This window comes from Erythrolamprus reginae, chromosome 1 (assembly GCF_031021105.1).
Source record: "Erythrolamprus reginae isolate rEryReg1 chromosome 1, rEryReg1.hap1, whole genome shotgun sequence".
Taxonomy (NCBI): Eukaryota; Metazoa; Chordata; class Lepidosauria; order Squamata; family Dipsadidae; genus Erythrolamprus; species Erythrolamprus reginae.
Window position 1 is genome coordinate 134,499,624 of NC_091950.1, and position 144,179 is coordinate 134,643,802.

Consider the following 144,179-nt stretch of genomic DNA (forward strand, 5'->3'; position numbering starts at 1 on the left):
TGGAGCTCAGGGGTGCTGTTGCTGCTGGCTGGAGTGGCAAGATTCGGCTGCTGCACATGCGCAGAAGCCAAGTGTCGCGTGCACAGCGCACTGCATGGCTGGCAGCGATGGAGCTGCATGCGCAGCTCCATTTTTGCCAGTGGAACGGTGTTCCATGCCGTGGTGCATGTTGTCCACCCCTGGTTACAACCCTCTGGTAGGTTTTGAAAAGCATTGGTGGCTATTGAGCTCTCAACATCTTTGATATTTACCAATAGTATCAATGAGGTGGGTGTTGCTGCACCTGCCGCTCCACGCACGCAGCTCCCCATTTCCAGCGTGCATGCGTGTCTAGCGAGATTTTGCTTCTGCGCAGGGGCAGGAAGCAAAATCTTGTGAGGGGGCGTGCATGTGATATTTCAATGATTTTTTTTTGCTTCTGCACATGCGCAGAAGCAAAAGAAGCCTAAAGCTCATAGGTAAGAAAGTGAGGACAAATAAAGGGAAATATTTATTCACCCAGAGGGTCGTTGGTTTATGCAATTCACTTCCAGAAGAGGTCGTGACTGCTGTCAGTCTTGATAGCTTCAAGGCAGGATTAGACAGATTCATGGATGCCAAGTGTATCGGTGGTTATTGAAACAGGTGTCCATGTGCCGCCTCTATGTTGGTTGAGGCAGGCAGGATTCCCTTGAGTTCCATTTGTTGGGGGTCAGGGGAAAGGGAGGGTCTTGCCTTCTCTTTCTGCTCAAGATCCCCATGGACAATTGGTGGACCACTGTGTGACACAGAATGCTGGACTCGATGGGCTTTGGCCTGATTCAGCATGGCTCTTCTTATGTTCTTATGTTCTAAGCCAAAATATCTCTCTTGTGAGTGTCCCCTTGTGATATTTTTCTTCCTGCACATGCACAGAAGCAAAATCTCACTTGGACGTGCATGCATGCAGCTCCAATGGTGTCGACTGTACCAGAAGGAACCTGCTACTGGTATCATTCACTCTGTACTGTGGGTGCTTTACCTACTGATTGTTGTGGTCTCTCTAATCAGTAAAATAAATAACTTTCGTTAAAAAAAAAAAAAAAAAAATCAAAATAAAAGACCAAACATGTCAAACAAACATAAAACAGACAAAACATAACACATAACATAAAAAGGAGCTGTTAGGAACAAGTGTCATTAACTCAAATTAGAATTGCATTTTCTTAAGTACAGTGGAACCCCGACATAAGAGCTGCTCTACTTAAGAGCAACTCGAGATAAGAGCTGAGAGGGGAGAGATATTTTTGTTCTACTTACAAGCCCAAATTCGAGATACAAGCGCCAAGGAGCTGTCTCCTGAAGCCAAATGCTAACTTCCGCGTTCGGCTTCAGGAGACAGCTGCGAAGCGACGCGCGTGTTTTAAAAGGTTGCAGCCGGCCTGGGGGGCTCGGGGGGGTGCTTGCAGCTTTCTTTCTTGCTCTTTTTCTTTCTCTCTTTTACCTTCCCTTCCTCTATTTCTTCTTTTCTTTCTCCTTCCCACCTTCTTCCCTCCCTCCATCCCTTCACTCATTCCTCTCTTACTCTCCCCTTTCATAAGTTTCCTTGCTTCCTTCCTCTGTTCCTGTCCCTTCCCTCTTTCTTTCCTTCCTTCCTTCCCACCCTCCGTCCATTCATTCACCCATTCCTCTCTTGATCGCTTAAAGCCGGTCCCTGGTGCAAAAAGAGTTGGGGACCTCTGTCCTACAGGATTGGGTGGCAGAGAAGTTGAACATATGTAAATTTAAAAGTTTAAGAAAGTTTACAAGTTAAGTGAAAGAAACTTCATTATTCATTTATATGTACATGTACATTTCTTCATTAAAAACATGTCTTTCTGCATAATTTAGACTAACTTTGTGAGTTTTTTGAGGGCTGGAACCAATTAAAATTATTTACATTAATTCCTATGGGGAAAAGTCGTTCGAGATAAGAGCTGCTCGACTTAAGAGCCCAGGTCCGGAACGAATTAAACTCGTATCTCGAGGTACCACTGTATTTACAATGCAGAGGATGTTTATTGGTTAGCCGGAAGTGACCAGTGTGGTTTAATTGCTGTAGTGGTGTGTGTGTGTTTTGTTGCTCCCTGGATTTGTTTGTCCCAGGTCTAGTTTCTAATGGTGGCAGGCGGGCAGGATGTGAGAGAGGATGAAAACTTTGCTTCATTCTACAAAGGGTGATTGATATTTTTTGCAGAAACAGGCAGACTTGATTAGATTACTTTTAAAAGGAGCCCGCAGAGATTATTAGCTTTGCTTGTGAAAAAAAAGGCATATAATGGGCTCCACAAAGAAGAGATGGCTACTGTCACGGGGACTGTACAATTGTTTACTGGAAATGCAGTGAAAAACAGTCTGTTTTACTAGACTCAACCCATACGATTCCTCAGTCTCTCTTAACATTATAAAGTGCAACTTGCCTTTTTCACTAAGTTTTCCCACTAGAAATCACATGGATCTGATAGGTATTTTACTCTGTTTATGTGTGGGTGTGAGAGGGGGGGAGAGACTTTATAGTATCTAATACCACTAGATGGCACCAACTGGCAATTTTTTAAGGTTTAGCCAAACTGTCACAAGATTTTGGCCATTTAATTACCTATATATTTTTGAAAATTTTCTCCTAGCTGGCAAATTTTGCTGACCACTTTATAAAGGGACCTATGTTTGGCTTAGGCTAAAAACAATTATTATTTCTTGTACTGAAATGTAACCTAACTTCCCAAGTTTTTAAATGCAACTCCAGTACAGTGGTACTCTACTTAAGAACGCCTCTACTTAAGAACTTTTCTAGATAAGAACTGGGTGTTCAAGATTTTTTGCCTCTTTTTAAAAACCATTTTCTACTTAAGAACCCAAGCCCGGAAAAATTTCCCAGGAAATTTGAGAGCGACATGAAGGCCTGGCCAGTTTCCTGCCATTCCCCCTTTAATCACGGCCATCTAGGGCTTTTCTGGGCTGCCAGAGGAGCCTTTCGGCTTCAGCCAAATGGAGGAGTCACCACAGTGAAGGAAAGGTGCCGGCTACAAAGTGAGCAAGTGAGAGGAGAGGGGAGCCCTTCAGCATGGGAAGGAAGAGGAAGCAGATAGCAGCAGCAGCTGCTGCTTTTTGGTCAAAGGAGCGGGAGGTTCCCCCTTCTCGCCCACCTGGGTTTCTCTCTCTGTGCAGTGTATGGGAGGCAGCTAGCTTTGTACATGCTTGGGGGCTGAAAGGTTTCTTTTTTAAAAAAAATTGAAGAGCAATATCAAATCGGTGCATGCTTACGGCTTATTTGCACTGCTTGAATGCAATTAATACAATAGTTACAATAGTTTATTTGGTGACTATCCAAAGTTACAATGGAATGATGCTGAAAAAAGTGACACAACCATTTCCCACCTTTGCAGCAGGTGGGGGTTCTGATGACTACCGCTAATGGTGCTGCTGCATGTGCAGCTCTGGGTTCCTGGCATGCGCCGGAGCAAGATTTCACTTTAGCACATGCACAGGAAGCAAATCTCACAAGAAGATGCGTGGGGTGCGAGATTTCAGCGATCTTTTTGTTTCTGCGCGTGCGCGGAATTAAAAAATTGCCAAAATCCCTTGTACACATCCTCTTGCAAGATTTTGCTTTCTGCGCCTGCACAGAAGCCAAATCTCACTCCGACACACGCATGCCGGTCAACCATATGCAGATCCATTTCTGCTACTGGTGCACTGCCCCCCCCCCTCTATGTAGGAACCCAACATTGCTTTGCAGCATCCCCATGGTCATGTGATCAAAATTCAGATGCTCGGCAGATGATTCGTACCTACGTGTATGACCGTTGCTGTGTCTCAAGCTCATGTGATCACCTTTGGCTACCTTTGGACAAGCAAAGTCAATGGGGGAGCCAGATTTTCTTAACAACAATGTTACTAACTTAAGAGCTGCGGTGATTCATTTAACCGTCGTGGCAAGGAATTGTTTTTAAAATGGAGCAAAATTCATCTAGCAATTTGACAACAGAAATTTTGGGCTCAATTGTGGTCGTAAGTCAAGGACTACCTACATTAGCCGAGGTGGCGCAGTGGGTAGAGTACAGTACTGCAGGCCACTGAAGCTGACTGTAGATCTGTAAGTCAGTGGTTCAAATCTCATCCCCGGCTCAAGGTTGACTCAGCCTTCCATCCTTCCGAGGTGGGTAAAATGAGGACCCGGATTATGGGGGTAATATGCCGGCTCTGTTAAAAAATGCTATTGCTAACATGTTGTAAGCTGCCCTGAGTCTAAGGAGAAGAGCGGCATTAAAAAAAAATCAAATCAAATCAAATGAAATGAAATGAATGAATGAATGAATGAATAAATAAATAAAATTACGTGCTTCAAATGTGTTATCTGAAATGGGCAATGCTACAAATGAAAGTTCTCCCAACTTCACAGCAATCCCTCCCTCGGTGTGATGCATCTGGGATCTACATCTCTTAGCTTAAATGAGATTCTTGTTGGGAAATATCCCAGGCCTGCAGCCCTCTGTGTGACTAGAGGCGACCTCTCTAGAACCCCCTGCCAAGTACAGAATGTAGAAACCTTTCCATTGCAGCAAATGTATAACACAGGACGGCAATCCTAGCTAAAAATGACAAGAGACAACTTTACGAACACTTTCTGATATTTTATTACAATCTCAATCCAGAAAATATCATTATTCCATGAGCTATATATATATACATTCTTACATGGAATTCCCTCCTCCCACCTTTTAAGCAGGTAAATTGTATTTCATATACATGATGTACATCAAACATTAAAAAATAAATTCAGGGATTCCAAGGCTATCTGCGCTCCCCTACAGTCCCCTAGGCTTTCATGCATACATTTGCTTTTCTTGGTCATACATCAGCTGCGAGCAAAGAATACATACAAACCCTCCCAAATGTACTGGCCTAGTAAAGAGATCGGCAAGAAATGCTATCAGGAATTATTTTCTTGATTCTGTAATCTGGAGTTATTAAGAGTCTGTGCCGCCCATTTCAAAACATGGCATTACCTTTGTCTACTGTCAGTGAGACATGATTAGGTGGCATACTCACTAAAATGTCAATTTTTTTTATTTGAGTCCATGAATGCAAGTCCCCTGTGCTACTGTCCTAATGCTGTTTAGTATTTAGAATTAAATTGACTTTGCAGGTTAAGATAGTAGTAAAATGTTAATTACTGAGTTAAGTGCATTAACGTTATTTTTTCCCATTCTAATCCGTGTTCCAGTCTTCATTTAAAAGTGGTAATGCGAACACCACTTGCCTTTAAATATGTAAGCACTTAAAGGAAAAAGAAAGCCAAGAAGTTTTTTTTCCCTTTTAAAAAAAGTTGTTGAAAATACTTTAACTTGAAAAAAAATTAGCTCATTTTTACTGAAAGACAGTCAGTTTATAGAAATATTAAACGCTAAGTTCTGAACTGTACAAAAATGGCACACAGGTTTGGAAATAATGATTTGATTCTCTGTCCAAAACTGATTGTTATCCTACCTGGGAAGATGACTTTTTGAAAAAATTAAGGAACACCCCCCCACCACCTCAAAAATGGTTGTACTGGCATGGGTGATGTATTTGGAGAATAATCTGATTCATTTAGTGTTCCACTAAATATCACTTTAGCTGTTCCACGGATTAAGCAAAGTTTAACATATCAACATCAGTATTCATATAGCTTCTCAGTCTATTCTGAGAGTGGCCAAAGGCAACCAACAAAGGAAGAAACTATAGAAAGCAGCCAGAAAGTAATAATCAGAGGGCAACACATGTAATTTTGGGCAGTGGCCATCACACATGGCCTCTTCCCTTTCCTTACACTATGTCCAATGGCAACACAAATTGTATTATAAAGCTACGTTGCTCGTGGGAATGAAAAGGAAAGGTATAATTTCCTTGCTTTTGTTGCTTCTTTCAGATTTCTCCTTCCTCCTTTGAAATCCTCAAATCAGGTTCCAATACACAGTGAATTAAGTCCATTATGAGACCAAATAAGATTGCAGCTAGTCAGGGGACAGAGGTAGCAATATTGATTCTCTATCCTTAAATCAAAGCAAGTATCTTATTAACAAGTACTACCTTTCAAATGCTGTTTGGGCTTTTGCCAAAAGGCTGATCGGGGATAGACAAGCTTCACATTTCAGGATTCCCATTCATTTCTTATTTTTTGTCATGATAGCAGTTGAGGAGACTTATAGTCTAAAACTTCTGAAAAGTTCTGAATTGCTCATCCCCTGTGGAGACTATAATAGTACTGCTGTTCTGTTGCATCCTCTGTGCATAGGCCATTCTCTTGTGCAACTCAGAACATTTAACCCACCCACCAGAAAAGAAGCTCTGAAAAGAAAACAGACCCACAGGCAAATCCAAAAGTCAGTTGCTCTTAATCAGAAGACGCACTTCATCTTGTAACCGGCTTCTGTTGGAACGTATTTATTTCCCACTGTATGAAAATACCCAAGAATTCATTCACTTAGAAAAATTCATTTTTACACCTTCGGTTTTAGAATAGTCTAGATTCCAGAATTATTGTGGGAGAAGAGAATACACATTCCTATGCTGAAACAATTTATATGCAAAATTACATCATACAACACTGGATAACAAAATACTTGGCATGAGAAACAAATGGCAAGACGGGACTGGCACCTCGATCTCACCTTTTATCAGACCTGAAGGATTTTTAAAAAAAATGTATATATAAAAGTCTGACTCGGGATCCACCAGGCCATAAAAGGCATCTGTGGATGGTCACAGAAACTTCTGTCCCAGAGCAGTATTTCTTGTTATTATAGTCTTATCAGGAATGGAATAATTTCTCTATCAAATTTAAAACAAAAAACAAAATCCCCCCTTGTTTTATGAAACAAAATCATTATCAAACACACAAAATATATCATAATGCAACAAACAATAAGAAATGCTCCAGTGCATTGAGTTCATTAAAGAAATCCGTGTTGGTAATGCCCCTCTTTTGTTGGGCGGCTGAATGGATCCAGAGATTTGCTGTTCTCTGCCTTGAAAAATTCTCCATCCAGCACAGCTGACAGCCCTCCAAGGCAATTGCTACTCAGTCCAAAGCATTGTGTATAGAACGGAGTCTTACATACATTTTCAACAAAACAGTTCCAGTTTTTTCATTTGAAATTATAACAGGCACGTTTTTTAAAAAAGCAAGCAGTCTGCTTCCTCTGAAAATCCTTTATATTTTTTTTTAAAAGCCTGTAAAAATATTCTGCACAACCATCTATATCCATCTAAGAAGGGGAACATACATATGTAAGAGTTTTATCTGTATATCTGTTATATTCGTAAAACCATCAGTCCTCCTTGGCTGGCCTTTTTACCTCCAGATGCTCTGCTTTGCCGATACAACTGCAAGACATACAAAAAAAAACCCAAATGAAGGAATCCCATTATTAAAGCTGAGAAACAGAAGGATATGTCATTCCATGCAACTGCAGATTTAATGAAAAATAGTGATAGTCTTTACGATGATTCCTTCATGAAATAAACTTCAGATTTGGAAGTTGCTACTGTTACATATTTTAAATAATCTGATGTGCAGAAAGTAACTCTTTCTTACCAAATGTAACATTTTCTATATACAGTACAGTGGAACCTCGACATACGAGCAGCTCTACTTACGAGCTACTCGAGATAAGAGCTGGGAGGGGAGCGACATTTTTGTTCGCCTCCCGAGCTCACATTCGGGATACGAGCGCCAAGGAGCTGTCTCGGCTTCAGGAGACAGCTCCTTGGCGCTCGTATCCCGCGTGTTTTAAAAGGTTGCAGCCGGCCTGGGGGGCTGGGGGGGGGGTGCTGGCAAGCCCCCCAGGCCGGCTGCCACGTTTTAAAACACGCGCGCCGCTTCGCAGCTGTCTCTGAACGCTAACTTCCGCGTTCGGCGGCAGCGGTTTTTTTGTTGTTGCACAGATTAATTGACTTTACATTGTTTCCTATGGGAAACAATGTTTCGTCATACGAGCGTTCTGAGTTACGAGCCTCCTTCCGGAACCAATTAGTCTTGTAAGTTGGGGTTCTACTGTACTGCAAACCAAAATGGGGATTTAATTATTATTATGGGCTCCTGTACTTAAAAACAGCCTCAACATTCAAAATCCACCAGCAAAAGAAAAACAGTTTGAGGAAACTAATTTGAATAACAAAATAGAACCAAAGAAAGAGAGAAATATGAAAAGATCTGACTTCTTCATCCTCTTCATTCTAGGATCATGGTTCAGGAATATACTCAAAGCATTCTAATGAAGGTTCCTGAATACCATAATAATAATAATAATAAAAATATCATAGCAGAATAATTATTGCAGATTTAAATAAAAGGGCCTTGCATGAGAGAAACAAACAGTACAATATCAGTTTATAGTAATATATTCTCAAAGCACTGGAGGCAATTTCACCAATTAAGACCAATTAGGTTTTCCAAGATTAAAATCCGGAATTTGAGCCTAACCCCCCCTCTGAGTTTATCTAACTCAAGATCATGGAATAGGAGCTTTTTCTGAGAAGACATCTTTTCAGTCGGAACAATAATTCACTATGAACCCGACTGTTTATAATTATGGTAAATTTCCTTTCAAGTACAAATAGCATTTTAAAAATCAGTGGAAATAGAGTTCCTTGGATGTTTAAATTGTTTTAAGGACTTTGAATTAAACTCCTTCCTTTCATTTCCTGCTCTTTCATTACTTTTATTTTTAAAAAGCACCTCAAAAACATATAGAGATAGTTCTTGACTTACAACCAGTTGTTTAGTGACTATCTGAGGTTATGATGGTACTGAAAAAAATGACTTATGACTGTTTTTCACAGTCCACATGGTCATGTGATCAAAATTTGGGCCCTTGGAAACTGACCCATATTTATGATGGTTGCAGTGCCCTGGGGTCATGTGATAACATTTTCTGACCTTCTGACAGTATAGTCAGTGGGGAAGCCAGATTCACACTTCACAACTGTGTTACTAACTTCACAACTGCAGTGATTAAACAACTGTGGCAAGTAAAGTCCTAAACAGGGGCAAAATTCACGTAACGACATACATTTTGGCTCAATTGTGTCCATAAGTCATGGACCACCTGTCCTACTCTGATGTACTTTCAAAAAAATCAGGACTCGTGTTATTAAAGTACTCCTCAAAAGAAAACTACGGAAGTGGAATAAAAAGGAAAAGTTAGAATACGTTTATAAGATATGGCCAATTGTGTAAAACAAATACACAAACACTCTTTTGACATCCATTTTTAAAAGCGCAAACACAGAAACCCAAATTTGGCACACTGAAGGAATTTCGTAGAAAGATCCCAGGTGAACAATAAGCAACAAACTTCCAGCAGACGTGGTTGGTAAATCCACAGTAACTGAATTTAAACATACCTGGGATAAACATAGATCCATCCTAAGATAAAATACAGGAAATAGTATAAGGGCAGACTAGATGGACCAGGAGGTCTTTTTCTCCGTCAATCTTCTATGTTTCTAAGCACATATAGGGCAATGGCCTTGTCAGTGATTTGTAAAGCATCCTGCACAATTCCACCTCCCGGACAATGCTAAACTGGCAAACTGCTCAAGCAACTGCCTCAAACTCGATGCAGTTTGAATAACCATAAGCAGAATGTTATTAGTAAACATCCCTCCCAGTCATCTGACAAGCATGCTAGCAGTAGACTGTTATCTTCAGCCCTTGCCTGTCAATTGAAACATCAGGAGCTGTGGGGTGGGGTTTTTTTGGAAACTCTATTTACTCCTGTGCTCAGCTGCCCCCACCCCACTTGCCAGGTGTGATTGCTGGCTTTGATGACCATGGAAAGACAAAGCCATTCAAACTCTAAAGAGGAAAGAAAGGTGAGAGACTAAAGCCTTTGTAGTTTTCTTGTAGCCAGAAGCTACTGCCCAACAAATGTAAAACCCATTAAATTTGGAGACCTGCTTGACAAGATCAGGCATTAAGCACAAGAGAGACCAAGGCCCCTTCAAACATACACACCCTCGGGGTTCAAGCTGGACACCAGGGGATTCTGGAGGTTCCGTGGATTGCCGAGGAAATGCTTGGTTGTCGGTCTGGGAGGTGAGTTTCGGTCGAGTTCCAACCAATCTAAGGAAAACGAGAGTTTAATATAGCTTCCTTGACCCAAAGGTGCATTTTTTAAAATCAGATTCACTTAGTGACCATATGAACCACTTAACAATTGCAAGGATTCACTTATCACACCTGAGACCAAAAAAGATCAAAAAATGGGGCAAAACTCACAACTGCCTTGATTAGCAACATCAATTTTGAGCTCAATTTACTTCTGAGCCTGAATTTGAAGCCTGATAATTAGGAAGGCAAATATAATTCACAATTAACTTTTGCACTTGATGGGTTACGCCAAGATAAAGAGTCAGGGAAATCAACAGGTTTCACAACAGCTTTGGCTCAGATAGGCAATACCAATTTTTTCAGGAAGTTTAACTCAGGTTAACTGGCAGCTAGTCAAATGCTACACTTACTTATAAAGACAAAAGGGATATTGTCTTTATAGTGATTGTTTATTTAAACTGAGATTTTTGAAGGCTATGCATTAGGGTTATTATCACAATATTCTTCACTGTTTCTTCTAAAAGCAGAGATGGGAAGTCAAGAGATAAAATCTCCATAATATTTACTCTAAATTCTAGTCAAGCACAGATCCTGTGTCCAAAAGAATACACCATATGCAGTTTTCTTGGAAGCAAAGTATGGATTTTTAAAAATGCTCCTGGTCTAACCTGAAGTCCTGGAATTCCTGATAGTCTCCTATTCAAGAACTACCATATTTTTTGCACTATAAGTAACACCGGTGTATAGGATGCACCAAGATTTCAAAGAGGGAAGTAAGGCAAATTGTTCTCCCTGGCCCCCAGGAGCACTCTGCAGGCCTCCCAAACCCTCTGCGCATCCCATTTTTGTGAAAAATGGAATGTGGGGGCAGGGCTTCAGGGGGCCAAAAATGGCTGTATTCAGTGTATAAGATGCCCTGACATTTCCACCTCTTTTATGGAGGGAAGTGCATCTTATACTCTGAAAAATACAGTAAGTACATAGAGCCTTGCTTAACTTCTAAGGCCACATAGATAACAGTAATCAAGTTCTGATACCTGCTGAGACTAATCTGAAAAGTAAAAAAGTACTATAGAATTAAGAAAAGATACATGAATAGAGTAGAGTAGAGAAATAGTAGAGTAGAATAGAACAGAACAGAATTCTTTATTGGCCAAGTATGATTCGATACACAAAATTATTCGTCATTGGTGCATATGCTCTCAATGTACATAAAGAAAAGATACATTTGTCAAGAATCATAAGGTACAACACTTAATGATTGTCATAGGGTACAAATAAACTATCAATATTAATATAAATAGTAAGAATACAAGCAACAAGTTACTGTCATACAGTCATAAGTGGAAGGAGATGGGTGACAGGAATGATGAGAAGACTAATAGTAATAGTAATGCAGCCTTATTGAATAGTTTGACAGTGGTAAGGGAATTATTTGTTTAGCAGAGTGATGGCATTGGGGGAAAAACTGTCCTTGTTTCTAGTTATTATTATTATTATTATTATTATTTATTAGATTTGTATGCCGCCCCTCTCCGTAGACACTACCAAGACTATAAAATGTTCCACACTTATGTCCGTCTACTGCACAGAAAAATTAAAATCTGAATAAATATCATGCCTATTCCCCCAAAAGCAAAAATATCTGAAAGTGGACTGTGGATGTAAGGTAACTAGGGTTGAATCTCCCCTTCTTGTTATGTTTAACTCAGAACCTCCACAGTGTATTATTTGTTACAATTTTCTGCAGTTTTATTCCAGTCAATAATGCACTAAAAAGGTTATGTATGCACTGTTCAGAGGTCATGGATTTAACAAGTAAGGAAGTATTTAGAACAAAATAGCAGCCCATTTGAGCATTTGATGAAATTTATAGTTGGTATAAGTCAGTCCTAGAGGAGATCAACCCTGAGTGCTCTTTAGACGGCCAGATCCTGAAGATGAAACTCAAATGCTTTGGCCACCTAGTGAGGAGGAAGGACTCACTGGAGAAGAGCCTAATGCTGGGAAAGGCTGAAGACAAAAGGAAGAAAGGGACAATAGGCCTCATCACCTTGAGATTCGACTACTGTAACGCTCTCTACATGGGGCTACCTTTGAAAAATGTTCGGAAACTTCAGATCATGCAGAATGCAGCTGCGAGAGCAATCATGGGCTTCCCCAAATATGCCCATGTCACACCAACACTCTGCAGTATGCATTGGTTGCCGATAAGTTTCCGGTCACAATTCAAAGTGTTGGTTATGACCTATAAAGCCCTTCATGGCACTGGGCCAGTTTATCTCCGGGACCGCCTTCTGCCGCACGAATCCTAGCAACCAGTTAGGTCCCAGAGAGTGGGCCTTTTCTGGGTCTCGTCAACTAAACAATGTCAGTTGGCGGGGCCCAGGGGAAGAGCCTTCTCTGTGGCGGCCCCGACCCTCTGGAACCAACTCCCCCCAGAGATTAGAATAGCCCCCACCCTCCTTGCCTTTCGTAAGCTCCTTAAAACCCACCTCTGCCGTCAGGCATGGGGGAATTAAGATAATCATTCCCCCTAGGCTTCTACAATTTATGCATGGTATGTTTGTATGTATGATTGGTTTTATAACAAGGGTTTTTAACTGTTGTAGTATTGGATTTTTACATTCTGTTTTTTGTCACTGTTGTTAGCCGCCCCGAGTCTACGGAGTGGGGCGGCATACAAATCCAACAAATAAATAAGTAAGTAAGTAAGTAAGTAAGTAAGTAAGTAAGTAAGTAAGTAAGTAAGTAAGTAAGTAAGTAAGTAAACAAACAAACAAACAAACAAACGAGAATGAGGTGGCTGGATGGAGTCACTGAAGCAGTCAGTATGAGCTTAACTGGACTCTGGGAGAAGGTAAGAGGACAAGAAGACATGGAGGAATGTTATCCATGGGGTCACAATGGGTAAGACATAAATTTGCAACTAACAACAAATAATTGATATACCTTATATTTTTATACAAAAAAGGGTTTGTTTTTACTAGTTACTTACTTCTCTGAAAGATGCTTTCACTTCAGGTTTGAATAGAAGTCTCTCATTCCACTATTTAACTACCATTGCTATAGATTCTATTTAGAACTATCAAAAATGGTTTGATGGCAACACTAATGATAATACTCTTTTTTCCAGATAAGTTGGCTAATGTTTCTCATGATGCCTAGTGACAGGGCCTCTACCTGTATAATCTATAAAGTACCTCTGAAGGGTTATCAGATTGGGAAAGGCTTAAAACAATTCTCCTGTCTCCCTCCTTCTTCCTGCCCACTGAGTTATATTCTGACCTCCGTTTCTCTGGTGAGTTGGCAACTCTTGGATAATTTGATCCAGCTGCGATTCTGCCTCTGATCTGGCCTGTGGAGTAGTCACCATGGCTCCTGTCTGCTGGATGAATTGTTGTAAATTACATTGCCTGAGTTCCTTATTCAATTCCTCCAGCTCTTGGTTCTGGGCCTGAAAGACAGAGGAGGAACAGGCAGAGTAAATTCCAAATCTCGTCTTTATTTGAAATAGTAATCGGAAATTGCACGTAATAAAAGTTTTATTTTATTTTATTTCTTCTAGCCTCCATCCAAAGTTTATCTCCTTTCTCTTTGCTCCTCAGAGATGTAATCAATCAGAATTTTCAAGGCAAATGGCTATCAAGACACACCCATCTCATCCTTCAAAACTGGAGGAGACAATTGTCTCCTATATTATGGTGACAACTGAATTGGCAGCCCATTGTCTGGTATATACCTGTGATGGTGATTATTGAGGGTGCTGGATAGAAGTAGAAATCCATCCAACGCTTCAAGGCAATTTACTATAATATGTAAAATATCATAGAAACATAGGAGACTGACGGCAGAAAAAGACCTCATGGTCCATCTAGTCTGCCCTTATACTATTTCCTGTATTTTATCTTAGGATGGATATATGTTTATCCCAGGCATGTTTAAATTCAGTCACTGTGGATTTACCAACTACGTCTGCTGGAAGTTTGTTCCAAGGATCTACTACTCTTTCAGTAAAATAATATTTTCTCACGTTGCCTTTGATCATTCCCCCAATTAACTTCAGATTGTGTCCCCTTGTTCTTGTGTTCACTTTCCTATTAAAAACACTTCCCTCCTGTACCCCATTTAACCCTTTGACATATTTAAATGTTTCGATCATGTCCCCCCTTTTCCTTCTGTCCTCCAGACTATACAGATTGAGTTCATTAAGTCTTTCCTGATACGTTTTATGCTTAAGACCTTCCACCATTCTTGTAGCCCGTCTTTGGACCCGTTCAAAATGTACATAATCTCAAGATCTCAAGATCAGCTCTCCTCCAGTCAAAGACACTTTGGCAAAGGCAGCAAACACAGTCTTGCCCATATCACATTATATCACACTGGTCAGTCTTTGTGTGCTTTCCTCATTTCAGGGATTTGATTAAGATCAACTGCTATAAAACTCTCTCTGTTTACAAAGTGGAAAAGAGAGGGCCTATATCTATTTCATCGTGGGCATGGAGAATTCAGTGGACAATGCTAATATTCTCCATAAAGGAGAAATGCTGGGAGGCGTATCAATGCATGTAAAAACATGTTTTACAGACAGATACTGTTTCTAATGTAGTCCAGGACTGGGTTCTAACTTACCCCACTACCGGTTTGCTTCCTCCCATGCAGTGCCGAAAACCCAGCTTGTGCAAAAGCAATAAACAACGTGGTGGTGCATATGGCACCGCCGAGGGAGCCAGTTTGGAGGTGTGGCCAGCTGGTGATTGTTCACAGTTCGGTGAACAGGGGGAAATTCCAGGTACTGGTTCTATACAACCAGTTCGAACTGGGAAAAACCCACCTCTGAAGTAGTCATGTTAAAAGAGAGACAGAGAGAAGGGGCGTTGGTCTTACCTGATACGCCTCTTCTCGCAGGGTGGAGCTAACCTCTGGGATGACATCATCCCTTCAGCCAATGTGGACTGAATCTGTCAAATTGTATATCTTCGTCCTCCTGTCTTATTTCCCACTCTTTGACGAAGAACAAAGGACAGACTCGGTGTGTAGCTCCCCAATCCAAACAAAAAGTAGAAGATTAAAATTTGATATCCCAAAGGCCAGACCAGACTAACTTTGGGAGGAATTGGTGGTTAATTCCACCTTACAAGAAGAGGCATAGCAGGTAAGACCAACACCCCTTCTCCATAGTGGGTGGAGCTAGCCGACCCTCTGGAACCAATTGCCCCCGGAGATTAGAACTGCCCCTACTCTTCCTGCCTTCCGTAAACTCCTTAAAACCCACCTTTGCCGTCAGGCATGGGGGAACTGAAACATCTCCCCCTAGGCATGTTTAATTTATACATGGTATGCTTGTGTGTGTGTCTGTTAGCATATGGGTTTTTTAAAATCTTTAACTATTTTAAATTTGTCAGATTATTTATGATTTGTTCCACGTGTTGTGAGCCGCCCCGAGTCTTCGGAGAGGGGCGGCATACAAATCCAAATAATAAATAAATAAATAATAAATAGCCTCCAAGAATGGGACATACCAAAGCAGTCTATCAGTCGGGAGGGCTAAGTGTGGCTGGCTTCCCCAGTCTGTGCTACCACGTGTTGGAGAATTCTGCGACCAAATGCTGCCTCAGCCAAAGCAAAAACGTCAATTTTGTAGTGGCAGATAAAAGAGAGTTGGTGAAACCCAAGTGTTTGCCTGGCAGATCTCCGCGATGGACGTTTCAGTGGACCACACTGCAATTGTGGCAGCACTATGTGTTGAGTGCGCTGTCACTCTGGTCGGTCATGGCAAAGACTGAAGGTCATAAACCTTCGCTATTATGCTACACAGCCAGCGCCCAACAGTGGTGGAGGATGCCTTTTGTCCCAAGGAAGTGGGTTGAAAGAAGACGAAAAGCACTTCTGTTCTACACTTCAGGTAGATCTTCAGGGCCCTCCTAACATCAAGCATGTGCCACTGTCTCTCAAGGGAGTGTGAAGGGTGGGGGGGGAAAATGGGCAGTACAATTTTCTGGGCTCTATGAAAATAAGAATTTATTTTGGGACAAATATAGGGTCCAGTCGGATGATCACTCAATCAGAATGGAATATACAGAGATCCCCCCTTACAGAGCAGCAAGCTCAGAGATTCTCTGAATGGGGGTAATCACCAATACAAGTAAGGTGGTGAAGTGAAGTGGTCCTCAAGGGCTGATAAGGGGCTCCTGTCAGTGAAAGGAGAAACTTAGAAAGGTCCCAAGTCAGGTATTGATGAGTGACAGGAGGACACAAATTTACAGCACCCTTCAAGAAGCTTTGCAACAAGGAATGTAGAGATAAAGAGGCCAGGGAATTGCAAGACAAAACCAAAGAGAGCGCTGCCACCTGGCGGCAAAGCATGTTGGGCAAGAGACCCTTCTTAAGTCCATGCTGAAGAAACTTGAGGACGTTGACAATAGACAGGTCAACAGGAGAATATCCCTCCTGCGAGCACCACAAGCAAAAGATTTTCCCGGTGACCAAATAAATTCTCTCTGTAGATGGCATTCTGGAAGCATGGATAGTCTGAATAACATTGTCCGGTACATTGCGGTGCCTTAGAGCACACCGCTCAAGCACCAGTCAGTCAATTATTACCACTGGGGGCCGGGTGGACCAACGACCCCTGGCTGAGTGACAACTCTGTTGTAGGATTCTCCAAGGCTGGCAGACGGATTTCCAGTCCACAAACCAAGCTCTCCTGGCCCAGTGAGAGGTGAGGAGTAGTACTTCGGCCTTCTCCTCCCAAGATTTTCCAGATGATCTTGGGGAGGAGAGGCAGCAGGGGAAACGTGTACAGTAGGCCGGCTGGTCAATCACAGAGGAGAGTATCCGCGCCCTCTGCGCCCTTGGTCTGGAATTGAGTGAAATACCTAACAGCTTGGCGTTTTCTGGAGTGGTGAAGAGGTCCATTACTGGCAGACCAAACCGACTCACCAAGGCCTGGAAGAGGGATGGGTGGAGGCTCCACTCCACCTGGTATATGGTGATATGGCTGAGCCAATCTGCTGTCACATTGCTTACCCGGGAGATGTGCTGCGCCAAGAGGGACAGAAGGTGGCACTCTATCCAGAGACCAGGCAAGGGTTCCTCATCTCCGGCGCTCCCAGTGTGCTCCTGGAGACCTGCGCACATGTGCGTTGGCATGGGATTCGGCTTTTGTGCATGCACCAGAAACAAAATGGAGGATGTTCGTGCGTGTGAGATTTTGTTGATTTTTTTGCTTTCGCGCACATGCACACGAGTGTCCTTGTGTAAGATATCGCTTCCAGCACATGAGCAGAAGCCGAATCTTACATGGGTGCACGCGTGCATAAATCGGGGATGTGGAGGTACATGGGCATCTCCATTTCCGCTACCACACTATAGTGTGGCCCGTACCTGGTGCAACCCACTACTGCCAAAGACCCAGGGTTGTGGCCTCGCCCGTGAGCTGGTGGGACATGATACCCCTTTGCTAGTTTATGTGGGCCTTTGCAGCCACATTGTCTGTAAGCACCAGAATGTGGCAACTGGCCAGCAGATGTTTCAACTGTCTGAGCACCAGGTAAATTGTGCAGAACTTTATTTTGTTTATGGGGTACTCTGCCTCCGTCAGAGACCGTTTGCCCTGAACTGCTGTAGATTGAGCATGGGCCCCTCATCCATATAGACTGGCGTCCGTGGTGATGGTAATCCCACAGGGCTCCAGGAAGTAGGAACCCTTTGCAATGGCCAGCCAAGTTCACCAATGGAGCGAGCGTTGGACATGTCAGGGTACCAGGACCTTGGATGCCGATGTGCCAAGTCCCAACCTCTGAAAGGTTAAGAGAATCCACTGCAATTCTCTGGAGTGAAGGTGAGCCCAAGGAGTAATGTGTATGGCAGATATTTTATCCAGGAGTGTGGAAAGCAGCTTCAAGGAAACCCTGGGGGGGGGGGGGTGTCTCAGGACCCGATGGGAATATTCCGAGATACCGCCCTGTCGCTCCTGAGAAAAATACACCATGCATTCCAGAAAATCAACAATGGCTCCTAAATGGGTCAGTCTGGTGGTGGGGGACAGATGACCCTTGTCTACTTTTATTGAGAACCTGTGGTGTCTGAGAGTGTTAACCGTTACCTGGATGTCTTGCACCACACATACTGTATATCATCCAGGCAACATTGGACATGCATGCGTATCGATCTCAAATGTGCCGCCAGCACCTTGGTGAAGAACCTCGGCACTGAGCAGAGGCCAAATGGGAGGGCCCTGTACTCATAATGAGACCCTGCATAACAGGGTCTCATTAAGTATTTTTGGTGGGAAGGCCAAACTGGTATATGTAGGCAGGCCTCAAGGAGATCGATCAACGTGAGATCCCCCTTCCGTATGCCATTTAAGATGGACTGAAGTGTGTGCATTTTTAATTGCTTGTAGATAATATAGCAATTCAAATGTTTTAGATCAAGAATAGCTCTCCATTCACCCAAGGATTTGGGGATCACAAACAAGATGGAATAGAACCCTGCCCTAGCTGGTCCTCAGGCACCCACTGGATGGCTTGGATGTCCAGTAGATGCTGGATGGCACCATTCATGAGGACCTGCTTATCGAGGGTGGATGACATAGGGCATCTGATGAAAAACTTCAGAGGGGTGGAGAGGAATTCTAGGGAGAGCCCAGATGACATAGTCTCCCTGACCCTCACATTGGTTGTGGTTTCCTCCCATCTGCTGGCAAAGAGCACCAGACGACCCCCAATAGGAGGGTACGGGGTGGGCTCACTTAGCATGCTGAAAGATGCAACCTCCTGTGTCTTGAAAGGGCCACCTGTACTGTTTACCCCTGCTAGCCCTGTCTGGAGCCTGTCTGGCACCATACTGCCCCTGAAACCTGCCATATCCCATCCCCTGGTCTGGAGTCTGAAAGGGGCGCGTATTATAAGGGGCGGGGCAAAAGGAACCCTTATGGGAGTAAGAAAGAAGGATTCTATCATCCCCAAACAACATCTGGCTCTTATAAGGAGCTGATGCCAAATGCTACTTATGGCACATGTCTGATTGCCAGCTGCACAGCCAGTGCATTCTTCTTGCTACTGCAGAAGCCCCATAGATCTGGTGGCAAAACAGGCTGACTGAAGCGTAGCATCGGACGTGAACTGGGCTGCGGCCAGTAGTTTATTGAGGTCCTGATTTATCTCATCTATTGAAATTAGATACATGCTGTCAAGGCCAGGTCACCAGCCACACACAGAGCTGGAAAAAAATTTCACAGCAACTCTGATGGAAATTTAGGTCAGCTGGGGAGAAGAACTCAAAGGTTTGATCTCTCAATGACAATGTTGAAGAGACACCTCAGAAGAATAGGAGCATTAGGAGAACACACATCCTATTCAGCCTGAGGACTGAGTCAAAAGAAGGGGAATTAAGGCAGGGGAACAAAGATATACAATTTGTCAGATATACAATTTGTCATTGGCTGAAGGGACGGCGTCATCCCATTCTTGGAGAGTAGCTCCGCCCACTATGGAGAATATAGGAATCTGATAACCAGCAACATTTCAATAGAAGTCTGCAACTGATTAAGAAAGTATTTGGACACAAATATCTTTGCTTCATAACTGTGCATCCAGAACATAAATAATACTCTAAATAATGTTAAATAGATTACAGGCTTATATAGCTGATTCGGGGTTACAAAGAATTTTGGTTTAGAAAGTCTCATCCTTTGCTTTTCTCATCCATTCATAAGTAGTGAAGATTTTTACTACTTTACTTTAGAGGACACTATCAATTAATACAGATGCCAGACTTGGATGGATCTTGGAAGAAGTGAGGAAGTAGACAATATCTGTAAATCATGTGTGCATTCTTATAGAGTTCTCATTTAGTCAGCCTTCAATCAAAAAAAGGCCAACAAGATAGCATATTTATGCTAGTCACATTTTGAGGAGTGAACATAATTTGTATGGTGCAAGAAGGAAAAAAGTGTTTATTTTGGGAATAAAGAACTGTCTTGGGTCTCCCATTGACCTACTACAATATGTAATTACATTTTCCTTTCAGCAAGAAAAGACGTTCATATAATTTACAGAAGTTCTTGTCAGTATAAACAATGAATGTGCTGGATGGAAATATTGGGCACTGTAGTGCCTCCATATGAGCAATGGTAAACAAAACATACTAACAAAACTAATATTTCGCAATCTAAATTACATTTTTGAGTTAAAAAATCCAAAAGAACCACAATATATAAAAAAACAAGCACACAATCGAATCATACACAAAAACTACATGGGCAAGGGGGAGATGTTGCAATTCCCCCATGCCTGACGGCAGAGGTGGGTTTTAAGGAGTTTCTGAAAGGCAAGGAGGGTGGGGGCAAGCCTAATCTCTGGGGGGAGCTGGTTCCAGAGGGTCGGAGCCACCACAGAGAAGGCTCTTCCCCTGGGTCCCGCCAGACAACATTGTTTAGTCGACGGGACCCGGAGAAGGCCAACTGTAAGAAAGGCAAAATGAGCTTACCCCATGCAATTAAATGAAAACTAACCATCCTCCCTCTGCTCAAATCTCTTAGGACATGAAAGTGGTTAGAGTTGTTTTAACAGTCACCTAGCTTTTAATTATAGGATAGCTTCATGATGCCATGGAACGTACAGTATGTATAAGGTGGAGAGGGAGTAAATTAATATCCAGCTTAAATTAAAAATGAAGTTTAGTTATGTTGCTTTGAAACGTTTCTGTTTGTAACAGATTATCTCATACTTGAACATAATTTGAGGAGTTCTACTGCAGGCATCTAATTCTGCTTTTCAGCAGTGTCATGGAGAGAGCACAGGTATGTAGCAGAGATGCAGTGTGGAATATCTGTTGCCAAACAGTCATTAGGAAGCCAGCAAAACCAGAGAAGCATATCATGAACACACATGGTGAAGGACAATCCTTTGTACTCCACACATGGCTTGCTAGGAAAAGGGTCATTAGCTCTAAGCACAAACCTGCAGATTGTACCCTGCTTCCTCCAGGGCCTTCCCCACTGAATCCAGGCTGTTCTCAAGCTGGACAGTTTGCTTGGACTTGGCTTCCAGATCTCTCTTTATTTTAGCCGCTATCCCATCGAGCTCAGAAGGATTCTGGGTAGAGGTTTCCTTGGTCTTCTTGGTTCTCTCAGCGATTTCCCACTGGATTTCTCTTTCCAAGGTCTCTGTTTTTACCATGAGCTCGTGGATTTTTTTGGTGTACTCCTCCATTGTGGCCCTCAGGCTGTGCACTTTCTCCCGCCGCTCCCTCTCATGCTCCTTTTCCGACTGTAGCTCATTGTGCCAAAATTCCTCCTCGCTCAGCTGGCTCTCGTTTTGGTGGATCAGCTGTTCCAGCCGCCAAATCTCACCCTCCTGATGAGAGCTTTGGCTGCATTCCCAATGCCTGATGTCCATTTCTAAGGCATCGCCTTGCATCTCCAGGGTGCAGAGATGCTCCTGTTGGTGTAGGACCGTCTTGAATAGCTCCTCTTTGGAAAGCACGCCCCCTCTGGCTCCATCTCTGACACACGTCTGGTCCTTTCTGGGCTGTCGCTGCTTGTTTTTGGCACAGGCATCACTTGAAGTCACAGGGCCCAAGTTGAAGGTTAAAGATTTTTTGGGTGGCCTGGTTCTAGGTACTTCTGTACTGAGCGGTCTAGGTTTAATAGGCAAGCTAGCTCTGACAAACGTCCTCTCGGGTACCTGGGCGGCATTGTCTGAAGAAGGCCTCTCTATGAGGCTGGGGCCAGTACGTTGCAATATAAATTGCACATCTTGAGCATACTGGCCACATTTGGCTAGAAACTGTACAGGACATTCATGTGGGAGAAGCTGACACTCCTTCTCACGTAGTCTTTGGATGAGGACATAGCGGCCTGTTTGACCTGAGAAAACAAGACAGATATTATGAGAATAAGATTTCTTCCCTACAAAAAGACCGGTAAACTTCCTTTCTCCTATCCAGCTATATATCAGGCTCACATTCCACAGTAATTTCCCTTGCCAGCCCACACCCATTACCACCTGAAGGTAAAAAGTTTTGGACAATGGGGCAGCTGATTCCCATAGAGACATAGGTAGGCCTGTGAAAAGTTAAATAAGAAGCAGAATTGCCAATGGCCTTTTTTCTTCTTCTTTAATTGCATTTATATGCCTAATAAGATGCCTCCATAGAGGATTTAGACTTAGAAAAATAGTATTTTAAACTGCAAGTACCAACTGCTTTATTAAAAGCAGTTGTGATTTGGAAAGTGAGAATTTGAGAAGGGGCTTATGCATTCACACAGCAACATTTCTTCAATATAGACATGACTTTCACCAAGATCTATGCTGACACCTCATATACTAATATTTCAAAAACACTTGAGAAAAATGTCACACTAAATGCATTAGCTTCACCTGTGCCCTGCATGGTCACTATAACAAAATGGGTATGCTCTTATGTGCAGCATTTTTGCTCATTTATCAAATATTCTTCACAACACACCACATCTTATCCAAAATGTTTCTATCATGCTTTCTTATTTTATCCATATGTAACAAATATCCTGCCAAGTAACAAATTTGGACACTTGCTCTATTTTTTCATCATTCATGTATCACTTCCAACTGTTCATTCCATTTGTGAAAAATGATTAACTTGGTCTTTGTTACATTAATTTTCAGATATATGCTCCTTGATCTATCATATAATTTTCTGATATTTGTAGCAAATCAGTTGGATTCCTGGTCCATTCCATGGCGTACAAGAATACATGCTTCTTCACAAGCAATTCTTTATAAAATTTATTTGGTGCCCATCTCATATACAACAATTTTGGGCAGACAAGCAATACTTATACAACAATGCATAAACACATTAAACAACTGAAGGACATTATACCCACTTGTCTTACCCTTCTCAGTTGAACTATTCAGAGTTTCCCATTTATTGTTATGTGTGCTTTTGTTTCCATCATACACCACTCTTAATGCAATAAAATATCAACCTCATTCCACATTCATGCAAAACATACATTTTATTGTACGCTTTCATTAGATTAACAAACTTGCAATAAACTTCCTCTCTCACATTCATACTTCTATGACCAAGTATTACTTGGTCTTTTGTGTAGATGTTTGGGTGGTTCAGGGTGGGGAATTTGTGGTGGGTGGGGCATGGTTTTTTTGGATTGTTATGTGTGTTGGGACTGGCCTTTAGGAGTCATGTGAATTTTGTTGTATGGTTATACTGTGTGTATATCCATACAATAACAATAAAGTATTTATTATTTTCTTGATGACCTGCTAAAGAGCAACATCTCCGGTCACAATTCAAAGTGTTGGTTATGACCTTTAAAGCCCCACATGGCATTGGACCAGAGTACCTCCAGAACCGCCTGCTACCGCACAAATCCCAGCGACCGATAAGGTTCCACCACAGAGTTGGCCTTCTCCGGGTCCTGTCGACTAAACAATGTTGTCTGGCGGGCCCCAGGGGAAGAGCCTTCGCTGTGGCGGCCCCGGCCCTCTGAAACCAACTCCCCCCGGAGATTAGAACTGTTCCCACCCTCCTTGTCTTCCGTAAACTACTCAAGACCCACCTATACCGCCAGGCATGGGGGATTTGAGACATCTTTCCCCCAGGCTCCTTATAATTTATGTTTGGTATGTATGTGTTGTCTGGTTTTAATATGATAGGGTTTTAGTTATTTCTTTTAATATTAGATTTGTGCCACTATAATATTGTTTTTACCATTGTTGTAAGCCGCCCCGAGTCTTCAGAGAGGGGCGGCATACAAATCTAATAAATTGAATTGAATTGAATTGAATTGAACATCTGTTCTTGCATGGGATAGAGCCATACTTTTATTGTTGTTTGTTGCAAAGTTGTTTCCAACCCATCAAACCCCCATGGACAACATTTCTCCAGGCCTTCTTATCCTCTACCATCCCTCTGAAGCCATTTAAGTTCATGCCTACTGCTTCAGTGACTCCATTCAGCCACTTCATTCTCTGTCGTCCCTTTCTTCCTTTTTCCTTCAGTCTTTCCCAGCATTAGGCACTTTTCCAATGAGTTCTTCCTTCTCACTAGGTGGCCAAAGTATTTGAGTTCCATCTTCAGGATCTGGCCGTCTAAAGAGCAGTCAAGGTTGATCTCCATACACAGCTCTTGTCAATTGTTGCTCATTGTCAATTTTGAATTCTCTTTTTGTCAGAATTCTGCCAAACATTTTCCCACTATTATTTTCCCACTACTCCTTCTGTACTTTTTGCATTTTCTTTTCCTACTTTCTCCTTCCACAGGGGAACAATAACAGCATACAAGTAATCATAAGGCAAATACAGGCTTCAAAATAATAACCAAATCGCACAGCCATTCCACAAGCCACTCCACATTCATGTTTTAACATTTCTCCAATTACACCATCTACAACTACAACTTTACAAAATAATAACCAAATCGCACAGCCACTCCACAAGCCACTCCACATTCATGTTTTAACATTTCTCCAATTACACCATCTACAACTACAACTTTACAAAATAATAACCAAATCGCACAGCCATTCCACAAGCCACTCCACATTCATGTTTTAACATTTCTCCAATTACACCATCTACAACTACAACTTTACAAAATAATAACCAAATCGCACAGCCACTCCACAAGCCACTCCACGTTCATGTTTTAACATTTCTCCAATTACACCATCTACAACTACAACTTTACAAAATAATAACCAAATCGCACAGCCATTCCACAAGCCACTCTACATTCATGTTTTAACATTTCTCCAATTACACCATCTACAACTACAACTTTACAAAATAATAACCAAATCGCACAGCCACTCCACAAGCCACTCCACGTTCATATTTTAACATTTCTCCAATTACACCATCTACAACTACAACTTTACAAAATAATAACCAAATCGCACAGCCACTCCACAAGCCACTCCACGTTCATGTTTTAACATTTCTCCAATTACACCATCTACAACTACAACTTTACAAAATAATAACCAAATCGCACAGCCATTCCACAAGCCACTCTACATTCATGTTTTAACATTTCTCCAATTACACCATCTACAACTACAACTTTACAAAATAATAACCAAATCGCACAGCCACTCCACAAGCCACTCCACGTTCATATTTTAACATTTCTCCAATTACACCATCTACAACTACAACTTTACAAAATAATAACCAAATCGCACAGCCATTCCACAAGCCACTCCACGTTCATATTTTAACATTTCTCCAATTATACCATCTACAACTACAACTTTACAAAATAATAACCAAATCGCACAGCCACTCCACAAGCCACTCCACGTTCATATTTTAACATTTCTCCAATTACACCATCTACAACTACAACTTTAAAAAAATTTCAACATTCTCACTTTTTCATTATTTATCCCATGGAGTTATCTATTTAATCTTAACCATTTGTTGTCCCTCTGGCTATATGCTCTTTCCTACGTCTTCTCTTTCTTCTACATACATATTATCCATTACCTTTCTGTTATGCTAATGTACAGCAACAACTATTCACTTATATAGATTTTTTTATCATACAGAGTCTCCCCCCCCCCCCCACTTCATTCCACTCTGTGTCTTTTTCATTCTCCTTCATGGAATTTTACATTTTGTAACTTGATTTCCTTCACTCTCTCCAAGCAGATTCCATGTCCCTGTTTATTATAGGGAGGCCTGATTTAACAAACTTAATTGGGACCAGAAATTTCACTGTTAAGTGACATGGTTGTAAATAAAACAAAAAAACAAACCATCTAATTATGCTGCTTGGTGATTGTAGTTTCTGGCAGGTGCAATCATTAAACAAGAGCCACATAAGTCATTAGGTGAGTACCACAAGTGACTGCAACTTTCAACTTCCTGCCAGCTTCCCCATTAACTTTGCTTCCCAGAAGCTGGCCGGGAATATTACAAATCATGATGGTGTGACTCTGTGGATGCTGTGCTGTCTGGTCATAACAACTGTTTGTTCAGTGCCATCGTAAGTTGGAACTGTCAACGTACAAGAAGTTCACCTGTACTTCCATTCAATATTTTAATCCTTATTTTCCTCAACAGACTCCATTATTTTTCTTTCTGTAGTTGTTTCATACCAGTATTTGCACTCAATGGCCCTTTATGGCCATTCCCCTCCCCCTATCTTCTTTAGACTGTATGAATAGCAGTCTGTCCCAATTCAACAGCCTCTCATCACCTTCTCTCAACATTTCATTATAATCAACCAATTCCATCTTGCTTCAAGATTCTTTCCTTTACCGTTTGAATACATGAAAGGACATATGTTTAAGCCATGTATTTAAAAGCAACAGCCCTTCTTCCAACCAGTTATTCATAATCATTCCCATTCATTCCTGGTCACGTTTTCCCCCTTGTACTCTCCTTTTATTTCCAGACTTCCATTCATGCCATTTTACACAAATCCGCTCCACCCTACCCCAATTGCATTCGTTCAAAATGTTACATTTCCAAACTTCAACCTTAATTTGTAACGTAACTTAAAAACTATTACCAACCCATGAATTCCTCCTACTTGTATATTTCCCAAACGAATCTATGGTAGATAAGTCATATATACTGTACTTTCTGATAGTGAATTTTGCCCTTTCATTCATAATTAAATTTACATCCTCACTTCCATGCATCTATTCCTGAATTCCATACTACAAGATCAGAATATGCAGATCTATTCTGTCCTTTCTTAATTTCATTTTAAAAAATCATTTGTGAATTCAATTTTTAAAAAATCTTTAATTTCTTTTTAAATTCCAAGTGGTAATCATCTGTATAGCACAGTCATTCTGACCTCTGATATGGTTTTCTTAGTTTTGACATAATGATTTTAGTAAGATAAAGGAGCTGTTGTGTTTATGCAAATTGTTTACACAATTTCCTCTTCCCTAAAACATGGATATTATATGAATAAAGCACTATTTTTCTAATCATTAAAAAAAAAGAATTTTGGACAGGGGATTATTCTGCAATTCTATCTACATTTATCTTGGTAGTTCTCCTCAGTGGTAGTTATTTCTAAGTAAACATGCTTTAGTACTGGACTGCATAAATCCTTTTAGATATCATGAATATAAAAATTACTTACCAATGGCTCGTGCCAGTGCTATAACAACTTCCTGACAGGTTGTTTGATCTGAAACACCACATACAATCCGCTGGACTCCATCTACCCAGACTTTCAACTCCATCACAAAAAGGTAGAGAGGATTAAACTTTCTTGCTCATTTCTGTGATTTGTCCCTACAACAATTAAAAACACAAACATAAGCACAATACGTTGATTTCATTTACAGTAAGAAGCAAGGGAAAACAGAAGAGATCCTTTTGGAATGCTTGAATATGTCTCTAGCTCTCTTGCTCTAACAATTTTAAGTAGAGCACAAGTTCAGAGAAAGGATTAGTCAAACAAAACTTTTCAGTTTCAATGCTTCACAGATTTTTATAAAATGTTATATAATATAAATATGAATGTTCAATACTCTAAATAAGATAGCAACATCTGACTTAAATCTTTAGAAACCAATTCAATTAAGTTACTAACTACAATTATGCTATGCTTGCTTGTGTGCGATTTCTCAAGTACATAAACTGTATTGGGGTCTTAAATCAATGATAAGTAACAGGATTATACAATGTAGTTCTATTTTTTTAGCCATTAGCTCATTGCAATAATGAGCATTACATGTTACCTGCATGCCACCTGTAAGCATAAAAGTGATGAAATGAAATAAATTGCTCAGTTTAAGAGGCAGCTGGTAAGCTGTGGATTTAACTTCTATTTATTATTGATTAGCATACATGTAACCTAACCATGCTAACACATACATGTAATACCTCACAAACCACTGATGCCATAGACCTAGAATACACCAAGCAAAAAAAACAACCTCTGCATTAGGTTACATACTATTGTCAGAAATAGGTTTTGCATAAATATGAACAATTATTAGCAGAGACAGTAATAAAAACTACTAACATCACTTCTATTCTCTTTCAATATAAAATGGTTTCATCCCTAGTAGTAATGCTGTGCGTTTCACATTTACTTAAAACCTTGGAAGAAAAATGAGTAATTGAGTTGAGAAATTTTCTCAATTTCAGAGAAACTGAATTGGGTTGGAGAATGAAACAGATCCATTCTAACAACTTATCACAATTTATAAAGAGCTAAAAATTAGTACAAAACAATCCAAAAAGCACTTCTGTGAGTTCTCCATTTCTCTCTTCCAATTTTAATTAAATATAATTGGCTAAGGCTTCCGGTACTTCAAACAACAAAAACAAGCACTGCATAGATTTGATTTTGAATAATGTAAATATGATATAAATGAATCAAACATCGAAACCGAAAATAATGAAGACTTGGAATTTCTGGGTTGATTATTAACTTGTTGGAATTTAGGCCTGACCAAAAAGACAATACCACACCTGAAAAATGCTTTTCCCAACTAGAACAACATGAAGCAAATACACAACCTGAAAAAGGAGGAAAACTCCCCCCCCCCAATAACTTAATATCTGGCAATCAACAACTAAAAAGCCACACACAACCATGCATCATATAAATAACATACACAGAATAGTCCAAAGCACACACTGTGATAGAGAGACATTCACTGAGGATTGGTTCCAGCATGAGTCCAAAAGCTTGGAAGACTAAATCTGTAATGATCGATTCAGATTTGATCTATTATCCTGGGATATGTATATTTGCCTTCATTCATAATATAAGAACAAAACAGATACACACACACACAATGTCTATTGAAAACGCTCTTTTAAAAGTATTATTTATGTATCTCAGCTTTTTCTCACCTAGTTCAAAAACCAAGATTTAAGCCCTGGGTCTTGTCTTTGTTGATAAAAGGGACAATTTTTTGCGCTAGGCAAATGGAAGCCAGCATAACATAATCTTCCTTTAAGGATTTTTAATGTCTAAAACAAATAAATGTAATTAGGTGTACATATTTGTGGTATGTATAAAGAGGAAGAAAGAAAATATTGGTGTACAGCATACTTTAAATTTGAGACATCTTAAAATACTCCATTTTAAATTTAAAATGCTCGGTTTTGAATTCAAAATAGCTATTGTGATCTTGCCAGAAGTATTTTGACATTGATATTTCTGGAGAGGTTTTATTCCAGACAATTCATTCATTCATTCATTCATTCATTCATTCATGTATATGATTACAGGCAAAATATAAACATTAATATGAACATATAATAAGTACAAACATGATTTTGAGTACATGATATTTTCGAGTATATGGGGATTTTAGGGCAGGGATGGCAGGCATGCTGGTACGCTTACGCACGCCCCTTACAGACCTCTTAGGAATGGGATGAGGTCAATGGTAGACAGTTTAAGGTTAACGATTTGCAGAGCTTGGGGAAGAAATTACAGAGTTGGGTAATGTATTTTGTGTTCTGGTTATTTTTGCCAATGTGTAAGACTGAACAGTTGTTGATTGGAGTTTGAAGTTGCCACTCGATTGACCATTTTGATACATAGTCAAGGTCTTTTTGAAGGGCAGTAGTATTGTCGGTGATATTAAATAGTTTTACAATATCTGTGAAGAGGATGCAGTTGTTTATATTGTCACAAAGATCATTTATATAAAGAATAAAGAGAGTTGGTCCTAAAACACTGCCTTTGGGAACTCTGCTGTTAACAGGTACACGGTTTGATAAAGCATCACATTATTTATTTATTTATTTATTTAGTTAGTTAGTTAGTTAGTTAGTTAGTTAGTTAGTCCAATACACAATGAGGGTTTTAGTGGGTATATATCTATATACACATAGTAAAATACATGATGAAGGTTATAGAGGAGATACTCATAGTAAAATATATCTAAGAAAGAATAGAAAAGAAGATATAGTAATAGAACATATCAATGAAAGAATAGAAGAAGAAATATAGGAATAGAAGAAAGGTATAGGAGATATAGGAGAGCAATAGGACAGGGGATGGAAGGCACTGTAGTGCACTTGTACTCGCCCCTTAATTTTGACCACTTGTTGCCGGTTTGACAGGAACGCAGTAATCCATTTGTGCAGAGGTCCAGAAATGCCATAAAACTTTAGTTTTAGAAGTAGTGTGATGTATATTTGTAGCAGCTTTTGAAGTTGTTTTATTTTTCCACCAAAGAGATATATATTTTTTGGCTTGGAAGTTCCTTATTGTTATGAGTAGTTTGTTTAATAACTCTTCTGACTTCAAGTAAGAAAATGTTATAATGGTGTTCAACAGTAATACAGTCAATGAATAGTGTTTGCCATTCAAGAGATGAGATGTCAGTGTTTATGACATCATAGTTGGCTTTTTAAAAAATTGTAACTGGGGATCCTATCATTATAATGATTTTTGTAATGGTGTATGTTGAGACAGAAGTCTATCATGCTGTGATCATACTATATTCGGCCTCTGGCACTTGGAGGGAATCAGCAAGGTAGTCTCAGTTTTCCACCTTTTTTTTTCAGATGGATTCGACTTCCTGGTGGTTTATCATTTTTAAAATATGGTTCCGGTGGTCTTAAAACCTAATTACTATTATATTAATATTTAGAATTTAATCTAATTCTGTTTTCTTAGTTTAGTTGTTTCTAATCTTGTCTCTAACCCAAAGATTTTTTGTATTTTTCCTATTACTATTCTCCAGCAAAATAGTTAGGCATCTGCCTTGGTTGCCACCAGCAGGGGGAAAAAGGGGGGAAATAGGTGGATACAGATAGAATTAGAATGACCTAATAACTGAAGGGTGAAGTTAATTCATCAGAAATTCTTGTTCCAGGACTTCAGGACTTCTAAAAGTACATTTTTTAAAAGGATGGTTGTCAATTCAAAGTCTTTCTGACATCATCTGATCTGTTCTATCCTGGTTCTTTTTTGATTTCAGGTCATCACTTCTGAAAATACAGCTATAGCACAAAATATCTTAATATTTAAAGATGTAAATGTCATGCCTTAAAAATACATGTTCTACCAATGTATGCTGCTGTTTATAGCTATCAAACACGAGTCTTGTGTTACTGTTGCTTTTCCCAGCTATTGTCCTGATTGTTTTAGCTTTGAAATTGTATTTTATTTTGGTTTTACTTGCTTATAAACTGTCATGAATCTATATGATTTTAAAAGCATATGTCTATTGTGAATCGATAAATAAGAGTTGAAGATCTATTCTGAGGTCATATTGTTTTCTTAAGTTTTGAGTCCTTTCTGTTTTGGCTGCCATACAAATTAAATAAAGAAAGAAAAGTTTGCCCCCAGCCAAGTCAGAACACTCCAATATTTTAATGGGGATGCTTTGTTCTGGGTGTAAAGTGAAACATATTTCTTATTTTTGCACGCTTATATTCTCATGGACATTTCCAAAATCATCCATTTTCAGGGACATCTCTTTAAATATCATATGCATATCAAACAGAGGAACGTTTTACCAGAATACATCACATTATACTGTTATCTAATGCAGTGTTTCCCCAACGTTGGCAACTTGAAGATATCTGGACTTTGACTCCCAGAATTCCCCAGCCAGCGAATGCTGGCTGGAGAATTCTGGGAGTCGAAGTCCAGATATCTTCAAGTTGCCAACGTTGGGAAACACTGATCTAATGGATGAGAAAATTCATTTCAATTTCAGCATGCTGGTGTGTAGGGTTGAACAAAGTCCAAAGACAAAGGCTATTAGGAAACAATCAGGCTTGGCCAACATACTTTAAACTCAAATGACTCATAAACAAGAATGATTACAAACAAACAAATAAATATGTATAGAATATTATATTTTATAGGGAGCATGAATATCGTTTTAGAAGAAAACAAATGTTATTCAGTCAGTAGCAGAAAATCCTTAAACTGAATTAAAATAGTAACAAAAGGATAATGAATGTTTTTTCCTTCAGCTTTCCCTTGAACCTGAATAGGGTGTATTACATAATTTTTAAAAATTAAAATCATAGTAATTCACTTCAGAATTACTATTGTGATTCTGTAGTGAAAATTCACTATTTTCTACTACAAGCTGTTGGCTATGAACTATTAGAGATCACAGACATTGTTTTCCTGTCCTCTCAAGAATCCACCCAGACATTCCTCATGAAAAATACCCATTCCCGGTTGAGCTGCCTCTATCTATATAAGTTGTGGTAAAGAACTTCTTGACTTTTGACTTATAGAAACATAGAAAATTATAAGACTGACGGCAGAAAAAGACCTCATGGCCCATCTAGTCTGCCCTTATACTATTTCCTATATTTTATCTTACAATTATAATCTTATATATATTATATTCTTATTTTGGGTGCCAAATAAAACTTCTCTCCACCCACTCGTGAAGACATTGTGCAGAAATTGGAGTCAACCCACTGAACAATAAATTGACAGGTACTGTAAATAGATACCACTTTTGGAGAAGAGATAAGAAGAGATAAGCTAAGAGATGTATAATTTTGATTTTGGGATTTGATGATTAGAATTGTATGAGATTATAGAAATAATATAGACTACTGATAATTTTAGAGTAAAATCTGGATGTATTCTTTATCTGTACCAAAGAAAGTTGAAAGGCATTCTTCCTTTTTTTTTTTTTGCACTTTTATGTTGCTTTTTTGTCTTTTTTTGCCTTGTTTACTTTTTATTCATGCTTATTTAATTATACCTGAAAAACCTATCATAAATACAGATAAATGTTCTTAGATAATAACTTTGAATTGAGAAGTTGTTTTCTACTGCCACTTTTTAAAAAATGTTAATTTATCTGTACCATGCTGCAAAATATTATAAAGTTACATCTTCCAAAATTTAATTATTTGTCAGAACTCTAGGCTGAATCTCTAGTACGTTCCTTCAGTACTGGAAAAAAATGTTAATTCACAAATTTGTGGTCATTTTTTCCAATCATATCATGTTGATAAATACATGTGACTCCTCGGTGCTAACAGTACAACCCAATGGAATAAAAAATGTAATTATAAATTCTACTGTATTTTGATACAATTAAAGAAAAAAAGATTTAAGCTTTTCAAGAGGTTTTGTATAAATCTCCTTTGAAAAGTGTTCGGAAACTTCAGATTGTGCAGAATGCAACTGCGAGAGCAATCATGGGCTTTCCCAAATATGCCCATGTTACACCCACACTCCGCAGTCTGCACTGGTTGCCGATCAGTTTCCGGTCACAATTCAAAGTGTTGGTTATGACCTATAAAGCCCTTCATGGCACCAGACCAGACTATCTCAGGGACCGCCTTCTGCTGCACGAATCCAGCGACCAGTTAGGTCCCACAGAGTGGGTCTTCTCCGGGTCCCATCAACTAAACAATGTCACTTGGCGGGACCCAGGGGAAGAGCCTTCTCTGTGGCGGCCCCGACCCTCTGGAACCAACTCCCCCCAGAGATTAGAATTGGTCCCACCCTCCTTGCCTTTCGTAAACTTCTTAAAACCCACCTCTGCCGCCAGGCATGGGGGAATTGAAATACTCTTTCCCCCTAGGCCTTTACAATTTTATGCATGGTATGTCTGTATATATGTTGGTTTTACAATAGGGGTTTTTAACTGTTTATATTGGATTGTCATATGCTGTTTACTACTGTTGTTAGCCGCCCCGAGTCTACGGAGAAGGGCGGCATACAAATCCAATAAAATCAAATCAAATCAAATCAAAATCAAGTAAATTAGGAGACCAGCCACATAACCTTCACTTGTAAACCTTTCTAGTAAAAGTACCCTTTTACAATTTTTGAAATACAGAAAGCTTAGCCTAACCCTTTTTTCAAGCAGCATGTGGTGGGAATGCTAACCTGAAAACATTTTCTATTTATTATGAGCTGAAATTGTCCTGGAGCTGAATGATATAAATGCTGTGTACAGCTGCAACAGGGATTGACACCAATGGTGCCCAGAGCATAGCACCTGTTAAGAAATTGACATTAAATTAAAAAATGGCTCTCTGGGCCTACAGATTAGGAGAATCTCAGCAGATGGTAGTACCTGGCTACTCTGTATGGGATTGGAAATGAAGAGGTTTGAGACTACTGTATATTTAGATGGGAGACTATCAGGGAATACATGACTGTAGGCAAAACTGGGAACTTGGAAAACATCCCAGAAGCTAGTTAGGGAAGATGACTCCTGAACTGTCAGAAGTCAAGCTCAACTTAAGTGATCTGGATATAATCATAACAGATTTGACTTGATAGTTCTTTTATTTTCATTTACAGATGAAATATAAATATTCACTTCTTGATTGAGATATTGGGAGAGTGGTGGAAGAAGAAAAATACTGAGTACATAAATAGCAGGAATATGCAGGTGTTTTAGCATCCAATCCAATATATGCAATAAATGAGATTATACACACACACACACACAAAATTGTGATTGCCTATGTGTCTAGTATATACTGTAGACCATTATGCAATTAAGGCCTTTTGTGCTTCTACATAGTCTCCTCTTCTGAAATGAATTACAATCAGTGAAAAGGGTGAAGGAAGGGGTTGTATTACTTTTATGAATGTTCCATAGCATCAGAAGCTTTGGTCTCTAAATTGATTATTTACAGCGTATAAGATTCTCTGCACATTATCTGCTCCAAGTTGCACTCAGCTACTAAAGTTTAGCTAGGCGGAGGGTATCTTTTGCTGAAGAACTATTTAGCAGCTCATATTTTAGGCGAGGTAAAGATTATTTTCCACTTGCAAAATAGCTTTACCATTCCCCAAAAATGTTTTGATTCCACAAAATCTCTAAGCATCATCTCTGCCTCCCACCCATCCATCTATCTCAAAATAGTTGCATAGTTACACATTATATTGCAGAATTAATACTCACAAAAGCAACTAAAATGTTTTAAAAGCAAAGACAGCATAAGCAATTTATTAGACCTGTTCCAAAGGGATAATATATCTCCCTGTCACCAAAAACTATATAAAGTCTTTAACTTTTCTTTAAATCGGAGATGGAACCATCAAGCATTTATTCCGGATACAACTACTGTATTAGCAACTGTTCCCACTCTGTATTCCCAAGCAACCTCAAAAGGCTTTAAACAGTTGTGTCTGCCTTCCTTTTTCACTGTATTCTCTCCTCCCCACCCCTTATAATCATTTCTTCTCTCTTCCATGCTCAGGAGTGTAGAATCTTTGTTTCTTCCACCCAAGTCCAGATAAGAGCAGGGAAGGAAATTTCCATTTCTTTCTTGGCTGGATCTGAAGGGGATTATACATTCATGGCCTTTTCTAACCCGTTCTCCACTGTCCCTGTTAGCGTGGTCTTGTAATGCCACCTTCTCATTCCCCAATCAGCTTCCCATTCCCTCTGTTAACAGAGGCCAAGGCCAAGAACATGCAGTTTGTCAGAAGGTATAAGTTGGGAGGATGCTGCAGCCGCAATTACTGAAAGAGAAAGAAACCTGCACATCCTATTACTTCCCAGGATCTTTCAGAGTTCTGGGGAACTTTCCAAGTAAATGAAATATTTGCCTCTTCTGCGCTGTGTCAACAATATAAGCAACTTTGAATTCTTTCTCCCTCCATCAAACAGGGAGTGATACAATAGAAGTATTTCAGATACAAAGATGACATTCCAACATTACCAGGGTAGAGGAAAACAGGATGTACCTTCAGTGTGGGCAGAAGCTACACATAAAACAGGATCAGACCAGTGTGTGTAAATATAAGGAACTGTTCAGTGCACTTGGCATCCAGGTATGTCCAGGGGAGAAGTTCTGTAGAAAGCCACATGTGTATTTCAACAGCAATGGGAGGGCCTTCCAGAAATGCTAGTTCCTAAAAACCTATGTAGGAGGCTAGCATGATCGATATGATCTTTGAAATGGTGCTGAATGGTCTGAGGTTCTGGGAAGTTCTGGGTTGGGAAGGAACTGGGAAGGATTAAGTAGCAGGTTCAGGCAGTGACTGTAGGTGTGCTGAAATGATGACATCTGATTAGACATATGAACTGAATTATTTAGTGAACTGGGCCTCAGTAAACTATTAGGTCAATTGATAGTTAACCTAGCAATACACGTTTCATTTGTCGTCTCTGTTTACCATCCCACTGTGTGTGATGGATGGGCACAGAATAGGTGACACTGAACATCCAAGAGATAATAGAGATTTCCAGCAATGCTCTGGAAGCCCCTTTCAGAAATCTGATGATTGAGCAAGCTATGTTTTTGGAAAACTTATCAAACAAATAGACGAGTCTCCGGAGAGGGGTGGCATACAAATCTAATAAATTAATTAAACAAATAAAGTTATCTCAGAAGCAAAAGGGAAGTTACAATAAAAAATCAAACAGATCAGCTTAGAGTAGGGTCAGGCACTGCTAAACGATCCAGGGACTAGACACACAATAGACCAATAATAAAAGTTTAAGGAAAATGTGTCCCAAGATCTCTGGTAAGATGAATTTGAGATAGATGGAGCCTTATTGGTGCACTCAAGATGGGCCCCAAATATCAACTTCAGGGGAACGGCCCAGAGTTACCTTGTTGGCAGCCAATAAATTTAATAAAAATAAATAAACCAATCAACCAACCTAGCAATAAGGTACTTCAGGCTTACATGCAGCTGGCGGCAACATGAGCATCTGGATCTAGGATCTCCTCTCAGCCCTCTTCAACTAATATTGAATAAACTTCAGTGAATTGAAATAATATAATTTATCAAATGTATAACAACTGAACACAGAAAAAGAAACAAAAAACAAACACTCACCCCCTCCCCACTCCTTAGAAGCTGGACCAGCTCATGACTTTGCACTCTGGTTCTTTGGAACTCAACAGTGGGTAACCTCCCCAAAGATTTGGGAATTTCCTCCTATGTATGTGCACAAATGCCTTGCCTGCTGCCGCCTGTTTTTGCTGAACCCTAAGTAATGCTCCTTTCCAAGTACTATTTGGTGTTTCTGCACATGTGATCTGGGAGAGAATACTGAGGAGAGGAGAGCCAACATCACTCCAGTTAGTTTGTGGGTAAGAGGTACGGTGTGGTTGAAAAAAAAGAATCAAGATCACTTTAATGTGAGACCATAGTAAGACATGGAAAAGTAGATAGTTCATCATAAATTTCCAAAGTGTCCAGCTGGCTAGCTGTCAAGGAAGAGATAAGAGGTTTTCCCCATCAGAGGAGGGATATACAATGTACGTCTCTTCTCACGAACGCCTCTACTAATGAACTTTTTGAGATACGAACCCGGTGTTTAAGATTTTTTTTGCTTCTTCTTCCAGCACCTTATGAACCTCAGCCTTCGGCAGCGGGATGCCCTGCCTCCCAACTTCCATTGCCAGCCGAAGTGCCCGTTCTTGCGTCCCTGGGATTTCCCTGAGCTTCCCCTCGCTGGGAATCCCCGCCTCCGGATTTCTGTTGCCAGCTGGGATTTCCCTGAGGCTCCCCTCACTGGGATTCCCTTCATTTTTGCCAGCGCTGCTTTGAATCCCAGTGAGGGGAGCCTCAGGGAAATCCCAGCAATGCAAGAATGGGTGCTTCGGCTGGCAACAGAAGTCCGGAGGCGGGGATTCCCAGCGAGGGGAGGCTCAGGGAAATCTTAGCAACGCAAGAACAGGAGCTTCAGCTGGCAATGGAAGTCAAGAGGCAGGGATTCCCAGCAGCGCAAGGCAAAAGGGGTGACTTTTGGAATGGGGTTGCACGCATTATTTGCTTTTACATTGATTCCTATGGGGAAAATTGCTTCTTCTTACGAACTTTTCTATTTATGAAGCTGGTCATGGAACGAATTAAGTTCGTAAGAAGAGGTATCACTGTATATTGTTTTGATGCAATTATCTTTGTTCCTAACAAAAGAGGAGGGGGAAGATGCAGGACTTCTAAATATCATTTATTTGAGCTGGCACAAATAGTCTCATGGATGCATAGTATAGATTAGAGATGTTAGAGAAAAAAATGTCCTCCCCAGTTCCAAACATCTCACATGAGCAGACACTCAAGGATGGGGTGGGGAGAGCGCCAGAAGGGACCGACAAAAGGTTTGGGGAAGTTTATAGGATGAAAAATATGATCTTATGTGACAAAATATTAATCTGTTCAGGAATTAGAAATGTAAAGTATATGGGGGGGGGGGCGCTAAGGAAAAATAATTGTGCTTGCTGAACAAGCTAGTTAACTGGTCCATCTCGAGTGCACTACTAAGGCATTGGTGACTTGATTCATGAACAACAGGTTTGCAAGTGGATCTATTAATAGTTGCTTAATCTCCGGCTATTCTCTTGCAGTAATGGGAGCAGCAATTTTACAGCCTCTCTTCATTTCACCAACAACAATCAGATGTTCTCACTTTGCAAACTAAAAACGTTTAGATAAATGTATTGCACAGAATTAGGAAGCCCTACAAGAAAATGCTCAAACTAAAATAACAGCAAAAAACAAAAAACCCTCCAAAACCATCCCATTTTTAAAAATAGTTTCAAGGTTTAGTTCCAAGGTTTGAACTTCTGTATTCTTCCAATTTTTCTGAAGCAACAATTGTGTCATTATTCACTTTGTGGTTTTGAAGGTTTCTGTGATCTGCTCCTTGTGTAGAAAATGACATTTTTGACAGCAGAATCAAAACCCTTCACCTTATTAGCCTCTATAGAAATCATTGGGTTAAAACTTGTATAGATTATGATTACTGAAAACTGCTGTTGTCTTACCTGAACAGTCTTCTCTGTGAGCTGTGTAGAGGGTCTAAGCAATGGATTAAATCTCAGTCAGGTGATTGGGAACTGAGTTGATTAACATAATTGAAACACACACCCTGGGCACCACTGGAGAAACCCGCCAGTTTCAAAACGAAGAAGATCAAGGAGGACGTGTAAGCAAGTTCAATCTAGCCCTGGACCGTAACAGCCCAGGCGGGTTTGGACTTTCTATGCAACACACAGAGAAGACCATTCAGGTAAGACAACAGCAGTTCTCCTGTGCGCTGCTGCTGGGAGTCCAAGCAATGGGATATACCCAAGCCTACTGCAGGGTATATGCCTACACAATGGGCAGCAGACTGCGTAGCCACCTCCAGATTAGCTGTGAGTTTGGCATTGTGAAGTGAAGTTTTAAAGAGGGCTGGCTTCAACAGATCTGTAAAGGTTGGCTGTTCAGGAAGGAGGTCCTCATCTTCTGATAGGTCCTCATCCAAAACACTCCTTTCTTCATGGAGTGATGTCTCACGGGCCTCTAGAGAGTGGTGGGAATAATCATCAGTGACCTGTGACCAAATCCCTTGTAAATTGGCTGGGATTGCAGTGTAGGAAGGATTTTATTGGATGCCTATTGCAATGCCCTGTAATAGGCACTGGCAATCATATCTTGCAACCCAGAAGGCTACCATGTGTTTTCCCCTTGGCGGAGTCCTGCCACTGTTGGCATGAAGGTTGCTGCAGGGGTGGGAGCCAAGGCAACAACTCATACATGAGTGACCTGTGCAGCAGTTTCTTCTATAGGAAAGATCTGTATCCCTGGTTGATGTTTAGGAGGCCAATCAGCTTCAGTGGCTGATCCTGTAGGCAAGGCTTGAGTCACTGATTGAGGGGCCAAGGGTTGAGCTACTTGTAATATTGGATGTGCCAGTAGCTGAGGAGAGGCCTGGGGAGGTACAGACAGAGCAGCTTGCTTCTGTGCTTTCTCAAACTGCTTCTCTAATGCTCTTAGTCTGTGTTCTGCTTCTTTAAGTGAAGCCACCGAAGAAGTGGACCCAGTAGAAGTAGCTTTGCTTTTGGAGGAATGGCCCTTGGAAGAAACCTTCTTGGGAGCAGCAAGGATAAATGACTCCATGCTTTTGTCTGCCACAATCATTGTAACTACTACAGTTGCTTAAGCAACACAGGCTAGACAAGGCCCCTCCCGGCGCAATAATAATTATCTATAAAAGCACTCACCCTTGGTCAATGCTTGTTTGTGTTTCAAAATGGCCACCGTCATTGAGTACCCACAGGTACTATAATTAAGGTAACCCATGCAAATGATTCACTTCACTTTAAGAGAAGATAACATTGTAGGGGAGAAAACCCCAGCCTTCTACAAATCAGCACTAATGGGAGATAAGAAGCTCTCTTTGTATGTGTCCCTATCTAGTGTTTACCATTGTTTCTTATGGTAATTATGCCTTCTAGGTCCTTTCACAATGTCAAATCTCAATTTCATTGTGTGATTTATAAACATGAAGGAAATTGTGCACGTAATGAGTTTCCAACAACAAATAGTAGATTGAGGAAGGAAGGAAGGAAGGAAGCTTTGAAGGAAGGAAGGAAGGAAGGAAGGAAGGAAGGAAGGAAGGTTCGAAGGAAGGAAGGAAGGTTCGAAGGAAGGAAGGAAGGTTCGAAGGAAGGAAGGAAGGAAGGAAGGAAGGTTCGAAGGAAGGAAGGAAGCTTCGAAGGAAGGAAGGAAAGCAAGGAAAGGCAATGTTTAATCATGCATACAACTATACACATTCAGATTGAGCTCCCACACACACTACAATGCCTCCAAGAGTGTGAAAATACCAGCATTTCTTAGATGGGAAAGCCAACATGAGAAGTCAATGACAAACCACCCCTGTATTATTTTCAAGAAACAATGTCTATGTAGTTGAAATCAACTTGAACAGATCTTTGCTAATCAGGTGCCGCAACTCAGACCTCTGTTCAAAGGGCTCATTATCCTTTGAATTTACCAGCCAAGTATTTACAGAACTTGTATATAGCAGCTCAGAGAGTACTCCAGAAGAGCCATTGTAGTATGGAGACAGGAGCAGAGAGCACCAAATATTAACCTACTATCAGCCATGGAAGTTTACTAGGCAACTTTTGGCTAGTTATTCATCCTCAGCACAAGCCATCTCATGGGTTACCATGGGGAGAAATAGAACGAGGAACTCATAAAGCATTCGAATGAAAAGGCAGGATATATAAATTAACTAAATAAACACTCAAAGATAAGATTCATTGGCATATAAAATTCTATGTAATTTTAAAACTTCTGAAATCTTTGCTAGCAAAGCGCAGCAAGCTTGTGTACAACCCACATAAAAGCATAATTTAAAAACTACATTATATATTTGGTTGGTAAACAGAGTTTCGAGAATACTAAAAATTCCACTTCCTTATTGATGCAGAGTGCACCTTTCTAATTTAGAAAATAACAAAAGAAAACAAAAGGCTGTATTTTGAGGATGTTAATTATTCAAACAAACTGACAGAATATTTCAATTATAAACCTTTTTCTTTTCTCTAGCCTACCGCAACTAAGCCAGCACTTAAATCAGTTATCTTTTTGGTCCACTTCATAGTTCTAAGCATTATGTGGCACGTCCTATAAAGAATGCTACGCTTCCTGAAAGCAAAACAGCAAATAAAAAAGCCATGCAGTTATTACAAACCATTCAATGCTTCTCTCTTTCTAAGGAAGAAGGAAAGTCAGAAATAAATGGTGGAGTGGGGGCAGGGGAGGAAGCACCATTAAAGAACACAAGCTGCTGCAAACTGCAGCTGTGTTCAATCTATTCAGGCAGAAAGAACCAGCTATTTTTACATACTTGCATTATCAAATTTGTTTCAAACATTTCACCCAGGAAAAATGATCCGGACTTACTGCTTTTGTTGCTGTCCTGCCCTAGTCACTCATTTACCCGTGGCAATCATTAACCAGCCTCCTTTTGCAGTAATAGTTCCATGCAAAATGTAGGAAAAACAGAGTGAATTATATTTACTTTTAACAGTTGTTTTCACTAAGAATGAAAAAGGGGGGGGGGAAATAAAACCCCAAACAACCTGCGTGATCAAAATTGTTCTTGCGTTGCAGGTAATATCACAATGGTCCTTTATTCCCTGCTCTGCTTCCTCTTGGCTCTGCCCATGTGCATACACACACAAAAACTATTTCAAGCATTTCAAGACATTTATTTTTTTAAAATCTGTTTTTTTTGGTGGAAAATTCCACTCACCAGGTTCATAACTGGCCAGGGTTCTAATCTTCCACCTTGTTCAAGCTACTAATTGAGTCATCCTTAAAAAGTAAAGAGGCACAACAGCACTTGGAAAGTGGGCGTATGACTGACTGAACAGAGGAATTTGTTCGAAATGAGTTCCGCAGACAATGTTATTCCCATATGAACAATATTTATCCTCTCTACAGATTTAAGAGTAAAGAATGAAGTTTAAAGGCAGCGGCCAAGGAAAGATAACAAAACGGGCAACAGGACCTACCTCAATAGCAATGATTGTTTGATAAATACCGCATTTTTGGAATATAAGATGCACCCTTCTGCCCGCTATAAGAGGGTGGAAATGCAGGTGCGTCTTATTCACCAAATAGTGTTATTTTTGGCCATCAAAGCCCTGTCCCCGTACCCCATGTTTGTGAACAATGGACCAGTTTTTGCAAAAATTGGGTGTGCAGAGGGTTTGGGAGGCCCGTAGGATGCTCCTGGGAGTTAAGAGAAGGCAAAAATATCCCAATTTTTAAAAATAAATGGGCAAAAACTTGGGGCGTTCTTGCCTTCCCCCAGCCCTCCAGGAACACTCTGTAGGCCTCCCAAACCCTCTGCACATCCCATTTTTGAAAGAAAAAAACGCAGGTAAAAAACAGGCAATTTTTCACAAAATTGGAGCAGATTTTGTCCTCCCTGGCCCCTACTCCGCAAGCTTCCCAAATTCTCTGTATGCCCTGTTTTTCACAAAAATGGGAGCGTTTTTGCTTTCCCCAGTCCCCAGGAGCACTCTGCATACTTCCCAAACCCTCTTCATGTTCTGTTTTTCATAAAAATGGGTCCATTTTTGTGAAAAATGGGGTGTGCAGAGGGTTTGGGAGGCCTGCAGTGTGGTCCTGAGGGCTGGGAAAAGGCGAAACCGTCCCCATTTTTGAAAAAAAAAAAAAACAGCACATGCAGAGAGTTTGGGAGGCTTGCAGAGTGCTCCTAGGGGCTAGGGAGGACAAAACCCTTTCCCCCTTACTTAACTCTTTGAAATCTAGGTGCATCTTATACACCAGTGCGTCTTATAGTCCGAAAAATGTGGTAACATATCTCTGCCATAAAGATCAACTATCCTTCAGGGAAACAAAAAGAGAAGACAGTGGTCCCAACAGAGGGCTGATATGAATGGGATCCATATGCCAATAGATGTTGGAACAGTTACCTTAATAGCAACAGAACTATTGTATTAACAGCAATATAATTGTACTAATGTGGCCAACATGGAGAGAGAGAGGAGGATGGGAATGGAAGAAACTCAAATTGCTTCAGAGGATTAGAGCTAATTTGGTCTAGTGATAAAGACACCAGGCTAGAAAACGGGAGACTTGTGAGTCCCAAGTCTCGCCTTAACTATGAAATCCAGCTGTGTGACTTTGGTCCAGCCACTCTCTTTTAGCCCAACCTCACAGGGTTGTTGTGGGGAAAATAAGTGGAAGGTATGTGTTCTGCCAGGCTCTATGGTAAGAGTCTCTCGAAAATTCAAGGGTACAAATTTCAGACACACACACATTTGAAAATTCAAAACAATGATCTTTATCACAAAATTCAAAAGAAACAAAGCACCCTTTTTGTATTGCAAAGAGCACTCGTCCCAAAACAACCTTGTAGGCTGTACAATTCCCTTAATCAGTCCTTAAGTACTTAGCTAGCAGCTGTGAAGAAACGTCACAGCCCAACGAAGTGAGACACACACACACACACTTTGCTCTGCTTTGGTTTCAAAAGTGTGAAAAATCAACAAAGTCCGAAAAACAGCAAAGCAGGGTCCTGAAGAACTGTGATCAGATAATATTCCACAATGGCCAAACCAACACACTGCTATTTGTATCAGTAGCTCTAATTACTAGAGCCCCACCCAAACACAGGTGGCCTCTCTTATCTCCTGTAATATTTCTGCAATTGGTCTCTTCAATGCATAATTATGTGCATGCGTGGGTCTAATACTTTCTCATCCAAATCAACCGAAGATAATGGAGATTGGCTTCCTGGACTGTGTGCCAAGCCCCCCTCTTCCAAGTCACCCTCACCTTCTTCTTCGTCCGAGGAAACTGCACTACCTGCCTCTGTCGGCAATAAAACAGGCCTATGACATGTTGATGTTTCCCCTGCATCCACCTCCACATTCCTTGGGGCAGGAGCTGGGCCAGAGCCAACCACAACAGGTATGTATGTTCACTGCTTTTAATTATTTGTTTTTCAAAAAGCGGAATATCAATAAATAAATTAGCACTGAGAAGTGTTCTAGCAACACTGCATACCTATAGCAGTTACCCTAAGAAAATCTCCTGAAATTGCAATTTTTATTTCCAACACTAGCTTGACTCCTATTAAGTCAAATAAACGAACCACTCCCGCAGGTGAGATATTCAGAATGTAATAAAAAACGTCACTATTCAGCATATCGGAGAAGGAAACACCTCTAAAATAACAGCTGTTGATTCTCAGGATTATGTTCTGTCAGTTCCACTACCTGATTTAGTTCCATATATACAGTATTGAGTTATAGAACCACCTGAACTCACCTTTATCTTCTTAAAAACCTCAGATAGTAATGACGTCCAATACTTGGAAGAAAAATTTAGACTCACGTTGCGTAGAAACGGAAGAGTGAAAGAGCTAACTTTTTCCCAGCCTTATTTTAAGACATATGATCTCAAAGTTTCTGGAGTCAAAGTTCAAATGGTCGTAATCAGGCACCACACCCTTCCCTCAGCCAGCTGATCCATTAACAAGTCAATTGAAGTTGCAAGTTAGCACTAGCTTTTATTTATTTGTTTAAAGAGCCGGGGTAGTGCAGCAGGTAAGAGTGCTGTACTGCAGGCCACTGAAGCTGATTGTAGATGTGTAGGTCAGCGGTTCAAATCTCACTACCGGCTCAAGGTTGACTCAGCCTTCCATCCTTCCAAGGTGGGTAAAATGAGGACCTGGATTGTGGGGGCAATAGGCTGGCTCTGTTAAAAAGTGCTATTGCTAACATGTTGTAAGTTGCCCTGAGTCTAAGGAGAAGGGCGGCATAAGATATAGGAATAGAACATATCAATGAAAGAATAGAAGAGATATAGGAATAGAAGAAAGGTATAGGAGATATAGGAGAGCAATAGGACAGGGGACGGAAGGCACTCTAGTGCACTTGTACTTGCCCCTTACTGACTTCTTAGCAATCTGGATAGGTCAACCGTAGATAATCTAAGGGTAAAATGTTGGGGGTTTAGGGATGACACTATGGAGTCCGGTAATGTGTTCCACGTTTCGACAACTCGGTTATTGAAGTCATATTTTTTACAGTCAAGTTTGGAGCGGTTAATATTAAGTTTAAATCTGTTGTGTGCTCTTGTGTTGTTGTGGTTGAAACTGAAGTAGTTGCCGACAGGCAGGACGTTGCAGCATATGATCTTGTGGGCAATACTTAGATCTTGTTTAAGGCGTCTTAGTTCTAAGCTTTCTAGGCCCAGGATTGAAAGTCTAGTCTCGTAGGGTGTTCTATTTCGAGTGGAGGAGCGAAGGGCTCTTCTGGTGAAGTATCTTTGGACATTTTCAAGGGTATTAATGTCTAAGATGTGATATGGGTTCCAAACAAATGAGCTATATTCGAGGATGAGTCTGGCAAAAGTTTTGTAAGCTCTGGTAAGTAGTGTGAGATTGCCAGAGCAGAAGCTACGTAGGATTAGGTTTACAACTCTTGAAGCCTTCTTCGCTATGTTGTTGCAGTGGGCTTTGTCTCTTAAAACTTTTGTTATTAGTATAGTATTAGTCTTTTACCGAGTGGGGATTATATGTGATAATTCAATTATTCAGTTCGTATTTGGATTTCAGATTCTTTTTCCCAATGTGTAGGACAGAGCATTTTCTAGTTGAGATTTGGAGTTGCCATGTGTTAGACCACTGAGAAACAGAGTTCAGGTCTTTTTGGAGAGTAGTTGTGTTATCGGCGGTGTTGAAGAGTTTTACATCGTCGGCGAAGAGGATACAGTTGCTTGTGATGTAATTGCAAAGGTCATTGATGTAGAGAATGAAGAGTGTTGGTCCCAGTGCACTACCTTGGGCAACACCGCTTTTAACTGGGACGGGGGTGGAGATGGTGCTTCCTATTTTGACCACTTATTGTCCGTTTGACAGGAATGCTGTAATCCAGCTGTGGAGGGATCCTGAGATGCCATAGGATTTGAGTTTTAGGAGTAGTTTGTCGTGGACCACTGAATCAAAGGCTTTGCAGAAGTCAGTATAAATTGCAGTCTTCTCTCACCCCACCCCTTTTCTCTCTTCTTTGCAAACAAAATCAGCAGAACAATTAGAATACAAAGCCTATTAATCCTTGTGCAAGACAGTGCAGGGCTTATGTTCAATGTTTATGTCATTCACGGGGGTTTAATTAAGTGACTCCCAAGTGGTAGGAAGAGCCATGCCAACATTCCCCACATGTACATTATGTTGTGATTTTTAGCAGCAGGTCACATCAACACTTCCACGATACCAGGAAGTATAACTCAAACCAGATGAGCAAGTGTATTTACATTTAAACAAGTTCTTATAAAGATAAAAGCCTGCAACTCTGCTTCAAAGAACAGGTATTTCCAGTTGCTGGGAAACATCAAGTCATTTCAGACTGGGGTTACAGTACTTTTTAAAAAATAACCAGATCACAGGTAACAAAAACCTCTTTATCTCTTCAGCTGTGAGGCTTTCTTTATTCTTATCCCTAATTCCAGAGAGACTCAATCATTATACAGGATACTCACCCCAGTCCCCACTCCTTTTAAAAGCCTTGTTTCAAGTAAACTGAATCTGCTCATTTATCTTCTCAGAATGATAAATTCATCTTCTGTTCTTGTTTCATTCTTTCATGCCAGTTCCAAGTTAGCGGTTTGTTTAAAATATATTCTCAAGGATTCCTTTAACGCGGTCAGATTTAGAAGAAAATAATGGAATAACTTGCTGTTTGCAACCCAGAAATAAAAAGGGAGGGGGATACGTGGATACAAGTCAAGATTATAGTTATCAAACGGTATGAAATAGCTTTTCTGAATACTGCAATTCTCTTCTAACACTTCTCCCATAACTTATCAAGAGGCTATTTTCAGCAAAAGGGAAAGGAAAGAGAAGTAATGATTAGTATCAATTCTCTAATAATCTAACAAATTTATATTACCTGCAAAATCTGGGAGAAAATCTCTAAAATAGATTATTTAAATTATAACACTTAGTAACTACGGTAAATAAAACCAAAACCAAGATAAAGGAGGAGATGAACCAGGAGATCTGGTTTGGAACCTATTTAGGGATGCTAAGGAAATGCTGGCAGATATGGCCTCTATGATAGGTACCAAAAAACACGGACTCATTCTACAGAAAGAAACAATATGACTTTAGAAATAAAACATAGATTCTGTCTTCAAAGGCTAAAGATTTGGGAAATCAAGAAAGAGTAAACAATATTATCTTTCCAGAACTTTAAAGAAACCTGGATCTTGGAGGGAGATGTAATTGTTTGAACATGGGCACTATTCTAACAAAGGCTTTCATTTCTTCCAGAAGTCCCTTCATCAGATAAAAAAATCTGGAAAACACTTTGGTCATGAGGAAGCTTCTAAGGGCAGTGGGAAACTGAAAGGCCAGACTTCTTCTGGGAGTACGCAAGGGCATACTGTGACATTGATAAAAAACAGAATAACCTACCACTGGGATTTCCCTTTCATCTTACTGTTTTGCAGAACAAAGCTTACACTGCTTAAAAGATAGAATAATGCAACCTGCTGATCTTAGTACTGATATTCCAAAATATTTGGCACAACAGGATGTTAATGTAGATTAGCAAGGAACTCTTATTAATGAATGAAAATTGTAATACTGCTTCATAATATGTGCAATATTCCTCCTGTCCTAAAATACATTTGTCAGTCTTACTTTTGTAGGACAGATATATTGATGCCAGAAATCTTGTTCTAAACTTAATTATAAATCGTTTTAGCAGACTCCTATTTCATTGGACATTTCTTATTTTTTACACCAGTAAGTTAAATTGAGGGAGGATCAAAAATACATAACTTAGTTACAACATGGGGTTTTTTGGTACTTAGATATAAAAATACTACATAATACCTTTGTGCTGGACCAGAATGGACAAAAAGTTTCAAATTATTTTCACAAACTCCAATGAACTGAGTATTCAGTGAAAAGATCGACAGGTTGTTTTAAAATGTTCAAATGATATTATTGTCCAAAATAGAATAGAATAGAATTTTTATTGGCCAAGTGTGATTGGACACACAAGGAATTTTTCTTGGTGCATATGAAAAAAATTCCCAATCTCAAATCCACTAATTTTATCAAACAATTTTCATTAGCAGATCTTTTCAAAGGATAAGAGCATTTTTGGCCTATTGTTCAATGATTGACTTTAATGGATGTGGCTTTAATGGAAACGTTTCTTAGTAAGTAGTAAGGCCTTTCATAAAGATCCAGGAAATAACATTCAATACTTACTAAAGAAGGGTAGCAATTTAAACAGACAAGATTGCCTTCAGGAAAATTGTTTGCTTTTGCTTTTTGTCAAGACAGTTGTGTTATTAAAACATGCACACATTTCAGATTTCAGCAATGTAAAACTTGTTATAATCATTTTTATGTCAGCGCCCACTGTTCTTTTTCAGCAGATGATATATTTTGGCACACCACACACAGAGAGAGAGAGACTACATCTTTATTCTTAAAATGTTGATAATAATAATTTTAGCACACCAAAAAAGGCCAGACCCTATACATTTGTTAAGTACTGTATAACTAACAGGGCTGCCCATCGCTTCAACAGAAACTGTAAATTTTGACTCGCTACCCAGGCCAACAGCATTCCAATTTGCTGATGTATGAGAAAAAAGTGGGAGAAGGCATGTTTAGTGATTTTATTTTATTTTGCAGAAGTAAAGGGTTTGGAATACAGATAGTCCTTGACTTAGAACAGTTCATTTAATGACCGTTCAAAGTTACAACAGCACTGAAAAAAATGTCAGTCCTATTTATTTATTTTATTTATTCGATTTTTATGACGCCCTTCTCCTTAGACTCAGGACGGCTTGCAACATGTTAGCAATAGCACTTTTTAACAGAGCCAGCATATTGCCCCCACAATCCGGGTCCTCATTTTACCCACCTCGGAAAGATGGAAGGCTGAGTCAACCTTGAGCCGGTGATGAGATTTCCACCTCTGATCTACAGTCAGCTTCAGTGGCCTGCACTGACTTATGACTGCTTTTTATAATTATAACCTTTGCAGCATCTCCATCATCATGTGATCAAAATTCAGATACTTGGCAAATGGTTCACATAGATTACGGTTACAGTATCCCAGCTCACGTAATACCCTTTTGCAAACTTCTGACAAGCAAAGTCAATGGGGAAGTCAGATTCATTCCACAACCAGGTTACTAACTTATCAACTGTTAAGCGATTCACTTAACAACTGGGGCAAGAAAGGACGTAAAAAGGAGCAAAACCTGCTTAACAAATGTCTCATTTGACAATATAAAATTTTTGGCTCAACCATGTTCCTAATTCGAGGACTCCCACTAGAAAAAGATGTCAGCATTGAAACCCCCCCCCCCAAGATGAAGTCAATTTCATTCCAATAAATTTTTGCAACTCATTTTTAAAATGAATATTGTTCAGATTATTATGATTCTGTAAAAAACATTTTGTGTGTTATAAAAAACACTTTACAAAGCTATTTGTATCTGATAGGATTTAAACCTTTGTTTTAAAGTTCCAAGCAAATTCACATGTAAATCAAAAGACTAGTACTTGTAATCCCAATCTGGGGACTCAAAACACAAAATTAACATCAGTAGCAGGTAATTTATTCCAAAAACCTTTTGCTTCATCTATGTGGCCATTAAGAGTAGACACTGACTTGATGATACACAATTATCTTTTTTTTTTGCTTAAAAATGTTGAAAGGTCCGGACACTTCAGATGGGAACATCTGAGGCATGTAGAGCAGATGGACTAATGAGATCACACTGTTTGGCTTAAGTTTACATTTGGCTTATAATCAGGTGGAAAAACAAGGAAGTGTATGCCTGTACAGCACATATACAAAGTATGTAAGAGAGAGACATTTAAAGACAGACCAAGAGCATAGCTGGAACCTGACGCTGAAGGCCGGAAGTCCCCATTCTCAAATTAGAAAAGCACTGAAACTGACAAGGGCATGCTGAGGGGAAACCTGGATGCTGCCATTTTTTAAAAAAATTGAAAACAAGCCCATCCATACCTCGTACATATCCATCCATACAGTACATATTACAGATAAGATAGCAAGTTAAGATTCCAATTAATTGCATTTAAATCCTACTGAAATCAACAATGATTATATTACCCATGCTTTTAAGATCATTTTGAAATTGACTAGAAACATAGAAAAATAGAAACACAGAAGATCGACGGCAGGAAAAAACCTCATGGTCCATCTAGTCTGTCCTTATACTATTTCCTGTATTTTATCTTAGGGTGGATATATGTTTAGTCTGATTCTCAGTGAGCAAGGCTGGGGTTTGTTATAAAACAGAGTTAGGAAGGAACTAAAAGCTCTTGATTTACATGACGGTCTTAGAGCGCAGGCTGTGCACCGACAACTTCCCATGGAAAGTAATGTTTGTCGAATGTGCTGAAAAGTGGGAAGCTTTTGAAATGCATCCACCATCTTTGAAATTGCTGAAAAGCCCTCAAGAGCCTATGCAATTAATTTTAGGCTATAATGGTACACAGGAAGACAAACTTGTATTTTCAGAAAACCTGGACCCTTTAAAGCCAAAGTAGACTAGGTTGAATGATTTCCCATTTTTTAAAGGAATGAATGGGGAGCACATAGAGGAGAAGATTTTATTTATTTATTTTATTTTTTATTTTATTTGTCAAACATGTATAAGATAGTATTAGTTACATAGAAACAAAGAAACATAGAACACTGACGGCAGAAAAAGACCTCATGATCCATCTAGTCTGCCCTTATACTATTTCCTGTATTTTATCTTAGGGTGGATATATGTTTATCCCAGCCATGTTTAAATTCAGTTACTGTGGATTTACCAACCACGTCTGCTGGAAGTTTGTTCCAAGCATCTAGTACACTTTCAGTAAAATAATATTTTCTCATGTTGCTTTTCATCTTACCCTCAACTAACTTCAGATTGTGTCCTCTTGTTCTTGTGTTCACTTTCCTATTAAAAACACTTCCCTCCTAAGTGGAAATAAATAGTCAGAATTTTCACACTACATTATCCAGGTCTCTTCAAAATGCTTGGGGAAATTAAATAATTTATTTGATATCTGCTTCTGTATAGTTGTTGAACTATAACTAAACCATGCATACATCCCCAAAAATTTACTTGCACGTAAACCTACATATGTCTCAGGTGTCTTTGTTGTCGTAATTAAAATTGTACTTAAGAAAAATGAATTTGCAATAATGTGCTACAAATCACTCTGCAAATTTCATTCAAGGAGTGAAATGGGTTAGAAAATATGTTAGGAAATCTTTATTGCAGTTGGCTGTTAGAAGGAGTACATCATTTTTTTTCTAGTTTTTTAAAATGTAAATGGCAATTATATAGCCACACCGAGGGAGCTCTGGCTTGATTATTTTAAATGCACTTCTTGAAAGAGACTGGGAGAAACCTGTAATTTTCATGCTGTAAATGATTAGCTGCTAAACTGACTTTCAGGGCATCCACCACATGGGCTCCTCAATCCCTCTGTCTTTGTAATATTTAGTGAACAACTTCAAATTATTTTGCTCTGTTACTTTCATTCTCTTTTCAAGAAAAGAGGAACCCTGCAAAATTTTAGGGTTCCTTCAAACATTTTGAACTAAGAACCAATAAAGTTGATTTTTGGCTATTTCTATCATGATTGTCCAACATCACACTAAAATGGTGTTGTAAAGTGCTTTAAAACTTTAAAGAGAAAGCTCAACCATGATGGTGGAGAAGGTAAAAGTACCTGGTTCTAATAACTAATCTATTACCACTAATAGTTAAAATGAAAATCTGAATATATTTATATCACATTTCGCTTTGCCAATATTCAAGCTGGAGAGCCAGTTTGGTGTACTCCAGGCAGTTCTCGACCTGTGACCACAATTGAACTCAACATTTCTGTTGTTAAATTAGATTCTGTTAAGTGAGTTTTGCCCCATTTTATGAATCAGTTGTTAAATGAATCACTGCAGCTGATAAGTTAGTAACCCAGTTAAGTGAATCTGGCTTCCCCATTGATGTTGCTTGTCAGATGGTTGCAAAAGGTGATCATATGACCTTGGGAAACAGCAGCGGTCATAAATATGAACCAGTTGCCATCTGAATTTTGATCATGTGGATGCTGTAAGGGTCGTAACTGAAAAAATCCATAAGTCACTTTTTTCAGTGCCCCTGTAACTTTGAAGGGTCACTAAACAAACTGTTGTAAATTGAGGACTGCCTGTAGTAAAAAATAACCAGTACATCTTGAGGACTAGTCCTGCCTTAGACATGCAGAAGACTTTGCACCAGCCAATCTCACATGTAGGAAGACGACACTGGCAAACAACATCTGAAAAAGTTGCCAAAAAAATTGCTGGGAGCCAAGATTCCCTTGGAGAAACAAAAATCACATCAAATCTTGTTATCTTTTAATGCTGGCTAGAGTTGACCACAAACAGATTAGAAAAATCAAATGTTATTAGCCTTCTCAAGAATATCCCTGCCGTGTTTCCCTGAAAATAAACCCTCCTCCAAAAATAAACTCCCCTCCAAAATACCATTCTCTCTGGTTAAAGTTAGGGAGACAGAACTGGAAATCAGATAAGATGATAAGAGGAGACCTGTCTTGCTCCATATGCCCCCCCTAAAATAAGACCTCCCCGAAAATAAGGCCAAGGCCAAGAATATAAGACAGGGTCTTATTTTTGAGGAAACACAGTAAGTTTTGAGGTGAGAAATAGATCTGTGGTTTTATGCTCCATGTGCTCAGGTGTTACTGGTACCAGAGATTTTTGTAAGTGGAAAGAGAAGGATGAAGCACCCTAATAATAACCCCAAAGAGAAAGCTATATTGCAACAAGGTGCTGTAAACTTCAAAAAAGTATCAAATGCAACACAGCTGGCAGGCATATATATAATGAGAGTGCTGGATGTCTATTCTATATGATTACATGTTGTCCATCATAACATTTCCAGATATACATTCCCTAGGGACAGTCATAGGCAGTGTGACTGCAGGAATTAAAAAGTAATAAAGCTAAATTAGGACATGTGCAATAATTTTAATATATAAATTGTTGTTGTATGAAAGTGAAAGGAGCCAGGTTCTAAAATCATTATGTTGGGCCCCAAAGAAAACCCCCATTTACATCTGTAGCACTAAATAGGGACATCTTTATGCAGATGTGAATGGGTTTTGTAAAACAAATAAATGTAAAGTATATTTTCAAAATGGGTTTTCTAAGTTAAAAACAATTGAACAGCCTGTTGGAGTTGCTTCACAAAAATAGGCGAAATAACACACAAAAATAGGAAGAATATTTTTTTTCTAAATAGAAAGAAGCTTATTTGTAGAATATAACTCTAATTGTAATATTAACATGATCATAATCCACTTAGTTGATGACAATCTGCTGTCTAAAATTAAATTCAGAAGAAAAATTTAAGATAATGGAAACAAAAGTGGACAAAAATTATCTGATACAAAGACTCATTCCCATAATGAAATTAAGAGAATGTTCTGGCAGAATAATGTATACAGAACATCTATGAAATACATTTTTCATCATCCTGAATTATTTATTCCATGTTTCTCATGCCTTTAGATCCAAAGCAGCTTTTATTAGATAATAAAAAATATATAAAATAATAGCTTTTATTAATCCATGTTAGAATATGAGTTGTTATGCAAATAGTCCTCAACTTACAACAGTTCATTTAGTGATTGTTCAAAGTTACAACATCACTGAAAAAAAGTGATTTTTGGCTGTTTTTACACTTACAACCATAGTGTCCCATAGTCATGTGATTTATATTCAGATGCTTGACAACTGACTCACATTTATGACATTTTGTGACCTTCTGACAAGCAAAGTCAATGGGGCATCCCGATTCACAACCACTATGTTATTAATTTAACAACTGCAGTGATTCACTTAATTGTGGTTAAAAGTCGTAAAATGGGGCAAAACTCATTTAACAAATTTCTTACTTAACAACAGAAATGTTGGGCTCAATTGTGATTGTAAGTTGAGGACTACCTGAACTGTATTTTACAGAACTCTTCTTTGGCAATAAGCATTAAAGGCAAATTAAAACAGTTATTCCACCATGTACAGCAGCAATGTAATCGAAGAAAGCAAATGAAGGATCTAAGAAATGACATATGAATTCAATTTGTATATTCATTCTCTCTCTGGGTGTAAACATTTTAGATTTAAAACATCCTGTCTTTTAAAATTCAGGCTACAGACACTGTAATGTTTCATTCTAATTAGAAACAGCGTAGACTAAATGGACAAATATCCACATTCAAATTTGTTTAGGCTGTATTACATGGCACACTTAAGCTGATAAGGTATGCTTTAAGACAAAAGACAGATAGTAAATGTAATAGGCCTATATTAAGCAGATCAAATGAACTGCAGATTTGCTGCACCAATGTTACAGATACCAAAAAGCCCTCAATGAAAAAAAAAATCTAACATGCTCTTTATGTGAGTATACATATTATATAAGCATTGCTCATAGTACAGGGAGATCAACGCATTTCCTTTCCTGGTACAATACGCTCATTCTTTCAGCTCTATTTTATCTAACTTATTCATGCTGAAAATTACTCTACATGCCCACCATCTTTCCCATCCAATGATTTCATCTCTGTAAACAAAAGAACTCCTCAATGAGATTCCGGGAAAGTTCAGAATCGGTGAAGTTTATTGTGCCAGGCTCCAAATCAGTTTTGACTTTTTAAAAGTGAAGTATGGGTTTCTGTTCATTTATTCAAGATGCCTTCTTAAGCATTAAACACGTATCACACCAGCTCATTCTTTGCCAAATCAACAAACCAATTTTTTCATAGCCAAAGTGATTGCTAACAATTTACAATGACACAATTGTTCCTCCAATTACATGAGTGTAAATTCTTAAAACAGGGATGGAAAATCATGTTAAGAATAATTAATTACTATTTGTGTGGAAAGGAGTTAGAAGGCACTGGTGAAGCTGGGATAAAACCAGGGATAGGTTGCTATTTGTGCGGTAGGCAACTATGCACCAGTAGTGGCCGTCAGATTGTGCAATTTGCGTGTGATCGCTCCGGTGCAAGTCCTATGGGGCCACCCATCTTTTTTCTTCAATTTTTTGTATTTTTTGCTTCATGCGCATGCACAGAAACAAAATCCTGAGAGGGGATGCATGAGATTTCAGTGATTTTTTTTTTGCTTCTGCCTATACAGGAAAGAAAAAAATCACTGAAATTGTGTCCACACATCCCCTGACAAGATTTTTGCACATTTTTGCTTCCTGCATATGCAGGAAGATGACCAAAGATGACCAAAGCTGCATGCACAGAGCGCATCGATAGCAACTGGTAATGTTGGTTGAGGCAGGCAGGATTCCCTTGAGTACCATTTGTTGGGGGTCAAGGGAAAAGGAGGGTTTTGCCCTCTCTTTCTGCTCAAGATCCCCATGTACAATTAGTGGGCCACTGTGTGACATAGAATGCTGGACTCGATGGGCTTTGGCCTGATTCAGCATGGCTCTTCTTAGGTTCTTATGGTAATAGCAATCTGCCCCTGGATAAAACATGTCAGACAAAAGAAATATGGATACACAGAATGCTAATCTTTCTCCTTCATGATTTATTGGATAAGCTATAATAGGCTTAATTCTTTAAATACCCTACAGTAACCTTTAACATGTCAGAACAGCCATTAAATGAAATAATCTTGTAACATGTGCTCAAATGGGTTTTAGTTCGCAATTACCACTTTTAACACATGGTTTCCAAATTCTTTTGAAAAACAGAACACTTCCCTCCTTCATCATCATGGTTTTAGCTTATTCAGAAGTGGAAACAAGTGGCAAAAAGTACAAGACATTTTTATGCAACCACCATTACAAGCATGGAGCATAATGCTAATGCTTTTCTAATATTATCATCATTATTGCAATCTCTATCAAGATAGTCTTAAAAGAATCCTATTAAGACAGAAACAGTGTAGCCCACATTATTTTGGTAAAAGCATAAAATAATCCTACATCTTTCTTTTTCCTAATTTTTCCCACAACAAACTTGGGAGCTATGGTAAGTTAAACCAAGGGACTATGACTGGTCCAAAGTCAATTAATGTGTTTAATACTAGAGCTGGATTTGCACCGTGAGTCTTTCTGATGCTAGTCTGATACTTCATGTAGACATGAAATAATTTATAATATATTTAAATATCTAGGAAAAGAAATACTGTAAGGTCCTAAGATATGTTAGATATGTTTCGCAGAAGCATCTACAATGATTATATTGTTTTTATCAGTGCTTATCCACAGTAAAAAGCATGTATTTCCTTATTGACTCAAATCTAATTGATAGAAATACTCTATTTTTGAATTGTTTTTGTCAGCATCTAAAGTATTAAAAGAAGATTAATAAATCACAAATAGACACAAATCAATAGTACACATATACACAGTACATATAGTAGATGTTATCTTTTTGTGTGCCTATACACACTCTATACTATGTAACATGTATGTATACATATGGCATATATACATAGGATTAAATAGTATATTTTGGATGTTCAGTACTGTAGTAGTAAATAAATAGACAATTTTTTAAATCTCATTGAGGCCTTTGAGGCGAGGAGAGGCCAGGCATCCTAACCCTAGACGTGAGTGACATCAAATTGGCCACACCCATCCAGTCATATGACCACCAAGCTATATCCACCCAGTCACATGACTAAGTCACAACCACAAAATCTGTAGTAAAATATTTAGAATCCATCCCTGCTGGATTTGTATACCCATAAAAGCTCCTCATACATTTCATCTGCTACAACAGGAGTGTCAAACTCACTTTGTTACATTGTTGTCACATGACCTTCACTAAAATGGGGGTGAGCGTGACGCATCCCGCCCGTGGCTCGCAAATTTAACACCCCTGCGCTACAATATCTATGGTTGGCCTATCCAGATTCCTAAGAGGTCAATAAGGGGCGAGTACAAGTGCACTAGAGTGCTTTCCGTCCCCTGTCCTATTGCTCTCCTATATCTCCTATACCTTTCTTCTACTCCTATATCTCTTCTTCTATTCTTTCATTGATATGTTCTATTGCTATATCTTCTTTTCTATTCTTTCTTAGATATATTTTACTATGAGTATCTCCTCTATAACCTTCATCATGTATTTTACGATGTGTATATATATATACCCACTAAAACTCTCATTGTGTATTGGACTAAATAAATAAATAAAAATAAAATAAAATGTCCTTTGTCCATAAAGTTTTACTACCATCAGCCTCAAACCATGGAGCTGTACAATGATTTTCCTTGGTCCTTTTCTTCACTAGCAGGACGAGAAGTGGAGATCCCGCAACAAAAGAGGCCACAACATCCCAAGGCCACCCATAGAAAACCTTCACACTGCCAGCATCTCCACAACTTCAGATTCCTCTACCTTGCCCTCTACACCTAGAGGCTCAGTGAGCAAGGGGAGAGGTAGGCAAATTTGGCTCTTCTATGACTTCTGGATTTCAACTTCCAGAATTCATGAGCCAATCATACTAGCTCAGGAATTCTGAGAGTTGAAGTCAACATGTCATAGAAGAGTCAATTTTGCCTACCCCTGCCCCAGAGTGTTTATCTCCTTAGGCCACATCCTCCCTCATTACGCAAATACATATTACTTGATCTGCTTATATCCACTAAGCATTCAAGTTTATACAACTTGGAGGTGAAAAATATGCATACAAAGGATGATATGGTCAAAATATTCACTTGCCTAATAATTGTGCACATGGTATATGGATAATTTAATAAATATAATATAGAAATCATTTTAAAACATTAGTTTAAAAATAGCTTTTTTTTACTGGGCTTTATTTTTATAAACAGAAGTACAATTATTATATTGGATTCAGTTATTTTTAATGATAAAAGGGTATATATATTTGAAACCAGTAAGGTAGAATCTCAAGATAGTTCTTTTTTTACCAAGAGTCCAACTTGAGTTCATGTCTAATCTTTGTTGTTCACATGTCACAGACATATTCTCCATTTCTCACATCCAAAAGCAAACCAACTTGAATAGAATCTATTGATAGTTCCCACTATAGTGGACAGCAAATAGTTGATGTCTGAACATTTATTCATTCTACAGATGGCTTGCTGCTATTTTTCCTAGTAAGGTAAAGAAGCCCTTTAGCAAATTGCTAACATGGTTTAACTGACTGTCAACAACATCTTTCCATTACATTTCTGTTCCCTGATCTGACAGAGATATAATTATTTGAAAGAAAAGAAATACCGGTAAAATAAATTGAAAACAAATCGGAAAAGGGTTTGATATAGAAAAGAATGTGAGGTATGTGATACCACTGTTAGCAGGATTGTCTCCCAAGGAAGAATAATGCCATATTCCAGAGGAAACTGTGCATTGCTCTCTCAAATTCGTAATTTGGATTGTAAAATAATATATTCTGTTATCAAACAAATCTCAGTTACAGCAGCAATGACTATACTGTTGGAAAAAACTGAAGGAACAAGTTAGGAATACATCACCATGGTGAAAATCTGAGTAGTTACTAGGAGTGACAACTATTTGATGGCATATAATCACCATCAAACAAATATGTATTAAGTGGAGGGCAACTACACAATCACATATTGGAGGAAGTAACAAGTGGACATTTGAATCAATATTTTTCTGGCCCAATAGAGAAACCAAGAAGCTAGTTTAGTGCTCTTATGTATGACTAATCCCTGCAGCAATTCTAGCAATTATGTTGTCCTTGCTACTTAGACAAACGGGGCCATTCCCTACCCACTTAAGAGCAGTTAAAGCCATATAATGTTTAGGATTTTATCTGCATTCTTGAAAAGGTATAACTGGCTAGTAAATAATGCTGGAACTACAGGATAATCATGATCCTTCTTCATGGATCTAAAGATCACAAAAGGAAAGGAAAAAGAGAGAGAAGAGAAAAACATGAACATTAAAACCTTTTTCAACATTGCCCTCATTCTCTGCATACAGGTAGCCCTTAGTTAACAACCATTCAAAGTTAGGCTGGCAATGAACAAGTGATATTTATACCCTGTCTTTAAAAGTTCTGGCCATCCCAATACCCCTACGGCCATGTGAATATGATCAGGCTTTTGGCAATTGGCTTATGCTTACAACAGTTACAGCATCCCATGGTCACATAATTAATATTTGCAAGCTCCCCTGCTAGATTTCTCATGGTAAACTCCAGGGAGAAGCCGGCAGGGAAAGTCACAAGTCACTCCTGCAAGCTACTACCGTTCCTGCCATTTTTTGTCTCAAGTAGCCCAGACACAGACTATGAGATTTGTTACACGTACCTCACTCACAGCACCCAACCCACACGCACTTGTCTGTACTTATGTGGCATCACAGCATTTCTTTCCCTACCCGGCCATGCTTGCGATATACCACAATATACACCAATGTGCCATCTTGTGCTCTGCGGGAGCCCTCTTCATTCATTCGTTAGTTCATTTTGTATGCTGCCCTTCTCCGAGGACTCGGGGCGGCTCACAGTACATAATATAACAATACAGTACAATGGCAAAAATCTAATTAAATTTAAAATTACAATCTAAAAATCCAATATTTAAAAACAATGATACCAGTTCAATCATACAACATATATCTCATTTTGTTGGCCAGGGGGCTGAGACCTACTTGCCCCAAGCCTGGCGACATGAGTATTAAGACTCTTACGGAAGGCAAAGAGGGTGCGAATCTCCAGGGGGAACTGACTCCAGAGGGCCGGCCCCCCCACAGAGAAGGCTCTTCCCCTAGGCCACGCCAAGCGACACTGTCTGGCTGACAGGACCTGGACAAGGCCAACTCTGTAGGACTTAATCAGTCGCTGGGACTCATACAGCAGAAGGGTCCCTATGTACCCTTCCGCATTCCGCAGCAGCCTTCTCTCTGCTTAGCCATAATCATGCTGCACCCCAGACACCAGGGCTCTCCAGACTAGCCCTCCCCCATCCACCCATCCATGCTTGTGCTGTCACAACCCCCCCCCCCCCCCCGCTGCACTCACCCACACGCCAGCCTGGGTTGGGGCCCATTCAGGTTTTCTTATCAGCTTTTCCACTGGCTTTCCTTGTTGGATGTCGGAAGATGAAAGTTGGTATTATCCCCATTTAATAACACACAATCCTTGCTGCACAATAGCAACGGGGATTGCTGGGATTGTAATCACTAAGTAATGTGGTGAAATTATGTTAGACTTTAGAACAGCATTGCTTAATGATGGAAATTCTGGTTCCAATTGCTGAAGTTAAGCAAGGTCTACCTGTAGACATTTAGGCAATTTAATTGTCATTAAATATAAATGGAGTATATAGAGGGATGGAGTAAATATGCAAACATGGTTTTTAATTTAATTTTAATTTTAATAAAAAATAAAATCCATTGTAGCCAAACATCGTGAGAAACAACTACCAACAAAGCCAAAATATGACCTTCATCATATACCCAAAGCCCCAGCCCAATAAAAAGCCAACAGAGTCGAGACCAGCCTTGTCTTAGATCGAATGATATTCCATAAGTGGATGCCATGCCAAAAAGGGCTTTCCTTAGAGTTCCCATAGGTAATCTGGTCTCAAGCCATAAAGGGGGCAGATAAAGGAATGAACCCAGGGCCTTCTAAAGAGGGGAGTACCATAATTTTCTGCCTGAAAATCCTTGTCCAGAAAAGCAATGTTTCAAACAACAGATTATAATCCCCACCACTGTAGACTTGAAGATCTAGAAAGGAAGTTCAAGACTTTTATTTATTTTCCCAATTCTTGGAAGAGAACTAAAAGGTAAAACATTGCAAATGGATGGCTGCAGAAATGGCATCAGTGAATAATACTTGACTTCTTCAACTATGGTCAGATTTACTTCAATAATGATCTGTTGGTACACGGTAGCTGCCTTCACAAGTAAAACTGTATTTGGTCAAAGAATGTGGAAGTTTGTTCAGGAAAAGCCTGCACTAAATTCTGTGATGGTTAGCAATAAAAGCCCTGAAATAAAAGCTTATGCACTGTAGAAGAAGTATTATCTTTTCATCAAGTTCAACCACTCAATGAAAAACTATAAAGGTTCATGAAGTTCACACCCTTTGCCATATGCCATACAATATGAGAAATAAATTATTGTAAATATCTAGTGGCAATTTAATTAAAAAGTATAATGGAGACAACCCTCAAAGTTTTTATATTGTCATCACATCACTAGTTTTCTTTGTAAAGAAATTTAATTGTCCAATATTTTATAATATATTATATAAAATTATATTTTATAATATAATCAAGTTTATACTCTTTAAGATGTGTACTCCTTTCTGGTAGTTCTATAGAATTTAAATCCAGAAGCAATTGTACCTCATTCATGTCTCCATTTTACCAGATTTCTGTGATACCCAGTGTTTGCATTTGCAATTAAGCATTCTAAGTGTCTTGGAGGCTCTGAGATTTCTATCATTTACATAAATGGTCATATTTTATTTTATTTATTTTTTATTTATTCATTTGTCCAATACACAAATACTTAGGAAGAAAAATAAGACATGTGCTAATATATATAAGGGTAAAAGTGAACTTAGAGGGGAGGATATATGAAAGGAAGAGAATATATATGATAGGTGAAAGAAAGGAAAGACAATTGGACAGGGGACGAAAGGCACACCAGTGCACTTATGTACGCCCCTTACTGACCTCTTAGGAACCTGGAGAGGTCAATCGTGGAGAGTCTAAGGGAGAAATGTTGCGGGTTAGGGGTTGACACAATTGAGTCCGGTAATGAGTTCCACGCTTCGATAACTCGATTGTTGAAATCATATTTTTTACAGTCAAGTGCTCTTGTGTTGTTGCGGTTGAAGCTGAAGTAGTCATTGACGGTAGGACATTGCAGCATATGATCTTGTGGGCAATACTCAAATACCACATCCTTTTTCAAAATATTGCTGAAATGAGCCCTTTCCATATCCTTTTTGTCTCCCAATAATCCACTTCTAACATTGGCTTTGCTTTGATATTTTCTGAAACATCTACAGCCTTTTGAACCTGTTACTGCCCAAGTACCTGTTGGCTTTCTCCCCAGGGACCAGTGCCAACAATTGATCTGGTTCAATCCGACTCTGAGGCTGTTAAGTAAACATTGACATGAACAAATGTCTTCCTCCCTCCTATTCAGTTTAACAGTGGGAACATATTGAACATGCTGTGCATCTCTTCTACCGTATCTCCAAATTCAAGCATTTGCAAATGAGTATTTAACAACTCATCCTCTGGAAAATAGCAAGATCATCATCAGTGACTTAAATATAAACTATCATGGTGAGAAGACTGATGTAGAGATCAAATGTTACTTTAGCTTCTAAAATGAGAAGAAATATATACCATCCATATCACCTTCAGAGCCAGTAATATGTGTACAGTATTCGTTCCCAATAACGTCCAACTATTGCCACTACCTAGTAATACGCTGTATGTATATTTACTGTCACAAGCTGCTTGCCATGGTCATTCAGTCACAACATTCAGTCCCAACAAAAGAAAGGGGTGATAATGTTAGCAGCTGCAGTCTGCAATTAGGTGATAAAAACCAATCCAGTTTTCTTTAGCATATGATAGCCAGCACTAGCACATAAAGATCTGCTGAATTTGTAGGATTGGGAAAAATGTAAATCTACAGTCATGAACATAGAACACAGAACAACAAGATTGGAAGGGATTTGGGGGTTTTCTAATCCAATCCTCTGTCCAAGCAGAAGACTTTATACCACTCCGGACAAATGGCTGTCTAATCTTTTTGTGTAAATCTTCAGTGATGAAGCACCCACAATTTCTGGAAGCAAGCGGTCCCACGGAATAATTGCTCTTTTTGTCAGGAAATTTCTCCTTAGGTCTAGGCAAGATTTCTCTTTAATGGTTTTCCACCATTACTTCTTGTCCTGCCCTCAGATGCTTTGGAGAATACAGTGATACCTTGTCTTACAAACTTAATTGGTTCCGGGATGAGGTTCTTAAGGTGAAAAGTTTGTAAGATGAAACAATGTTTCCCATAGGAATCAATGGAAAAGCAATTAATGCGTGCAAGCCCAAAACTCACTCCTTTTGCCAGCCGAAGCACCCGTTTTTGTGCTGCTGGGATTCCCCTGAGGCTCCCCTCCATGGGAAACCCCACCTCTAGACTTCTGTGTTTTTGCAATGCTGCAGGAGAATCCCAGCAGGGGAGTCCTAGCATGGCAAAAACGAGCACTTCGCTGGCAACAGAAGTCCGGAGGTGGGTTTTCCCAGCGAAGGGAGCATCAGTGAAATCACAGCATCGGAAAAATACAGAAGTCCTCGAAACCCCACCTCCGGATCTCTCTGTTTTTGCGATGCTGCGATTTCACTGAGGCTCCCCTCGCTGGGAAACCCCACCTCTGGACTTCTGTTGCCAGCAAAGCACCCGTTTTTGCGCTGCTGGGATTCCCCCTGCAGCATCACAAAAACACGGAGGTCCAGAGGTGGTGTTCCCCGTGGAGGGGAGCCTCAGGGGAATCCCAGCAGCGCAAAAACAAGTGCTTCGCTGGCAACGGAAGTCCGGAGGCGGGGTATCCCAGTGGCGGCAGCTTGGGTTTGTAAGGTGAAAATAGTTTGTAAGAAGAGGCAAAAAAATCTTAAACCCTGGGTTTGTATCTCGAAAAGTTTGTATGACGAGGCGTTTGTAAGACGAGGTATCACTGTATGTCCAACCATTCCTTTCTCCCTCAAATTTTGGACCACGGCTATCATGTCACCCCAGTCCTTCTTTTTATTTGATTAAACATAGCTAGTTTTTCATCCATTCATTGTACAGTTTAGCCTCTAAATCTCTTTATCAAGTTTGTTGCTCTTCTCTGTACTCTTTCTAGGGTCTCAGTAATTCTTTTTTGTATCCTGGTAACCAGAACTTGATGGCGCATATTAATAAAACCTATATACTGAAATAACCTTAAGAGTTCATCCATACTAGATTTACTTGTGTGTATGATATTGAAAGGGGAAAAAACAGAAATCTCCTTGTGTAGAATTTTGAATGATGAGTTTCAAGAACACATCCTCATCCTTACCTCACCTAGATGGAAACACCTGCTTTCCTACTATCTGAAATTAGCAAAATGAGAACAGGATCAATTCTTAAGCTTTACCTACTAAGCTTTGAAAAGAATTAGCAGCATATCATGGGGGTGAATTTATTTTCTGCAGAGGACAAAAATGCCTATTTACTTTAAAGGGTGTGGGAAGAAAAACCCAACTTCTCAGAAACCCACTGAAATAAGAAAATATTTAACAAATTATTCACACAGATATGCTAAAGATATGTGTCCAATCATACTTGGCCAATAAAGAATTCTATTCTATTCTATTCTATTCTATTCTATTCTATTGGAGATAAATATAAATAATAAAAGAGGAACTGTGTATTTTCACCAAATGCTATATATATAATACTGCTGAATGATGCAAAAATTTCTTTTTCAAATGTAGACATTGAAAATATTAATGGAACAGTCACTGTAGTCTAGTAGTTAAGGCACCCAACTAGAAAGCGGGAAATTATGAACTCTAGTCCCACTTTAAACATGGAAGCCAGCTGGGCAACTTTGGGCCAATCTCTCTCTCCTAGGCCCTATTCACTCACACAGCTTCTTGGTGGGAAAACAGGAGGAAAAAAGAGTGTTAGGTATGTTTGCGATTTTGAGTTATTTATAAAAATAATCAAGATAGGAAAAACATAAAACAAAAAATAAATATTTTTTAAAAAATTATTTATTAAGCAAGTGGCACCAGGATTCTGAGCAATGAAAGGTGTTGGTAGTCATCAATGTATGACAATTGAGCTCAATATTTCTACTGCTAAGCAAGGTAGTTGTTAAATAAATTGTGCCTCCTTTTAGGACCTTTTTTATTGTTAAGTAAATCACTGCAGTTGCTAAGTGACTCATGCGGTCATTAAGCGAATTTGCTTTCCCCCATTGACTTTACAAAGCCAAATGGTGATCACATGACTGAGGAACAGTGCAACTGTCATAAATACCAACTGCCAAGCACACAAAGTTTGACCATGTAACCATGGGGATGTTTTAATGGTTGTGCACACGTGAAAAACCAGCCATAAGTCACTTTTTTCATTACCATTCTAACTTCAAATGATCAAAACCAAATGATTGTAAGTTAAGTACTACCTGTAGTTAGAAACATCAAAAAGATGCCAGAAAGTGGCAAAGAAAAAACATTTCTGTTTGGTTACTGAGAAAATGTGTGTCATACAGTGGACAACAATCTAGTTTAACTCGAAGAAGTCTTTATCTTTATATTGAAAGTCATGTGTTGCAATAAATTCCCATCCCACTCATAATAGTTAATAATAAAACAAATTTAAATGCCACAGCATTTTCTAGCTGTGTATAAAAGCAACATTCCTTTATATCAGTTACTTCTTGACAAAAATATTGATGACAGAGCCACGTTTTATTGGCCTAGTGGCAAATTATAATCGGTCCACTGAAAAATGTTGAAGGCTTTCCCATTGTGCATTCGGTATCCTGCTAGTAACACTTATTGAAATGATTTAGCTTTTTTTTCTATGCTGTATTTATGATTCAGAATGAAACTGAGATGATTTGACATTAGCAGCATTGACGTTTTGGAGAAGCAGACCATTATCAAGTAAGCCACTGTTAGTTTTATTTCCCAACCAGGGTTCTACCTAGGCTTCCTATTAATTAAAGAACATTATATTGTCCTTAAACGTTTTACACCTGAGCTTCTGCGAGTCTCTACACAGCACATAAACAGAAAGGCAAAGGAGGACAATCCCATTTTTTTCTCACACCTCCACATGTCACAGATGTTTTTCAGTGCAGCAATCTCAGCAACGGCAAGTCAAGACAACTGTGTAAGATACAGATTAGTAAACTAATACTTGGTAAGCTGTAAGCATGTGACTCTGAAAATGCAAAATACTTTCTGGCAAATGCAAAGCATAGGAAAATGTGTGCATTTATATCATACTCAATTCTAAAACTGTAATTAGTTGCTGTGGATAAATAAGTGTGTGTAAAGTGCAAATGGATGGGTGAAAACATAAAATCTACAGTGACTTTAAAAAAAATGCTAGCCATCAACCTACATGAGCAGTCTTCAACCTTTTGGACATCAGGGACTGTGGAGAGAGGTTTTTCTGCAAGGTTTTATATGCTGCCTGCATCCCATGGATAGGGCTTCACTTGTTTGTGTGGCCCATTTTCTGGCATGCCATGGATTGGTGCTGGTTCATGGACAGGGGAGTTGGGAACCTCTGCCCTACAAACAAATAGTTGCTACAGGTGATGGCAAACCTGCACAACAGAGCCTAATTCCATCAAGTAAAACGGTACATGAAATGCAAAGTTAAATATCTCATGGGACAGCCACACATTTTTCATTCAGCTTGGGAGAAAAACTGACAGGGTAGCAAGAAAGGAACTGTATAATTCAATTCAATTCAATTCAATTTATTAGATTTGTATGCTGCCCCTCTCCGAAGACTCGGGGCGGCTCACAACAACGATAAAAACAATATTACAATGGCACAAATCTAATATTAAAAATAACTAAAAACCCTATTATAATTAAAAACCAAACATGACATACATACCAAACATAAATAGTAATGAGCCTGGGGGAAGATGTCTCAAATCTCCCATGCCTGGCGGTATAGGTGGGTCTTAAGTAGTTTACGAAAGGCAAGGAGGGTGGGGGAAGTTCTAGTCTCCGGGGGGAGTTGATTCCAGAGGGCCGGGCCACCACAGAGAAGGCTCTTCCCCTGGGGCCTGCCAGACGACATTGTTTAGTCAACGGGACCCGGAGAAGGCCAACTCTGTGGGACCTTATTGGCCGCTGGGATTTGTGCGGTAGCAGGCGGTTCTGGAGGTACTCTGGTCCAATGCCATGTATATAATGTACTATCAATAAAGGCTTTATACCCCTTTAATATCATTTCATTTTATGAACAGGGTAACTTTCAACAGTTAACTTTATGGTTACCCATTTCATCTATTTAAATGTGTTTGGTCTGGAAAAATCACATCAATTAAATAGCATTGAGAAAAAAATTTAAAAATTATTTTGTTTAAATAAAGAAAAGCAGGATAACTGCATTAGAAAATAAAAAAACCAAGACTGTCAAATTATTCGAGCAGTGATTAATATCATCCAAACTAAGGCCTCACTTCGTTATTCAGTACTGCTTATCAAAAAGTCCTTTTTACCACTTATCAAAGAGTTTTTATTTCAATGCCCCTGTTATGATTGGGCAACGGGTTTGTGTGCCATTAACCAAAGAAAAATACTTTTACCAGTAAGATACCATTGTGTGCCATTAGATATCAGTAAATTTACTATATAATATACAGTACTCATATATTTGATATACTGTATTAAGTAAAGGTATATTAATGATGTATCTCTCAAAGTCCCTTTCTGTATTCTCTATTGCACATTTGTATTGTTATGTGCACATTTTTAATTCCTTTTTTTTCATTTGGCCCACACGTATGTTTTTGAAGGAAGACTTTGGTTCAATATCTTCCTTGACATAAATTTGTTAACTTTAATGGCAATGTAACTGACTTGCAGTAGGTGTCCTAGCTAAACTTCCATTATTGAACAATATAACTAAAACTGAAATCCTTTGGGAGAACTGTACAAAATTTCTGGGATAGTTTTCTGTATGTTTGTACTAGGTATGTTTTCTACTGCCACCCATTGGTGTGCATGATCTTGGAGTATTATGATTCTACAGAGTGTCTGTTACACTGGGATAAATATAATATTCATATAACACTAGCACAAGTTTTTTGATGGTTTTCAGAGTTAAAGGGTTACATTTTATAGAACCATATTGCTGTGATATTGAATGATATCTAACATCCCTTACTTTTTAACCAGGCTTCACAATTTTGACTAAGGCTGGAATTCTGGACAATTTTCCTCTTCAGTATGAACTAAATGAAATAATATTACAGTAGTTTTATTTGTAATGTATTTTTATAAAACCTACAAAATCCTAGCTGATTGTTAGGAGGTCCAATGGCTGTAAAACAGATTGAGAAGTTGAAGCATCTCAGAAGAAGGTAACCAAAAAACCTTGTCCATATTATTGCCAAGTAAATAATGTGAGTGTATGCCACATAGTCAAAACAAATTGAGCTTGACAGGAAGGAAACTTTATCTTTATGGTAATATTTTCAATAACAGCAGTAACGCTGAATCAGTACAAGCATCTTACAACCACTAACACCATCATTTAGAAAATGTAGGAAGCTAATCTCCATAATCACTGGGTTAATTTTTATCCTATTTGTCTTACTTCCTAATTAAACTCATTTTTTCTCCTTTGGATGTCTTATTTCTTTTATTCTTCATCCCCATATCACCCTGAGCATCTGAATTAGGGTGATTATAGCTCCCAGCATATGGAGCTATATTTTGCTTTCTTGAGTGTCTCAGTTTGCCATCATTAACTGGGCTCACATATTGCACTAAATTATGCTGTATTATAAAAATCATGCTTTATTATTTAGCACTATATATGAACATTAATTTATAAACTCAATAAAACAATAGCTAAAATGTAAATTTAGCAAGCGGTTAAGGAACACATGTAATGTCTACAAGCGATGTCCTGTTCTAAATATCTTTAGCAGATACACTTTTCCACATTGCCAATCAGACTGCATATGGCTTTTTTCTGTATCCTTTCTATCTGGGCAATCAAAATAATTTCTAATTCAATCCTTAGATAGCTCTTTTTGCACCAGGTATTCCCCATTGTCTACTGATATTCTCTTAAGAATCTTGTTAGTTTCTCTCTCTGTTTTAAATGTGAGACAAAATTGATTAATTGTAGCTGAAGTCTATTACTCCTAGTTTGTTCTAGGTTGCACCCAAATCTTACAATCACCTAGAATTGCTGGGATATTATTATTATTAGCCTTTCACATTAATAGCATAATCTTATGAATGCACTTAACTTTCTTGCTGCAAGTAAATTTTATTATTTCTTTCTATAATTTTTATTGAGACTTATAAATAAAAAATCCTAATACAAAGTAATATAGTGTAGAGAAAATAAACAGAAAATCAAGGGGGGGGGGAAGTACATGAAAAAAATAGAAAAAGATATAAAGAAGTGGATTTTGATATTCTTCACAACAGTGATTCCAATTTTAACCTTATATATATTCCTGTTCTAAGAATAATCTATTTTATCTAATCATCAAAACCATTATATCACAACTTCATTTTTTCTTCTAGGCTTCTAATCATCAGTAAATATAACTTTTCTCGAAACAGGAAACTTTAAATTGTCCTTTTCAACAACAAATATTTTAAAGGGAATTATGTTTGAAAGAGTTTAATTTAAAGTAACCTCAATAGTTTATCCTGGAAATTTATCCTAGCTTTTGATCTTTAACTTAGCAACTGGAATTTGGTTTCCAGGAGCTAGATTTCTGCTTTAAGGGCAACATTTGCAAACTTTGGGCCAAGTCATCATGGCATCAGATTGCTCTTGTGTATCAGCTTTTAATAAGCAGCACCCAGTACTATCACCTGATTCCCAGAGGCAAGATTCTGGTAAATAAGTTATCTGTTTATTCCCCAAAGATCAATCTTCAAGATTATTTTGAAGAAGAGAGAAATTATCTTGAAGATTGATCTTTCCCTCCCTCCAAAGCATCCTTTATTAAGACAACAGAGAAGCTATCACTCTGGGAAAAGATCTTTACTGACACTCCATGACACAAACATACACTCAAAAGCACTGAATATTTTATCTTATCTTTCAATTCTAGCTTGGTGTCATTTGTAAGTTTGAGGCAGAAAAATTCTATTTTCTGCAGTGTTCGGTTTTTAAAATTAATAATAATTAATAATAATAATTTATTAGATTTGTATGCCGCCCCTCTCCGAAGACTCGGGGCGGCTCACAACAACGATAAAAACAATATTATACTGGCACAAATCTAATATTAAAAAACCCTAAAAACCCTATCATAATTAAAAACCAAACAGTACATACATACCAAACATAAATTATAATAAGCCTGGGGGAAAGGTGTTTCAGTTCCCCCATGCCTGGCGGTATAGGTGGGTCTTAAGTAGTTTACGGAAGACAAGGAGGGTGGGAGCAGTTCTAATCTCCGGGGGGAGTTGATTCCAGAGGGCCGGGGCCGCCACAGAGAAGGCTCTTCCCCTGGGGCCCGCCAGACGACATTGTTTAGTCGATGGAACCCGGAGAAGGCCAACTCTGTGGGACCTTATCAGCTGCTGGGATTCATGCGGTAGCAGGTGGTTCCGGAGGAACCCAAAGTTACCAGGTTCATAACAAAACATTGAAAATAACTTTTGGACATGTCTATCAACAGCCAGCTGACATTTAAACAGTTTTTTGACTAAATTGTAGTGAAAAGTCACATTTAATAAAATGTGCTGCAATAAACTTTCCCAACATGAGGTTTTCTAGACTTGTGGATTTTAAACCCCCAAATTCTGTAACAAGCATGGTAATTGCTGAATATTTTCATGTCTCATGTACACAGAGATTGGGGAAGATTGCAAGACATTTTCATGGCCTTATCTACAAAATTATTGTTTAAAGCAAGTGAAAAGATTAATTAGCAAATTAATTAATTTTTAGAAACACAGGGTTTGTTTGTTTGTTGCAATTGCAGCATTCTAAATGCTTACATTTGAAATTGACAATCAATGCATTCAGCTAAGATATATTGCAGTTTGTTAGATACTGGCTTTGTATCTTTTGTGAACTAACTGCCTAATGATAAGCTTAACATTAATTTATGTTCAAAATGATATATAGGTTGAGGACGTCACATATTACACTAAGCTACTTGTTTTACTTGTTTATTAAATAAATCATAACTGGCTACACACAGCACGTAAGCCAATGCTAAATACTCTAAACTTCAGTATGATTTATAAATCCGACTCTCAGGATAATCCTCACAACATGTAAACGAAGCAGGTCCTTTTCAATTAAAATCAAGTCAGACCAAACTTGTCCTCTACTGTGGTTGTCATTTGTATAGATTTCAACAAGAATTGCAAATTTGCACAATTTTTTTTTGCTCCATTTATTTTTTTCTAAATATATGACTGTCCAAACTCAAAATCTGATGCAAATTGTCCTTTTTCCCTCACTTGCTGTGAGAAAGCCCTATTCTATGCTTGTGATCCACATGTAGTAGGATCCTAGGAAACAGGATTATAACAAGCATAAAACATGGCTTTCTCACAGCAACTAGGAAATGGAAAAATATATGAGGACAGTCAATATTTCTGGATGGAATTTCAATTCATCAGCAGCAACACAGTCATTTACAAAATATAATATGTCCATTGATATACTGGACTAACAATTTGAAAAGTGTAAGACAGCTACATGGTCAGATAAGAAAATTGGTCAATGAGCAAGTTTAAAAGAAATCCAGCAGAGTAAATTTAAAGTACTTATGAATTTATATTCATTTATTTTGTAATGAGTAGGCATCTGCTTTTCTAAACTTTCCAAATCATACTCCTAATCATCAAAATTAGCTGTCTCTTTATCTGCTTTAAGATGGATAATTAGCCATTAAACAGGATCTGATAGTTAAAACCAGAAAAATTAAATGTAAATGATATGTGTAAGATTTTTATCCTTTTATGTCTTTTTTCAGGTACAGCTCACGATGGCAAATACTCCTTCCTCTTCCTACTTTCCCCACAATAACAACAATCTTGTGAAGCGGATTGGGCTCAGACAGACTGACCCAAAATTACTCAGATGGTTTTTCATGCCTAAAATGGGATTGGGATGCACATTCTCCTACAGTAGTTTCTAAGATAGCCTTTAACCATTACATCAAATTGGCCAGCAGCTTCACCACACATTAGCATAAAGCATTTTCTGACATCATACAAAGTGTCATAAAACATCTCCTGTGCTGTTTGATTGTGCTACACCATTCAATATGGGATATATTCAAGGAAGATACATCTGTGAATATATCCCAACTTTTCCAATGAAGGCAGTGCTTTAGAAGTTATGTCACTGTTGAAGGCACTGAGGAATCTAGTAAGTAAATACCTCTGAAAGAATGACCCAATGGATCAGAGGTTGTCTAGTTCCTGCTTAAATGGTAAGGCCTTAGTGATCATGACGTAAAGGCAAAAAGCAGTCTGATATTACTAGGTAAAATTAACTTCTTTACTAATTCTATCTTTTAACAAAATGTTATATTTAAAGATGAAAACAAAACCTAACTTCTCCATCTTATTTTTACTTACAAAATATATTTTAATTACTTTTGTTTTATATTAATTCTATACAGGGGTGCAATTCAGCAGGTTCTGAAGAACTGGTAGCGGAAATTTTGAGTACTGTAGTTTGGAAACCCAGCAAACATCACTTTTGGTTGGCCCCAGAGTGGGTGGGGGGGATGGAGATTTTGCAGTATCCTTCCCCCAGGAGTGGGGAGAGAATGGGGATTTTGCAGTATACTTCCCCTGCAACACCCATCAAGCCACAGCCACAGAACCTACCTAAAGGGGGAAAAATTGAATTTCTCCCCTGATTCTATCTATCCCAAAGACAGTTCAACTGGTAATGTCTTTATCTATGATTCTTTGAATATCAATACAGTACTATCTGGATGCGTATAACAATAAAGTGATAGTGTGGAAGTAATGTGAAGAATGTGTTTATTTCTTGACGTTAAGCAATAGTTTGTTTAGTTTTAGCTTAGCATATCTGCAAATCCATCGACTACAGTTCATACAGTGTGAAAGTTGGTTTACAGCAACAAACCACTGCAGCTTAGAGTATGATTCAGACAGAACATGGCCTACAATATGAACTTAGTCACATCCCTTTGCACTACAGTGTCTTTATCTTCATACCGAAAAATGAATCACAGAATTTTATTTGTATTTAATATACATTGCTACATGTTGCACTACTAAGTCTTTCACTGACCAAAAATATTCCTTAGCAACAGTAACGTGGCTTCTGTCAGGCTGATTATAATTAGAACCCAGCAAGTCTGAGCAATTCTGACTAAGGCTGATAACATTCATTATTAGTTTAACTTTTCTTTAAAAAGAGGATGATCAACTTGAATAAGATTACAATTAAGGTCAGTAAGAGGAATTTGGAAAGGAGTTTGGAGGATATCAGTCCTCAGGCATGTGATTCAGTAGTGTTACCTAATATGGAATATCACTATAGAAAACAGGCAAATATAGGCAGATCTGCATAATACTGTACACTGCAAAGTGACTTAGGCTTAGGATAGTTTTCTGATATGGAAAATCTCAAAATAAGATGCACACAGTAACTTCTAAAATGCCATATATATCCTACAAAAGGATGACAAGGGTTCAGTGCTACATTAGGAAAAATGCAGGCAGAAATAAGAAGTTCAACTCTTAACTGAAATAAGAGATTCTACAGAATTTGCCAGGACCTAAAAGATACATTCTTTGGATTGACAGGCAGTTTTTCATGTCTACAAAATCAGAGCAAGTAGAAAGCAACTGGTAGTTCTGCACTGGCTGCAAAGAGATTCGGTTAAAAGCTAAGAACTGTATAAAGTTATATAATAAAAAGCTTATTTTCTTCATCTCCTTAACTTTAGATGGAGCCATGGGGAGACTGAAATCATGTTGCCAGGGTGAGAGCAAATATATTAGCACCATGAATGCTAAGTCTGCTGCACTGCTGGTGCCACCTGGGCCCACTCATTTCATCATTTACCAATCACTTGCCCAGTACTGAAAGATAACAATAAAACATTTCTAATTTAGAGAAATGTGAGAAGAAACAAACAAGTAATTCTATGTCTAAAACCTGGCACCTTCAAAGACAGAGGGGTAAAAAAAATGCTGCTATCAGTATAACATAGAAACATAGAAAAAGACCTCATGGTCCATCTAGTCTGCCCTTATACTATTTTCTGTATTTTATCTTAGGATGGATATATGTTTATCCCAGGCATGTTTACATTCAGTTACTGTGGATTTACCAACCACATCTGCTGGAAGTTTGTTCCAAGGATCTACTACTCTTTCAGTAAAATAATATTTTCTCATGTTGCTTTTGATCTTTCCCCCAACTAACTTCAGATTGTGTCCCCTTCTTCTTGTGTTCACTTTCCTATTAAAAACACTTCCCTCCTGGACCTTATTTAACCCTTTGACATATTTAAATGTTTCGATCGTGTCCCCCCTTTTCCTTCTGTCCTCCAGACTATACAGATTGAGTTCATTAAGTCTTTCCTGATACGTTTTATGCTTAAGACCTTCCACCATTCTTGTAGCCCCTTTGGACCCGTTCAATTTTGTCATTATCTTTTTGTAGGTGAGGTCTCCAGAACTGAACACAGTACTCCAAATGTGGTCTCACCAGCGCTCTATATAGCGGGATCATAATCTCCCTCTTCCTGCTTGTTATACCTCTAGCTATGCAGCCAAGCATCCTACTTGCTTTCCCTACCGCCTGACTGCACTGTTCACCCATTTTGAGACTGTCAGAAACTATTTTACTTGGAGGAAAAGAACACAGGATTACAATTTTAGACCCTGGTGCTATGCATGTTTGCATTTATTACAACGTTTGTTTCAATTCACATGCTCCTACATACTAGGTTACATTAGCTGTTGATACATGCTCTTAAGCCTTAGGGATAGGGTGGGCCAAATATCTAAATGAAAGAGTTCAAGGAAGAGGCCACGTGCTTACAAATCAAGGGTAACAAGATTATGTATGTACAATGTGCGTGTGTGCTTACAAATCAAGGGTAACAAGATTATATATGTACAATGTGTGTGTGTGTGTGTACACAAACACACAATTTGAACCTCAGTTGGTTGCGTATGGGCGCTAGAGGCATTGCTACATTCATCCTTTAATTTCAATAATTTACTTTCAATCATTTAATCCTTTTCCCCCTAAGATTTTGATTCAGACAGAAAACCTCACCCTATTGCCAAATAATGCAAGAGGAACTCCGGATAACCTGATGTCATATGTTGCTATAATCATCTAAAACACTAACATACGATAGGGACAGAAAAGTGACTTTGCCCTCCAAAAATATTCGCTAAAATTACCAGGAACTGCAACTCAGACAAGGTGGAGGGGAGGGGGGGGGGAGAAGAGAACGAAGCAGGAAGAACAGGCTAAGCCACTCATAGGGGATTTAGGAGAGAGGCAGATTGCCAAGCGGCTCCACCCTCTCTCAGAAAGGGACGAGAAAATAATAACAACAATAATAACCATAACAATTAAAAAGCATTCGTTTGTCACCTAGCCGAACCCTAACTTGGGGAAGGTCAAGCCTATCCCGGAAGTTAACAGCAGCGAGTTCGACCCTCTATTCCAGTTTCCCAACCTTGGCAACTTGAAGGTATCTGGACTTCAACTCCCAGAATTCCCCAGCCAGCGAATGCTGGCTGGGGAATTCTGGGAGTTGAAGTCCAGATATCTTCAAGTTGCCAAGGTATACTGCTCTATTCAAAGACGTGGGAAGGAAGAAAGGTTATCGGGCTAAGAAAAGGCGAGTCCAAATTCTACTCCGCCGATTCCTTGAGAAGACCTTGAGGAGACCAAGCGCAGTCCCGTGCTAGCCTAACTCAGATGGAAGTCCGCGCTGACTTCCGAGGGTTTTTTTTTACTCACAGGTGCGTCGTGCTCCGGATTACAACCAGGAGTTTGAGACTTGCAAAAGTTAAGGACAAAAATAAAATAAAAATGCAGACTTCGGAATCTGTTTGTCCGTAGCATGTCAGGTCCTTACCTGGAGGAATCCTTTAGCAGAGCAGATCCCCTTCCTCGCGGGGCTTCTTCCCTCCTCCTCCTCCTCTTTCTCGCCCGCTCGGAACGGCCACTCTTCCTCCACTGCGCAAGGTCACAGGCTCCGCTCGACTAGGCGAAGAGAAGATACTTCGCGTTTCTTTCCCTGCAGCTTCTCCTCCACACACAACCTCCAGTTGCAAGTTCGTCGCGCACCTCCTCCAAGGCGGAGTAGCGGCTCGGCTTTCCCTCCTCCTGCGCTCCCGCAACCTGCAGGCTCGCCAACAACCGGTGCGGGTAAAAGAAGAGTTCTTCTCTTCTCCGGCTGGTCGCTGAGCCCCGCCTTCCGTCCCGGATTAAGCCCCGCCCCCCAATGCTGCTCTCCGCCAGCAGGTATGGGCAGAGCTACAATGGAACGGGGAAGATAGAAGGACAGCCCGGCGGACCAACCACCGTTTGCTTCCACTGCCCTGCCGGCCAGGACACTGGGCGAAGTTTGGGGGGTGGTGGCGTGAACTTTTTTGGAACTGGTTCAAGGCGCTCGGTTGAAGCCCCTCTTTTACCTGCCCCTTTTCTACACCGTTGTTAAAAGCGAGCACAGCGTGGCTTTCAGGACCTGTTTCCTTTCGTGGGTCAATTAACACAGTTCTAATAGCATTTAAAACACAAATTAGGACATCTCCACAAATTCATGTGTGTGTGTGTGTGTGTGTGTGTGTATGTTTGTTTATTTTGTCCAATACACAATAATACACAACGAAGTGTATTATATGTATGTATGTATGTGTATGTATGTATAATACACAACAAAGTGTATGTATGTATGTATGTATGTATGTATGTATGTATGTATGTATGTATCCCTGTTGTGAGCCGCCCCGAGTCTACGGAGAGGGGCGGCATACAAATCTAATTAATAATAATAATAATAATAATAATAATAATAATAATAATCCTGATTGTGGAGAAAAATAAAGTATGGATCATCGGCATCGCAATCCCAGGAGACAGCAGAATTGAGGAGAAGCAGCTAGAGAAATTAGTGAAATACGAAGATCTAAAAATCGAGCTAGGATCGGCAAACATAATTCGCCGCTACATCACACACTCCTAGGTGCTTGGGAAGCGCCCGACTGGTGATGAAATACGAAATTCAGCGTAGTGACCTCGCTTGCTGCATTGTACTGACATAATAATAATAATAATAATAATAATAATAATAATAATAATAGTAATAATAATAATAATAATAATAACAACAACAACAACAATAACAACAACAACAATAATAATAATGTATGTTTGTTCATTTTGTCCAATACACAATAATACACAATGAAGGTTATAGAGCAGAGGTCTTCAAACCTGGCAACTTGAAGACTTGTGGACTTCAACTCCCAGAATTCTCTAGCCAGCTATACTGGCTGGAGAAGTGTAGGAGTTAAAGTCCACAAGTCTTCAAGTTGCCAAGTTTGGGACCCCTGTTATAGAGCAGTGCTTTTCAACCAGTGTGCCATGAGAGATGGTCAGGTGTGCCGTGGGGAAATTAAACAGGCGTCCCCAAACGACCATTCCTGCCAGGATATCCCTTTTGTTGTTCATCGAAAAAGGCCCAGGTTTCACACTAAGTGAGTATAAATACATTTAGAAACTACATTATTATATGTATAATAGGTGTCAGAGTGTCATTTGGTGTCATTTTGGTTGGTGTTGTGCCCCAGGACTTTGTAAACGTAAAAAATGTGCCACGGCTCAAAAAAAGGTTGAAAATCACTGTTATAGAGGATATATACAGTAGCATGTATCAAAGAGAGAACAAAGAAGAAAATATAGGAGTAAATATAACTAGAGAGAATAGCAGAAGAGATAGAAGAGATAGAAGAGACAGAAGGGATAGAAGGGATAGAAGAGAAGATATATGAGATATAGGAGAGACTATAGGACAGGGGATAGCTAGGACTCCTGGCACAAGTCGGCTGAATCCCAACCTTTCAAATTGCTTGAGAATTCAGCAACAAGAGACAAGAATAACCTCCCAGACATTTAACCAATAATATTGCTGTTTCTCCTTTCACTCAAGCATTTACAATACAGAAAGGTACTGCCTGTATAATCCTGTAAGCCCCTTGTAGGGACTTGAGTTAGCAATAGCATTTACAGCATTTAGATTTATATACCGCTTCACAGTTCTCTCTAAGCAGTTTACAGAGGGTAAGCGTATTGTCCCCAACAATCTGTGTCCTCATTTTACCGACTTTGGAAGGCTGAGTCAACCTTGAACCAGGTGAGATTCGATCTGCCAAACTGCTGGCAGATGGTGATCATTAGAAGTAGCTTGCAGTACTGTACTCTAACCACTGCACCACCGAGGCTCTTGGCAAGTATAACATATGGAAGATTAAGGGTGGCATTTCACGCAAGAATGCAGACTATAATGTTGGCGGCATCTCTGCTTTGCCACCAAAGTCTGAGGTTTCAAAATTATTTCCACGATTCTAAATTTTAGCTGGTAGATCCTTAGTGACAAAATGATTAGCTGTTTCACATTCAGTACTGCTTATTTGTGGTTACTGAATCATGGTTTATTAATTGATTCAATCTCCTAGTTTGTATGATCCAGAGAAGTATTAATTATGCAGGCTGGATTTTACATTAATCCATTACATTAATAATGTGCTAGGATCAAATATGGCTAGTTATGGCTCAGTATGCCATAAAAACAGTTCCCAAATTAGTGATAATTGGATTTTCTGTGAAGTGCCATTTTGGGCACCATAAAATAAACCAGACGGGAAAGAAAGATTTTCATCTTTTCCAGTCAAAACTAAATTTTTGCAACCCTTTATGGGACCTTTCTTCTCACACATACTCTCAATTCCCAATTGTCCCACTGACTTCTGTTTACGTCTTCTTTGATTCTAAAATTTGTGCCTCCTTCAAATCACTGTCCAACTTAATATGAAAAAAAAAGTCCAGCAGCTCTGAAATGTAATCCTCTCCAGTATATTCTCACTATGCTTAATCAACTACATGCTAATATGGCCTTCAGAAGGTTTTGAAGTTCTTGGCACAAAGATGATGCATTTGTGTGTTTTGGGTGAAGGACTCAGAAAATTTAAACACACACACACACACAAATCCACTTTCACTACTAAACTAAATCTGAGAACCAAAACTTCCAAGGCCAGAAGGAAATTATTAAGTTCATTTGTGCTCCAAATATCTTTGTGAATGGTTTTTTTTCAAGGTAGGAACTGGCAAATACGGACAGTAATCTCTCTGGCCAAAGAGCAACAAGGCATCAATCCTGTTATCTCATCATCTTAAAACAAGAAAAGAACCTATTAATTTTCATCTGCAGCAATCAAACTCATAACTGGCAATTTTTGGAAGAGCTAAGGATGGAGCCCGAGTCAGCCTTAGAAAAGCTCTGTTGGTTCAATTAGTCTTCTGTTTTCCACTTCCTTAACAGATGCCACCCCACTCCGGAGTCCCTTTGATTTGTATTTGTATTCCCCTGGCTGTTAATGTAAAGATTTCAGAAATCTTTCCCATCCAAAATAATATGCCTCTCCATCGCATAAGCCAGAGTTTTGAAAATGAAATGCACCAACCCCAACTCCAATTCATGGGGTTCGTACTAAGATCAATGCCCGTGAGTTGAGTGGTTTATCAAATGAGTTTACCCAATCAATTAAGCTGGCATTTGTCACAATGTCCTTGACCAACTGCACGTAATACAGAATCCCATGCCACAATTATCATATCCTATAGTTTTGCAAAGGCCATGAGCAATTTCCTCCTGGATGTCAGGATTCTCATAATATGTTCTTGAGCTTCAGCAAAACAAAATTCTCTTCTGCTCAGTGTTTATAGAACCCCCAGGTACAAAATCTGCCCCAAGGAAGGTAAGAAATTTTCTCAAATTCCATAATCCCCTCCTCATGTTTACAAGGGCTAAAGAGTCTGACTGATGCACAATAATGAACAATCTACTCTATATTATAGTTTTATAGGTTTAAAATACCAAGTATAAGACAATATTTTGAAGCATTTTGGATACAGGTACAGCATCTACAGTATTTCTTTCCTAAACGACGTTAATTGAACTTTAGCAATTGCTTGCAGAAAAAAAATGGTCGAATAAAATGTTGTACCTATCTTCATTTTATTTGGAAAAAGTAACAGAATATGGTAAGAAATTTGCACCCCATTCATGAACAGATGGCAATTACTCATTTTCTTAACTTTATATTAAACAAAGCAGCTATAGATCAATGATAGTGTCAAATAACTAAGATAAAGAATCCTGCTGGAAACCACAAGGAATTGTAACTAGAGCTGATATGACCAGACAGATAGCAAAGGTTATTTAACTCTACAAACATCTACAAGGAAACAACCTGTTATATCACATGATCAGCTGACTTTTTTATTTTTGGTTGAGTCATATTGTATTAATTGATCCATAATTTATTTAAAGTCATTAACAAAACAGAAAAAATAAATTAGTGGAATTAATGAAATCATTATGTTCAATTACTATGCTGATATTATATGTGCCACAGCCTATTTTGGGAATCATTGTCACTTTTAGAATAAGATAATGGTGGTGTAGAGCATCAGTGACGGGTAAACTTTAAAGCTACAACTGTAATATGTGTCCATAGCAAGTCATAACAACAAAACAAATGACAACATGGATCTGGTGATGCCACAGCAGAAACCCTAGTCTTATCTACTTGCATGCCAACAGCTAGCCAAAGTTCATAAGTCAGGGTTTGCATCATGACATGTTTTGTCATTTGGATTCCCTTGCTACCCTCCCTCCCAGATTCTTACTCTTGTTTATGCTACTTATTTTACTTCAATAGTGGTTCTTCCTACTAATGAAATACAAAATGTTATATAAAAAGAACAACAAGCAATAAAAGCCATTCATCATAAAACAAGACAATGAACTAAGAACGCAAACTATGAAAACATTAATATGTTAATTTTAATGTTTGGAAAAATGGCCTTTCATTACATTCACAGTACGGCTGACTTATTTAGCCCTTTAATTTTACAAATTGAGTGCTATATTCCTCCCTCAAATCTGTTATTTATATTACAGGGAAAATAAAAAGTTAATTGAATGCTTGTTTTCCCATACAAGTCAAATACATGTTTTGGGGAAGAGTGATTGTGGGGAAATGAGAGCTTAGCCAAGCAAATGACTTATTTCATTTTGATTTTCATTACTCGACAGACATAAATATTTCACCATAAAAATGCTATCATTTTTTGTATTAAATAGCATCCAATCTTTGTTTAGTAAAATCTTTTTCTTAAAATATTAAAATCTTCTCTAGGGTTTCAATAGGTTTTACCCATCCTTCCCAGAAAACCATGACCGTGAAGAGCAGGAGTTAATATTGTGCCTCTGGGCACCTGTTCTTGTAGACTCCTCTTTTAGCACTTCCCAGGATCATTGCCCCATCTGACTTTAATTTCCTTTTGTAGATACATTTCATTAATAAAAGAAATAGGAAATTGGTATACAGAAAAGCAAACATAAGCACTTACAAATTTCCATTTGCTTTTACAAGGATAATTTAAAGCTCTACGAGCGTATTTAGAAATCATTTAGCATAAATGATTGGCAACAGTCATTCGGTGTTTTGTTTGGGTATGTGCCAGCTGTGAGATAAAAGTTAAGTAATCAAGGTACACAGTATCAGAGATACTACAGGGAGTGGTGGGAGCAGCGTCCTCAGCTGCCTTTCTGAAACATGCATGTTTGTGAACTTTGACTATATTTCGTGTATAGGCAACTCCCATTTATAATATAGGTAATCATTTTATGAGGGCATGCCAATGACAGCCTCTTGAAATTTCAAAAGTACTTACCAACACAAATAGGGTGCCTTTATTTGATGTAAAATAAGCAGAAGAATCAGTAGCAGATTGCTGATGATGGATTTCTTGCATTACATTATAAACTAGAAAAAAATTGAAAGTTTATAAATTTACGCTCTGTCACCTGAATGCTGACTTAAAATTTATAATTTTGTCACGCTGAGCAAATACCTTCAGAGTAAATTAAGATTTAGGCCATATCTGACAACCCCATTCCCTGTTGGGTCACTGTTTCAGAGATATTTTGTTAATTAATCAGAGGAACACAATGACCACAGGTGGGCCAAAAATCAGTGGGAGCAGGAGCAAGTTCTGAATTCCTGCTGGCTTCCCCATTGAGTTTCTTTTTAAGAAAGGAAACCTTCCTTTCTTCCTCTCCCCACTCTCCTTTTAGCCTTCCTTCCCTCTCTCCTTTCTCCCTTTCCTGCTTCCTCTTCCCTCTCTCCCTTCCCTTTCCATCTTTCATTATCTTCCTCCCACTCCCTCCCTCCTTTCATCCTTCTTTCCTTCTCTTTGTCCTTCCTTCCCTGCCACTTTCGCTCTCCTTCTCCTCCCTCCCTACTTTTCATCATCTTCCTTCCTTCTTTTCTTCTTTCTTCCTTTCCTTCTTCCTTCAAATTACTGCAGGCTTCTCCATTTACTTCGCTTGTAGAAAGCTTACAATGAAAAAGTCAGTGGGGGAGGCAGCAGGAAGTTGCCAGCTTAGGGCCAACAGGCAGGTAAATGGCTGCTGCTGGCTGGAAGAGGCAACAAGCAGATGTTGTGGAGGTGTGGATCAGAAATGGTCCATCGGGGTGTATGAGAGAAGCTGTGTTGGTTGGGAAGGTTGTATGGGTCTGCATCAGAGATGTTGCACAGGAAGTCAGTGATGGTGAACCCTTTTTTGCGTGCCAAAAGGCAGGATTGTGCATGTGCGCCCACACCCATAATTCCATGTGCCCTCCCCCGCGGTGCATGTGTGTGTGAACCCCTGGCTCCCAGCACGTGATGACACACCTGGTTTTTGCTCTCCCCCGATTTCAGAATCTTTCTAGGAACCTGGGGAGGGCGAAAACGGCCTCTCCTCACCCTGCCCAGAGACCCTCCAGAGGCCAAAAATGTCCCATTTCAAGTTAGGAAATGGGCCATTTCTGGCCTCCCAGGGTAGTGGGGAAGGCTGTTTTTGCCCTCCCCAGGGTCCTAGAAAGGCTCTGGAGCTCGGGGACAGCAAAAAACAGGTCTTGCTGACCCACTCTGGAGGCTGAAAACAGGCTGCTTCCCAACTTGCAGTGGGCTCAGAAAGCCTAAATATCAGCTGGCCGATGCTGCATAGGTGCACCAGACCTAACTCCCATGCCTACTTGTGGCATGCGTGACACAAGTATGCCATCAAGGCCATAGGTTGCGAAGGATGCCTGGGTGTGTGTGACAGATGCTGCATGAGTTGGGTGGAGCATGTGGGGAGTGGCAGAAGTCAAAAAAGGTGTGTGGTGCCACAAGGGTACATGAGAAGCGCTGGACTTCAACTCCCAGGATTTCTTAGCTAGCATGATTGGCTCAGGAATTCTGGAAGTTGAAATCCACAAGTCATAGAAGATCCAACTTTGCCTACCCCCTGGTCTAGTAGGACTCATGAAGGCAGTTTGGGTCAGAAGATGTAATTGCAGCAACAGCCCAACAGAACAGCAGGCTCCATTAGCATTGAAGCAACCACAACTTCCTGAAATTCCATTCCACCAAGAGTTATGGATCCTGGATTTTGGATACGTTCTGTAAGTTAGCCCATTTGAGGTACTTGGTTCACAAATTGCTGTACTTTGATGTACTGTTTTATCCAGATAAAGAACATGACAACAAACATTTTATTAAACATCAATCAATCATTAACTCAGTACTTTTTGTTCTTTAAATGACAACGTCTTATTTTCTCGGAAGTAATATACAAAGCTGTTTTAGCAATAGGACTCGAAGAGCAATTTCAATGAGAAATGTCAACATGTCAAAATAATTAAATCATACCGTCTTATAAGAATTGGGTTCTTTAATTATAAGCCACAACCGCTGTATTTTTAAAGATGAAATCCCTATCGCAGATTGATTTTGATGACAAACTAAAACAAAATATAACAAGGGGCTTCTGTTGATAACTAGTTAAACATCCTCCATAAAAATAATTAAAAGCCTGTGTTTTTCTGACTATAAGGCCACACTATCAAACTATCACTTTTCTTAGCGGTAATCAACGTGGGGGCTTGAAAAAACAATCTCTGTTTGGAGACATGCCAGGAATGAAATATGTCTGCTTGATGTTTTCTAAACTCCAGTCATTTGCTAAAGCCTTTGCAGATTAGAAGCTTTAAGAAGCTGGGCACCGAATCAAAAGCTTCTCAATTGGCCCTAATTTTCAGGTACTCCAGAATCCAAATTTTACAGATGATATAAAGGCAGAGCCACTAGAAGGGCAAAACGAACAGGAAAATATTAGATTATCCCATTAGAGCAAAGGACTGAAATATTTCCAAGACATGAGCACTATGGTAGATAAGAAGGCCCCCTGCCAGAAAACTCTTTATCTCTCCATTTTTCAGAAAACCTGTATAAGAAGGAGCCTTCAGATCACAAAGACTGCATGTTGAGAAGACTCCATTATCGTTCGCATTGCAAAAGCCAGCACCGGTGGTTGAGGGCAGAGCTAAGTGTTTGATTTAAAACATAGCGATATCTGAGATTGTAGTTCCAAATGTATTTATGTGATAACGTAAACCCAATAATAAATAAATGTAATATATGCTGCCCTTTAATGTTACAGGCAGATTTACCATCTGGGTGGTATGCAATTGTGGAGCTGATCCTACACACAAGTGTTGCTGTTAGTTTCTATATGCCAACTTTATCACAAGGAACTGAATGGTATTACTAACATAGAAACATAGAAGACTGACAGCAGAAAAAGACCTCATGGTCCATCTAGTCTGCCCTTATACTATTTTCTGTATTTTATCTTAGGATGGATATATGTTTATCCCAGGCATGTTTAAATTCAGTTACTGTGGATTTACCAACCACGTCTGCTGGAAGTTTGTTCCAAGGATCTACTACTCTTTCAGTAAAATAATATTTTCTCACGTTGCTTTTGATCTTTCCCCCAACTAACTTCAGATCGTGTCCCCTTGTTCTTGTGTTCACTTTCCTATTAAAAACACTTCCCTCCTGGACATTATTTAACCCTTTAACATATTTAAATGTTTCAATCATGTCCCCTCTTTTCCTTCTGTCCTCCAGACTATACAGATTGAGTTCATTAAGTCTTTCCTGATACGTTTTATGCTTAAGACCTTCCACCATAACTACAAACTACAATGCCTAATCCTGTCAAACGTTGTCCCATGCAGAATTATACATCTGTAAGACCAGGCAATAAACAATTTTATCCATTAGCCCTTCACAGAGCATGCCATAACATATCTGGGAGGCCATAAAGATTAAAGGCAGCAAAGAATGGAAGCTTGACCTACTGATCTCCAGCATAGATAACATTGGAGGGAACTTCTATTGAAGTAAAAGACACAGTGTTCTTGGGCATGACACAAAGAGAGGAACTCGTTTTTCCCCTAGAAACAATCCTAAAATAAGTCCATCAGTCAGTCAGAAAATAACTTCTCTGAGGCATATTACCAAACAAGTTTGGACCTGACCATTAGCTGGAGAAAATACTAGACAAGAGATACAAAAAGCAGCACTTAACTCCTCGAGGGAAGAGCATAATATGATTTAGGAAATAAAAGGATAGTACGAAGGCAAGGTAATTCTTCAATTGGCTATAGCTAGAATTTCTCTAGCTGATGTAATCTGAAAAGAGCAAAGTGTAGTAGCTTCTTAATGATATTTCCAATGGTTCGATATTCTGCATATTTCATTTGTTAGTTGAGCCAGTTTTTCTGGAAACTGCACAGGATGCAAATGCAATAGGGTTTTGGCACTTAATTAGAATAAACATCCTTGCTATATGGGAACTATCCAATGCATATATTATCTTTCAGGATATATTTTATTAATTGAAATAAAATCTTAATTGCAAAAGTTGCATATGTCATTCAACAACTTTAATTGCTTCTTTATTTGTTTTTTATAATGATCAAGTATGAGCAGTACTGAAAAGACAGTATAATTTTTGGAAAAATATTCCAAAACAGTGGTCTTCAATCTTGGCAACTTTAAGACTTGTGGACTTCAACTCTGGGTGCTGAAGTCCACAAGCCTCAAAACTGCCAAGGTTGGAGACCTTTGTTCTAAAATGCAGTAAAAAAAATTCAAACATACTGTTAGACTATATAGTTGAGATTCAGCAAGACGATTGTGTATGATTTCTCAGTTCACAGAATCATAGGGATGGAAAGGGATCTTCTACTTCAACCCATGATCAAAACAGGAGACTTATACCATCCCAATCAAAGTTTGCACCAGGCCACACATTTAAGGTTTTATCAGAGTATTATAGTAAACTTTAAGCTCATCTATGTCATACAGCAGTGATATTTTTCTATTAAAACTGATTGTGCAATTATGTTCATCCCTTGAAAGTAACATTGCTGGAAGATACCTTCAGGAAAACATATTCAGCCAGATATCATTCAATTGGGGTGGGGTGGGGTGTCATAATCTATTAGGATTATTGCCAGAAGAAATCAAAAGCTAACAAGAGCTTTTAAACTGGGTCTGCAGAATGAGTAAGGAACTAAAGCACAACTGCTTTTAATTGCAAAGAAACCTGATTATGAGATTGTGTACATGTGTATTTTGGCTATTTTCCATCACTATATAACTATGAATTAGAAAAAAATATGCTTTGTATTCCAGTTTTTTCCATTTATCCTGAGTTTGATAGGAACACATCTGATGATTTTTTTAAAAAAATACAATGCATTTGTCCACCTGTCACCCCGACACGTCACTTTTTAAGTTATCTTGTATAAATCTAACCCATGCTGTCAGTTATGTGTTCAACCCATAGAGAAAATCCTGAAAATTGGTCTAATACAATGAACCAAGATTCAGTTAATCGGGGAAAAAGTGTGTCATTAAGATCGCTACAGATTTCTGCCTGCTCAAATAAAAAATAAATTTAAATTTGGTAGTTTTTAAATTTATGATAAGGATGAACATTCCATGTGCGGTAAGCCCTTACCTAAGATGAAAGATATATAAAAACAGACCTGTTGTCACGAATCAGCATGTTGGAAGCATTTTGAAAAAAGCCGATTAAATTCCACTATTCCTTCCCTTCCCTTGTTATTGTGTTAAGTAGCAGCAGTATTTATTTTTTTTAATTTACTAGCATGAATTTTCAGCTGGGCCTGCCTGTTATCTAATTCTCCCACAATGTCTCATAACTCCTTTAGTGAATAGTTTTGCACAGCAACAATCCTTCAAGACTACGGATACATCATCAACAGTAACAGTTATAATCTGTGCAGTAATAACACAGGCTCTCACAAGTGGCTTTTCTTTTTTTTTTTGCTGGATATGTTTCAACAATATAATGAGATGGTGGTAAGGGCAATTATACCAACTTGTTTTTTTCTGCCACTTTCACCCGCTCTTGTATTTTTTCCATTCGCAGGTGAAGAAGAAGGATATTGTCACTCTAACGCTTGGTACCTGTGGAAGTCTCCACCATGATCAAGGGAATTTTCTTTGGTCTAAACTACTGATATGATGAAATATATGTAACCCAACAGTGGGTTGCTCCCGGTTCGGAACGGTTCTTAGAACCAGTAGAGCCGGTGGTAGGAGGCTCTGCCCATCTGCCAGGTGTGTGCAAACCGGTGGCAAAATATTTTACAACCCACCACTGATATATCCCAATGATATACCATATTCCTTGATGGCAAACCTATGGCATGTGGGCCACAGGTGGCACACGGAGCCATTTTGTTGGGCATGCCAGGCAGCGCTCATGAAAGTTCCGGGTCGGTGTTTGTTTTTTTAATAAAATTTATTTGTTTTTTTCAAATATAACAAAAAAGACATACATAAAACATATACATACAACATTTGGGAAACGAAAGTTTCCCCACTTTTTTTTGAGTGTTCGATCAGAGAATTTTGCTTCTTTCACATAGTATTAATTCTTTAATTCTTTTATTTGACGTGATGCTTTGCTTGAATTTTTATTTATTTCTTCGCTGCTCTTTCCTTTAACCAGTCGTAAAATTTTGCCCATATTTTATAATAATCTGAATCTTCTTTTCACTCTAATTTTTTGGATAACCTGTCCATCTCCGCACAGTCCAATATTTTTTAAATTACTATATTTTCTTCCAGTGCTTTATCCATTTTCCATTGTTGGGCATATGCTATCCTGGCAGCTGTTAATATGTGTATAACTAGATATCTTACCTCTTTTTCCATTTTTTAATTAAAAATACCCAATAAATATAATTCTGGGTTTTTTTCAAATTCTTCTTTTATTATTTCTTTTAACCAGTCTATTATTTTATTCCAGAAATTTTTTGCTTGTACACATGTCCACCATTGATGATAGAATGTGCCTCTTTCTTTTTTGAACTTCCAGGATAATGGGGAGGGTTTAGGGAACATTTTTGAGAGTCTTTCAGGTGATAGGTGCCACCTGTAAAACATTTTTAATTGGTTTTCCTTGAATGCATTCAAGAAACTTCCGGTTTTTAGTGCGCATGCGCAATGACAAGAAAAGGGAGGAGTGACTGCCGGACCTGCAGAAGCTGCTGACTGGTCTGGTGGCTGCACGCGCCAATGGGGGAGTCCCAGCGCTGGACGAGCAGCTGCAGGAGTTGGAGAAGTAAGTGTGCCCCTGCCACACCCCACCCACAGTGCCCCCCCATCCCACCTAACCCATTTCTGAGGACGGGGGAGAATCGGGGAGAGCCCAACTGAAGCTTTGGCTGGCAGAGCGGAGGTGCACATGAGAGACGGCTGGAGCTCTCTTGTGCTGCTCCGGTTTGTTTGTTTTTAAAGAAATATTTGTAGAGAGAAAGAGCAAGGCGGAGAAGGCACTGACTTACCCTCCTGCCCTCTCACAGCACCAGGCTCCTCACCTTGCCTCTTCTGTCAAAGGCTGGGCAAACTTTTCTGCCTCCCTCGCCACAGCCACTGCCACCCTATTTGTGCGTTTGTAAGCTTGCATTGGAATAGGAATTCACTAACTGCATTCAAACAGAATCTACTATTCTACTACGGTAATCACCTTATCCATAGTGTCATCCCCAAACCTCCAACACTTTATCCTTAGATTATTTACGGTTGACCTATCCAGATTCCTAAGAGGTCAGTAAGGGGCGAGTACAAGTGCACTAGAGTGCCTTCCGTCCCCTGTCCTATTGCTCTCCTATATCTCCTATACCTTTCTTCTATTCCTATATCTCTTCTATTCTTTCATTGATATGTTCTATTACTATACCTTATATTCTTTCATAGATATATTTTACTATGAGTATCTCCTCTATAACCTTCATCATGTATTTTACTATGTGTATATAGATATATACCCACTAAAACCCTCATTGTGTATTGGGCAAAATAAATAAATAAATAAATACATACATACATACATACATACATACATACATACATACATACATAAATTTATTTCAGGAGAGAGAAAGATGGAAAGGGAGAAAGGTGGGAGACCTACTGTCTTCACCTTCGGTCTGTAGGGCTATAAAAAACCAAATGATTTGTTGTATGATGAATTGCTTACTGGGATGTTTAAGAGTGTGTTTCCATCTTACTTATAAACTGCCTTGAAAACTTTTGCATTCTAAAAGAACTACTAATTGTTACTATTATTTTGTCTGTTAATAACAACAGTTAATCTGCCTCTTACCCACTGATACAATGCACACACCATTATAGCAGTATTCTACATTTGTAAACACTCAGTTCAAAAGTTCAAACAGGTTGTGTCCTGGTTTAAATTAAATTCTGCTGACCTGTGAGAGTACGTCTGCCTGAACAACTCTGTGAATCTCTACCTGGTTTGATGTCCACAGCTTCAAAGCCTTGTGACCTTTTAGACTTCATGTGAACCTCCACCCACCCAAGTTGCTTTTCTTTTATATCCCGTGACCTTCACAACCTAATGAACTATACCAGTTAGCCATCCTTTTTCACCTCCCTGGCCTAATAACTGAGTAAACAAACAAATCTCTTGGAAAAGGACTTCATATCTCCTGCTACATTTAAACTAGTTAAGTGTCACTGAAAGCATCATAGATATTTTCAGAGACAGGAAGACACTGAAACCCCAACTAATCTCAGTTGAAAATATTTACTCAGTACCTGCAATCAAACAATCTTATCTATAAATAGGTGCTTTGATGCATTTTCATGTACTTAATGAAGAATTGAGGGGAAGAACTATAACATAGCACTATGAGTGGAACATGTTAAAAATATGGTATGCTAATTGCTGAAAATATATTTTTGCAAAGGTATAAATTAAACTAAATTAGATTAAATTAAATCATGAAACATATAGTAACAGTTTTGAATATCTACTTGCTATAACTAGTATTGAATATCTGCACTTTTAGAAGCTGAGAGACAGTAACCAGATACTCTCTGGATGCAATTCACTTCATCACAAGTTGAAAAATGGATCGGTAAATAGGTGTGTTCTGGACAAGGTTTGTGTCAATGGGTAAATCATAGTAAGTTGTGAGGTATTAATAGAGTCGTTTGGGAGTTGGGCGGTATACAAACAAACAAACAAATATTAACATGTTTCTACCATTGGAGTCCCATTGATAAGATAAACCAGGGACGTCAAACTCAAGGCCTGGGGGCCATGTCCAGTCCACAGGATGCTTAGATCTAGCCCATGGGGCCATCCTGGAAACAGCAAAGATTGGCCCATGGTGTCTCCACCAATGAAAATGGAGCTTGGGAGGGCTGCAAGTGGAAGGTTGCAGGAAACCGTCATGACCTAAAACAGGTTCTGAGGGCTGCAGGTGGCCCTCCCAAGCTAAATTTTCACTGGCAGAGGGTTGCAGGAGAGCATCGCAGCCGAAAACAGAGCTTAGGAGTTCATTTTCTCTGGCAGAACACTTAGGCCACCCTGATGCTGCCTTCAATTAAATTGAGTTTGACCCCCCTGCTATAAACCTAATGCCAAAAGAAGGAATACTGGCTTTTCCTTTCTCAAATACTGTTCTGTGTACTAGGCATTTTATTGTATAAAATGCATAGTTGAAATCTAGGTATTAAAATTTATTTATTTATTTATTTATTTATTTATCGGATTTGTATGCCGCCCCTCTCCGCAAGTAATCAAGCCTCTCTTTTTTCTTGATCACAATCAGATATTTGCTTGCAATTGTGTAAAGCACCGTTCAAATGATATACAGTACGTTGTATAAAATTATGTTTTCTTACTCAGACTAGGAGTTCATACATTGTTTAAATGTATTTTTATGATACATATAAAGATTGGATTGATATTTTTCCTTTTATTAGGTGTTCAAAATAACCCTCCCATTTTTTCCCCCAACAATAGCATCCCTGTGAAGGCTAGTTAGCTTGAGTAAGTTTGAATGGCCCAAAATTTCCCAGTCTTCTTCTTTGGCTGAGGCTGTACCTGGTCATAGATCTCTTCTGGGCCAAGTCTTTCATTATTGTACTGCATTGAGTTTCAATATACCTCAACTGCGACACTCAGGACTAAGAATTCTGAGATGTGGCTCAATAGTTATCTAAGGACAAGGTTTCCTGTAAGATTTCTAGATCTTTTTTGTGGAGTGCTTTAATGAGTACCTAAAGGAACATACAATAAAAATAAGAAACAGAATCTCACATTACTGCTTTTTGATTACTTCTGCTTATGTATTAGAATAAAAAAAGGGAATACGGTAAATTGAGCATTTCGAAACCCAGTTCATAGGAGTTACCATCTGCGGACAACACATTAACTGGATTCACATAATGTGCTAGCCACTAATTTGCTTGATCATATTTTACTGAATAAAAGCAATTGTTTGATTTATGCAACAAATTAAATAAAAGCAAACTGACCACATCATTATTTAATGCCATTTATGAATCCAGTGATTATGCTGGAACAGAGTCTTGCAAATTTTAAACCTACCAATATTTAACATGGAAGGCTTGACTTCAGGTTAATGGTTTGGTTCTCATGTATCATGCTAAGACAAAACCCAGAGTTTAAAATTTCAATAGTTATGTTCTTGCAGCAGGCTGAGGCTTAGCAGAATGCATGAATCAGATTTATAAGTAATGAATGTTAAGCTAACAATGTTCAATGAAGCTTGCTTCCACTTAGATGGGTTAACCATTGCAATCTATATAGTAGTCTAAAAGCAATTGGTGAAGGAAAACAAAGCTGAAGCAACTCAGCTGCTTAAATCTGTAGCCTACCAGTGTTTGTTCTTCACAAATACTAACATCAAGCCTCTTTCACTCTGTGATATAGCAATGTTTATTATACTTCCCAGTATGGGAATAAAAACAACTTTTAAGGCCACTGCTTGCAAGGAAGTTGATGACTTGGCCATCTGGATTTCTCAAGCAGTTTTCAATACAGTTCATACTACCTTTAACTAATATTTTCTAAGAGAAACCTCCCCCTTCCCAAGGATATTTGGAATAGAAACCCACTCATCTTAATAACTAGATTTAAAAACAAACCCATTGGCTGTTGACAATTATTCTTCCATATCTAGTGCCAGTGTTTGAAGAGAAGGCTATTGTAAATATAACTGGTTATCTTTTTCAAAAATGAAGATAACATTTTATAAATCTGTTTTGTTTCTCAACCAAGCACTTTCTCTGATGGCCAAACAGTTGGCTGCTGTCAAGTTCCAAAATTCTTATGGCATCTAGTAGGCAACAGGGATGACTAAACAAAGAACTGTGATCCACATCTTGACTTTGCTCAGAGTTTACTAGATTATGTTACAGAAATCTTTTTTCTGATGTTCAATGGTCTAACTAATCTTATTTCCAGCATTGAGATAAACTGCTGAAGGATTCACCATCTAGCTGACACGGCCATCAAGGTCATGCCACCTACCATGCTACATTTGTAAAGTGCCAGTGTTAGGCAGTGTGAAATCTTAAAATGAGTAGATGTTTTTCCTATCATCACATAAATCCCAACCTGAATTAGCAGTAGAAACTGGGAAACACAGCAGGCATCTTTATGGGAAGCGCTGCACATTTAACTGACACAGTTAAATCTGTTAAAGTTTATGTCTAAAGTGCTTTGAATGGACTAAACATATGCAAATTATCTTTATTATTCTTTCTTTCTTTCATTCATTCTTTCATTCATTCATTCATTCACCCATCCTACTGTCTCAAGTGACTCTGGGAGGCTATGAATCAAAAGCTTTATTTAGCTATGAAATGAACTTAAAGGAGGATCAATTAATTAGCAAATTAATTGGTGGATTGGTAATATTTTTGAACACAGTAACAAAACACATTGATTAGAGAAGAGGGGTGAGAATAACATTTAATTTGAATCAAGATAAATGCAAAATTCTTCATTAAAGAAAAAGGAGTCAAATTCAGAGGTATAGTAGAGGAGATTGGAAACCGCCTATGTGAAAAACTCATGGAACTATACAGACACAACGCTGAATATGAGCAGTGGGAAATGTCTGTTAAAAAGGCATACTTATTGGAAGATCAATTTTCAAACCATAGGATTTTATATTCAACTGCAATGTGTATAGGTCAGATTTAAGTTAGACATGGTACAATTCTGTACAACCTATTTTAACGAAAGATTCAGAGCACTAGACCAATAATGAAGATGACTAGTAGGCTGTAAATTAGTTCTTAAAATAAGTGGCAATATTTCTTGAGGAAAGACAATGAGGATATACGCGATAGTATTTTTAGCACTTGAAATACTGATGCATAGAAAGTCGATACCTGATCTTTTCAGTGTTAGAATAGGAAATAATGTCTTTGAGGTACAGAAGACAGATTTCAATTGAATATTAGGAAAAGCCTGTAAATAATGAGTAGTTCAATAGGGTATCTAATTGTCAAAGGAGGTGATAAGTTGCCCTTTGCTGGATGGATTCAATCATAAGCGAGATACTAATCTATCTGAGATGCTTGTGTTTGGATTTCTGCACAGAGCAGGGTATTAATATTCTGTAATCTAAATTGCTTCTTCAAATGATATGACTCTGTGATATTTATGGAGCCAGCCCTTTGCTGGCTGTTCAAAATATTTGATAGAAAAAAGAATCTATTAATATAATCTACAGTGGTACCTCTATTTAAGAATGCCTCTACTTAAGAACTTTTCTAGATAAGAACCGGGTGTTCAAGATTTTTTTGCCCCTTCTTAAGAACCATTTTTTACTTAAAAATTTCCCAGGAAATTTGAGAACAGCATGAAGGCCCAGCCAGTTTCCTGCCATTCCCCCTTTAATCCCGGCGATCTCAGGCTTTTGTGAGCTGCCAGAGGAGCCTTTTGTTGGTGCTCAAGGAGGCTTTAGCAGTCCAGAACGAACGAAGCATTTTCCTTTCTCTGGGTGCTTGGAGAGGGAATAAACCTCTGCCAGTGCCCAGAGAAAAGAAACACTCCCTTTGCTCTGGGCAGCCAAGGAGTCACCACAGCGAAGAAAAGGTGCCGGCTACAAAGCGAGCGAGTGAGAGGAGAGGGAAGCCCTCCAGCATGGGAAGGAAGAGGCAGCAGGTAGCAGTGTATGGGAGGCAGTATATGGGAGGCAGCCTTGTGTTGGGTGTATTGGAGGCACATGTTCCTCCTCGCCGCCTCAGAGTCCCTCTTTTTTAAAAAAAAGCCTTAAAGTTTTGGATTTTTTAAAATTCCCCTCAACTCACCTTCTTCTTTTGGCAGCGACTGTCCTCCTCCCCTTCTTTCTCCTCCTCCTCCCACCCAAATTCCGAGCTTTTATTTCTTTCCTAATGGATTTGCACGCATTATTTGCTTTTACACTGATTCCTATGGGAAAAACTGCTGCTACTTAAGAATGTTTCTACTTAAGAAACTGGTCACAGAACGAATTAAGTTCTTAAGTAGAGGTAACACTGTATTAATATATCTAATATTTTGAGAGTTGTTCTACAGTCGTGATGGCAAACGTATGGCACACGTGCCCAAAGTAGCATGCAAAGCCATGGCACCCGGCACATGTAGCCCTGCCTGTTTGTCTTCCGAGTTTCTGGCATGCATGCATGTGCGATGATCAGCTGTCCTTTGCATGCGCAGCAGTTCTGAAAACCGGTGTGTCCATGTGCACCGTCCAGATGATTGTCGAGTGCACATGGGCACCAGAACACAGGAATTCGGCTTTTCCGGAGCACGGTCCCTTTGTACACGTGGCAGGGCTGAAAACTGGTGTGCACATGCATGCTGGATAGCTGATTATTGGACACGCATGCATGCTAGAAACCGGAAGTTCAGCTCTTCCAGAATGTGGCTCCAATGAGCACATGATGTTTCCAGGCGACATTTTCGGCAGTGCCAAAATTGTTCGCCATCACTGTTTTATAAGCAGGAGAAGGATGAAAAACTAGCAGAATTTTGAAAAGAATATTAACACAAAAAGCAAAACAGTGTGAGTTCAAACAGAGATTGGACTGTGCAGTGTAGTAGAAACAAAAATCTTAGAACTCACCAAGACATTTTTAATATAAACAAAAGCTGCATACTTAAAGTTCCAATTATTATCTTGAAACAAACCTTATGTACAACACAGGTCTGTTTTGAAATTACAACATTCAAGACAGAAATCTAAATTGATAAATAAGCTAAAATAGTAGGGAAATGTAGATATTCCAAAACTGAACCCCAACATTCAATTCACAAATTGTGGGGAAAGAAAATCAATAAAGATGTGTCTGGAGACTTATGAATTGCTACACTTACATCAAATTGTACAATCAGAGCTGTATGTGTTTAGTGACAACCAACAACTATCCCAGATCTTAAATTAAGCAGAATCAACACTATACTGTCCTGAATCTTCAACTTCTGAATACAGGTACAGATATTTTCCAAGTAATTTTTTTTTTAATGGAGAGTGTTTTTCCAGTACATTGGGGGGGGGGGGGGGGAATCTTCCTTTGAGGTATAGGAGCAATACACAACTGGTGCCGGCATAGTTCCCTCTAAGCTGAGCATTGAGCAATCGCTCACTTAAAAATCATCATCAACTCAGAGTTTTCCAAACCTGCCCAGAAGCCGAGAGGGAAAGAGTGAGAGGGAAGGAGAGAGAGAGGAAGAGAGGAAGAGAGAGAAACAGATAGAAAAAAGAGAGGAAGGAAAAGAAAAAGAAAAAGAATGGGAGTAAGGAAGAGAGAAAGAAAATCAAAATCTAGTTTGAAACTAGCTCAACTATTTAAGTGGCATTTTGATATTGATAGAGTTGCCCTATTATGAGCTCACTGTTATAGACACACAGTACAGTATTTTATTTTGAAATTCTTTGAGGCAAAACAGGGTGGGTTTTTTATTTGTTTGTTTGTTTGTTTGTTTATTTATTAATTTATTATTTCTGTGCCGCCCAGTCCCAAAGGGACTGCCGCTCAGACACTATACTTTTCCGCCCCCCCCCCCCAAAAAAAAAAAATTAGAGGGAACACTGGGTGCCGGAGAAGAGAAATATGTTGTCATCTGAAAAAGTAAAAACTAGTTGATCTATAAGATGAGAAGAAATAAAAAGGATATGATAATTTCAAGATGAGGGAGGACTGATGTGAAGTGTAGCTGATTGTATAAAGCAGACCCCCCCCCCCTCTGCTGATTATTACACTTGAGAATGGTATGATTGTGTAATATTGATTGTTTTTTTAATATTAAGGGGTTTTAATTCTAGCTTTTACTAATATTAGATTTGTACCACTGTTTATTGTATTTTATTATTGTTGTGAGTCGCCCTGAGTCCTCGAAGATGGGCGGCATACAAATCTAATAAATTATTATTAATTATTATTATCGTAATCCACTGAGCAGCATTTTCATCTGAAAAATTCATTCCATCATTGATTTAAGGATCTCACTGAAAGGATAGTTTCTTGGGACTTTTTATTATTTTCCTTCATCCCAGTATGTATAATAAGAAAGCAAAGATGCAATGAATAGACCATATTCATGAAGACTCCATTAAGAAATAATTGTGTTTGCCTCTCAGTCATTTTTGGATCAACGGTCAAAGAAGAACACCTTTAAAAAATCTCATGTCCTCCTTTCTTTTAACTACACTTGTGCAAGTATAATAAGTGGAACAAAATAAAGTGTGTTGACTCACACAGAGGTTGTAATCAAAAAGATAGCCAAGGCCTTCCTGTCACACAAGGTCTTCTACTAACTTGTCAAGGATAGAAAATACATTTCCTTATCTCTAGTACATCAAAGCTTGCTACTGTTACTTTTTAAATAAAATCCTACATACAGAGAGATTGATGAAGAACGGCTAGTATTTCCAGATTGTAAATTATTATACTGTCCGAGCACAATTAGAAATGCAGATTCTCTCACTTGGGTCCTAGATATACATTAAAAAAAAATAATCTTCAAAAATATTCTAATAAAAAGCATAATTATGCTGCAAAGCATCTACAACAAAACAAGGAAATAAGTTTTGAATGGAATTTTTCCATAGCAATTATCAGAAGCACATATATATAAGAAAGTTAAAATAACCTTTTAATCTAACAGTGAGTACGTTTTACACAAAATTGTGAGAGGTTGTGCTATGTTGTTTTAGTCCTCAATTTCCCGGCTCCTTGTATCCCTGGAGGATAATATTGTAATTGTACACGGCTCAGAAAAATATGTGCCAGAATTGTTAGTTTTCAAGGGACCATGGCATATTGTTTTTCTTTTCTAGAAGTGTTTCAACCATACCAAAATAATTGGTTAGCTCATGCAGATACATAAATTTTCCCCAAAACTATACAATGGAATTATTATATTTTGCTTTGTTCAAATTTAAATGTTAAAACATTAAAAACAGAGTTTGAGAGAAAGGATTATTGTCAGATATAATATGTTTACTAAACTGTAATAAAATTAAAATCGCAAAACTTGCAAATTAATATTTTATTTATTTATTTGATTGATTGATTGATTGATTGCTTTTTATGCCGCCCTTCTCCTTAGACTCAGGACTGCTTACAACATGTTAGCAATAGCACTTTTTAACAGAGCCAGCATATTGCCCCCACAATCCAGGTCCTCATTTTACCCACCTCGGAAGGATGGAAGGCTGAGTCAACCTTGAGCCGGTGATGAGATTTGAACCGCTGACCTACAGATCTACAGTCAGCTTCAGTGGCCTGCAGTATAGCACTCTAACTGCTGCACCATCCCGGCTCTATAAATACTCATAAAGGCAGCACAATTTATATTTGTAAAAGGGAGGGTAATTTATGAAAGGCAGAGATATCCATGTCTTGGCTGCATCCTATGTAGATTATTAGACATAAACTTTTTTATACTTATCCTTGAAAATTATCTTGCAGTTGTAACAAGCTTACCGCTAGTCAAACTGGTTATCATATAACAAGTGCATTATGTCATGATCACATCAAAGTTGGAATATATGCACTGGTTACTGTTCTGTCGGGCTCTCTGGTAGAATCCTCCCAAAAATTCACAGGTACAAATTTCAGACACACAAAGCAAAGAGCACTCATCTCCAAACAAACTGGTAATTGGTACAAGTCCCTTATCAGTTCTGTGATACTTAGCTTGTAGCTGTGAGGCAATTCACAGTCCTTCTTCTTTCACAAAGTGAAACACACTTTGCTCTGGTTTAGTTTCAAAGCGGGGAACAATCAGCACACAAAAGGTCAAAGTCAGTAAAGCAGTCACGAAACACAACGATCAGATAATCCTCCACAATGGCCAAACCCACAGGCTGCTATTTATAGCAGCCTCACTAATTACTACAGCCCCACCCAACCACAGGTGGCCTCATTTTCTTTGATAATAATCTCTCAGTTGTTGTTGCCTATGCATCGCTCTCCACATGCGTGGCTGTATCATTAACTCTTGTTCTGAATCCAAGGAGGAGCTAGATAATTGATCTCCTTCTGAGCTGTCTGTCACACTCTCCTCCTCCCTGTCACTCATGTCTTCTTGGTCAGAGGAGCCTTCATCAGCAGATTCCACCGGGGGGGGGGGCAAAACAGGCCTGCAGCATGTGGATGTCTTCCCCACATCCACAGTCCTTGGGGCAGGAGCTGGGTCAGAGCTAACCACAACAGTTACCATATTTTCCAGATCCATACAAGGTAAAAATATTTAATTTTATAACTTTATTTCCACGAGACCATTATGAGACCAGTATCTAACTGAAATATCCTACTGATGTCGCTTTCATTCACGGAATTCCTGATTGTCAGGCATGAGGGTAGTTTCTCTTGTTTCACTTCTACAGGGAATCGACACGTCAAAATAAACAATAGAAATTTACAATCTGATACATACAGGGATGCACATTCTAAAAATATTTAGCAGAAAAACTAATTCAAAAATTACTAATTCTATGTTTTCTTAAGCCAACACAGAGAACAGTCTACACCAGCGTTGGCTCACATTTTCCTTGTCGTGTGCTGAAAGTGTGCGTGTGCGGGACCCATAATGTGCTCCAGCCCCCTTGTGCTCCAACCCCATGCATGTGCAACCTCCATGCTCCCCCTGTCCCTCTGTGCATGCATCCATGTCCTCGCACTCCCTCGCACCTCCACCCATGCATGTGCTACCCCCACTCTTTCCCCACCCCCTCCAGAGGGCCTCCAGAACCAGGGGAAGCCGCATGAATCCCAGCGACTGGTTAGGTCCCACAGAGTTGGCCTTCTCCGGGTCCCGTTGACTAAACAATGTCGTTTGGCGATACCCAGGAGAAGAGCCTTCTCTGTGGTGGCCCCGACCCTCTGGAACTAGCTCCCCCCAGATATCAGAGTTGCCCCCACCCTCCTTGCCTTTCGCAAGCTCCTTAAAACCCACCTCTGTCATCAGGCATGGGGGAATTGAAATTTTCCCTTCCCCCTAGGCTTATAGAATTTATACATGGTATGCTTGTATATATGATTGGTTCATTAAATTGGGGGTTTTTAGATTATTTTTAATATTAGATTTGTTTACATTGTCTTTTTTATTGTTGTTAGCCACCCCGAGTCTTCGGAGAGGGGCGGCATACAAATCTAATAAATACAATAATAAATACAAATTTTCACCATTTTGGAGGCTCAAGAAAAGCCTCCGGAGCCCAGGGAGGGCAAAAACGGGCCTCCCACAAGGCTGGAAACAGGCCAAAAATCAGCTAGCTGGCTGAAGGCATGAGCGCATGCATGGTGGTGGTGAGTTACGTGATGGCTCACCTGCCCGTAGAGAGGGCTCTCTGTGCCACGCGTGCCATTGGTTCACCATCACAGGTCTATACACTCCTATAAAATTTCTTATAAAATAAAGATAGTCTTCAGTTCACAATCATTTGTTTAGTGACCATTTGGAGTTACAACGGCATTGAAAAATGTGACTTATGGCTGTTTTTCACATTTAGAACCGTTGCAACATCCCCATAATCACGTAACCTAAATTCACATGGCAACTGTCATATATTTATAGTCATGTGTTCACCATTTGTAGCCTGCCCAGCTGGCTTCCAACAAGCAAAGCCAATGGGGGAAAGCCAGATTCACTTAACGATAGCATTGTTCACTTAACGCATCAGTTATTTGCTTAACGACTCTGGGGGAAAAGGTCATAAAATGGGGCAAAACTCACTTAACTGTCTTGCGTAACAATGGAAATGTAGGGTTTAATTATGGTCATAAGTTTATCCATAAGGAATTGTGTCATTTTGATAACATCTATAGGCACTGTTTCCCTCACCTTTACTCTCCTCCCATGTTTTTTAACCTAACATTACACATTTCTTTTCTCTAAAGTATCTTCTTTTTTCCGAGATTCAGGATCAACTTTTAAAAATTATTGCTGCAGAAGGTTTAAAAAAACGAACCTTCTATCCTAATAATAATAGGAGGAGGCTCCAGCAGAAAATGGCAAATCATGGATCAATTGTCACAAAGACAGGTTGTCAGTTCTAGCTGTTTAGCTGCTACCTTGATTAAATGGTAACAATTTTTCAGCACTCTCACACTTTCACTATCCTCGTTCTATTAAGTGAGCACAGTATCTTTAAAGGGCATCTTTTTAAAAAGGTGACGAGAAAAATGTGATTTAAGAGTCAGTTCAAAGAAGTAGAATTTAGTTAAGCTGATACATTAATAGAACTCTCCACACTGCATTACAAGCAACACCAATACTCAGATTTGCGCCAAAAAGATAAGAAATGTTCCGGGAAAGAAATGGGTGGGTGAAAGAAGGGGAGGAAATTCTGTACTTCAACCAGTGATGGGTTGCTGCCCCCCCCCCCGGGGGGGGCACAGTGGGGGTAGTAAGTTTATGCATTATTTATTGAATACTTAATATTTTATTGTCCTTCCTTCTCCAATACCTTAGTATGATCCTTAATTACTTTTAAAATAAGAAATAATTAAATAGTACATTTATACCCCTAAACGCTTTAATCATTTTTAAAATGTTACTGTACTCCTCAACAAATAATGCTGTCTATCATTTGTCCTTTTTGTGGCTATTCAAATAATGTGACTTAATCAACTGAAAAAGAAACACCTATTTGAAAACTTATCTTGGCCGGTAACTACTCCCACCCAGTCACATGACTTTTAAGCCACTCCCGGTCACATGATTGTCAAGCCACTCCCACCTGGTCTCATGGCCAGGAAGCCACTCCTACCCAGTCACATGATCATCAAGCCACAGCCACACAATAAGCCACGCCTACAGTATGGTAGTAAAATTTTTTGTAGCCCTTCACTGACTTCAACTACAGGTAGTCCTCAACTTACAACCAAAACTGAGCCCAAAATTTATGTTGCTAAGTGAAAAATTTGTTAAGTGGGTTTTGCCCCATTTTACAGCTTTTCTTTCACATTTCTTTAAATGAATCACTGCAGTTCTTAAATTAGTAACATGGTTGTTACTAATTTGGTTAGTAGCACTGGTTTCCCCATTGGCTTTGCTTGCCAGGTGGTCACGAAAGGAGATCACATGACCCTGGCGCACAGCAAGTGTCATAAATGTGAGTCAGTTGTCAAGAATCCGAATGTAAATCGCATGACCATGGCGATGTTGTAAAGGTGATACATATGAAAAATAGTCATAAGTCATTTTTGTCAGTGCCATTGTACCTTAGAAAAGTCACTAAATGAACTGTTGTAAGTCAAGGACTAACTACTGTATAGCATTTGAGAAGTTGGATATCCTAAACGCACAAGATGGAACACACAAAAAAAATTCTTATTTTTCCATCCTTTTCCAAAAACGAGACTTTTGATTACAAGCAGAAGTGCAAGGATAAATTTTTTATCCACTTTTGCTTTTCTTATCAGACTCTGGAAACTGTGAGAATAGCTACAATTTAACTCATAAAGCTTTAGGCATTTGTGTGTAGGAGGAGAGAGGCTAAAGATGGCTGTGACAGCTTGAAACCTAACAGATAAAGACATTTCAGAATGCAAAAGTTGCGTTTGCAACAGTTTTGCAGATTGCATACTCTGCTCTCCACATTTGCTGCTGATAAAAAATATTACACATTTCCAATTACAATTATAAAATTACGGACAAGAATGTTTAACTAGATGGTGTGTGCATTTCTGAAAATGTATCTAAAGAGGTACATTTGCAAAGAAACCACTGCAAAAATTGTTGCAAAAAGACATGCATGAATAATTCAGTTACTGTGGATTTACCATCCAGCAGACGTGGTTGGTAAATCCACAGTAACTGAATTTAAACATGCCTGGGATAAACATATATCCATTGTAAGATAAAATACAGGAAATAGTATAAGGGCAGACTAGATGGACCATGAGGTCTTTTTCTGCCATTAGTCTTCTATGTTTCTATGCTTCTATAAATAGGTGAAAAGGGGGATTTGTACGAATCTGGATCTGTATGAACACTTTTGCATTTGAAACAGAAGTTACTCTCATAAAAAATTCATTTAACATTATTTTTATTCACTTAATTTTTTAAACTAAGTCTTTAGTTGAAGTATTTCATGCTGCTCCTATGTCAAGTTGCAATTGCCTCGGGACCTTTTAAATTATAGGTTGTCACATTTCAAAATTTGACAGATTTATTTTTATTTCTATTAGCAGTCAAAATTTACCACTCTGATTCAAATGCAGAAACACAGACTTAGCCATTCCCACCTCATTATTCCCATTCCATTCAGAAGGCATAAAAAATAAACTGCTTACACAGATACCATTCCATCCACATTCTCACGTCATGTTATGTTCATTTGCCATATGATTACCGTATTTTTCAGAGTATAAAACAGACCTTTTTCTCCCCTAAAAAAGGATGAAAATGTTGGTGTGTCTTATGCACACCGTGTCCTGCTTTTGTGAAAAATGAGCCCATTTTATGCAAAAATGGGGTGAGCAGAGGATTTGGGGAGCTTGCAGGGTGTTTCTGGGAGCTGGGGAAGGCAAAAAGGGCCCCGTTTTCGCAAAAAACCCAGAAATATTCTGCAGGCTTTCCAAATCCTCTGTGCACCCCATTTTTTGCAAAAATGGGTGAAAAACGGGCCCGTTTTTGAAACAAACGGGGCATGCAGAAGGTTTGGGAGACCTGCAGAGTGCTCTTGGGGCTTGGGAGGACAAACACTTCTTTTTCTTACTTACCACTTTGAAATTTTTGATGCGTCTTACAGTCAGAAAAGTATGGTACATGCAAACCCACCCACCCCATTCTCATGAGATGAAGCTAAAAAAGCATCAATGATTACACAAAGCAGACATTTGAATTTGTTTAGGTGTAGCAATGAAATTTTGTCCGATGTAATATTTTCGGAAATATATAATACTGAAAAGAAACAGTGAGAAAGAAGTGAGTTCTGTTGATCTCAATGGTATACATTAGTTTCTAGATTTTAAAAAAGCTTATGATATGTTGAAGAAACAAGAATTAACTTTTGCAATTAAGTTGCAATAGTATTTTGCCATTTGGATTCCACAATTCTATATATTGACATAGTTCTGAAACAATGAATTAAAAGGAAGCTAATGTTTGATTCTGAATCAATAAACACAGCATTTGTATTGTGAGGCAAAACCCTCAGGCAGAGACACCTGTGGAACTACTGTATAACATTAGTACTGTATGCCAGTAAAGATTGTAGTGGAATAATAATAATAATAACAACAACAACAATAATAACAACAACAACAACAACAATAATAATAATAATCTCCTCCTTTTCTTCTATCTCTTCCTCCTCATCTAGGCTCTGCCTAACATTCTGCATCCAGTTAATACTACAACTGTATTGTATTATACAGATTAGATGTTTTCTAACTTTTTTCAGCCTTTTTTGTTTCAGAACTTGAAAATTTACTGATTGTAAATATACTGCAAGGAACATCTATAGAATTTAAGATACTATTTTGCAAAAAAAAAAAAAGCTTGTGTATAGAAAACTCTTGAAGCAAAAATTGGCCAATTTTAAAATATTGTTTCTTTTACTCAAACTCAGCTATCATTTCTATCATATGCTTTTCTCCTGCTTCAACTTTTTAAATGTTGCTTTTCAATTACACAAGCCTCCATCTATTCCACAGGCTCCCACTGATAATTATAATCTTATTTTATGCATTTTTCTAACCTAATCAATTTTGCCACAATTTAGAAGTTGTTGTAAGGTAATTTTCTACCACCATTAGTGTTGTGGTTCCGTCTGAGGCCCCTCAGGGAACGGCTGATCTTCTGTCGGTTTCCAGCTCAGAGGGAGAGGCTGAGGAACAGGAGGTGCAGGCAGACGAGGAGGAGGAATCCCAGGCTGAAGAAGAGGGAGGACAGCCAGAGTCCCCCCAGAGGGAGCTCTCCCCAGCAAGCAGCCTGGATTCCTTAGAGGAAAATGCACAAGCCATAATTGATCTGCGACAGAGAAGAGCTACTCAGAGAAGGAATCAATTGGCTAAGTACTTTCAGCATTAAAGAGGCAACAGCTGGGTTTGGGTGTGGTGCTCTTTGGAAAGGCTAAAAGGCAGACCCACCCTTCCTGGCTTGTGGAGTTTTATCTTTGAGAGTCTTGGGACCTGGCTGTGAACTTTGGCGTCTTGGAATCCTGGTTTGTGCCTTTGACTATTGAAACCTTGGGGGGGGGGGGGTGCCAGCAAGAAGCTTGCTGAATTGTCTGGACATCAGGACTCTGCTGTAAAGTATTATAGCCTGTCTGTTGGGAAGAACAGGTTTTCCTCTGTGTTTATTTTTTCCAGCTATACAATACTTTTGGCTTTTACCAGAGTGTCTGGCTGTTTTTTCCAGTTGGTGTTGAGGTCTGGGGGAACCCAGACAGAACAATTACTATATTTTCTTCAGGTGTATGGCAAACTTGTGCCACCAACTATGGCACAAATCTGGACTGGTAATTTTATTTACTGATGCAGACTTCAGAGGATAATCAGAACTGCCAACCTGCCTTCCATTGAGGACTTGTATACTGAACAAGTCAAAAAGAGGGCCATGAAAATATTTACAGACCCCTCTCATCCTGGACGTAAACTGTTTCAAGTCCTACCCTCAAAATGATGCTATAGAGCACTGCACACCAAAACAACTAGACATAAGAACAGTTTTTTTCTGAATGCCATCACTCTGCTAAACAAATAACTCCCTTACTACTGTCAAACTATTCACTAAGGCTGCATTACTACTGTATTAGTTTTTCTCATTGTAAGGATACAAGCAACAAGTTACAGACATATAATCATATGTGGGAGGATATGGGTGATATTCTATCACCCATATCCTCCCACATATGATTGTATGTCTGTAACTTGTTGCTTGTATCCTTACGATTTATATTAATATTGATTGTTTCCTGATTGCTTATTTGAACCCTATGGCAATCATTGTATTGTATCTTATGATTCTTGACAAAGGTATTTTTTCTTTTATGTACACTAAGAGCATATGCACCAAAGACAAATTCTTTGTGTGTCCAATCACACTTGGCCAATAAAGAATTCTATTCTATTCTATCCTCATTCCATTGCTTTCCTGTGATCCTTGCTCATCAATGAGATAGCCTTAAATTGTCTGTGTGCTTCCCAAATTAGTGCTTTGTTTCCTTCTAACACTGCATAATTTTTGCTGGGAATATAATCTGACATGCTTCACAGACTATTCCAGTGGCAGTACTGTCAGATGACTCCCCAGGCATTATATCAAGCTGGCACTTATTGTAATGGTACATGGGAAAGACCTTGGGAGAAGGGTCAAAGAGATACTGCCTAGAAAACAGATAAATCATAGTCTGAAGCTGGACAAAGGGAAAAGCAAGAGGCTCAGAAGGGATCCTCCCTAGTTTCTTAAACTGTAAAAGGAGGAATTGTTGTTTCAAACTTACAAGATTCAGTTAATGTGGCTTTACAAATAAAGTAGAATTAGCTTAGCATTTTTTTTTGCCTGGTCCACAGTTAAGCCTGACACTCATCAATCACATTAAGCTGTGTGGGCATTCTCCTCTCCTCCTGGGGCACTTTCTTTGTCCTGTACCCATAAATGCCATCAGCTATTGAGGAATGAATAACAGGCTCCTTATTCAAATTTCTTTTGAATAGCAGCTGATGGACAGGGGTAATACAAAGAACTGTGTGGTGAAACAGCAAAGAGAGTTTCTTTTGGAAGGGCCCAGAAGAATACACAGCCAGCCTGTAATAAAACTCATTTATGAATCCACAATTCAAATGTGGTTAACTTTGTTTGCATCATTAAACCTGATTGGCCCAGAAGAAGGGATTATTTTCCTGGAGATACGTTCTGTTGGGGCTCATGTGTGACATCAGCTGCAAAACCCAGGCTCGGGGCTTGCAAGATGTGTGGCAACTGTTAGCTGAGAATTTCTAGTGGCTTTTCACGGTGCCCCTCCTTAGATTGCCAGGTGTGAGAGGTTGTTTGTGAAGTTGGGCTATAGAGGAGTAAAAATTGCAATGAACTGGGCAGTGGCTTGGGAGTTCATGACCATCACGGACCTGGAACAAGTTATCCGTGGCCTCATGGAAAGATCACTCCTTGTAGATTCTAGACTTCTTTGGTGCCTTACCTCTTTAGAGGGAGGCTGAACCTATTTTAACAGTCCTTTACACCTGACCAACCTTGCTGGGTTCCAGAGGGAGGATGGGGTTGCTGCTGAGGTTCTGGTAGAGGGTTTGACCAAGGCTTTCTTCACCATTTAAGAAGTCACTGGCATTGGATCAGATGAAACTAATGAGGGCTCTCTATGCACATGGAGGGTACCCTGGTTTTCAGAGGAAATCCAGGTGATGAAAGATACAAGGGACATCTAGAACATGCTGGAGGAAGAGTGAACCTGACCGAACACAGAAACAGCCTTTCCTCATGAGGATAATGGCAGGTAACTGTAGTTATTCCTTCACCTTTATTGTATCTTCCAAGAGCTACTTGATTCTCTTTTTTTAGTCTAAATCAATCCCACCTGACTATGGGAATACAGGTACTCCTTGACTTACAATCACAACTGAGCCAAATATTTATGTTGTGTTACTACTATATACAAGACAGTTGGGTTTGCAATATATAAACAAGCTAACAATGAATGCTTGTATGTACTGAAGTACTATAGCTTTAAGAGGTAGTGTTGCAAATTGACATAAGAGAGAGCCAGAAAGCATGGTTCTCTCTCTCTCTCTCTGCTCTCTCTGTTGATTCATTGTGACTGATGTAGTAAACTCTGGGTTAGTTTGATATATTTGTAAGTTGTAAGGTATGTCTGATATTTAAGACAAAGACAGACTTGCAATATTATTATTGTATTGAGACATTGACTGATTTGAATGTGTATGACTGGACTGCTTAACCTGACTGTGCTATTTCTAAAGTAAACACTGTTTTATACACTTTAATGTATCAGTTTTGTATGACTGAATAATTACTCATATATACTGGATATCTGCTAGAATTCCACGTTTTCATCTGGGCATTTCCTTGATAACTCAAGGTTTCTGCACACTCCTTAACATGCTCTTAAGTGAAAACTTTGTTAAGCGAGTTTTTGCCCCATTTACAACTTTTCTTTGTTTGTTAAGTGAATCATTGCAGTTGTTAAATTAGTAACATGGTTGTTAAATTAATCTGGCTTCTGAATTCACTTTACTTGTCAAAAGGTTGCAAAAAGGGATCACATGACCCCAGGATACTGTAGCCATCATAAATAGGAACCAGCTGTCAAGCATCCAAATGTAAATCATATGACTCTGGGGATGGTACAATAGTCATGTGTGAAAAATGGCCATAAGTATCATTTTTGTTGTAGCTTGGAATGGTTAATAAATGAACTGTTGTAAATTAAGGAATACCTATAGCTGCAGGGCTGTTGTGAGGATTATTTTAGTCATTTGTCTAGAATCCCAGCGACCGGTTAGGTCCCACAGAGTGGGCCTTCTCCAGGTCCCGTTGACTAAACAATGTCGTCTGGCGGGACCCAGAGGAAGAGCCTTCTCTGTAGTGGCTCTGACCCTCTGGAACCAGCTCCCCCCAGAGATTAGGATTGCCCCCACCCTCCTTACCTTTCGGAAACTCCTCGAAACCCACCTCTGCCGTCAGGCATGGGGGAATTGAAACATCTCCCCCTTGCCCAAGTAGTGTCTGTGTATGATTCGATTGTGTGCTTGTTTTTTATATATTGGGGTTTCTTTTGGATTTTTTAACCTAAAACTGTAATTTAGATTGCTAAATATTAGATTTGTTACTATGTATTGTTTTTTACCATTGTTGTGAGCCGTCCCGAGTCTACGGAGAGGGGCGGCATATAAATAAAATAAATCTAATCTAATCTAATCTAATTTGTTTGCAATTGGATTCCAGTTGCACAGGTCCTATAGATTTGTCTGAAGTACATGTTTACCTAGTTATCTGGGGAGAATTTGAGCTCACAAAATTACAGAAAATTTAACAATTGCCAAAATAGCTGCAGCAATAGCCTTTGACAGGTTTGTCTTCTGCATCATTGCAGCTATTACTGGACCAGGAGGCCTTGCTCAGAGGGACTCGTGACTTAATCATCTCCTCTTTGGATTACTGTAATGTGCTGTAGTTATGCCCTTGAGGGGTACTCGGAAGCAATAGTTGCCAAGTTTTGTGCTTCCCATTATGCTCGTGTAACACTGCTGTTTTGTAAGCTGTACCAGCTCCCAAAAGGCTTCCAGGTATGATTCAAGGCCTATTCTATTCATCAGGCTGCCTTTCTATCACTGTCTCAGATTGTTCTCTCAGATTTAGGTGTGAGGGCCTGCTCTGGATCCCTTCCATCAAACAATAGCATCTTGTTGAGCCCTACAGGCATGCCTTCTCTGTGGCTGCACCTGCCTAGTGGAACACTTTCCTTCCAAAGATCCAGATGGACCTATCCCTGTTTGCCTTTTATAAGGCATTGAAAACCTAGCTGCTCTCCCAAGCATTTGGGCCAGGAAATTAAATGAGTTCTGTTAGTGATGTGGCTTTTGGTTCTGAGGGTTATTTTTTAAACAAAGTGTCATGTATTAATCTTTGTACATAGCCTAGAGTTGCTGCTGTAAAATGTATCACTTTATAAATACAGTGTTCCCTCGATTTTTGCGGGTTCAAAGTTTGCGAATAGCCTATACTACGGTTTAAAAAAAAATATTACGGTAATTAAAACATACTTCACAGGTTTTTTTCTATACCACAGTTTTTCCCGCCCAATGACGTCATACGTCATCACCAAACTTTCATCTGCCATTGCTGATTGGCCAAAATCTCAGCCAATCAGCATTTTTATCGCAAAAAAAATGATTATTGTTAATAAATAATTATGTTTATAAATATCAGGATCACTAAGTGTCTTATTCAATTGTGAGTACCAGTAATAATAGTGAGTAAAATGGTTGTTAAGGGAATGGGAAATGGTAATTTAGGGGTTTAAAGTGTTAAGGGAAGGCTTGTGATACTGTTCATAGCCAAAAATTGTGTATTTACTTCCGCATCTCTGCTTCGCGGAAATTCGACTTTCGCAGGCAGTCTCGGAACGCATCCCCCGCAAAAATCGAGGGAACACTGTAATATAAAATAAATAAGGAGAAATTCCACGTTGGTCAGCCATGTGCCATTTGCACCATACTTCAAAAATAATTAAGATGCCTCATAATATGTTGCAGCACAAACATACAAAAGTACCTTGCTGCAAAAGAGTCACCTTTTCCAAAATCATTCAGCACTATAAACACAGTTCTAGGGGGGGAAATGTGGTTGCGTTAAGGATTTAAACTGATGCCAAACTCATGCCCACCCCTGATTGGAGCAGTGAACTGGAAGCACTGAATTTGAAACACTGCATAGCATTTACTGATACAGAGTAAACTGAACGCTTTTAAGTGTGAAGAGATATAAGTTTAATATCTGAGTGAATAACCTTGCTGGATGGCTTTGAGTCGGTCATGGCAGGTTTAACCTACTTCATAGGATTTCCGTGATGCACAAAGCAAGGCTACAAAAAATAGGTATGCTGTTTAACTGATGAGAGGTGAAATATAAATTTGATAAATGAACTAAAGTTACCTGAAGCAAAATTTAGGTCACATTAGTACAGTAGGATGCATGCTGATTGAATGAATATTCTGCTTAAGGAACCAAACTATTCATATGTATTTTTATTCACATAAAACAAGGCAAGAGATGAAGAATCATCCTCATTCCTTTGCCTCCAAGGCTTTTTTTCATAGTCAAGCCCTCAGAGCCTATGTAATTAACTTTAGGCTGTAATTGTATACAGGAACAGAAAGAAGGGAAGCATCTCTGTCTTACACATTGGCAAAAAGAAAGAATACAAAACACAAACTTGGAGGAAACAAACTTGTAGATGACCCTCACTCTGTCAAAGACCTTGGAGTACTCATATCCAGTGACCTGAATGCTAGAGTCCACTGTAACAACATTGCCAAAAAAAGCACAAAGAGTTGTTAATCTAATCTTACGTAACTTCTTCTCTGGCAATATTACACTCTAACCAGAGTTTACAAAACATTTGTTAGACCAATTCTGGAATATAGCTCACTGGTCTGGAACCCGCACCGGACATTAATACAATCAGGAGAGTCCAGAAATATTTCACAAGAAGAGTCCTTCACTCCTCCTCTCACAACAAAACACCTTATTCCACCAGACTTGAAATATTTAAACCATTTACAACTACTCGCATCTGATTTGATCTAAATGTAGTCCATAAAATCATATACCAGAATATCCTTCCTGTTAATGACTACTTCACCTTCAACTATAGCAATACACAAGCACGTAAAAGATTCAAACTAAATGTAAACTGCCCTGAACTTGACTTCAGCAATAGAGGGATCAATGCCTGGAATGCACTCCCTGACTCTGTGGTTTCTTCCCCAAACCCCCAAAAATTTAACCTTACATTGTCTACAGTTGACCTCTCCCCGTTTCTAAGAGGTCTGTAAGGGGCGTGCATAAGAGCACCACTGTGCCTACTGTCCCTGTGCTACTGTCCTATTGTCCTCTTTTATCATTACTTTTTACTTATGGTATGTTTATACAAACTATAAATAAAATAAAATGAGACAGAAGAAGGCGAAACAGATAATATATGCTGCTAAAGCCTCAAAAGAGGAAGAAATTGCCAAATCTGTAAAAAAGTGGGATAAAACCTTCTTCAGATATATTAGTGATAGGAAGAAGAAAAACTGCAGCATCACGAAGCTTAGTACCGGGAATAATACATGCATTGATGGAAATAAGGAGATCGCTGACCATTTCAATAGCTAGTTCTGTTCAGTTTTCTCAAAAGACACCTTACAAAATAATACTATAGAGGGATATAGCATTGCTTCCAGCTGTACAGATTCAGCTCCAGTGATCTTAGAAGCCAATGTCTTAGAAGAACTTGAAAGATTAAAGATAAATAAGGCAATGGGTCCAGATGGCATCCACCCCAGAGTTCTTAAAGAACTCAGATTTGTCATTGCTATCCCCTTGACTGATTTGTTTAACCAATCCCTGTTAACAGGAGATGTCCCTAAGGATTGGAGAATGGCCAGTGTTGTGTCTATCCACAAGAAGGGCAATAGAGAAGAAGCTGGTTACTATAGGCCAGTTACCGGTAGCTTGACATCAGCTGTAGTTAAAATGAAGAGAGGATAAATCAGCACCTAAAAAACAATAACTTATTGGACCCAAATCAGCATGGCTTTACTGAAGGCAAATCATGTCAAACTAATCTCATTGATTTCTTTGACTATGTCACAAAGTTGTTGGATGAAGGTGGTGCCGTGGATATTGCCTATCTGGACTTCAGCAAAGCCTTTGATACGGTTCCACATAAAGAGCTGATAAATTAGGGAAGATTGGATTTAATCCCTGGATAGTTCAGTGGATTTGCAGATAGCTGAAGCGTAGACATCAGAGAGTTATTGTTAATGGCGAGTATTCTGTGCAGAGACAGGTTACAAGCAGTGTGCCACAAGGGTCTGTTCTGGGTCCTATTCTTTTTAATATGTTTGTGAGTGACATAGGGGAAGGTTTGGTAGGGAAGGTTTGCCTATTTGCCGATGACTCTAAAGTGTGCAATAGGGTTGATATTCCTGGAGGCGTCTGTAATATGGTAAATGATTTAGCTTTACTAGATAAATGGTCAAAGCAATGGAAACTGCAGTTTAATGTTTCCAAATGTAAAATAATGCACTTGGGCAAAAGGAATCCTCAATCCGAGTATTGTATTGGCAGTTCTGTGTTAGCAAAAACTTCAGAAGAGAAGGATTTAGGGGTAGTGATTTCTGACGGTCTCAAAATGGGTGAGCAATGTGGTCGGGCAGTAGGAAAAGCAAGTAGGATGCTTGGCTGCATAGCTAGAGGTATAACAAGCAGGAAGAGGGAGATTATGATCCCACTATATAGAGCGCTGTTGAGACCACATTTGGTTCTGGAGACCTCACCTACAAAAGATATTGACAAAATTGTACGGGTCCAAAGACGGGCTACAAGAATGGTGGAAGGTCTTAAGCATAAAACGTATCAGGAAAGACTTAATGAACTCAATCTGTATAGTCTGGAGGACAGAAGGAAAAGGGGGGACATGATCGAAACATTTAAATATGTTATAAAGAGTTAAATAAGGTTCAGGAGGAAAGTGTTTTTAATAGGAAAGTGAACACAAGAACAAGGGGACACAATCTGTAGTTAGTTGGGGGAAAGATCAAAAGCAACATGAGAAAATATTATTTGACTGAAAGAGTAGTAGATCCTTGGAACAAGCTTCCAGCAGACGTGGTAGATAAATCCACAGTAACTGAATTTAAACATTCCTGGGATAAACATATATCCATCCTAAGATAAAATACAGGAAATAGTATAAGGGCAGACTAGATTGATCATGAGGTCTTTTTCTGCCGTCAGTCTTCTATGTTTCTATGTAACTACTACTATCTTATACATGTTTGACAAATAAATAAAATAAATAAGTAAATAAAATCTTCTCCTCTATGTGCTCCCTATTCATTCCTTTAAAAAATGGGAAATCATTCAACTTAGTCTACTTTGGCCTTCAAGGGTCCAGGTTTTCTGAAAATACAAGTTTGTCTTCCTGTGTACCATTATAGCCTAAAATTAATTGCATAGGCTCTTGAGGGCTTTTCAGCAATTTCAAAGATGGTGGATGCATTTCAAAAGCTTCCCACTTTTCAGCACATTCGACAAACATTACTTTCCACAGGAGGTTGTCGGTGCACACCCTGCGCTCCAAGACCATCATGTAAACCAAGAGCTTTTAGTTCCTTCCTAACTCTGTTTTATAACAAACCCCAGCCTTGCTCACTGAGAATCAGACTAAACAATTACGATGCCCCGCTTGGATGCGTCAAAAGGCTATAGCCCAAAACCTAAGGGGGCAAGTCATTCTTCTCACACAGGCTTTGGAAATGACTTTCCTTGCACCTCCTTTTTCCAGGTGCAAAAAAGACATTGGGATATTTTATCACCTTTGGTGGACTTGCACGGAGACAAGAATGTACCGGCACAGAGTAGCTACATGGTTAAAAGAAATAATTGAGGGGGAAAAACCTGAGTTACTTTTGTTAGATATTTTTAACAAGGTTTACAAAAAAGAAATTCAGCATCTCTTTATTCATATTTTGACAGCAACAAGGATAGCCTATGTGCAACAATGGGAAAATGAAGAGATACCGAAAGAGGCAATGATAATTTTTTTAAAAAAAACCTTATGGATTGTGCAGAAATGGATATGCTTACAAGGAAGTTGAAAGGGAAAAAGGATTCTGATTATCACAAAATATGGAACAAATTTTATAATTGGCTAAAAGAAAGCAATGTCAAAGGAATTATACAGGGATACTGCTTAGTAATTCAATAATAGAATAGAATAAAATAGAATAGAATTCTTTATTGGCCGCGTATGATTGGGCACACAAGGAATTTGTCTTTGGTGCATATGCTCTCAGTGTACATAAAAGAAAATATACATTTGTCAAGAATCATGAGGTACAACATGTGGAGATAATTGTCATAGGGGTCAAAATAAGAACTCTATTTACTCTTTAGTAACTCTCTTTAGTATAAATAAAGAATATGCAATCATAACATTAACAAAGTAATATATAATATATATATATATATATATATATATATATATATATATATATATATACAGTATATATATATATATATATTTGTTTTCGTAAATTTTCACGGGTATATGTATGTAGATTGTTCTGAGTTCGGGTTTTGCCCTGTGTAATGTTTTGCATGCAAAACATTACACAGGGCAAAACCCGAACTCAGAACAATCTACATATATATATATATATAATCAGCCATCTCGATCACCGGAACATAGAAACTTTAATAAAAGTGATCGAGATATATATATATAAGCCAGGTTATAAATACCCCCAATGTTTGTTGTATATCTTTGTTTATGTGTGTACTTATTCAATAATAATAATTTTGAGAGAGTCCAGAAATACCTCACAAGAAGAGTCCTTCACTCCTCTCCAAACAAACTACCTTACTCCTCCAGACTTCAAATACTAGGGTTAGACAATCTACAACTACGTCGCCTCCGAACTGATTTAACTGTTGTTCATAAGATCATACACCATATCATCCTTCCTGTGACTACTTCATCTTCAACAACACAAGAGAACGTAAAAAATAAAGGAAACACTGAATGAAATATTCTCATTGAATACTTTGTTCTGTACAAAAGTTGAATGTGCACAACAGCATGTGAAATTGACTGTCAATCAGGTGTTGCTTCCTAAGTGGACAGTTTGATTTCACAGAGGTTTGATTTACTTGGAGTTACATTGTGTTGTTTAAGTGTTGCCTTTATTTTTTTGAGCCATGTAGACACAAACTAAATGTAAATCGCTCCAAACTTGACTGCAGAAAATATGACTTCAGCAACAGAGTGCTCAGCGCCTAGAATTCACTACCTGACTATGGTTTCTTCCTCTAAACCCAAGACCTTCAACCTTAAATTATCTACTGTTGACCTCTCCCCTTTTCTAAAAGGTCTTTAAGGGGCATGTGCATAAGCGCACCATTGTGCCTACCATCCCTGTCCTTCTGTCCTATTATCCTTTCTATCACTTCTTTATACTTTGTTATGTTAATACAAACTGTAATTCTATACTTGTTTGACAAATAAATAAATAAATAAATAAATAAATAAATAAAACCAGTTTTCCCCCAGACGCCATCACTCTACTAAATAAATAATTCCCTCAACATTGTCAGACTTTTTACTAAAACTGCACTTCTATTTCTACTAGTTTTTCTCATCATTCCTATCATCATTTTCCTCCCACTTAGGACTGTATGACTGTAACTTGTTGCTTGTATCCTAAGATTTTTATTAATATTGATTGCTTCTTCATTGCTTATTTGAGCCCTATGACAATCATTAAGTGTTGTACCACATGGTTCTTGAAAAATGTATCTTTTTCTTTTATGTACGCTAAGAGCATATGCACCAAGGCAAATTCCTTGTGTGTCCAATCACACTCGGCCAATAAAAATTCTATTCTATTCAATAAATAAATAAATACTTTTTTTAAAAAAAAAGGAAAGTCATTCTTTCTACAGGCTGTGAGGGATACAGGTGCAATTCCCATTCGAAAAAGGGAGCGAGGAAGAGCAAAACACATACACATACACCGCATTAAACAGAAGGATTGTGAATACCCCCCTCCCAAAAAAACTTCACGCTCCTTTTTTTGCATACGCGACACCTGTTATCTCCCACGCCGACGTCTGACTTAGAAAGGAAGCCAACGGCTAGTGCATACCTGGGTGAAACTCCTCCTCCTGCTGCTGCTGTGCTGCCCGTTGTCGCCGCGTATCGGTTCCTCGCTCTGCCCTCTGCCCGGGTAAGCCCTTCTCCGAAAAGGCCAGGAAAGTATGGCTGAGCCGCCTCTGGTTGCCACGGCCACGTAAAGCTTTCAAAAAAAAAAAAAAAAAAAGGAGCCGGGGGACCAATCAGGCTTCAGGGCTAGAGCCGTTCAGTCTCGGGTCACGTGACACCGGGCGTGAAAAGCGTGGCCAGAGTCCCCAGGACTCTGAGGCGAGCGGTCTTTGTATCGCTTCGACCGTTTTCCCGCCTTCTCCCCCCTTTTTCCCTCACGCCCCCCCTCCACCCGAGCCTTTCATTGCCGGCCTTTTCTTTTTAAGGGCATGCGGGGGCTTGGGGGAAATTTACAGAGCCGAGGAGGAAGAGTCGAGGCAATTAGACGGGACTGGCTTTTGTAACAGCTTCCAAAACTCCACGCTCCAACTTTGGGACGGGTTACTGCTGCCCCAACAGCTGCTTTCATGCGGAAAGTTTTGAACTGACAAGAGCTTACCCTGACTCAGAGATGAAAAGGCCTGTCACTCAAGCCCTCCCTCGCCATCTCCCCCCCTCCCCGAGACAAATCCTAGATGCCAGCAGTGCTGTAGGTCAAAGGCTGCTCCAGCTGCGTTTCGACTTTGCATGAGCTCCCGTTTCCAATGACGGCAGCACAATTTCGCGGCCTGTCTGAGGTTATTCACAGACATTTTATTACCCTTTCTGAAAATAATAGATGCACCTTCCAGCAAAAAAAAAAAAAAGGCAGGGAGGTGAGGGAAGCAGATAGATTTCAAATGATAGGGATTTAAACGTTGCAAAATGGGGAGGCACCGTAAGGAAGAGGAAAAAATAGCAATAGCATTTAGACTTATCTACCGTTTCAGAGTGCTTTTACAGCCCTCTCTAAGCAGTTCACAGAATCAGCATATTGCCCCCAACAATCTGGGTCCTCATTTTACCCACCTCGAAAGGATGGAAGGCTGAGTTAACCTTGAGCCGGTGATGAGATTTGAACTGCTGAACTATAACTAGCATTAGCAAGGATGCGCCTGCCACAGTTTAGATAATTTTAAAAGGAGACTAAACAATGGCAGAAAGTTGATGGAGGCATACTACCTCTTGGATTAAAGGCAGCATAACTAAATATCAGTTGCTAGGGAACCAAAGTGAGGGAGGATCAGTATACTTAAATGTGATTTTGTTTGTACATTTCTTGGATGCACCTGTTTGGCTTCTACGTGAGCGAATGTAGAGAAAAAAATCTAGTAAGGTACTCAACTGCCCACAAGATTCAGTAAGTACAGAGCATCCTCTCTAGCTCTAAATTGAAAAATTGGGGATGGGGGAGAAAGTAGAGTAAAACATGGCAATAGATACCAAAGGCCTTTCTCTTGAGAGAATCCACTGCAATATTCTGCTGAAGGCATCCTTTGAATTTCAGTAAGTGTATTATATATGCAGTTTAGGCAACTGCTGATGGTTAATGGTAATATTGTCATATACAAAACACTCTAAATTCTATTAAATTCTTTGGGTTTACAGAACTATCCACCAAAGTACATAATATAAACCATTCATTTATTCCCTGGGTTTGCAGTGATTATGTTTCTTTATTTTATTTATTTATTTATTAGATTTGTATGCCGCCCCTCTCCGAAGACTCGGTTTGGCTCATCATTTTTTGTTTCAATTCATATTGTGGATGAAGCAAAGCAAATCTTAAGATATATTTTAGAGGTTTTTTCCTGAAATAAATTCACATAAACTGGTTTTTTCTGTCCTTACCAGGAACACACAAAAAATGTATCCTCTTTTATTCTATTATTAGAACTTTTTAATGATTGTTCATGTACATCAACAAAATCCATATGTTTGTAATATTTTGTTTCAGTTTAACTTAGTTATACTGGGGGCACAATTTCATTCAATTTATTTTGAAACTATACAAATATGCATATGTGCATTACATTATTGAGAATCTTGCAAGAGAAACAAAAGATCTGAGGACAACTGACTTCATATTACAGTGGTATTCAACTTATATTGTCATAATATTTCAAAGATATGCAAAATAACTTGGATGTTGGATGTCAAACTACACTGATTGATTACATGCCATCAGATCAATTTCAAATCAAATCAAATTCAAGGCATCCCTTGAATTTCAGTCAGAGTATTATATATACAGTTTATGCAATTGCTGATGGTTAATGGTAATATTGTCATACAAAACACTCTAAATGCTAAGAAAGAAAGAAAGAAAGAAAGAAAGAAAGAGAAATAAATAAATAAATAAAAAGAAAGAAGCTGATTAGCATCATTCACTCAGAAATAAGCTTTTTCAACAAGCTATGGCTTGCTGGCTGGCTGACATGAATTTATATCCATATAAACCACCTAACTACAAAAAACAGCCCTCTAATCTTTTCCTGATAAGTGCTTTAACTGATAACCTTGCTGTATGCTATCAAATCCAAGAATACAACAGAGAATGGCTATCCTGGGTTTCAATGAATATGGTATATATAAAATATAAATTCAATTATATCTACCCTAGAAAAAGTTCAAATCACCAGGACCAGATGGATTACACCCCAAGGTTCTGAAGGACCTGGCAGATGAGATTTCAAAACCACTGAACTATATCTTTCAAAGATTTTGGAGTACTAGGGGAACTGCCAGAGGACTGGAAAAGAATTGAGGTAGTTCTCATCTTCAAAAAAGGGAAAATAGATCCAGGAAACTACAGACTATCAGCCTGATCTCATTACCAGGGAAGATTCTGGAAAAGATAATCAAGCAATGAATCAACAAACACCTAGAAGCAAACAAAGTAATAACCAAAAGCCAACATGGGGTTATCAAAAACAGATCATGCCAGCTAATATTACAGTGATCCCCCGCTCGTTGCGAGGGTTCCGTTCCAGGACCCCCCGCAACGAGCGGGTTTTCGCGAAGTAGCGCTGCGGAAGTAAAAACACCATCTGCGCATGTGCAGATGGTGTTTTTAACTTCCGCAGCGCTAGCGAGGAGCCGAAGATTGGGGGCGGCGCGGCTGTTTTAAAACGTCGCCGCCGGCATGGGGGGCTTCCTAGCAGCCCCCCAAACCCGGGTTGGGGGTCCGGGGGGTGCTGGCAAGCCCTCCCATGCCGGTGGCGACGTTTTAAAACAGCCGCGCCGCTCACAATCTTCGGCTCCTCGCTAGCGGGCAGGCAGGCGGCGGACAAGCCGTTCGCTGGCGCTCGCTCTCGCCGCTTTGGAGCTGAGTCCTGAAGCGAATTCGCTTCAGGACTCAGCTCCAAAGCGGCGAGAGCGAGCGCCAGCGAACGGCTTGTCCACGCTCGCTCTCGCCGCTTTCGAGCTGAGTCCTGAAGCGAATTCGCTTCAGGACTCAGCTCCAAAGCGGCGAGAGCTAGCGCCAGCGAACAGCTTGTCCGCGCTCGCTCTCGCCGCTTTCGAGCTGAGTCCTGAAGCGAATTCGCTTCAGGACTCAGCTCCAAAGCGGCGAGAATGAACGGTGTGGGCGGGCGAAGGGCGGGCGGCAGCGAGGAGTTTGCGTGGGCGGTGGGGAAACTCCTTGCTGATGCCCGCTGCTCGCCCTCCCGCCAGCAAGAGGGGGAAGACCCAGGGAAGCCGCCCAGCAGCTGATCTGCCGGGCGCCATCTACACATGCGTGCCCATAGAAAAAAGGGCACGCATGCATAGATGGTGTTTTGACTTCCGGGCTCAAAAATCGCAAATTACCCTGTTCGCAATGGTTGGGGACGCAATAACCGGGGTATTACTGTATTGCATTCTTTGACAAAGTGACAAAATTAGTGGATCAGAGGAATGCTGTCAATACAATTTACTTGGACTTCAGTAAAGCATTTGATAAAATAAAGCATAAACTACTACTAGACAAAGTAAAAAAATGTGGGTTAGACAATAACACCACCAGATGGATTCGAAACTGGCTGACCAACTGCACTCAACGTGTAGTGCTCAATGAAACTGCATCCACATGGAATGCAGTGGAGTATCACAAGGCTGTTTTAGATCCAGTATTCTTCCATCTTCATCAATGATTTGGACAAGGGGATAGATGGGGAACTGATCAAATTTGCAGATGACACCAAACTGGCAGGAATAGCCAACACTCCAGAAAATAGGCTCGAGATATAGAAGGATCTTTACAGACTTGAACATTGGGCACTATCTAACAAAATGAAATTCAATGTGAAAAAAGTAAGGTTCTACTTTTATGCAAGAAAAACAAAATTCACAGGTACAGTATATGTGGTACCTTGCTCAACAATGGTAACTGTGAAAGGGATCTTGGAGTCTTAGTGGACAATTATTGAAATATGAGCCAGCAGTGTGCAGCAGCTGCCAAAAAAAGTCAACAGTTCAAGACTGCATACAGAGAGGGATAGAATCAAGATCACATGAAGTTTTAGTAACACTTTATAACGCTTTGGTAAGCCACACTTGGAATACTGCATTCAATTTTGGTTGCCATGATGTAAAAAGGATTTTGAGACTCTAGAAAGAGTGCAGAGAAGAGCAACAAAGATGATTAGGAGTCTGGAGACTAAAACATGAAGAACAGTTGCAAGAACTGGGTGTATCTAATTTAATGAAAAGAGGGACTAGGGGAGACATGATAGCAGTATTCCAACATTTCAGAGGTTGCCACAAAGAAGAGGGAGTCAAACTATTCTCCAAAGCACTGGCAGGTAGAACAAGAAGCAATGGATGAAAACTAATCAAGGATAAAAGCAACTTAGAACTAAGGAGAAATTTCCTGTCTCCTAAAGTTAATTACATTTCTATTCTATTCTATTCCATTCCATTCTATTTCTTCAACCTCCTTCCATTTTGTTCCACATTTGGTTTAGGGGTTAAGATACCAGGTTAGCATGTGGAAGACCATGAATTCAAGTCCCACCTTAGCCTTGAAAGCCAGGTGGGTGACCTTGGGCCAGTCACTATCTCTCAGCCCAACCCACCTCATGGAGTTGCTATTGTGGGGAAAATTGAAGGAGGGTGGTATGTTGGATATGTTCACTGCCTTGACTTATTATTTTAAAAAGGGTAAGATTTAAATAAATAAAATAATGAATAATAAATATTTAGTGTCAAGTACTTTCTTGAAGGTACTAGGTATTTTGATCAGATGAGATGTTTAAATAAAAGTTCTTTATTCATTCCATTGTCTTGCCTTCCCAACGACAAGATTTTTAATTACTTTATATTGACATTATTGTGGTTGCTGTTTTGCATTTCTAAGCCAACTGGTTATCCTTGCATGCATAAACTGTCAACTGCCACATAAAACAACCAAAAGGCTATTATGCATTCTCCTGACTTGACAAAATTCTGGTGTCTTATTCCACCCATCAGAAACTATGTCACACTAATTTTTTCCTTGATTTGCTTTTATGTGTGGTCTCAGATGAAAAAACAAGAGAATAAATTATCTCATATGAGTGAAGGTGTGGAACGTAAGAGAATGATGCAATAAGCAAACATCAAGAGACAAGGAAGCATAGTTTTAGAAATGACTCAAGCTATCATTTAAAAACAAAACAGAATTAAGGTAAAGACTAGAGAACCAGAAACTGGGTGAGGTTACACCAGCTCTCTAAAATGGCTCAAAGTTTACAAAAGAGAGAAAGAACAGCTAATGCACCTCACCCCTTGAGGTCCTTTGCTGGACGAATCCCTTTGATTTTGACACTTCCAAATTCCCAGCTTTGCTGGGATAATGTCCCATCTCTCAGCAGAATTACCTCAGAGAAAGATCCTGACAAAATTAAATGTATTACCAGAAGGTCTTCAGTCATCCCCATCACATTTTGCTCCCTCCCACTCTCTTGTATATCCTGTATGCTGTGACCCTTTTGTATCCATGTGGTCACTGAGAATTGACAACAACTTGATGACACATAATCAAATAGCACTGTTCACCAATCAGTGAATACTGGATATGTGAAAAAGCAACATCAATTGTTGAATGACAATCAGCTGGACCCATATCTTAAATGTCAACTCACATAGGCATCTTTTAGATTGATACAAATTGCACATTATCCAAGGATACATAGATAGATCATTATTTAGTTACATCCAGGAAGCAAACCTAACCTGGGTTATTTTTTGGGGTGGGTAAGTGTTTGGTGTCTTTATTGCTTTGTTTCCATAGATTTTAAAGTGGTCAAAAATACTATTATTAAACATACCATATTTCGCTAAATTCTAGAGATAGTCCTAGCAAAGGAAAAAGAATAATTTAAACTATAACTCTAATAGTCAAGAAAAAAATAAATTTGTCTTCCAGCATCAAATCTCATTCTGCAGTATTTTAAGTGTGACAAACATGGTAGAAAGTAATAATATTATAATAGAAACTGGTTAGAAGATAATCCTAAGAAGCCCTTTTAGCTCTCTGTTGAATTGCATTGAGGGTAGAATTGATTTTAATTATTATCAATATCCTCAACTTCTCAAGAGAAATATGATAAAAATTGAGATGCTGTAAGTTTGTGCCATTTTTTCAATATTTTCCTTCCTCTTTGAGCTAGAGAGACCCTGTCAGTAGAAAATATATCCCTGTATTGGGTTGATCTGTGCAAATTATATTTAAATTTATATTTCAAAATTATGCTCCATCTAAATAGTGTTGTACTCAAATCTAACAAATGGAAAGGTTATCTAGAATTCAAACAATAATAGAAAAATCAGAAATGGTTTTGGATCTGTGTTATCCCCATAAAGCCACCAGTAATGTTATGACTAAAACAAGAATATGGTAATGAATCAAGAAAACAGAAAAGGCATTGTTGCCTCACTACTCAGCAGTAAAACACCATAATACATGTATGAGTAGGTGTGAGGCTGAACAGCAAGTGGTCATTATGATGCAAAGCAATGGGGTGGAAGGATGATTATTCAGTAATCTAGCCTTGGTTGTTTTGCTACTCAATAATCATCTCTTCATGTGGTTAGAAATATAAATATCTAATGAACTGAATGTATATTAAGTGAGAAATGCAATCCAATTACATGTACACATATAAATGTAAATCTATATTACATTTAATTAATGCAGTGCAAAGGTGCTGACAACTGAACTTTGGCATTTAGCTCCACAAGCTTTTACAGAGATAAAATCCAGGAAACTGCAGATCAATCAGCCTCAATACCTGTGAAGGTCCTGGAAAAGAGAATCAAGCAGCGCATTTGTGAGCATCTAGGAGTGAACAAGACAATTAATTGAAGCCAGCATGGATGTGTCAAACAGATGTCAGAGAAAAACCTTATTGCCATCTTTGACAAAGTAACTTAATCTATATAGTCCTTAAAGTGCCATACGAACATTTAATATAAAAGATGGCTATCCCCATTTAATTCAGTATCAGATCTGTTTAGCTATTGTAATTGGGAGTTGAGTACCACTCCATTCTACCACGTACCCTCCTATGCTAACTCTCCCATAAAAGTGAATCTCATTCTGTACTTGGAGGCTGCTTATCTTTCTGAATACAGCTCCTTTTTGTTCAGAGTAAAAGGGTCTCTTTCCCTGAAACAGCTGTCATCATAATTGCAAGTGAGCAGAAAGGCAAATAAAGCAAAGGGCGATATATAGCTGCAGATTGTCTCAGTTAAGATAAAAAAATGTTGTTTCGAATCCCATCCATAGGAACACAGCCACTCTGCTGAAAAGTACAAAGACACTGCAGCTAAAAGATAGGAAAAAAGAAAATGCAGGCCACCACCTTAGGCTGGATAGATCCAGGATTGGGAAAATAGTATTAAGTACGAATGTCTTTCCCCCACTTTCCCCTCCAAATAAATACAATTATTCACAGCACAAGCTCACACCTAGGAGTGGGTTCCTCCTGGTTTGGACTGGTTCGCCGGTGGCAATAGTCCATGGGCACTGCCATCTTTTTTTTTTTTAAGTTTTCCTTCTGAGCATGTGCAGAATCCGAGTTCCGGCAATATGCATACGGTCGCCATCTGCTTTTTGGCTTTGTTTTTTGTTTTTTGCCACGTGGTGCAGGAGGAAGCGAACTGGCAGCGAGATAAGTTAGAACCCACTCCTGCTTCCAGGTTTCCCCTGTGCCCCTCTTGGCTCCCAGGGGGCTGCAGAAAGGCTTGCTAAGCCCAAAAGGGGCGCACAGGGCCTTCAAGGGAGAAAGAAAGAAACCCTCACTGTTTGGGGATCGTCACGTGCACGTAAGCTATCCTAATCAACAGTGGAGCTCTAAGAATGTCTGATGATCAATGGGCATGTGCTCAGTTTCAAAATGTCCAGGGTTTTTTCCTGCTATCAAAGACTTTCTGGGGTTCTTCACAGGAAGGGAGAAAGGGAGGGAGGGAGGGAGGGAGAGAGAGAGAGAGAGAGAGAGAGAAAAGGAGGAGGATGAAAGAGAGAGAGAGAAAAAGAAAAAGGAAGGGAGGGAGAGAAGACAAGAAAGAAAAAGAGAGGAAAGAGAAGGAAAGAAAAGAAAGAAAGAGACAAAAGGAAAAGAGGAAGGGAGAAAGAGAAGACAAACAAAAAGATGAAAAAGAAGGAAGGAAAGAAAGAAAGAGAAAGAAAGAAAAAAAGAAAGAAAGGAAGAAAGGAAGGAAGAAAGAAAGAAGAAAGAAAGAAAGAAAGAAAGAAAGAAAGAAAGAAAGAAAGAAAGAAAGAAAGAAGCACTACTCTACCATATTAAAAGTTCATCTGGGCTGGTTTATCCGGTCTGCCTGAGGATTGCCTGTTCAAAATAACTATTTCTGTTTATCCTATCTGATGTACCTTTCAGTTTTCTTCTGTGTCATCTTAACATTTATGTAACAGGCACAACAAAGTAGGAAGATGTCTTCCATTGAGTCATTCACTTGGCCCACAGTCTGCCATGAAAATGTCTAAGAATGCTGCATCCTTGCAAGATGCTAAAAATTAGTTTAGCAAGGACCAGCCTGTGCAGTGCAGAAACAAGAACTTCATCTGTGTCTACTTTTCATTAAGTACTGATGTGCTGCCAAGTCAGTACTGAATCATAGTCACCATATACTGAATATGATGATGATCTCTTGTCTTCATGATGATCTATCCCCATCCTGGCCTACAAATCTACCCATGGTGCACCCATTGCAGCCTAACTGAGACCATCCATCTTGCTGTTATCCTCTTCTTCTCTTTCCTTCCTTCCTTCTTCTTCAGAGTAAATTTTTGTGTGTCTAAAACAGTGTTTTTCAACCAGTGTGCCGTGGCACACTAGTGTGCCGCGAGACATGGTCAGGTGTGCCGCGAAGCTCAGAGAGAAAGAAACCAAAAGAGAGAGAAAGAAAGACAGAAAGAAAGAAAGTGAGAGAGAAAGCAAGCAAGAGAGAGAAAGAGCGAGCGAGTGAGAAAGAGAACAAGAGAAAGAAAGAGAAAGAGAGAGAAAGAAAGAAAGAGAGAGAAGGGGGAGGGAAGGAGAGAGATAGAAAGACATAGAGGGACGTAGGGAGGGAGAGAGAAAGAGAGCAAAAAAGAGAGGAAGGAAGGGAGAGAAAGAAAGAGGGATGGAGAGAGAGAAAGAAAGAAAGAGGAAGGTAGTGAGAGAAAGAGGGAGGGAGAAAGAAATAGAGCGAAGGGGAGGAAGAGAGAGAGAGAATTTTTTTGTCCAAACTTTTTTTAGCGCCCCCCCCCCGCCCCGCGCTCAATGTGCCCCAGGGTTTCGTAAATGTAAAAAATATGCCGCGGCTCAAAAAAGGTTGAAAATCACTGGTCTAAAATAATGACAATCTGAGCTGGTCATTTGACCATCAATTAATAGGAAACCAAAGGAAGTGTGAAATAAAAACAAAGGAGCTGTTAAGAGTAAATGTGAAAATAAGCTGGCAAAAACAAAAAGGAACAGAGGAAAACTAGCTGGACACCAAGGGTTGAAGGGCAAGAATGGTAGAAATTGCCAAGAAGAGAAGAGAAACCAAGAAAGCCAAAGCTCTCAGGAAGGAACTGAACAAAGAATTTCAGAGAGTTATTCCAAAAGATCTACCAATTCAGAAGGCAGGTCTAGCCTCGAAATAGTATCCTAAAGGATGCCAAAGGACAAATTCACAGTAACTTATTCAAAGACGACCAAATAAGATGGAGTAGCAAAAATGTCACATCCAAGATTCTTTAGGAAACACAATACAGTATCTTCCAATAATTGCAATGGAAGATAAAGTTGCATCAGCAGGATGGTTGCTACCAAGTTAGTAGGCTACAACAATTGATGTAATACCTAAAATAATATGGCGAGCAACAAAAAGAAGAATCAATAAAGGTTCTAACCAAGTTATGCCTATAAACCTGGAGTATGACACAATAACGAAGAGATTGGAAGAGGTTAATCTATATACCAATACCAAAGAAAGGAGATTGAACAAAGTACAGATAGTCCTTGATTTATGATCCAGCTGATAGAGACGACTTATGACTCATTACCTTTCTTGCTTTCTGCATAAGTGAATGGCCCAAACTTTGGACAAATATTTATTAAAGGGTTGCAAAGTCTAGTTAATACAGTGGTACCTCGAGATACGAGTTTAATTCGTTCCGGACCTGGGCTCTTAAGTCGAGCAGCTCTTATCTCGAACGACTTTTCCCCATAGGAATTAATGTAAATAATTTTAATTGGTTCCAGCCCTCAAAAAACTCACAAAGTTAGTCTAAATTATGCAGAAAGACATGTTTTTAATGAAGAAATGTACATGTACATATAAATGAATAATGAAGTTTCTTTCACTTAACTTGTAAACTTTCTTAAACTTTTAAATTTACATATGTTCAACTTCTCTGCCACCCAATCCTGTAGGACAGAGGTCCCCAACCCTTTTTGCACCAGGGACCGGCTTTAAGCGATCAAGAGAGGAATGGGTGAATGAATGGACGGAGGGTGGGAAGGAAGGAAGGAAAGAGGGAAGGGACAGGAACAGAGGAAGGAAGCAAGGAAACTTATGAAAGGGGAGAGTAAGAGAGGAATGAGTGAAGGGAGGGAGGGAGGGAAGAAGGTGGGAAGGAGAAAGAAAAGAAGAAATAGAGGAAGGGAAGGTAAAAGAGAGAAAGAAAAAGAGCAAGAAAGAAAGAAAGAAAGAAAGAAAGAAAGAAAGGGGGAAGGGACAGGAACAGAGGAAGGAAGCAAGGAAACTTATGAAAGGGGAGAGTAAGAGAGGAATGAGTGAAGGGAGGGAGGAAGGGAAGAAGGTGGGAAGGAGAAAGAAAAGAAGAAATAGAGGAAGGGAAGGTAAAAGAGAGAAAGAAAAAGAGCAAGAAAGAAAGCTGCAAGCACCCCCCCGAGCCCCCCAGGCCGGCTGCAACCTTTTAAAACACGCGCGCCGCTTCGCAGCTGTCTCCTGAAGCCAAACGCGGAAGTTAGCGTTTGGCTTCAGGAGACAGCTCCTTGGCACTTGTATCTCGAATTTGGGCTTGTAAGTAGAACAAAAATATCTCTCCCCTCCCAGCTCTTATCTCGAGTTGCTCTTAAGTAGAGCAGCTCTTATGTCGGGGTTCCACTGTATTTGGTCACTGGCTCCAAGTATATGGTATACTTCTTAACTATGAAAACAATCCTTGTTTTTTTGTGTGTATGTGTCCTGAAAGTAGCAACAGTGTTCTTTTGTTTGCAGGAGTCCACTTTCAATCTATTTCAATCTGCTAGTACATAAGATGTCAATTTATAATTGATTTATTTCATCTTCCACCATATTGAGCTTTCCTATGTTCATGCTTCTTTTAATCTGTGTTTCTACTATAATTCTGTCTCTGCAGCTTCAGAGTATATTTTCCTGTATGGTAACATCAGCAACTAGAACCAGTTTGGTGCAGTTGACATCTGACCAGTAATGGGCAGCCAAAATTTTTACTGAGTGTGGCTTATTTTGTGGGTATGGCTTGATGGTCATGTGACTGGGTAGGAGTGGCTTGCTAGCCATGTGACCAGGTGGGAGTGGCTTGAACGATCATCATCGTTCAAGTGAACGGTTAAGTCCTCGACTTCCAACCTCACCAGTGTTGCTTTCTGGGATGACCATTTGATTTGTGTTTCCCACGCTCTCTTTCCTGGGTTGCCCCCTGCCTCAGGCTGAGTAGCTAGGCAAAAGGGTGCTGATCAGCTGTTGAGAAAAGAGGGGGGAGGAAATAGGCCCCCTGCAACTCCTGCCAGTGCTGGTCTCCCTGCCGCTTTCCAAGGAGGAGGAGGGGAGGAGGGGATAGTCAGCTGGAGCTGGGCACACAGCTTCATTTCTACCGGTGGAACTGCGTTCCACCCTGTCCTGCCTGCTGCCCACCCTTGCATCCAACCTTTCAACTGTTCCAATACTTGAGGGGCTACCACAAAGAGGAGTAGGTCAGGCTGTTTTCCAAGGCACCAGAAGACTAGACAAAGAACAATGGGTGGAAACTGACTAAGGAGAGATTCAACCTGGAAATAAAAAGAAACTTTCTGGCAATGAGAGTGATCAACCAGTGGAACAGCTTGCCTACAGAGGTTGTGAAAGCTCCAACACTTGAGGCCTTCAAAAGGAAATTGGACTGCCATGTGTCTGGGGGGGGGGGGGTTGGACTAGATGGCCTACAAGGTCCCTTCCAGCTCTAGTAATATGTAAGCTGTAAACTGTCCCTGTCTGCCTGGTGGTGGCATGGTGGTGTCAAGGGATGGGGCAGTGTTGGGAGCCTGAGTGGGCAGTTTTGGAAGGGGTCAGGGTTGCAGAGGTGGCCCTCCACAATAGTTGCAGTTTCTCATGTGACCCTTGAGAAAAAATAATTGTCCACCCCTGAGTTAAGGCATCAGGACCGAATCCCAGAGACAGTGAGTTCTAGTCTTACTTCAGGCACAAAATCAACCAGCACTAACCATTGCATCGTGGTCACTGTTTTCGTAATGTTATTAGTACAGGCATAGCATCAAAAATGAAAGGTCCAGAAAAATCAGAAACATCATAACAGGGTACAGAATGCTTTAATAATAAAACTGAAAGTGTCTCAATCACATTTCACCCTGTAGAATTCAACCTATAGAGAGGACTTTGAAAAAGAAAGGCTTATATAGAGCAAGCATGGATAGGAACAAAAATTGTTTATGGCGCTGTAACATTCACTCTTACAGCTGGGATACAGGATACTGAGCCAAGTCTGTTCAGGAACCTACTTTACAGCATCTTGGGTAAATGGCTCTTTAGTTTCTGTTTGAAGATTTCCAAAGAGAAGAGAATACCACCTTTATATAATGGGTTCTACTATCAAGCTCTTCCCATCCAACTGGAATTTGCCTTTCTAATGTAAGACCATTATTCACTGCACTGGAGATAATATAGAACAGGTTATTTTTGTGATTCAAAAAGTACACAAATTTTTTTGCTATACTGTACTGAATTAATTGCTTTACAACATGGTACCATAGATGATTCTGCTGAGGTTTGTTTTTTTTCTGTGACCCACTGATAGTGTTATTTCAATGGAATTTATTCAGCTAAACTGAATAATTAGGTGCTAGGTTTCCATTATTAAGAAAACACAAGACAAAGGTATCTTAAATGACAGTGGTAATTTAACTGATTAGCAGCTTTTTATAGCAGATGTCCCTTTTATCTCTTCCAAGCTTATTAGTCAGACATAATTCAGACAATAAGGTTTGCATCTAAGCAACTAACTCAGCAGTGGAAACAAAATTTAAATAGTTACTCTTAATGTACTGTACATGCTTTACTGTCCTACCAGACAAATATCAATTTGTAGCATGTGATTGTTATAATTTGAAACAGTTTGCATCGCTAATTGCTTGGAAGTTATATATCTCTTTAACAAAGGAAATTTGCACATTGTTCACAAGCTGATAATCAACCAGGACAGATGTGGAATCTCTAGTAAAGTATTATAGATACATACTACTTGACTTGTGAGAAGCCACATCCATAATTAAGTGAGTTATCTTGTCAATGACAAATAAACTGCCATTGCTTTCTTGGGAAGTTTTTCAACTTTGCAGTGTAGCCTGCAGTCTAAAATTTCCCAATAGTTTCTCATCCAAAGACTAACTGGGTCTGACCTTTTTCTTTGCTTTAGATCAACCAAGGTCATTAGATGCTATAGTTTTGTAAAACTGGAGTGTTCACAAATAGTGAACACTTAAGTAAAAAGGGGCCTCTTATACTTCCTTTAAAAAAAACAAGTATGTTTATCCCATTGCATTGAATACTACAAACCATTCACCGCAATGGTATATCCAGTTGCAAGAAGGTTAAAACACAATTGACACAAAGTAAAGTGTATTAGAAATGCCTTTCTTTATCATCTGTCAAAATCAAGTTACACAGCTATACCAAGTCTCCCAAAACAGCTCCAGTAGAAGAAATTGACCACTGAAAGGTTATTCTGCATTCAAATGGAGTGTGAAACAATATGTTAAAATGGGATGAAATGCTAAAAGGATACTGCAATTGTTTAAAAATGTATATTGCACAGTATATGTCAGAAGACTAAGCGAAAAATGTAGCTAGGAACTCTAAAAGTCAGGGTGAAAGGACACATCTGTGCACGACACAAGTTGAACAGTACAAACTTTTGATTGGAAAACACTTTTTCCTTACAGTTTGTTTCAACTTGTTTTATTCAAGCAGGACATAATTTTTTTAAATTCTGCATCAAAACCCAAAGCCTTGCCCACAAATAATTTTCTACATATGTCTTTTGAAGGCATTAAAAGAACAATTTGGCAAACCCATTTTAGCTTACAACAACAATCAAAATACAATATGAAACTTGGATTTTGTGTTCTCATTTTTCTAAATATGTTTTATGCTATTTCACATTTAAAATATATGGAAAGAAAGAATAATGCTGTTGTTCATTTAATTTCCAGCTAAGAGAAGATTTCATTTCATTTATTTAGATTTGTATGCCGCCCCTCTCCGCAGACTCGCTTACTTTTATAAGCAATTTGTAAGTTTTGTTTATATCAATAAGCGGGAGTAAAATAGCTTTATTTACACGAAAAACACTGTGTGTTCCCTCCTCTGCAGTCATAAGATAGCAAAATATCTGGATAATGTTAAAAAGGAACAAAACACATCAGTCTCTCTCCAGAGGTAAAGTGCTAAGTGACAAAGGAAAATAGTATAAGCCTATATTACGCAACATCTTAATTGCCATTACTGAAATTGAATAGAATCATGGGAAGTGGATTGCAGCCAGAGTGAAACTGAAATCTTTGGACTGCAATAGGTAAGTGTTAAGTAGCCAAATTTAACATCATAGTTCTATTTCACTATTTTTTTAAAAAAGCTGCAATGTCTAATTACAACCAGTAGTGAATATCCCTAGTGCAGTGTTTCCCAACCTTGGCCACTTGAAGATATCTGGACTTCAACTACCAGAATTCCCCAGCCAGCATTTGCTGGCTGGGGAATTCTGGGAGTTGAAGTCCAAATATCTTCAAGTGGCCAAGGTTGGGAAACACTGCCCTAGTGAATAATTAATAGAAAAACATACTAAGCCATAAAGTATTTTATATTGTTTGAACTTAGTATACAGTATTGGCTAAACCAGTGTTTCCCAACCTTGGCCACTTGAAGATAGCTGGACTTCAATTCCCAGAATTCCCCAGCCAGCATTTGCTGGCTGGGAAATTCTGGGAGTTGAAGTCCAAATATCTTCAAGTTGCCAAGGTTGGGAAACACTGGGCTAAGCAAAGGTAGTCAATGTGTGAACCCAGCCATTGTGGTTTGAATAGTGTACAGCTGAACGAGCACTGCAATTCTAGATAACTCTTAATTATTTTAATTTCTATTTACCTTTGAGTTTATGGGAAAGGGTGTTCAAATAGAATGGGGTGCATGTGTGTGTTTTCATGCATGTATGAAAGACATTCTGAATTCCAAGCTAAAACAACTGCTGCCTCCAACTTAGTGGTCTCCAGATCTATGAGTAATTAGCACATCTGAAGACTCTGCATCAATTCATTTAAACATTCAATCTGGCATTTTCCTCTCTCCCACCCTCTCTTTGCCTGATGAAGAGTTCTTGAAACTTGAAAGCTTGCAGCAATTTTCTACAGAAGCAATTGGCCTATAAAGATATTGCCTCTCTTGATGTTGTGTTTGGAACAGAGTATGCATATCTGCTTCCACATTCTTTTAGCATTTATTTGCAACAAGGAAAAAATAAAATGCTATTTTTAGAAGGCTAAATGCGAGCTTTCTTGGCACATTACATAGAAGAGATGAAGAATGTGCTGTACAAATGCACTGTAATTATTCACCTCCTACAAATCTAACATCACATTTGTCGTATTTAAATAAATAACAATGCACCCAAGAGTTAAGATTTCCCATTAAGATTGCATTGAATTTCTAGGCACTGCATAACCAACTCAGATTATTAATGTGGAAATCTGTGATCCTTAAAGGGAGACTTAATGCTCTATTGTTGTAAATACAAAAGGGGATAAAGTAGCATTCAAGTCAGATGTGAAGCAAATGACAACTTGCTGCAAATATGCTTTGTTGTATTTTCTCTTCTAAGATTAAAGGAAAGAGGCATAAAGAAGCAAAGTTAAACCTTAACATTAGATCAACATGCCTTCATTCAGCTAAGAAGATAAGGATCAGAAAATACTAAATAAAAGAAGAATAAGGTAGAAGGAGTCTTGGGGATTATCTTTACCCATACAAATTCTGAAAAACAACCTAAGGTATTCCAAATGGGCAATTTCTGAAACGTGTAGGATTACCTCCTATTAAGCCATAACCTGGTTGTTTGATTTTGGCTAAGGTGATACATCAATTGACACATTGTGGTTTGTATTCTGGGAACCTATCCAATTGTGGTTTAGTAAAGAAATCATTGTTGAACCATATAGCATAGCATGAAAACTAATTTAAACCCGAGCCAGCAATTTGTGCTGTCATTTCAAAATCTTTTCTTTTCCTGGTTCTCTGTATCTGGACATTTACAGACCGCATATTCAAGAGGAATGAAAGGTAAGAATTCTATTGAATCACGTCCCAAATCTAATTCAATACCTGGATGCAATCCATATGTTATCCTTAGCAGGTATTGTATATAGAAATAGTTTGCCAACACCCCGGGCATCTGCAGAAGGTGGTTGCAATAGCAGAATTGAAGCCCTGCTCCTTTTTAATGTGCATAACAGTATAATAATAATAATAATAATAATAATAATAATTATTATTATTATTATTATTATTATTATTATTATTTATTGGATTTGTATGCTGCCTCTCTCCATAGACTTGGGGCGGCTAATAACAATAATAAAAACAACATGTACAATCCAATAATAAAAAACAACTAAAACCCCTATTATAAAACCAAACATACACACAAACATACCATGCATAACTTGTAATGGCCTAGGGGGAAGGGCTATCTCAACTCCCCCATGCCTGGCGGTATAAATGAGTCTTGAGTAGTTTACGAAAGACAGGGAGGGTGGGGGCAGTTCTAATCTCCGGGGGGAGTTGGTTCCAGAGGGCCGGGGCCGCCACAGAGAAGGCTCTTCCCCTGGGGCCCGCCAAACGACATTGTTTAGTCAACGGGACCCGGAGAAGGCCAACTCTGTGGGACCTCAGCGGTCGCTGGGATTCGTGCGGTAGCAGGCGGTTCCGGAGGTAATCTGGTCCAATACCATGTAGGGCTTTAAAGGTCATGACCAACACTTTGAATTGTGACCGGAAAATGATCGGCAGCCAATGCAAGCCACGGAGTGTTGAAGAAACGTGGGCGAATCTTGGAAGCCCCACAATGGCTCTCGCGGCTGCGTTCTGCACGATCTGAAGTTTCCGAACACTTTTCAAAGGTAGCCCCATGTAGAGAGCGTTGCAGTAATCGAACCTCGAGGTGATGAGGGCATGAGTGACTGTGAGCAATGACTCCCTGTCCAAATAGGGCCGCAACTGGTGTACCAGGCGAACCTGGGCAAACGCCCTCTTCGCCACAGCCGAAAGATGATGTTCCAATGTCAGCTGTGGATCGAGGAGGACGCCCAAGTTGCGAACCCTCTCTGAGGGGGTCAGTAGTTCCCCCCCCCCAGGGTAATGGATGGACAGATGGAATTGTCCTTGGGAGGCAAGACCCAAAGCCACTCCGTCTTGTCTGGGTTGAGTTTGAGTTTGTTTGTATGCATATAAAGGGTATCAATCATACTGTTGCAACCATCCTCTTGACTTTTTACACATGCACATGGGCACCTGCCCCTAATGGACATCCTACCAGCTTCTTCTTAGATTTTTCTTTTCTGTTTCTTAATGTAACAGAGACCAGCTAGATATCTCTTTTTAAAGTGATACCTGGATCTGACCCTCATTATCTTTTTTCAAGATCAGACAAGACCACGTGGCAGTAAGAAGCAAATTTCATAGCAGAGGGACAGATGGCAAGAAAAAACTTACAAACCAATAAATCTGTGCTATGGCTAGATGACTGAAGCTGCTGCTTGACATTATGCTGTTTCTATACAGACAAAATCCAATTTCAAGCAAATATGAAATGAATGGCACACAAACAGTTATTGTTTTGCATATTGTACAAACATTGCAAGGAATGCCAAGGTATATATGCATGTTATGTATGTATGTACCCTGTTTCCCCCCAAATAAGACATGTCCTGATAATAAGCCAATCGGGCTTTTGAGTACATAGCAATAAGGCCAAGCGTTTATTTCAGGGTTCAAAAAAATATAAGACAGGATCTTATTTTTGGGAAACACATGTATGTATGTATGTATGTATGTATGTATGTATGTATGTATGTATGTTTGTATGTTTGTATGTTTGTATATGCCCTCTTTATTATTTTTCTAAACAATTCAAGGTGATAAAAGTATTTAAGACTCCTGCCTCCTCCTATTTTTCTCACTACAAACCTGTGAGATCTGTTGGACTGAGACAAAGTAACTGACCAAAAGTCACCCAGCTGGCTTTTATACCTGTTCTATAGGCACAATTGAAACTCAGGCTCCCAATTGTTAGCCTAGAGCCTTAACCACTAGGCCAAACTGGCATTCCCTATAATATAAAGGTGCTTATTACTTTTAAAGCCCTAAATGGCTCAAGGCCAGACTATTTACAGGACCACCTCCTCCTTCATACCTCACTGTGTCGAGTATGGGCCCACAGAGGTTGCCTTCTCCAGGTCCCCCTCCTTCAAACAATGTTGGTTGGCGAGACCTTGGGGAAGAGCCTTCTCTGTGGTGGCTCCAACCCTATGGAATCAACTGCCCCAGAGAGTCACATTATCTCTTCCTTGCCAGTTTTCTGGAAAGCTGTTAAAACCTGGCTTTTCCAGCAGACCTGGAATTAAGATTGATTGTTAGGATGTATGGTTTTTTATGATATATGTGATTTTAGTAATATTTTTTTACTGTTTTTTACTTGTATTGTATTTATGACCTATTGTTAGCTGCTCAGGGTCCGTTTCATAGTGAGCAGCATATAAATGCAGTCAATCAATCAATCAATCAATCAATCAATCAAGTTGTAACAGAAATATTTTTATCCATTCATTGGGTGCTTTTAATTTATACCACTCAAGGCATCATTTTGCCTCCTTTGTTTTCCTCACAACAAGAACCCTGTGAGGTAGATTGAGGCTGAGAATGGCAGCTTCCATAGGACTAGAATTCACAGTTAATTTCAAGACCTTCAGCTTAACTGCTGCATCAAACTAGCTCCTAGAAGCATGACAATTTTTTTGACCATACTCTGTTCATTTCCCACAAAGTACAAAGAAGGACCTCTGTCTTTTTGTAAGTGTTCAAAGGAAGAAGGGAATATAATGTAGCAATCAGGGGATGCTCAGGAAATGTGAAGAAAACAAAGCCACCCAATGCCATAAACCCTGTGCAGGGTGCAAAGAACACAAAGAAGCATAAAGGCTCCTTAGAAGGAAACACAATAAGTTCCAAGAAGCAAGTTAAAGCTTCCTATTAGAAACAAGTCATACTGAACACCATGAGAAGTGAAGAGATGAAAGGCAACATGTGGACAATAAAAGAGAAGCAAAGGAAAGTGATTCCTCAAACAAAGTCACTGAAGGGTCAACTCAAACTGTGAGAAATTAACTCAGATCACAATCACAGAAATTCTAGAATGAGCTTTCCTATCACGGTTCCTATAGAGCAGTGATGGCAAACCCTTTTTTCTTGGGTGTCGAAAGAGAGGACGCACGCTATCAAGCATGGCATTGGGCCAGAATACATCCGGAACCGCCTTCTACCGCACGAATCCCAGCGGCCGATAAGGTCCCATAGAGTTGGCCTTCTCCGGGTCCTGTCGACCAAACAATGTCGTTTGGCGGGCCCCAGGGGAAGAGCCTTCTCTGTGGCGGCCCCGGCCCTCTGGAACCAACTCCCCCCAGAGATTAGAACGGCCCCCACCCTCCTTGTCTTTCGCAAATTACTTAAGACCCACCTTTGTCGCCAGGCATGGGGGAGTTAAGTTATTCTTTCCCCTAGGCTATTACAAGTTATGCATGGTATGTTTGTGTGTATATTTGGTTTTTTATAATAAGGTTTTTTTTAGTTGTTTTTATTAATTGGGTTGTTCATGTTGTTTTACCACTGTTGTTAGCCGCCCCGAGTCTGCGGAGAGGGGCGGCATACAAATCCAATAAATAATAATAATAATAATAATAATAATAATAATAATAATAATAATAATAATGCCTAGACTCATAATTATCTCAGCCTCCAGACTCATAATTCAATGCCTGGAGAAGGCGAAAAGAGCTTCCCTCACCCCCAAGAGGCCCTCTGGAGGCTGGAAATGCCCTGTTTCTCAACATCTGGTGAGTCCAGTAGGCTCGTGTTTTGCCCTCCCCAGCTCCAAAGGCTTCCCTAGAGCCAGGGGAGGGTAAAAATGGCCTCCCCTCCCCCTGGAGGCTCTTTGGAAGCCAAAAACACCCTTCCGGAGCATCTGTGCAAGCCAAAAATCAGCTGGCCGGCATATACAAGTACATTTTATTTTTATTTTATTTATTTATTTAGTCCAATACATAATACACATTGAAGAAAATAGATATTTAGTAATATAACTAAAGAAGCGAATAGAAGAAAAGATATAAAAGTATAGGTGAACAAATTTGAAAGGAAGAAAAGATAAATGAGATAAGGAGAGACAATTGGACGGGGGACGGAATGCACACTGGTGCACTTATGCACGCCCCTTACTGACCTCTAAGGAACCTGGAGAGTTGGAGCTGAGCTAGGGCAATGGCTCGTGTGCCAGCAAATATGGCTCCATGTGCCACCTGTGGCACCCGTGCCATAGGTTTGCTATCACTGCTATAGAGGCATTAAGACAACAGCCGAGGTGTCTAGAAATTCTGGAAGTTGTCTTCTTAATATAATTTGAAGGCATAGAATTAAACAAAAGATGCTCCAGGGCAAAAAAAAAAAAAAAGTGCAAAGTGTGTTGAAAGGAAAAGAGAAGTGAGTATCCAAAAGAAAATTCTTTAGTAATACTATCGTGCTTGCCAAAGTTTTAAGGAAGTACTGAAGTACAAGCCAGATTGAAAGTGGTTGGGTACAGAACTACAAGGGATGGGTTCTAGAAGTTTGCAATAAAATGCAGATTGGGCATGTTGCGTTCAGATACTGAAGAGGCAGGAGATTGGCAGTGAAACGTCAGCTCTTTATTGGTTATTGTGAGCAAACATCAGCCCTTGCCTGCTTTTGGCAGGGGTTTAAATAGGGAGCCCTTCTGGGAAGGAGCCAATCAGAATTTCCCTGCTCCACTTCCTTGTCAGGCTGGAGTGAAAACTTCCTAGCTTCTCAGGACACAGCAGGGAAAGTTGGTGGTAATTAGAGGAGGAGGAAGAGGCAGTAAATTGTTATAATTTGAAAATATGGGAATCATTGTCACATTGTGGCTTGCACATTTAACTAATGGAAATTGATCTAGTAGTCTGAGTCTGGACAACCTCTTTAACCACAGTAAAATCATTTTAAAGTAAGGAGCCACATGAGAGGGGAACAGGATAACATACATAGGTGCACTAGAGTGCCTTCTGACCCCTGGCCTATTGTCTCTCCTATATCCCATATATCTTCTCTTCTATCCCTATATCTTTCTTCTATTCTCTCATTATTTTATCCTATACTCTCTCTTCTATTCTTTCTCTAATTCTATTTCCTAGAAGGTGTCCTCTATTACCTTCATTGTGTGTTATTGTGTATTGGACTAAATAAATAAACAAACAAACAAGCAAACAAACAAAAAATAATAATAAAATAAAATAAAATAAAAAAAATTAAAAAAATTAAAAAATTAAAAAAATAAAATAAAATAATAAAATAAAATAAAATAAAATAATAAAAATAATAAAAAATAAAATAAAATAAAAAATAAAATAATAAAATAATAAAATAAAATAAATAAAATAAATAAAATAAATAAAATAAATAAAATAAATAAAATAAATAAAATAAATAAAATAAATAAAATAAATAAAATAAATAAAATAAATAAAATAAATAAAATAAATAAAATAAATAAAATAAATAAAATAAATAAAATAAATAAAATAAATAAAATAAATAAAATAAATAAAATAAAATAAAATAAAATAAAATAAAATAAAATAAAAAAATTGAAATGAAATGAAATGAAATGAAATAAAATAAAATAAATACACTTTGACAAGCAAAGTGAACACCAGCGCGTTATGCCAATGCATCTAGTAGAATGTCTGAATACAGAAGGGATCTAGTCTAAATTGGATAATAGAGTGTCATGGTATATCACTGTGTCATATTGGCACAACATTCATTTTATGTACTGATGAGGAAATGGTTAAATAAGTGTAGGAATAATCAATTTTTAAAAATCAATTTAGGCAGATTTTATTAAATTTGCACATGGGCTGCAGACCTATACCACTACTTTGAACAACTAACTCTCAATAATGTTACCTTGGCTGCTTTATCAATATGACACATTCCCTTGCAAGCTCAGCAAAAGTATTTGCCTTGGGAATCTAGCCAAGTAGCATTTGAAGGCTGTTCCAAGCTTGTTCTTAAACCCAGCTTTGATTAAGCAAAAATGGTTTAACTGAAAAATTCCATCCATGTCAATACTGTAGGAAGAACCCCATTTTAGTAACCCGGAGATGTTCCTCTTATTCTAAGAGAGAAAAATTTTAACACTTTCTTTTTTGTATTACCAGTATTTTAAGGTCTGCTATCTTCTTCTGCCCTCTGTGAACCCTCAGATATCCTTAGTCCTTGGTTTGAATGGGAGATGAGAAGCAGGTGAGTTCTGACGTTATGAAAGTGAGAAAGACATTCCTGGAAACACATTTTAATGTCACTGACAGTCAATGCCAACTTTGTAGTCCTCAATCCATCAGTCGTGTTTTTTACACACTTGCATTGTGCCTCTTTTGCCTACCTTTCCTTCAAGTTAAAAAGCTTCAGGCTGAACTCACAAAGAAGTATTTTCATTATTTTGGTTGCCATGATTTATACTGTTTCCATCACTAGTGACTAGAACAATGACAGTACTCCAAATATTGCCGCTCCATAGATTCCATGTCATTGTTTTCCTGACTGTATTACTTTCCTTGCTTCCATGTATTAATTCCAAGCATGAGATTCGCCAATTTTTATAGCAGCTGCAACTTGTGTCAATGTGTTTGTTTTGAAATAACCTGGAATGAACCTGGAAACCAGGATGGTTACATGTAGGATCACAGTATGAGCAAGAACTAATAATTCAGCAGTGTAATTTACTTACCAATGGTTCAATCAGCCCAACAGCTCAAAAGTTAATCCCTCCTGTGGGTTCTGCTTCGCAGGAGGGCCTAGACCCCTTGTAATAGGGGTCTTCCAGTCTCCTTCCGTACTACAAATTTCATTGGTCCCCCCTTCTCCCTTTTCTTATGTTACCATGGTGACCTCAACAAAGACCTTACTAGCTCTCTGGGACAGAGGCACAAGCAATGGCACTTTCATCACAAAGCCTCTAGTGCATCCCCCTGCAAGTGGCTACGGCAGCCATAAAATGTGAGTTAAAGGGCAGGGGATAAAAAGAACACTTTATTTGGGAGAAGCACAAACCTAGAAGCCATTTGGCAGTTTCGGTCCTATGGCAAACAATGGGGAGAGGAAGGAAGATTCCATGCAAACTATTTTTTTAACAGATTTTATTTCTATTACTATAATAAGATGACTATCTTGAGACTGTGTGACATTTTTTAAAAATGTATCAGAGAGTCTGCCTTTGCAATAATCACTTTGAAGGGAATCCTTGTTTTTCACTCACTAACTACAGGAAATAAAAATAGGAGGAAACTTACCGTAGTTCAGCAATTATCAGATTGCAGCCTAAAGAGATTTTTTGAATATGCTTGGTTACAGTGATTTATTATTTATTTATTTTTATTCATTTGTCCAATACACAAGTACATAGGAAGAAAATAGACATGTGATAATATAAAAAGGGTGAAAGTGAACTTAGAGGAGAGGATATATGAAAGGAAGAGAATATATATGATAGGTGAAAGAAACGAAAGACAATTGCACAGGGGACGAAAGGCACACCAGTGCACTTATGTACGCCTCTTACTGGCCTCTTAGGAACCTGGAGAGGTCAATCGTGGAGAGTCTAAGGGAGAAGTGTTGGGGGTTAGGGGTTGACACAATTGAGTCCGGCAATGAGTTCCACACTTCGATAACTCGATTGTTGAAATCATATTTTTTACAGTCAAGTTTGGCGCGGTTCATATTGAGTTTGAATTTGTTGCGTGCTCTTGTGTTGTTGTGGTTGAAGCTGAAGTAGTCATTGACTGATAGGACATTGCAGCATATGATCTTGTGGGCAATACTCAAATCGTGTTTTAGACACCGTAGTTCTAGGCTTTCTAGGCCTAGGATTGTAAGTCTATTTTCGTAGGATATTATGCTGTACATTTCACAGTTTTCAACTCATTGGTTTACTCTGGCATTTTAAAATAGGTGTAAGATGCACCTGGTATTGTTAGGGTCCCGAAAGCAATAGCTGAAAACCAATTATTGAAAATTAATGGAATATATCTGGCATTGCCAGTGTTCCTAAGCAAAGTCAAAGATCTTGTATCTTACCATATAGTTAGAACTTGGTAGCACTTTACACTTTTATTATAGCACACGTGGCAGGCAGCCTTTTGGCTTTAGGCAATTACTTGCAGGTGGGGTTGAAAGTGGGTTGGACCTTGAGTTTGTTTGGAGGTTCTAGCAGGGGAGCGCAACTATTGTATACCCTTGACCCAAGATCGGTAAATTCCTTCTATCTGGGTATCCCATCATGTTTTTAATTCTATGTGTTTGTATTGGGGGGGGTTTGTATTGTTTTTGTGTATTTATATATATAAATAAAATTTATAAAAGAAAGAAAGAAAGTGGGTTGGAGTTAAAATGGTGGGAGATAAGTTGGCAAGGCTAGAATTTGAAGGCTGATTGAGCCCAGCAAACCATCAAAACTTGTATTTCGTAGCAGAAATCCTGCCTCAGTTTTCACAGATTTTCTGTTATATTTTGGTTGTCTTTCTGAGGAAACCCCCCAAAAGTGTAGCTATTAAAGAGCTCTCTTGCACTTTATCCACCCCTTTCATAAATATATACCGTATTTTTCGCTCCATAAGACGCAGTTTTTTTCCTCCCAAAGTAGGATGAAAAATCAGTGGCGTCTTATGGAGCGAAGCTGCAGGCAGGGAGGGGGGGAGGCGCTGGAGCAGAGGGGGGGCGGCGATATACTCACCAAAAGTGTCCCGCCTCTGTCGCCGCCTCTCCTCTTCCCAACCCTGAAGAGTCGCGCACCGCCTCCCGGGAGCCCAGCCGATTTTTGGAGCCGTTTTGTTTTCAGCTGGGCTCCCGGGAGGCGGAGCGTGGCCGGCTACCGTGTCTTCGCCTCCGCGCGCTGCCTCCGCCCGGCCGAAAACAAAACGGCTCCAAAAGTCGGCCGGGCTCCCGGGAGGTGGTGCGCGACTGTTTCCTCTTCGCTGCAGAGCCACACGGAGGCGAAGACACGGTGCCCGGCCACGCTCCGCCTCCCGGGAGCCCAGCCGATTTTTGGAGCCATTTTGTTTTCAGCTGGGCTCCCGGGAGGCGGAGCATGGCCGGGCACCGTGTCTTCGCCTCCGTGTGGCTCTGCAGCGAAGAGGAAACAGTCGCGCACCACCTCCCGGGAGCCCGGCCGACTTTTGGAGCCGTTTTGTTTTCGGCTGGGCGGAGGCAGCGCGCGGAGGCGAAGACACGGTACCCGGCCACGCTCCGCCTCCCGTGAGCCCAGCTGAAAACAAAACGGCTCCAAAAATCGGCTGGGCTCCCGGGAGGCGGTGCGCGACTGTTTCCTCTTCGCTGCAGAGCTGTCGGGAAGAGGCAAAGACAACGGCGCCCTCCACTCTCTCTCCCTCTCTCTCTCTCTCTTTTTCTCTCTGTTGCCGGCGTGGTGAACGAGAGAGAAAGAGAGAGAGAAAGAAAGGAGGGGAGAAAGAATGAGAAAGAAAGCGAGAAAGTAAGCAAGAGAGAAAGACGGAAAGAAAGAAAGAGAAAGAGAGGGGGGAAGAAGGGGGAGGGAAAGACATAGAGGGAGGGAAGGAGGGAGAGAGAAAGAACAAAAAAGAGGGAGGAAGGAAGAGAGAAAGGAAGAGGGATGGAGAGAGAGGGAATGAAAGATGAAGGAAAGGAGAGAGAAAGGGGGAGGGAGAGATAGAAAGGAGGGAGAAGGGGGTAGTTAGGGAGAGGGAAAAGGAAGGGCTTGGAGAAAGGCAGGGGGAAAGAAAGATAGAAAGGAAAGAGGGAGGGAGAGATAGAAAGGAAAAAGGGAGGGAGGAAAGAGGGAGAGATAGAAAGGAAAGAGGGAGGGAGAGATAGAAAGGAAAGAGGGAGGGAAAGATAGAAAGAAAAGAGGGAGGGAGAGATAGAAAGGAAAGTGGGAGGGAGGAAAGAGGGAGGAAGACATAGAAAGGATAGAATTATGGATGCAAGAACTTGCTCATGTGTGATAGCTACTTTTTGGCTCAAAATATTTTTGTTCTATTTTCCTCCTCTAAAATCTAGGTGCGTCTTATCAGCAGGTGCGTCTTATAGAGCGAAAAATACGGTAATTTAACAGGCACAGAAAGAGATAGTATTATGAGATAATAATGCATACAGCATGTTGGAATGTAAAAAATAGTGAAGTCAGAAGGATATCAAATGCAGATAGAGAAAGATGTGGGCGTGGGGGGGGAGAGGTAGATGGATGGATGGATGGATGGATGGATGGATGGATGGATAGATAGATAGATAGATAGATAGATAGATAGATAGATAGATAGATAGATAATGTTGTGGTTAGCTCTGGCCCAGCTCCTGCCCCAAGGACAGCATGTGGAGGAGACATCCACATGCTGCAGGCCTGTTTTGCCCCCCCCCCCCCGGTGGAATCTGCTGATGAAGGCTCCTCTGACCAAGAAGACATGAGTGACAGGGAGGAGGAGAGTGTGGCAGACAGCTCAGAAGGAGATCAATTATCTAGCTCCTCCTTGGATTTGGAACAAGAGTTAATTATACAGCCATGCATGTGGAGAGCGATGCATAGGCAACAACAACTGAGAGATTATTATCA

At 39.3% G+C, this 144,179-nt stretch overlaps 1 protein-coding gene across 6 annotated transcripts; it reads right to left on the minus strand.

Annotated features, from left to right (window-relative positions):
• Window positions 1-4,610: 4,610 nt before the first annotated feature.
• Window positions 4,611-116,870, minus strand: RASSF7 (Ras association domain family member 7). 6 transcript variants are annotated; one of them, XM_070765674.1, is made up of 7 exons: window positions 116,532-116,705; window positions 82,098-82,189; window positions 27,218-27,372; window positions 21,064-21,971; window positions 13,385-13,553; window positions 10,001-10,108; window positions 4,611-7,365 (listed from the first exon to the last, which is right to left on the minus strand). In XM_070765674.1, the coding sequence occupies exons 3-7, from the start codon at window positions 27,318-27,320 to the stop codon at window positions 7,334-7,336; spliced, it is 1,320 nt and encodes a 439-aa protein (XP_070621775.1). In that variant the 5' UTR covers window positions 27,321-27,372; window positions 82,098-82,189; window positions 116,532-116,705; the 3' UTR covers window positions 4,611-7,333. The 6 variants fall into 6 exon arrangements, with proteins under 6 accessions (XP_070621775.1, XP_070621772.1, XP_070621762.1 ...); XM_070765671.1 differs by lacking the exon at window positions 82,098-82,189 and having other exon boundaries at window positions 116,532-116,870; XM_070765661.1 differs by lacking the exons at window positions 82,098-82,189; window positions 116,532-116,705 and adding an exon at window positions 76,210-76,563.
• Window positions 116,871-144,179: the final 27,309 nt, after the last annotated feature.

What these genes read in the sequence shown, in the direction of transcription:
- RASSF7 (XM_070765671.1), bottom strand. Translation starts at nt 27,320, where the DNA reads ATGGAGTTGAAAGTCTGGGTAGATGGAGTCCAGCGGATTGTATGTGGT. An exon ending in AGCACTGGCACGAGCCATTG is followed by an intron (nt 21,972 to 27,217) that starts GTAAGTAATTTT and finishes TTGTTTTCTCAG; the next exon opens with GTCAAACAGGCCGCTATGTC. An exon ending in AAGCAGGGTACAATCTGCAG is followed by an intron (nt 13,554 to 21,063) that starts GTTTGTGCTTAG and finishes TCTGTCTTTCAG; the next exon opens with GCCCAGAACCAAGAGCTGGA.